Raw genomic sequence first — 131,325 nt, 5'->3', positions numbered from 1 at the left:
GGATGGCGTGTCATGGGAAAGAATTCAAGAGTTCAAAGGTCAAAATGGCTGATAATAATTAAGGCATAATAATTCTTAAAAATTGCCATAAATTACATTCTCTTGTTTTGTGAAGACAGCATGCAAAAAGAGTCTGTGTCAATGCGGCACGTGGGGGTATACATCACGTCTGTGACAAAGCTGTAGCTGAGATGTGTAATATATTAAATAGAGGAACAGCAACAACAGAACAATACAATATACATGTTACTTGTATGTATGTTGAACAAGAAGAAATATCAGATTATATCAGATTATAATGATGTGGTTGATTAGTGTAAGATAAGTCATAGTTTGTCCCGATAATTCACAGTTGTTTGCTCATACTTGTGTTTGCTGTGCTATAGGCCTTTGTTGGCGCTAGAAGTGATGTGTCAGTTACAGTGGTTAAATATAATGCTGTAATTATATGTGTTAATGTGTTCAACTCTCTTGTTTAGGATAGTACCATATTAAGAATTGTTTCAGTTTATTAGTTTATTAAAATTCATTATTTTTTAGAGGCAAACAAATAGTTTTGTACACAGTTTTCTTTATATGTAATTAACCCTTTCAGTGCGGGAACCGAATTTTGAAGGCCTTTGCAAACAGTTTGGATCCTGATGAGACGCCACAAAACGTGGCGTCTCATCAGGATCCAAACTGTTTGCTATTCTGATAGTATTCTTTGAAAAAAATCGAAGAAAATGCTAATTTTAGAAATTCAGCAGACGACATTTTAGCAGAAGACAAATTACCCAAAAGTGTTAAATTTGCTGAAGGTGATATTTTTGGCTCACTGGGTTAAATCTACTTACATGTTATAACTAAAAAACTATTCAGAGTTCTGTATGAAGAATGTATAATCTTGAATCTTGTCAAAAGCTGGTTCATTTGTAAAAAAAATAATATTTGCATCAGGACCTTTGTATTGCATGTATGGAAACGAAAAAAATAACAGGATAGTATATGGAAACATTTTGGACATTTTTTTATGAATATTGACATTGACGATAAACATATTTACACTAGCTTGCATGTGTGTAGTTTGCTGATCATTACGCAATACTTGCTTTCTAAGGGCAAGAATTAGTTGGTGCACAATTCTTTTAGGAGTTTTGTTTTGTTAGAATAATCATGAATTCTAATAAATACTTTAAACTTGCCATACATTTATAATAACATAATTATATCCAAATCTTTGGTTTTAACAACCAATGGAAAAATATGTATGTTCATAGTTTGTAAGAACTAGTTCTTTCTTTTTCAGTTTGGTGTTTTAATAATGAGTGCATATTTTATAACACAATATTTTTTACAAAAATCAAATTCATTGGAACAGATAAAAAGATGGTTTACATGAAAATATACCTTATTGGTAGGTAACACAAGGAGTAATTCAAAATATAAGTACAAAATGTTGTTACACGTGTCTGTTATTGCCTTTTTTGTTGTTATTTTTGTTAGTGTGTTTTCAGCAATTAATTTATAATTTCTGTTTGTGTTATACACTGACATATTGATTTGTGCTTGGGATTTTGTTCTTATACTTGTGTTAGAAAAAAAAATTTAGTACCCCGACCTATTTTCATAAGGCTATTACTAGTAATATAGTATTATCATTAATTTCATATTGACCACATAATTATGTTGATATAAATAAAGAAACTCACTTTTTGTAAAGCAGAATCAAATTGAAGAGGGATATGCAATCTGCTAGTGCAATAACTTGATTTTAAAGTCACACAGCATAGGTAAAATACTTCACTTACATTTTTGCACTTTGTTTCTGCTGTTGAATAACACTTTTTAGCAAATTGTTGCACTAAAATGTTGAGATAAGTTGAATTTTGTCATTTCGTGTTATTTGATTATATAATTATTATTGTTTACATTAAAATTAATAACTTTCACACATTATTTATTTGAAAAGGTCTTTAAAGATTTCTTTAATAAATTTATTAACTAAATGTGGTGTTTTTAGAAATGTGAAACTTAATACTTTGAGCAATTTATATATCTGACCTTGTTTGCAATTTTTTGGCAGAAGTTCACATTTTTAAGCTTGTAATTTAGTGGTTAAGTGAGACTTCTTAAGTACGAAAAATAATGTCAAAATGTTATTATAATGGGATGTACATATTTGTGAAGTTTTTGATGCAATACTCTGTAGAAAATGGGATATACCAAAATTCACTTTTGCATGCTGACCATATTACACCTTTTAAGCCCGAAGATTATTAAAACGTAGTCAATGCTGTAGTATATCTGTTTGTATGTAGTCTGTTAATTCTTAAGAATTGTTTTTTGGATGAATTACAAAACTTGTATAATTTATATGATCAGTAATCGAGAGAATCTTTGAATACCAGTAATACCTTTTTTGCCATTTCAAGATTTTATAATAATTTCTTTGTACCCTCATTGCATTCCATATTCACCATCTTGATTTATTAAATAAACATATTATATAAAAACAGAATGCCCATGTGATTGTTTTTTTTTCTGGATACACAATATGATATGAAGTTTAAAATATAACATGAATTTTCACAGAAAACAGTTATATATTAAAAGCTTTGAAAAAATCCTTTATTATTAGCTCAGCTAAGTGCGTATATATACACAACTCATGTGGAGCTGTAGGTAATACATAATGTCTGTCAGTGCATGAGGAGTGCACGTTACGTTTTCCTTCTAACAACTTCTCTTTAGTCGTTTGACGACTTCTCCTCCTTTGCTGTTTGACACGTTTTATCGAAACTTCACAGGAAATGATCCTCAGATCACTCAAAGTTATTTAAATTGTTCGATCCATTTGAAAGGTAAACGAAGCTAAACCAGATGTCACATTTTTATGCCCCGAAGGAAGGCATATAGTGATTGCACTGTCCGTCCGTCCGTCCGTCCGTCCGTCCGTCCGTCCGTCCGTCCGTCCGTCCGTCCGTCTGTCTGTCTGTCTGTCTGTCTGTCTGTCCGTCACACTTTGCGTTTAGGTTTCGAAAAATACTCATAACTTCTTTGTCGCTTCAGATGTAACATTCATAATTGGTATGCATGTTTATATGGACAAGGCCTTTCCATACGCACACACATTTTGACCCCCTTGAACTTAGGGTCCAAGTTTAGGTTTCAAAAAATGCTCATAATTTCTATCAAAGCGTTTATCAGGGGCATATATCATTCTATGGAGACAGCTCTTGTTCTTTTCATCTTGATGAAATTTTGTTAAAATGTTGATCTTGACAATATCTACGCCGAGCTTATATCTTGAATCATGAGTGTCCATAAACTAGGTCAAGTCAAATTGTAGAAAAACCTTGTTACTACTATAGAGGTCAGTGTTATTCCTCAGTCTTGATTTAACTTAAACATAATGTTCATCTGTACAATATATAGCCAGAATCTGACTTTGGGAAACAATAGTCCAAATTTTAGGTCACCAGGTCTTGGAAATGTGAAGGCCATGTTTGAATCTGGATCAACTGTGTCAAAACCTATTTCACCAAGTAGTCTTCAACAAATGGTGTCTGTTAAATCAGGTGAGCACTTAATGGCCATTATAGCTCTCTTGTTTAAAAAAAAAATTAATTACACACCAATGCCGTGGTACTGGTAAAAACCAGCTGACCCAAGGAAAGAATGAGTACAATGACACGCATTCATCTATACTGTTGTCTGAACTATACGATTGACATGTCTGTTCGTATGCCCGTGTCTTCATATGTAACCATGCATATCAAACCAATCATGGATTGACTTATTAGCCGTCCTCAGTATAGATCCCATATCAGGAAAGGTTAGTGAAGATTCGACGAAAAGAGAACGATTGTAGAGAGCTGACATGGCATAGTTTGTATTTGTCTGTATAAAACAGGGCAATAAATCTGAAGTGTTCTGTGCGATTAGGCTTGTTATCGAACAAAACCTCCATTTTTGTCAACAAATATTGTCCGAAAGTTTGGCGAAGATTCGACGGAAATGGACCGAGTAAGTGAGTGGAAACGGAGAATTTTGCAATTTTATGTATATATTTAAAGGCTAATCACTCTTTTGTGCCTGAGACGAATAGGCTTGCTATCGTACATTTTATGTCAGCAAACATTCCAAGAGTGTAATGAAGATTCGATGAAAACTCTAGAGCTAGAGGAAATAAAGTCGGATGCGCATACTGATGTGGAGCTACACTGGTCGTATATGGCATGAGATACATTTTCGCATGACGCGGCTAACATATAAAAAGTCTCAGATGCGTTTTATTAACGGATAGTTGTCTAGCCAATACAACTCGACACTCGCAGATCTTTGGTGATCTCTTAACTCAAAAACGCTTCAAATGTATATTTTGAAACTGTGTTGATCTACAAAACGTCGCTATATTTTGATAATTGTACTCAAAATTATTGTGAATTTTTCCAGATTTAAAATTAACATTATATTACAGATTTTTCAAATTCCTTTTTATTACTAGTGAACTTTTTGTAATTTGCAACGCTAACAGACTCCACTGGATCCGTCTATTAATATCTCTCTGGTCTAGCCTAAAAATTAAACGCACTAGTCCGCAACATAATAATAGTGAACTCGTCCAGGCTGATTTTCCCATCACCGGAAGTGTCGGCCTCGTCCAACATTTCGTGGATCTGCCGCTCCGACAGGCCGCACTTTGTGCTATCTGCCGCTCTGCGGATGTCTTCGAATGTCACGTAACCTTTGTCGTCTGCGTCCAGAATCCGAAAGCACTGAAAAGCAAACGACGTGCTTGTCATATAAAAAAATCGAAAACGTAATTTTTGTATTTCGAATACATGTTTATGATCCGGGAGGAAGGTTTATAATAATAGTAATTTGATTAACTGTCCGTACAATAGTCTATCCTACTTCTTGTGCGGACTATGACTCATAGAAATATTGAAGGCATTAAAAATAAACTTTTCGTAATGATATAGGGCTTTCAGGAGAAGTGCAGAGTACAAGGGCCATAACTCTCACTTTAGGATTTACATCTTTATTTCCCTTTCAAAAATTGTATTGTACGCGGTATAACTTCCTTAGTATTGAATGTATTTAAAAATAACTTTGCACATTGATAGAGGGCTTTGAGAGGAAGTACACAGTTTAAGAACAGCAACTACTTTGTCAGTAGTAATGACATGATTGCCTTTTTTACTTATTTTTTGTGTGTGGTTCGTTTCTTGTGTGAAGATCTTTTTATCATTTCAAGTATTAAAGACATTCCCCCTTATCTTCGTTTAATGATAGATGAAAAAGGCCAAATCAAGGTCCTAACTATCTGTCTTAAGTCTTAATAAAGCTATCGCTCATGGTTTATGTTTCATGTCTGAAAATTTAATTAATACCGGTAAAGTATTAAAGAGCCTTTTAAATGTTTGAGCATTTCTTATTATGTATGCAAGGGGATCTTACAAAAGTTCAGATAATGATAAGTAACTCTGAGAGGAAGTACAGCGTACACATTTCATAATTCTTTCTTCATAATGACATGGTTTATTGTTCTTCTTTCTGTGTTTGAAAATAAATAATACTTGCCTGTTTTCCCTTACTTTGAAGGTCAATTTTACTCTTTTGGGTCTAAACAATTGTTCAGGAGCATTCGTCACTAATAGTAACAGCAAACGCTTGGTAAGTATTTCAATCAATTTTCCCTTCCCTTGCATTGGAATTAAAGGGACATCTTCACAGATTTTGGCATGTGTTGAAGTTTGTCCGTTAAATGCTTTATATTGATAAATGTAAAAATTGGATCTAAAAAGCTCCAGTAAAAACCGAGAATACAATTACAGAAAGAAAAAAAAGTAACCCTCAACTGGGCTCGAATCATTGACCCCTAAAGTAAAAGTCTAATGCTTAGACCACTCGGCCATCCGAGCTCATACAATGAGTAATGTATTTTATACTTTATATCAACAATCCTCGTTAAATCCAAAGTATAACGACAACAACAGAACTCTCCAAATTGTTTAATCGTTTCGCGTTGCAACGCTTTATAATTTTCTGGTTTTTAAATTGTCAAAATATACATATAAAGGATACTTTAGAGCATAATAAATGTTTAGTATTACTGTTTCCTACCAAATATCATAAATACAACGAAAATTAGCGGATCTGGAACATTTTCTTTAAATTTTGCCAATTCACCAACACGTGAAAATGCACCTTAAAAATATTTTGTGCCTTTTAAGTGGTTTACAATTTTGACAGTGAACAACCTGTTACAATTATATTTTGTCGATTTAAAGGTAACTTACGTTGGCATAAAGATGATTTTTTTGTAAAGATATGTCCCTGTTATTTCATTAGTAAGATGTTCGTACGCATGTTAGAGATAACACGTAAAAACTTTCCTGCGCGCATGTAATTACTGTCGCGTGCGCGTATTCCTACCGTTATCGCGTTTAGATACTGCTTAATAAAATATATTTCATATGTCACATGTATTCGAACGAAATTATTGAATTTGCATTGTCTATTTCACATTGCATATCATTTGTCAATTTAGAATCTGTGTGTACATGATGAATATATAAATATACATCGATTCAATATACGGCGCATTAATGTAATTAAAATTCCTTAAAAATTTCATACATATTCATAAATATACATAAAGGGTAATTCTGAAATTTTAGCCTTTATATATCGATATTATGGCAACATAAATAATCTTTTCCTTATCTAATAATTATGTGGAGGAATCATATCAACATTTTTTTTATTACACGTTTCTCTTCGGGTATTTCTCTTCCTGTATCATATCTTGTCCAAGGCTGTCCTTGTTGATATTGATGACTGAATATTAATATGCGGACCAGTTACCGTGTTACTTAATAGTCAAACAGAAAAGGAATGAATAAACATAAATGTGAAAATTGCTAAATCCAAAACAATTAACTTTTTTTAAACCCATCCATTTCATTTTCTGAAACCTTGGAGTGTTTTTACTTTTTCATATATGTATTTTTTTGCATTTTGAGTTTTTTTGACGTTAGTCACTGCAGTGCTGCTATCAGCCAGCTGAGCGATCCAGTGGCATATACACGTTAAGGTATGTAATTACTTGATGTCTTGATTTGAATGATTCTTAACCTATAAACCTTGTCAATCAATGTACTAGTTTATCCATTCATATTTCAGTTGCTCCATAAAGGCATAATGCAATTTATTTATTAAAAATCATACGGCGCAATCGTGTTATGGTTGTGGTGTCCGCCTTGCGACCGAAGACACGAAACATGGTTCTTTGTGGGCAACTAAAATCTCCTTACATCGAAACCTTAAAGAGTGTCTCTAAAAGTATTGCGCTTTTTCAATTTTATCTTAAAAAATCTATCTCTTAAAGGTTTTCACTAAATTTATATCAAGCTAAGTTCCTCATCTTTCTATGCTCTCAGCGTTTTGACTACCTGCTGTACTTCTTCAAACGGGTCGTTTCCCTGCTGCTCCTTGATGATGAAGTCTAGAAAGGTCACAAAGGTCACCTTGCCCGCGGGATCCTTCACCAGGGTGTCTGAAGCATCCAGTCCATATATCAAACCGTATACATGTTCGATGATTATCAAGTGCTAGCTAGGTCGGCGCTAGGAAATCTGAATGAGTAGGCAAACTGTTTTTGCATATCAAATACTGTTCATAAATATTCATCCCTAAAGGTTTGATTTGTATATTGAAGTCCACAGAGGCTAATCAGGTACGGCACTTTCCGAATGAACTCGATTTTCGCAACATAGAGAATTCTTTTCAACAAAAAGTAAAATAAAAGCGTAAACTGTCGTCCCTAATTAGCTTTTGCGGTCTGCACATGCTAATCGAAGACGACACTTTACGCACATGCATCAAGGCCGGTTTTCTCAGAGCTGGTCACATATATAGGTCGAAGATTTTCAGTAACCTTTAGCAAGCACATTGCACGTGTAGTAGCCAATGGCTTATGGCAACTAGTTGAGCTGGCACCATTATTATTAAATGGAACATGTTCACATACTGTCAAAACGTCATTATAAATTACAACCAATTTCGAAATGATAGCCATCGTTAAAAAATACGCATAATAATCGATATTTTCCCAAACACATGCATCTTCGTACCGTACGAAGCTCTAATTTAAATATAAAAATCAATGATCTCATTTAACATTACATTTGGATGAGATGTTGTCCAAATACTGGAAGGTTTTGAAGTAAATACAAATTTAACGAAACTGTAACATATCAACAACCATTAAAATATATATAAATATATCTATAAAATATATAAGTGGGCAAGTTTAGGAGCTATTCCACAGTCCTGTACATTTGATACTTTCCCAAATGCTGTTTTCAAATCCATACAAAAGTCACCTCTGAATGGAAATAAGCAAAAGACGATTATGATTAATGATCAATTTCAGATATTAAATACTTCAGGCGTTGTTTTCTCGTTATGCTTAACATATATTCTATTATGAGAATTGTTGAGTTATACCAGGGACCTATACAAACAATATTGTTTGTATATGTCCCTGGTTATACAATTGAGCCGCGCTATGCCAAAACGGGGCTTAATATATGTGCGTAAAATGTCATCCCAGATTAGTCTGAGCAGTCCGCACAGTCTGATCAGGCACGACACTTTCCGCATAAGCTTGATATTTTAAATAAAATACTTCTTTTAAAAAAGGCAAAAGTGTCGTCCATGATTAGCCTGTATCGATTCAGATGTATAGACGCAGACAACCCCATCATTGTTTAACGCCAAGTGAGCAACGCAAACAATATCGATGTAAAGCAGAATCAAGTATTTTTCATGTATGTTGCACACAAATTTGTTAGATCATATTACGAGAATCATACATTACATTACAAATGTAAGTTCAGGTCGGCCAATAAACAACTCGACTTGCATACCTTTGAGATACCCGACTATACGTCCATATTTATAGTACATTGCAGGTATTAGCACTTTATTTCGTTCTTTGATGGCAACTAACATTTGAAACAAAGAAAACTATCCGACTTTACAAACCTAGTGACTCGTTGAAGTATTGTTTGGAGAATCGAAAGCCAAGAATTGACGACAATTTATGAACGTCTTTCCGTCGAATATATCTGAAACATTGCAAAATTGTTGACTAAATCGTATGATAATGATAACCGGACAGTACGATGACGATATTGCAAAAGATAAATGACGATAAAACTAATATATAATGGCGATAGTACGATCACGAAAATGCGACAGTACGATGGTGATAACTCGACAGCATAACGGCGATAACGCAAAAGTATGATTGCGATAATGCAACAGTACGATAGTAAATATCCGCATACGATGGCAATAACGCGACAGAATGATGGCGGTAACGCGATAGTCTAATAACGATAACGCGACAGAATGGTGGCGTAAACAGTCCGATGATGAAATCCCAAAAGTACAATGATGATAAACATGCAATAGTAAAATAGAGAAATACGATGGGGAAAGTGAGTCCTCGTCGAACCGTCATAGAATCTCGCTTTCTTCATCATAATGTAACGTTATTATCATCGTTGATTATCTGGTTTTAAATCCATCAATTTAAAGGTGATTACTTTAACGGGATTCCGTAGCTGATGAATATGCACGCACATAATGACTGTGTTTTGTATTTTCACGCCTAATACACTAACCCTGCGCCGGCAACGTCATAAAGGTCAAACAGTTTCTTGAGGTCAATAATTTCATCCAAAGTCATCTCCTTGACGACGCGATCCGGAAGTCCTAGGACGTTGGATGACTTCTGGGCGGCCACGAAGTCCGCTGCCAATGTGACCAGGTTGGGTGCTTTCTTTTTGTGGTGCAGGCCGTACCTCATGGCAGTGTTATTGACCATCTGAGATGTCTCGGCTGAAATAGCGATGTTCATTGTCGTATTATGTTACTTATCTAAACGAGCATTTTGTGCAGGCATTTGCCTTTATAAGTAGTCGTGATAAAATATTAAAAACACAGAACGTACTAAGTTTTATAAACAATCGCTGTACTTAAATCGTTATGAGTACATGATGCAAGCAATTGTATCTGAGTGCTGACTAACAACCATCCACACGTGGGTTTAAACCTCATCTACCGGAGGACTTTTTATGCTCTTTTTTCATAATATTATTTTTTTTAAATATTCGAGCATCGCTCTTGGAAATCGATGCTTAATGCATGTCGTGCAAAGTGTCGTCTTAGATTAGCCTAAGCAGTAAGTGCAGGCTTATCAGGGACGACACTTTCGCTGGAATTTCGCTAAGAAGAGTCTCCCTTTAATCGAAAAATACTATAAAAGCGGAGAGTGTCGTCACTGATATTACTTACTGAAATACTGTTTGAAGCGACGAAAGTCTAATTAAACGCACATACCGGCAATTTGTGTGCGTTCTTCCTTGAGCAGACATTTCTCCTCCAGTCCCAGTTTCTTCATGATTTCCTGTTTGCTCAACCGAGAACCAGGGATCAACTGCAGACCCAGTTCATGTTGCTCCTTGTCCATCTGCGCGCGCACCTTACGGATTTCCTGAAGAATGTCTTGTCAGGTGGCGTTTTTTTTTAAATTATAATAACTACTAAATAAACAAATAAATGAGTCGCGTTCTGAGAAAACGGGGATTAATGCATGTGCGTAAAGTGTCGTCCCAGATTAGCCTGTGCAGTCCGCACAGGCTAATCAGGGACGACACTTTCCGCTTTAATGGTATTTTTCGTTTAAAGGAAGTCTCTTCGACACGAAAATACGGATAAGGCGAAAAGTGTCGTCCCTGATTAGCCTGTGCGGACTGCATAGGCTAATCTGAGATGACACTTTACGCACATGCATTATGTCCAGTTTTCTCAGAACGCGGCTCAAATAAATAAGTACATCTTTTTCGACGTTCAAGCTGAATGTGCCAATATAACACATTTTTTATTAATTATTTTTAAGGATTGAAAAAAAAGTATATATTATATATATGTGCGACGTTTTCAATACACGAAATTGCGTACTGAAGTCTTAACATCCCAATTTACCCTTGTGTGTTTGGTCACCTTAATCAAATACATATCCCAGCCAACGGAAAAGTTTTAGATAAAACTAAGAACGTTGAAAGAGATCTCTTTTTTCTATGAGCATTCAAACGCCATGACCGAATCTTTAGGCCTGTTGTCGTGTTCAACCAATTACTTTCTCAAACCAGATGCGACCGCCCCCAAAGCGCTTACCTCTTTCCGGTACTCCTCTTGCGAGCGCCGTTGCTCCTCGTCCCGGCGCCTGAGGCGATCCAACTCCGCCAACATGGCGTCCTTCTGCGTGCGCGGCTTCTCCTCTGTGTCCTCCTCCGCGAAACTCACGCGCGCCTTTAGCTTCTTTCCAGACCGCTTAGCGCTCATTGCTTGGCTTATAACTTCTCAAAAGGCCTGCTTAAATATACATGATTATTTAATGGTTTGTTTTAAATAATATGTTAAAATATCACTTTGAATTATTCTGATTCATACCTTAATATAAATAGTAACACAATGACATTGATTTTCATCTATTATCGGTTTTCATATGTTGGGCATACGCAGAAGGCGTGTCCACATCGTTTGTCTACTTCCTGTTACCAGTTGGTAGTCGGCACACCATCGCTTTCACGTGCCAGTGTTTACTCAGAATGACGTTCATTACTGACATCAATATGGCTGCCGCGGATCTTGTGCTTAATACTTTAGTAGAATGTGGGCGTTTGTTTAAGACTGCCAAATACATCAAACGGACGATGCGATGTTTCTATTATCCACGACTTGCTTATTACACAAGACCCGCGTTGATTGTGTGAAATAAATACAGATTTTAACATCTTATTTATCTGGTATGAATGCAAAGATATAATACAATCACAAATGAAAACTAACGAGGAATCGTCATTTTGCGAAATAACGGAGAGGTCATGAGTTAAAGTTATGATTTATACATATGGTACATTACTGTCATGGTGTGCTGCCGATGGTGAGCCGATACGGGCCCATGGCACACCATAGCCGTGTAATTAATTATTATCGACCCGCGTCGTTCGAAAATGGGTCTTATGTCATATGCGACCAGCGTAGCCCAAGACCAGCTTATGCATTAGCGTTTTCTTGGCAGTAGCTACTCCTTACGCAAATGAGATCGCGAAACCGTACGTGACTTCATTTGCGGGCAGGGCATAGCTCCTGACCAGATTGCACCGGGTGGTCTGGAGCTACGTTTTTCCTTACTACTCTGTATTTGCTTGCTCTTTTTTAACAGCAATAGTTTATTTCTAAACAAAATTCGCCAACATGTTGTCCTACCTCGCGTTATAATGTTGAAGACATCTTACTATGTTTCTATTGCTTTGTTTTCTAAGCTATGCTAAAGTGAATTTGAAGCTTAAGTATACGCTAACTACTTCTTTCAAACGTGATGTAAAACTCTTATACAACCTTCTGTTCTTGTTGTTTTGTTTGTGAAACAAAAGCCAATGTATACATCTTACACAAAGTTTTGCACTGTGCTAAATGTTAACATGTAAGAAAATGAGTCATTTTTAAATGCCGAACTTTTATTTTATGAAACAAGAATGCATCGCTTTTGCATGCCTTTATATGCATACTTATATAAATATGGGTATGTTTATTATTTACCTGTATATTGCTGAATAAAATATAAAGAAATCTTTGACCTGAAAAAAGTTTTTCCTTACTTTGCATCGCTTACAAAACAAACAAATTGTTTAGATAATATACATCTAAATGACCTATTATGTCAATGCAATCAGCATTCAACAATCTTTAGCTGGCAAATTCTAAAGACTTAAAGCGGAACAATGTTTCAGTCCAATACATCCGATGTGCAAATAGGCGCTCGGTTAACAATGGCTCGTTAATTAGATGTACACATGTAGTTAATAATGAACTGATCCGTCATGATATGAATGACTTAAGATTGTGTATTTGAATTTCTGCCACTCTACATTATGTATTTATTTTAATGGTTTATACATACCAAGATTATTCTCCGCGTCACTTAAATAAGAACTCACGTATTATATATTTCCAAATTTTGTACCACGATAAATCTTCATCTGAAATGATTCTAAATGTTAGACTATATACGTTTCAGTAAATGTTAACATTATAGATCCACCACACAATTCCAAAAACATAATTTGTTGACACGCGCTTTAAATTAATCCACTAAAAGTTTAAAACATATTATGATGCTATCAAATATTCTTGCTGCACACATTGATATGTAACCCTGTAAACGTTGATACTCTGTAAACACGCATTGACAATTTAATTAAATTAAAGCTGTAGTATCACTTCTTTAAACAAATTTTAACAACAATTTATACCACACAGTTATAATATCACTGGTTTGCAAGCAGTAACGTCCGTAACCTTCCGACTGCTTATGTTTACATGAATTATTGTTTGTTTACATATGCATCGTTAATGGTGTTCACATTACCAGACGTCTATTAACTTTTATGAGATTATACTTATTGCGCGCTTGTGTTGCTTTTATTTAAAAAGGAAACGATTCATTTATATTTATGAGAAGTAAAATCGTGTACGATATTTACAGAGAGAAAATATAACATGATGTTTTCTATTAACATCCGTATAAAACAATTGTGTAAACATTGTTATATTGTGATATACATATAAAAGCACGAAAAAGATTGAAGTTAAAAAAATTGCCCTCGCCAGTGATCGAACCCGGGACTCTTAGGAGGAAGTCTCACGCACTATCAGTGGACTACTGAGGCTTTTGGTGTTCAATGTCTTTTGATATGTTGGTATAACTCGGGTTTTCCATATTGTCTCTGAAAGGGGTTACATAACGTGTTATAATTTTACTAATTTCGATTAATGATTAAAAATAAACTAGCCACATTTTTAATATTTTTCAGCCCGAGAGTGTTGTTTGAATAAAGCATACATTTAATTTTCAATCGTTGACAATTTTTGGAAATTGTACATTTGAAAATGTGTGAAAAAGTCTCTTTAAAGGTATTTCAGCTCGGATACACCGGTAATCAATTGATTATACTGTATACAGAATGGAGCGATACTGGCAAAGATCGCATTCAGAACTCGGTTACAGCGCTACGGCACCGGTATTTGCTCACAGATAAATGTAAACCAATTGAATTAAACCCAATTGGAAACAATTTGTTATCAATAATGCATTTGTTCCGTCAATTGTAAACGTGGTCTGTTTAAATATCGACTTCAGTGTTTAAACAAACAGTTTATTCTGTGTTTGTTACTATTTTGAATAAGGGTTCTACATAGAAAATACAATACAGCAATCATGTTCATAGAAAGCTTTCAAACATTCACGTGGTATTAGTTGATATCAGATGCAGTAACTAAATTTGAAGTCACATGGAAAATAACAGTTAAGAATCTTTCAGCTGTGAAAATTTTGTATATACATGCACCAAAAAACTGTAAATGAGCCTCGCTTTGGAAATAAAACGGGGTTTAATGCCTGTTCTTTAAGTCTCGTCCCAGATTAGCCTGTGCAGTCCGAAAATTACGAACGACGTGTTTGCGCTAGACGACTACACGTTTAGAATACGCTTTCGGCATTCAAAATATTGATAAATTGAATTTAAATGTATACACAAAATTATTTTAATGCCAAAACTGTTCGATAGACATTCATAAATAGAGACTGCACGCTTCTCACATACTACGCCAGTTTATATGTCTTGGTAATACTGATCAAGTTTGATGATTATTCGTTTACAACTATTTCAGTTGGAGAGCGGACAACATTAATTCGGAAAAATTTCGGACGATTAAAGGGCCATAATTCTGAAGTGCTTGATGTGATGAGACTTGTTATGATACTTGGCTGAGATTAAGTACACACAAATATGTTGACCTAATTTAATAAAGATACAATAAAACTTGTGGAATAAAATCGCGACAAAACTAATTTTGGCAATGTATTTATAATTCAAGTGTCACAATCTTGGACGAGATTAAACTCCCTCAAAATTTTGACTAATTTTCATTAGCATGATCACGATCCCATTATAAAAGTCTGATTTTGCGATATTTTAATATATATATATATATATATATATATATATATATATATATATATATATATATATATATATATATATATATATATATATATATATATATATATATATATATATATATATCAAGTCCCATAGTTCAAAAGATCTTCATGAAATCTGGTTGGTTATTGAACTTTGCCTTGATATGCCTACGACTATTATCACCAAGTTTCATAATGATCAAATGGCAACTGTTAAAGCTAGAGAGCGGAAAAGGTTAACTTTGCCTTGTTTTATAATTCAAGGTGCTCCATTCGGTGTGGTTTCTAAGCGCCCACAAATATTATCACAAAGTTGCATATTGATCTGATTTAAACCGTTCGAATTAACAAGCGGTCATAGTTCTCTTGGACGCCACCCGCACAACCACAGCATTTCCCATAACACGCGCCTTTTTTAAATGGTCGTATACATGTTGTTAAAGTTTAAAGTGATGTTCTTTTATGATATATATATGATACTAAAGCCGGTTACAAAATGTCGAGAATCAGGTCCAGCCTACATTGATACAATAGCAGGTGCTAGCTTCTCGTATTGAAAGCCTGTCCTTCCACATTTTGTTTTGCTGATAAAAAAATATCTGATAACTGACGAGAAAACATGTATAGACATTTTCCGCAGAGGCAGAAAGTCTTATTTAAATTATTGCTTCAAACTGGTCACAGGGAAAATAACAAAAGTCTCATAGTTCAAAAGATCTTCATGAAATCTGGTTGGTTATTGAACTTTGCCTTGATATGCCTACGACTATTATCACCAAGTTTCATAATGATCAAATGGCAACTGTTAAAGCTAGAGAGCGGAAAAGGTTAACTTTGCCTTGTTTTATAATTCAAGGTGCTCCATTCGGTGTGGTTTCTAAGCGCCCACAAATATTATCACAAAGTTGCATATTGATCTGATTTAAACCGTTCGAATTAACAAGCGGTCATAGTTCTCTTTGACGCCACCCGCACAACCACAGCATTTCCCATAACACGCGCCTTTTTTAAATGGTCGTATACATGTTGTTAAAGTTTAAAGTGATGTTCTTTTATGATATATATATGATACTAAAGCCGGTTACAAAATGTCGAGAATCAGGTCCAGCCTACATTGATACAATAGCAGGTGCTAGCTTCTCGTATTGAAAGTCTGTCCTTCCACATTTTGTTTTGCTGATAAAAAATATATCTGATAACTGACGAGAAAACATGTATAGACATTTTCCGCAGAGGCAGAAAGTCTTATTTAAATTATTGCTTCAAACTGGTCACAGGGAAAATAACAAAAGCGTATTTAAAAAAATTATTTTGCCCACTCGAAACCAAACAAGAGCTGTCAGAAGACAGCGCGCTCGACTTTTCGAGTTCTTGACAGTATAAATTGTTCATATTCAATAAGGTCAAGGTAATATAGTCATCTTCTATTAACTGGAAGAGGATCATAATTGAAACATATTGATCGCTTATGTTTTAAAGAAGTAGTACATTATAGACGATTCTGAGTTCATGTATATTTCCCACAATCTATTGAACATTTGTAAAGACATAAAACAAACTAATTATTTTTGTGAAAAGGAAAAACAATTTTTTTGGGTGGAGGGGGGGGGGGGGGGGAGATTCTGATGTGGGGCCTGGGGGATGGTTTGGGTGGAGTCCATTGTGGTATGTCAGGTAAGTGGTGTAAGTGTTGTAAGAGCTGCGTTCGTGAAACACAATGCCCCTTACTGTGCCATTTTGAAGCAATATATTTGACCTTGAAGGATGACCTTGACCTTTCACAACTCTAAATTTCGCAGCTCCATTAGATACGCATGCATGCCAAATATCGAGTTGCTATCTTCAGTATTGCAAAATTTGACCTTGACGGATGACCTTGACCTTACACCACTCAAAATGTGCAGCTCCAAGAGATACGTATGCATGCCAAATATTGAGTTGCTATCTTCAATATCGCAGAATTTGACCTTTGACCTTGAAGGACGACTTTGACCTTTCACCACTCAAAATGTACCGCTACATGGGATACACATGCATGCCAAATATCGAGTTGCTATCTTCAATATTTTAAAATTTGACCTTTGACCTTGAAGGATGACCTTGACCTTTCACCACTCAAAATGTGCAGCTCCATGAGATACCCATGCATGCAAAATATTGAATAGCTATTTTCAATATTGCAAAAGTTTACCTTAGACCTTGACCTTTGACCTGAAGGATGACCTTGACCTTTCACCACTCAAAATTTTTAGCTCCATGAGACAAACATGCATGCCAATTTGCCAAATTTCAAGTTGCTATCTACAATATTGCGAATCTTATGACCAATGTTAAAGTTTTCAAACAGACATACACCATATAATTGACCTTTGAGCTTGAAGGACAACCTTGACCTTTCACCACTCAAAATGTGCAGCTCCATGAGATACAAATGCATGCCAAATATCAAGTTGCTATCTTCAATATCGCAAAAGTTATCGCAAGGTTAAAGTTTTGGGACAGAATGACAGAGTGACAGAATGACAGACAGGCCAAAAACAATATGCCTCCAATCATTCGATCTGGGGGCATAAAAACTTTCACCAACGGCGACAGTGATGCTGGGGCGAGTAGAATAGCTGTCATTTTCTTCGAAAAGTCGAGCTAAAAACGCAAGAATTCTTTTAGTACTGTTCACATGCTTGTGTCAATGTGTTTAGATTTCCATTAAAAGCTGTTATAATAAGACCACTAGAATTGATTCAAATTCGAGCGCACGTTACTTTAGATGGGCAACTTGAAAGATAAATCATGTAAAGGCACTATTTTTACAATATTTATTTTCAAGAAAATAAAGCATATCCATTTGAAAACACAAGAAAGTCAAAAATCATAAAAGTTGCAAAATAAATTAATAAAGTGATTTTTTTGGAAATGACTTAGTAAAACATTATACAATCTAAAGACCATAGCACCAATGGAAATAAATAGAAAAGTCTACTACTACCAACAATATACAACACAGTTGAATAAAACAAAACACTGACACAATATGACATTTATACAGGTATATACCCTAAACCATAATTTCCCACCCTGAACACACATGTCTGACCATTTTTACGCATTATTTTAACTAACAAAATCAGGACATTATCTTAAATCATTCTACAAAACAAGACAGGTTTCCTTAAGTTAAAAAGTAAACCAAAAATCTCTTCTTAGAGGAAGAATAACTTTCCAAAGCTTGTAACAATTTTCCAAAGCGTGTAATATTTTTTTAAGATTGTCACAAAATAAAATTTCATCTTGTAATAATGAAGTAATGTTATTACATGTATTAATTCATCATCTTTAGATAAATAATGATGTCTTGTCATGCTTAATAATCAACAATTTACAGATAAGTAAAGATGAGTCGAAACACATATTTTTGTAACAACTGAAAATGTCAACATACTACGTAGGTATATTTAATTAGTGACAAACATGTATATGAATAGAGCTAGGAATAAAAGTAATGTACATTTGCTCCTATCATAATATTTTGTACATAGTTTATTCCTTATGAACTATAATTATGGTATATCATATGTACACAAATATATTTCTTTTTTTTGGAAATATCCTTTTATTTAAACCACAATAATTTTAGCATAATTGAATGACGTTAAATTTGTGTCTGTTCGCAAATGAAACATTTTTCAAAATGTAAACTTAAATTAACAAACTTCAACATCAACGTTTAAAGAAAAGACAAAAACAATCACACCTGACAATGTTAAAATTAAAATGATTTATGAGTTCTGGTTTAGACATACATGTATACACTGATTGTTCATTCTAAATCATTTTAAACTTAAATTTATGGAAATCACATAACAAAATCGTTAGTAGTTCATACAAGTGAATAATAATAAATTAAAACTTATTTCTTTTTAAATGACTAATACCACTATCCACAAAAGTATACAAATGTTTTAATGCAAAAATACATACACCACATGACCCAACAACAAATGACATATCTAATGCTAACACAAGTCTATATTGATAACATATACCCGGTAAATATTCTGCCAGTGCTTTAACATGTATTTGCTCCAAATTTTAATGGCTTTCACTTAACAATAAAAGCTTCATTTACATATTTTGTATATTGAACAAGAACAGAATGAAATAAGATTAATAGCAATTACGGCAATTATAGTATAACTCGATAAAATATATAAAAATAATATTTTCAAACTTGCATTTAATGTTCAAATTTAACTTATATTGGTTACACTATATTCACAATTTTTATCACATAATGAATGTTAAAAAAAATGATTTGAATTTAAAATACACACTATAAAAAACAGGAATCAAAAGAAACAACTAAATTTAAAAAGATGTCACAAATTATTCACAATAAACATGTGAATGACTTTTGTTTTTAATTTTTCAAACCTTATTAACAATAAATATACCAGTACAATATTTGTGTTGGTAATGATAATATCCCTGAACATCTATGCATTTGTTAACATACACTGTTTCATAAAAAGAATAAATTTGATTAAATTACTGATAACATTATATTTCCAAAAGTACTTTTTAAAATTGTTTCTGTTATAGTACATTATAGTTGTTAATAGTTTGTAAGTTATACAATGCCTTAAAAAAGAAACATGCCCCGTTAAATACATGCTGATGTCCCTGATGGAAACCTAGTCAACTCGAAGTCCCATTTGAAATAGTCCAAAGTTAGGTCACTGTTAAAATTAGGTCAGATGTTGGGAGTGTGGTGAGTTTTGAGTAAAGGTCCATTTTGGTTAACCAAGAAATTTGACCTTCTGAATCCATTTTAGTCCAACATGGATTAGTCAAAATGAGGTCAGGGGATCTGGATGTGCTGCGATAGTTTACATTCATGCAAGTATCTAAGTTTTGTACCCAGTAGTATTGACATCAGACAAAGCAAGTCATTTGGTTTCAATAAATTCATCTGAATTCACCTAAATCCTAAGATGGGTAAACGTCAAGGTCTGGATGAGGTCAGCTTATATGGGTGTGTTGATAGTGTTCATAGATACCATCTATGCAAGTACCAAAGCTTTATAGGAAGCATTACTGGTGAAATACAAAACTTGTCATTAAGGGTTAACCTCCTACGGATTGACAGACCAACAGAACAACAGCAAGGCCAAGTGCTATATACCAGCCACTTGGCATAAGCAGATGCTGGCGACATAAACAAAATCATTAAAGATGACTAATGTTGATGAGTGATTTAAGTCACAAATAGCATTATCAACAATGATAATTTAAAATCTATAAAACAACAACAATAAAAAGTGCACATAAGTTTATGCAGTTTACCGGTAATATAACCGTAAATGTTGTGTAAAAAACTGACAGAAGATGTCGAAACCCCCTACATACTGTAAAATAAGTAAATATATGGAATATGTTTATTTCATAGAAGGCAATATTATAGAATTACATAAAACTAGAAATGTGTCCCTGACATTGATGAACCCACAAAAAATGTTGACTGGACACAGACATATTAACCATTTATCACTTAGATACGAATTTTTATGTATTTGTTGTACCTAAGAAAGTTAATTTAATTCAAGACCTTTATCACTAAATTCAAGTTTGTATGGCTTCATTTCCAACCCTTAGATACTGATGAGCAGCAAACAGCATAAAACCTGAACAGACTGCGAGTTACTCGAGATATGTACCGACAGACAGACAAAAGCAATGCATTTTGCTTCACAATCTGTTGTGGCATAATGACTTCAATGTATTAAATATGCAAATGGGGGTTTGGGTCAAGGGGTCCACTGAAAGGTCCAGCCTACTAAATTCATAACTCCCTTGTGTAAATCCTCAAATAACTGAGGTACAAGTAACTCCATCACTTCACTAGTGATTGAACAACAACTTTACTGTTGCCGGCAAATTACAATGAAGACACTAAAGCAGTAAATTACAATTAAAACATACAGTACACACACCAATATAAAAGCCAGGGATGAGTGGCAGCAATATAACACTTCACATTGGAAGTGATTCCCGACTTGCAGGAATAATTCATTTCAATAATCTGCCTGACCCATACATCCGACTTTGGTGGGACTTTAGATTCGGACCATGTAGACCCTTAAGGCTTTATACTGCAAATAATTTGTGACAAACATACTGGAAGTTTAATAGTTTGCTAATCAAGCTCACTTTAATCCCTTTTCCTTATGGGGAGTTTTCAGGTAGTTTTCCTTCGGAGGGAAAATCAGAATGGTAATCATCCAAAAGAAGGAAGCAAAGAAACATAAGACATGATTAATTCTATATTTTACAAGAACAACTCAATCTGTATAGCCTTACGTTGACTCATACCCTCATTCCCTCTCTCACTGAGTGGTTTAAGCCAATATGGGTCAGATTGGTTCTAGAGTATGAACTTTGACCCAAATGATGACATTTTTCAAGAGCCCCTGGGTCAATCTGCCACTCGCCCCTTTCATGGGAAAACAATAACACATGTTAAGACAATAATACAAGTGTACAAAACCAACGTACACTTAAAACATGTATCAAACACAAGAATATCAGTGAAACTGATGGATGATCCCAGATGATGCGCTTTTTCAATCTATGTGTTAATAAGCACCTAAAAAATCTATTATTAGCCTCGGTGACCTTGACCTCAAACCTCATCAAAAGGTAGAGTTCCATGCAAGGTACCTACATGCCAAATATGTAGGAAAAATATTGAAGGCGCTATGACAAACTGTAACAAAATTGTGACGGAAAAATCTATTATTAGCCTTGGTGACCTTGACCCCAGTGACCTCAAACCTCATCAAAAGGTATAGGTCCATGAAGGGTACCTAGATGCCAAATATATAAGAGATCAGACAAATATTGAGGGTGCTATGAGAAACTGTAACAAAATTGTGACGGAAAAATCTATTATTAGCCTTGGTGACCTTAATCCTTGTGACCTCAAACCTCATCAAAAGGTAGAGGTCCATGCAAGGTACCTACATGCCAAATATGTAAGAGATCAAACAAATATTGAAGGAGTTATGAGAAACTGTAACAAAAGTATGACGGAAGGACGGAAGTACGGAACTTCAAACTGGCAACTATATGCTCCCCCAAAAAATTCGGGGAGCATAACAACAGCTGTTATTGAAATATTATAAGCCATCATTTTTTGTGTAATCCTTTTTGCACCAAATAATTGTAAAATGGTTATCAATATGGTATTTACATTCTATTTTATCAGGGATGACACTTTGCGATTTAATGGAATTTTTTCATTTTAAGGAAGTCTCTTGTTTACAAAAATAAAATCTAGGCTGAAAGTGTCGTCAGTGATTAGCTTGTGAACACTGAACAGGCCAATCTGGGACATCACTTCAAGCCAATGCATTAACCCTTTGCATGCTGGGAAATTTGTCGTCTGCTAAAATTTCGTCTGCTTAATTTCTAAAATTAGCATTTTCTTCGATTTTTTTCAAAGAATATTATCAAAATAGCAAACAGTTTGGATCCTGATGAGACGCCATGTTCTGTGGCGTCTCATCTGGATCCAAACTGTTTGCAAAGGCCTTCAAAATTCGGTTCCCGCACTGAAAGGGTTAAGCCCAGTTTTCCTATTGTGAGGCTAAAATACTCGAGCAACCCCAAGATAATACCTACTTTCTGTGCCATCTGTAAGTATCTAACACATGGAATGTTAAAAGTTTCAATTTAAAAATATACATGAAAAATGATGACCTTTATTAAACATAATAAAACAAGAAACCGTCGGAGACAGGTGATGCTCCCCAAAGTTTTTTTTGTCACAATATTGCACTATATATTCAGATAAAAGGAAACTTCTTGAGGGCACAGTAGTTGGGGGGACAAGATTTTTTTTATATAAAATTTCAAAGGGCCATAACTTTGTGAAAAATCATCCGACCAGAACCCGCTGATAATATGCACATCTGCTCTTGGTAGTGAAGCTTCCCATAAAGTTTCATTGAATTCCGGTCATAAGTTGCTTAGAAATAGCCCGAACAAGAATTGCACTATATGTACAGTTAATGGTAAATTTCAAAGGACCATAACTCTGTGAAAAATCATCAGACCAGAACCCGCTGATAATATGCACATCTTCTCTTGGTAGTGAAGCTTCCCATAAAGTTTCATTGAATTCTGGTAATTAGTTGCGGAGAAATAGCCCAGACAAAAATTGTGCACGGACGGACACACGGATGGACGGACTGACAGACGAAGCGGCGACTATTTGCTCCCCCCAATTTTTTTGGGGGGAGCATAATAACACAACATGAAAATCCTTATTATATATAAGATATAAATTTGGATATCAAAGTCTCCTCTGTTGTGTGATTTATGTTTTTTTTCCAATCTACCTTCTATGAAAAAAGAAAGATTTTAATGTAAGTACATACTTAATTTACAGATAATATTATTTTGTATTTAAATTTAATGCGAGAAATTTCAGTAAAATAAGAGTTCAGCTTAACATCCTGAAAAATGCAATACCTTTAAGGCATCTGCACATTGTATTAATCTGGGTCAATTATAAGTACATTGATCTACAGCAAATTTGCATTGAACGGTTTAATAACTTAGAAAACGAAACCCCCAAAATTAAACTACCACACATTACTTACAAATAATTAAGATGACTCTTATGTATGTACACAAAGTCGCCTATAAGACATCCAATACTGAGTTGTTTTTTTTAAATCTTTGATTAAGCACTAATGTAATACAGAAGCAAATTGCTGTATCTCAAATTTCAAACAGCAGCATATATTCAATTAAAATTCAGCTCATTTCTTTGCACCAATCAGATAGGCACAAACCTCGTCTGGATTATTTGTCTCTGGATGCTGATTCATTGTAGCTCGAACTTTCTCCTCTGGAAAGAGTCGACACAAGTCCACATACAATTTATACCTACAGTCAGTTGGCATTATGGGTGCGTCTATGGGAAACGGGCCTCCAAAACCTATAGACTGGTGGGCTGAAATCAATGCACTCTGTGGAGTGTTTTGGGACACAGTCTGCGACCAAGTGCCTGGTGGTGGGAAATAATGCTGGTATGACGGCAATGCAGATTGCGAGTCAACAATAGACTGGTTCACAAAGTGGCTTTGATGTTGTAGTTGATGACGTTGGGAATCATAACCAGTCTGAGCTACGTCTAACTGGCCAAAACTGGTTTTAACGAAGGGACTTGCAGACTGGTTTGGGAACCCATGTGAAGGATATTCAGACATGTAGGGTTGGTGAAATCGGTAGTCCTGCCGAAATACTGGCATTGAGTTGGATGCATGGAGCGAGGGGTGGGTTTGAAATGGCCCCTGGTTTCCTATTTGGAACTTCACTAAGCCAGAAGTATCCCTCAATACAGGAGGATGATTGTCCAACTGGCCTCTGGCCATGAAATGCTCTTGAGTGTTGCCCTCGAAGTCATGGTGACAGAGGATTTTATTTAGCTGTGTGTCAGAGGAGCTATTTTGTCGTGTCATGATTGGTGGCCCTTGGAAAGACGGTTTTGAACCAAGGAATGGGTCGGGTGCACTTTGCATTCGCGCCAAGGCCGTGTGACCCTGCAGGTATTCATAAGGTTGATTTCTTGAGATTGGTTTTCCTATACCAAAGCTACTTGGACTAAGGGGTGGTTGCTGGTAAGAACCAAATCCTTGGTTCAGGTTTCTGGGCATCTCATCTTGATGTGCAGCAATGCCCCGTGGGTCGTAGGAATGAGTCTGGTCGAGCGGTGCGTGCCTTTGAACATGTCTAGGGTCTTCACCAGGAGGTAGTGAACACACGCGAGCTAGCTTCTGTTTTGGTTTGGGCTGCTGACGTGTTTGGGATGCGTAGTCATTGGATGCGTTAGCTGGAGAATATGCCAACGGCGAGATCATTTTTGACCCATCGTCGTTTGTCAACTTACCTTTCTTTTTCAACATTTCTGATTCATTGGCTTCGTCTGAAAGCTTTTTTGCCAGCAACAGATGTCCACTTAAGAACTTCTGTCCGGTTTCTGATGTCTCTAAATGACCGCCCACAGAAAGGTTAACAGGTGAACTCTCACGTGGCGAAATGTAACCCTGCTGACGAAAGTCGCCAAATATTGGACTGGACCTTTCTAACAGCTCAGCTGAGGTTTTTGAATTCTTTGGTTTCTGAAGTGTTTTTTTATCAGGCGTTCTAGGGAAAGGTAGTTTCCCTTCATAACTGCTTTTTTCTTTTTCCATTTTCAAGCGACTCTCTGTGAGTTTTTGATTGAAATCGCGACCTTTCTCCTGCCCAGGAGGGCTTCCAAATGAGAAAGAAATCGGTGTTTGGGATATGTTGGTCTCTGCTGGCCCTGATTTCGTACGCCCGAGGGATGTCTTCTTGGTCAGTTTCTTCTTTTCTGAAATTGATTTTCCATTTTTACAGACAAGTATCAGGGTACAGTATCAGGTGACTTTGTGGGGTTCACAATTTAACATTAATATGTGTAAACACACCACGCCTGTAACTTTTTTAACAATTATTCGTAAGAATATTAACTAGTGCAGTTTGTTTTTTTTTTCTTTTTTTTTCTCATTTATTACTGCACTCTTATGAATTCATCAATTACACAAAGTAGAAATGTACACAAATGAGTGGTTTAAGTGCAGTTTGTTATGCTGCTTAGGTGAATTACATCATAATTTTTTCCATAATAAGACTGTGCTCTGGGCCGAAAAATTCGATCTGTACAGCATTAATGTACACTGTAATGCTGCACCCAATGTGAAAAATTGGCACCAATTTCAGACGTATTCAAGGATTTATTCTTAAATCTTAAGATATAGGAACAAACTGCAAGAAAAATTGTCTTTTATGCACATAAGATTTTTGCAAATGTATATCAATAACTTGAGATATTTTCAAAAATAAAGTTCTTAACTGTGTGTTTACATTCTGTCAAGCCCTTGTGTAAACCCTTGTGAACCCAGTTGATCCTGCACCCAGGTATGCTTTCAACGTCCCCCTTTACCACTCAGGTACCCAGCTTTCTTCTTATATTCAAGTTAACTGTTTTAAAGGCTTCATATCAAACCTTTAGATGGGCACCAAACTGCATTAAACCTGAACAGCAGGGCTCGAATTTAACTTGTTTTTCTACTTGCAAAACATTGCGAGCAGCTTTAATACCAACTCGCAAAATCAAAAACATTCTCGCAAATTTTGCTTAAAACATAATTTAATTTCGTGTTTTTTTTCAACAGTTAACTTTGCTTTATCTTTCGTATTGTTATTTCCATCTGTGGGCAAAAAGAAACTAGTTATTTTTCGCTTCGACGCCATGTCTGTTCTAGTTCAATGAACACGTGTGAATTAGTAGACTGTTTAACGTTCTTTGTACCAATACCATCCTCGTATCTGTACTATAAGTATACTAGTCTATATACAAGGTGCGCGCTTCCGCATACGGGTACTAGGACGTTCTATGACCTATGGTTTAGCGTTCATGATGTCGAACGCATTTAGCAATATTACTGTTTTTTTTCACTATTTCTTTACTCGCAAAAAATTACTAGTGGCTTAAAACTTAACTCGCAATCGGTATTTTTCACTCGCATTTTGCGAGTGTGCGAGTGTTAATTTCAACCCCTGATCAGATTGCGGGTAACACACAGGCTGTTGCAGTTTTATGCTGGTTGCATATAGCCTTTATCGATTTGCTTTGAGTGGGAAAGGGTTAATAACATTCATTTTTAAATCGTTGACAATCAATCTTGTTACGACAACATTTTCCCTATAATTATTTTGAATTGTTATATGTGAACTCAGGCTTTTAACTCCAAACATATGCTCAATGATGGTACATTTTTATTCACATAATATTTATATAATAAACATTAAAAATGTCTAAATGATATTTTTCCAACAGCTATTGTGTTATACCAAAACAAGTGTCTGCTCTGCAATTTGCACATAAACGCATTTTGTTTTAGAACACTTCACTTGACAACAACTTTTACTGCATTCACTGAATGATCAAACATACAAACCAATTGACATTTCAATGCAAAATTGGCTATTTAAAGAAAATGTTGCATAAGTTTGAGCCCTATATATGAGCAGCGGTATTGGAAAACAGGTCTTAATGCATTTGCATCATGTGTCATCCCAGAAGCTCTGCAGTCCACACAAGCTAATCAGGGTTGACAATTTCCGAATTTAAGGAATTTTTTTTAAAGAAAAAGGTCTCTTCTCAGAGAAAATCCAGTGTAACAAGAAAGTGCCATCCCTGGTCAACCTGTGCAGACTGCACAAGCTAAACTGGATGACCCTTTACGCAAATGCATTAAGTCCAGTTTTCCCAGAGCCAGGCTCAAATTATTATGGAAAACCTAGATCTGTGGACCATGTCTCTTTCGACTATACCTGTATCATTAGACACAGTTTCCTTCCTCCTCAGTTCCTGCAGGTGTTTTGCCTGCTCTGCCAACTTCTCCGTTACAGGTCTATGGGGCTGTGTGCGGCGCTCCGGGTGGTAGTACTTGCACTTGTTCCCGTACGTGCACTTCTTGCTCCCGTACGGACAGACCGGGGGCAGGGGGTCCGGGCTGGCTGAAACCTTGAGCAGGAAGTTGTCCAGCGTGGGACCGTTCCTACCTAGAGGGTCGTCTGGGGGCATAAATCTGGAATAAAACAGAATGGATTGAAAATAAAACTGGTTTAGGTCAGTGTGAATCTGGAATAAAACTGGTTATGTCAGGATGAGTCTGGAATAAAAAAATTGGTTTAGGTCAGGTTTAATCTGGAATAAAATATTTAAGATCAGGATGAATCTTGAATAAAACTAGTTAAAGTCAGGGTGAATCTGAAATAAAACTGGTTTAGGTCAGGTTGAATCGGGAATAAAACTGGTTTAGGTCAGGTTCAACCTGAAATACAACTATTTTAGGTCAGGATGAATCTGGAATAAAACTAGTTTGGGTTAGGTTCAATCTGGAATACAACTAGTTTATGTCAGGGTGAATCTGAAATAAAACTGGTTATGGTAGGGTTTATTACTGGTTTAGATAAGGATGAATCTCAAGTGTAACATTTGAAGGACCAAAATCTAAATCCATTTTGATCAAATCAAAATCCTTTAAAAAAAGCCCCAAACAGCATGATGTGATGTTGCAGATTTAAAAATCTGAGCATGATATGAACTCACAAAGCAGATGTGTGCAGCATCTTTGTTTAGTATTGAATAATTTTTTTAAACAGAATGGAGAAATTTACCTAATGATACAATTATTAGCAACCACTGCTACAAAGACTATTGGTGAAACTGGCACACTTTGTCAATGTGTGTGTCAATTGTGTGGAATTAATTATTCTTTTTAGAGGATATAATACCCTGCAAACTAACTGGAGAATATCGACATGACAATATGCATATGTCCCCCCTGTAGGGATAATACATATAAAGTTTCAACAAATGTGGAAGTTTAGTTCACGTGATCTGACACCAAAACATATACCGGTAATAAATAGAAAATGTCATAGTATTAATTCAAGGGCAATAACTGCCTGAACAATAATTGGAGTGGAACAACATAAACATTTATGAATTACCACCAACAGGGATACTCAACATGAAGTGTCATAAAGTTCTGATCATTAGTACCTGAGATAAAACAAAGGGAAAACATATTATGCAGAAGAATTAAATTCCTGAAAAATCTATGGAGCCAAACGACCTCACAATTTGTGCATGTCCAACATTACAGGTTGTAAACTTTTATCAAATAAGGAGGATTAGTGTATGACATCTTGTGTGGAAACATGTGAATGAGAGAATTACATATTTATAATGAAAGGGCAATAACTCTGTTTAAAAAACATTTGACCGGAAAGAACTGATAACTATGCCCAGGTCCACCCAAAGAAGATGCTGCATAAAAAGATTAACAAATTCTGATTATAAGTGTCTGTGATATGCACAGAAACAACAAGAGCTGTCACCATAGGATGACTTATGCCCCCTATAAACGCTTGGGAGAAGTTATGAGCTATTTTCGAAACCTAAACACAGATTTCGAAACCTAAACGCGGACCCTAAGTTCAAGGCCAAGTTCACCGGGGTCAAAATTTGTGTGCGTATGGAAAGGCCTTGTCCATATACACATGCATGCCAAATATGAAATTGCTATCTGAAGCGACATAGAAGTTATGAGCATTTTTCGAAATCTAAATGCAAAGTGTGACGGACTGACAGACGGACGGAGGGACAGTCCGATCACTATATGCCCTCCTTCGGGGGCATAAAAATGTCTTAGAATATCAAAATAAATCAGAAAGCCACATAAACTAGTTGACCTAGTTTTTAACCCAGCATGACCCATATTCGAACTTGACCTAGATATTGCCTTGATACAACTTCTGATCAAGTTTGGTAAAGATCGGATGAAAACTACTTCAATTAGAGAGCGGACACCATGCTAAATCCTTGAAATGCACAAAGTGACCCCCTGACCTAGTTTTTGACCCGGCATGACCCATATTCGAACTTGACCTAGATATTTTCTAGATACAACTTCTGACCAAGTTTGGTAAAGATCAGATGAAAACTATTTGAATTAGAGAGCGGACACGAAAAGTGTGACAGACTGACAGACGACAGACTGACGGACAGTGCGAAAACTATATACCCCCTTTTCTTCGAAAGGGGGCATAAACAGTTGACAGATATAACGACTGAAGGGCTGACATCAAGTAGGCCACAAATGATTACCCAGAAATTTGTTCCAGACCTACACAAACTCAATTCCATTCAAATTTGAATTCAAATGGATGTACAACGCAGCTACATTACCCTCCTTCCTTTAATGGAGGCTGAAAATAACTCAACATCGCAGTCAAAATAGTATTATAAAATACCCATTAAATAGGCAGTTGTTCCAACCAAATTCAACTTCATACAAATACCAATAACTACAATATGTGACAAAATGTAATAAGTTTGTTTTAAAATATTTCAACGATTAAAATGCTCTATACCTTCCTTCTTTGAATAATGATTTGATTGGAATCAAAACTGTCCTATATAAACTATATGTTTATTTTTACAAAAATCATGCTGGACATGAGTATTACTTGCAAATAAAGCCAACTCATGCTGACCTGTCATCAGCAAAGGTATACATAAGAAGCCTCTCTTCAACCACTTTCTTGTATTTTTCATTCTCAGACATCAAGTCCCGATAGTTGTCATTGGATACAACAATACCGTCTGTGTCCACAGCGAGATTCAGAATGTAACGATCGTCGTAACATATCACTCTCTTGCCCCCTATTCTTCTTGAAGGGGTAAACACCACTATTCCGTCTTTTTCAAGTTCTGTTAAAATATGCTGATCTGAAAATATTCATGTTGAATAAAATTAGCAGTCTTCAGGAAAAAAACTTTGCTCCATGCATATCCATAAAGTGTCATCACAAATTAACCTGTGCAGTCCGCAATGATTTTTTATGGGTAAACTTTATTTTACGAAATATTTTGCAAAATATTTGTTGATTAAACTTGATTTTGAGTATTAATATTACTTTAAAATGAAAGACTAGAATAATAATAAGGTTAGAAAAAGTGATAATGGGGACCAAAATTTGTTTAGCTTATCACATCTACAGGGATCAGGTAGTTTTAATTCTCGCAGCAGCATTCTCACCTATCCAGCATTTATTAATGATTTTATTCACATCATCACCAAACCAGTCATGGTTTGTTTTTGTCACAGGTAATTCTTATAGAAACTTCAAAAACGTCCAGTATTTCAGCCCATGACACAAACAAACCTTTAATTTTTGAGTCAGTTCTGGTGGTCTCCTTACGCCACTGTGGAACGAAGACTGTGATGTGTGTGTGACCTCGCTCTCGGAACCAATCCACAGCCAGCTGTATACCTCGACATGAGAACTGGTCCTTTGCACCGTGACTTGAAAGAAACAACAACAGCACTTTCATTTTCTTTTGACAACTGGAAATTTAAACTGACTTGCTAAGGGAAGATTTTTCATAATATTGGTAATATATGAACTTATTAAATACTATAAGTTTAAATTCAATTACTTGAGAAATGTAGAAGTAGTTTGCTCTCCAACTTATAAAATTGTGTGCGGACAGACAGACCAACGGACCAACAACTAACAGCCAACTTTTTTGCTAGGATGTACGAACTTGAAATACGTAATGTATATGGTATACAAATGGCTGTGATTTATCTTTAAAGCTCAAAGAACCAGTCCCAAAATATTATATTGATATATATTGGTCCAATTATGGTTACCTCATGGCCAGATTGCTGCCATCGATGATGATGTGTCTGAATGGATCATCATCATTGCCATGTAACTGTGATCTTTGCTCGACCAGTGCAAGGTCTGGACCAGTCCCCCTGTCTTCAGCATCCTCTGTAACATTTTCCAGCTTCCCAGCGCAGTTCTTAATTAACTCAGATAACAGTTCATTCTGCCCAGCAGACTCCCCGACATTTCTCAGAGCAAGAATTAAGTCTTCTTCACCATAGCCAAGCTTCAAGGCGAACTGTACTTTGGTTTCATAGTCAGGAATGGTTTTTATATAATATACAAAATCATCATCTACATTTGTTGCTCTATCAGATTCAATAATAGACAGATTTTGAAAAGCTCGCAGAACCTTCAAACCACTGTCACTACCATTCTGATTTTGATTTTCCTGACTAAGATCTTTTGAATATAAGTACTTGCGAGGTATCAGAAGCAATGCTGATTGTGAATCTAAGACGTCTATTTCCGACAAACACTGTTGAATTACTTCTTCTACAGGAAAAGTTGCCAAATCTTTGTCGTCTGATTGCCATTGTTCAAGCTCGTCAAGAAGTTTGTTGGTTACGTCGATATCACAACTCAACCCTTTCACGACTAACGAATCACTTACGCTTCCTGGGAATACAACTGTCCCAATTAAATATTCAATGGGGGCTTTAAAACCCAGAACTGCTTCAACCACACAGCTCTCAAAGTTATCTGTTATTGTTACTAGGTCAGGCAAAATGTCTGTGATGATGGCTATGTATTTCTGAAAAAGTAAAGTACAAGTGATGTAGAAAGTACAATATTTTATTGTATACAATCAATATTAACTCACTCTCATAAAGGACAAAGAAGTTACATGTACATGCATTGTATGAAATACGAAAACACAATTATTGTATTTTTATGTATAACATTAATAACACTTGAAGCTTTCAAAATAATATTAACTCTGCTTTTGCATTATCAGTTATTTTTTTGAAAAAGTTTGGTTCATTAGATGTTCTTTTCGGTCATTATAGCCTGACAAATTAAATAAGCTTAAACTTTATTTTACAAATACTGATAATTTGTTGAACAAGATTTGTGGCTTAGAAGTTGCACAGTCACTACAACTCTGATGCGTATTACATTTGACTAACTAGTGACATCATTAACATCTAAACAAATTAAGACAAATATAGATATAACATCAGAAGGATTTCAAGAGATTACATAGCTGTAAGAGCTATTGAAATTCCCTAAAAAGAAAGAAATAGCCAAATAAATAAGATCTGTAAAAATTTCATCCCAGAATCTCAGAAGCTGGCAGGTTTTGTTCACAAATGTTATGATATGAGCTGCGTTCTGAGAAAACTGGGCTGAATGCATGTGCGTAAAGTGTCGTCCAAGATTAGTCTGTGCAGTCCACACAGGCTTATCAGGGACAACACTCCGCTTTTATTACATTTTTCGTTTAAATGAAGTCTGTTCTCAGCAAAAATCCAATTTAGGCGAAAAGTGTCATCCCTGATTAGCCTGTGCGGACTCATATAATATATCATACATGCCAGACTTCCCAATCACCGTGGGACATTCCCGCTTTTCAGGAGTTTGACCTGGCTTCCCTATATAAGACAATTTGTCCTGACATTTGTAAAAAAAATGTAAATTTTACTTAAAGTTCACAATTATATTTGCTATTCAAGCTATGTCTGGCTTATATTACCAATTGCTTACCCCTTCAATGCCCCTATTAACAAACCATTTCTACTACTTGTGTGCATCTGTGTTGTTTTTGACACCTTATCAGCAATTTATCGGCAAACAATTTGTTTTATCAGGCATTCACACCATGGTGTTTTTACGATAGGGGTTGCTAATTGCTATCAATAGACATCGTAGTGAAATAAAAGCCAACTGCTTTTGTATTTCATGGTCAAATAAAGTCCAAAGATACAAATACGCAGTATTCTGTGTATTATACCATCGGAGGCTAACAACCTCCCAAAGCACCGATTATGTATAACAAATTGAGTTCTGACCTATACACATTGATGTTTTACATAAATTCACTTTTGTTTTGTGACTGATTTTCATAAAATAGTTTGTACATATCGCATCAATCAACATTAACAGTTTATTGACGATTGGTTGAATAAAAACAGGGGTCCCTAAATACATGTACAGTGCTGGATGCGTGCAAATGGCATTGCACGATATACACATGTTTGATTGGAGCCTCTGTCCCGATTGGATGTTAAATAGAGGCATGCCACACATTTCAATTCATGGAGTTATCAGCATACCAGTATAGTGCATGTGTGTTTAAAGGGGCCATTTTACGTTTTGGTAAATTGACAAAATTAAAAAAAGCTGTTTCAGATTCGCAAATTTTCGTTTTAGTTATGATATCTGTGAGGAAACGGTAATATTGAACATTTACCATGCTCTTAAATAGCCATTATATGCATCTTTTGATGATTTGAAAACCTGAAAACTATAAAGTGTTGCAACGCGTAACGATTGAATAATTTGGAAAGTTCTGTTGTTGTCGTTATATTTTGTGAAACTACAAGGATTACTTATATATAAAGTAAACAAGAGGGCCTGAAAGGCTCAAAGTCGCTCATCTGAGATAACAAGATATTATTGGGACAAATCTTCTGACCAAGTTTCATGAAGATCGGAAAATAAATGTGGCCTCTAGAGTGTAAACAAGGTTTTACTATAGCCATATAAGGAAAAATGCCCCGCCCCTGGCAGCCATTTTTTCAACCAACCGGCATCATTTTTGAACTCTTCCAAGATATTATCGGGATGAATCTTCTGACCAAGTTTCATGAACATCGGACAGAAAATGTGGCCTTTAGAGTGTTAACAAGATTTTACTAAAGCCATATAAGAAACAAGGGACAAAATTGTCACAAAACCAGGTTTTCATTGTGAAAAAAAATCTGATAAAGGGAGAAAACTCAAACTGAACGTTTGAAATGACCAAAAAAAATTAACCCCCTTTGTAAGTTTTTTTTTTTTTTAAATCTATTTTTAGTCGTGGCGACCTTGACATTGGAGATATTGACGTTATTCTTTCGTGGGACACACCGTCCCATGATGGTGAACAAATGTGCCAAATGATTTTAAAATCTCACAATGAATGACATAGTTATGGCCAGGACAAGCTCATTTATGGCCATTTTTGACATTTGAACTCAAAGTGTGACCTTGACCTTGGAGATATCGACGTAATTATTTCGCGCGACACACCGTCCAATGATGGTGAACAAATGTGCAAAATGATTTTAAAATCTGACGATGAACGACATAGTTATGACTCGGACAAGCTCATTTATGGCCATTTTTGACCTTTGAACTCAAAGTGTGACCTTGACCTTGGAGATATCAACGTAATTATTTCGCGCGACACACCGTCCAATGATGGTGAACAAATGTGCCAAATGATTTTAAAATCTGACAATGAACGACATAGTTATGGCCCGGACAAGCTTATTCCGCCAGCCCGCCAGCCAGCCAGCCCGCCCGCATTCGCCAATCTAATAACCAGTTTTTTCCTTCGGAAAACCTGGTTAAAAATGCCCCGCCCATTGGAAGCCATGTTTTTCAAGCAAACATAATTATTTTCAAACTCATCCAAGATATCATTCAGACCAATCTTCTGACCAAGTTTCATGAAGATCGGAAAATAAATGTGGCCTCTAGAGTGTTAACAAGGTTTTACTAAAGCCATATAAAAGCCATATAAGGAAAAATGACCCGCCCCTTGTGGCCATGTTTTTAAAGCAAACAAAACCCTTTTCGAACTCATCCAAGATATCATTGGGACAACTCTTCTGACCAAGTTTCATGATGATTGGAAAAAACCGGTAAATGTGACCTCTAGAGTGTTAACAAAGTTTTACTATAGCAATATAAGGAAAAAGGCCCCAACCCAAAGGTGGCCATGTTTTTCAACCAATCGGCATCATTTTTGAACTCGTCCAAGATATTATTGGGATAAATCTTCTGACAGAGTTTCATAAAGATCGGACTTTAAATGTGGCTTCTAGAGTGTTAACAAGATTTTACTATAGCCATATAAGGAAAAATGCCCACCCCTTGGCAGCCATGTTTTTCAAGCAAACGTTACCATTTTCGAGCTCATCCATGATATCAATAAGACAAATCCACTGACCATATTTCATGAAGATCGGACAATAAATGTGGCCTCTAGAGTGTTAACAAGGTTTTACTATAGCCATATAAGGAAAAATGCCCCGCCCCCTGGCGGCCATGTTATTCAACTAACTGGCATCATTTTTGAACTCGTCCAAGATATTATTCTTCTCTGACCAAGTTTCATGAAGATCAGACAATAAATGTGGCCTCTAGAGTGTTAACAAGATTTTACTATAGCCATATATAGCCATATAAGGAAACATGCTTGTCCCTTGGCAGCCATGTTTTTCAAGCAAACATAACCATTTTTTCTCGCTACATGTCTGTGTTTTGCTGCCATTTTTTGTCGTCCGAATGCTCGATTCTAAAACGCCATATCATTGGCCAACACAATGCTGGCTATTACAACAACCAACCAGATGACGCGTTTTAAAATTAAAATGCTGTACATGTGTAGACAAAACACTGATTGACATGTAGCGAGAAAGTCGAAGGTAATTGAATATTAACGTTATTAGCCGAACAGGAGATCGATAAGATGTGTAATCACATTGCTTTTAATGTCTGTTAACGAATCCAGTTGAGTTTTGTTTGCAACTGCATGGAAACGTGTGTTCTCGATGAAAACGGTTAAGTCCAGTGTTCCACAATCTTTCAGCAATAGGCATATAGTGCGTTTGAAACTTTCATACCTTGTGTATATATAATACATATTCGAAGGGTATTTTTTTCAAACTGTGATTTTTTGTCAATATTTGTTGTTGAAGAGTCAAACCATACACAATACATGTAGGTGTACATTTAACAATCTGGAACCCCTGGGGTAAGCTGATGGGGGGGGGGGGGTAGGGTTTGGGGGGTCAATTTATGATACTGCCGCCTGTGACTGCACTAGAGGTGGCATGATTGATTGTTTTAGGTCTCTAGCTATTTGGTCAAATGTCATGACATTTTGTATAGTCTATTGAATGTCACATTTGGCGTTGAAAAATTCTGGCATGTATGAATATATCCACCAGAGCTCCAGATAAGGTTTTGTGAAATTCTTAAATTACTACCAGATTTTCAAACAGAATTCTTAACTCTGAAATTTTATTCTTTACGTTACTACTAAGTTTTGGAAAATAATTCTTATTTTTTATAAACAGACCTAAAAATAAATAATAATGGTTATTTTCATGCAAAAAAAATCAAAATAAACATACTAGCAACTTTATTTATACGAGTTCAACAGTGTCTTTTCAGTATTATACAATTTTATTTTTCAAATACCTTCATATGCCCAAACTGTGCTTAGATTGCATGCCTTAGATGAATTTTTACATATTTCACAATTAAAACGGGTCTCCCCTTCAATCTTTTCAACAATTAGCCACGGGACTTGTCCCTTCCACTCGTTCAATGTTTTTTGTGTGTTTAAGTTTGGACCTTTCGTGTCGCGTTTTTGTTTAGCTTTTCCGACTGTGTCGGAAACTGAACATACAACATCGTATAAGATCATTTCTATAATGTCTTTCTAAACATTTAACTTCGGCTCACTTTGCGTACAATATGTTAAAAGCGTGTTTTTGGATGCTTTGCAGTTTTTTAGGGACGCTCTCTGGGCGCCGCCATTGTTTTTTGACAGATAGACTGTATACGCCGCTTTTATTGGAAAAAATGCGCTTTGTTAAACAAACCCAATAACCATTGTATATAAGCACCACAAAGATCTTTAATACGCGAAAAGAACTCAATAAAAATCGATACGAACTGATGTAAAAATAATATTCGTAACTTGATTTTGTAATTCTTAATGGTACGAAGAGATTTTAAAATAAATATCCTCGAAGGCCCAAATTCTGTGGGGGTAAGAACCGATTTTTAAAAAGAAGTGAAAGTAAACAAACACAACACAAAATTGTGTACATACCTTGATGAAATAATCCTCTATTTACATTTACCAAACCGAATTTGGCAAATATGTGCTTAAATAAATATGATTCGGCTTCGTAAAGTAGCCCTGGTTGAAGCTGTCTGCCATTTTTTAGAGAGGACCTAATTCCGGTGACGTCATTCAAAGGGAAATTACTCAAACCTAATGGTGTATTTAGGCCAAGCAACTGCTATTTGTTAGTTTTTCTGTATATTTTTTTTAACTTGGAAATATTCTTTATTTTTTTTTATAACAGTCAAAATATATAAACTTATTTACAATTAGTTTATGCATTTGTATTTTCATTCGTTTTTTCTTCTTAATCACAACACAAACAAAGTAAAGTGTCACCCCTCCTTAGAGCTCCAAGTTATAAATATTCTTTTAAAATAACTCTTTTATCTGTTTTTCTGGACCCTCCTCTTCAAATGTTTTGGCTTTGCCTGAATTAGAAATTGTAAAAGCAGAGAAAGTGATAGGGACCATTCAGCAATTAATTGCATATAATTGAAAAAATATGAAAAAGTAGTCTAAGGGATATGACCAGCAACCTAATAGAAAAAATAGGTTGGCCTAATTGAAAAAACGAAAACTTCCGGTCTACTTCTACGAGTCAACTCCAGCCAACAATGCAAACGGACTGTCACATGTTTAAAAGCGAGTTTGGGACCAGATAAAGGGGTTTAAAGGGGGCCATGAATTAGGAATAGTAGAAAACATACAAATTAAGGTGTGAGAAACATTATACAAGAGTGTGACCTGTTTTGGTCTCATTTCGAGCGTCTTTTCGTAGGTGACAGTTGCGTTGGCATCTGTCAATATTTACCGAACTGCACGTGCATGACGTCATCTTAACTCTCGCGATACGAGACAAAAACAAATGTCACCGGAATTCGGACCCCCACGGAATTCGGGCCTTCGAGGATACATAACGAAACGGACTTGAAAATAATTCGTAATTACGAAAATACGACCCTTATCTGGAGTTCTGCTGACTAAAAAAATGTCTAAGAGATCGCACAATTAATTTGTATCATACTTTAGTCTTGTCCAGAATTTCCAGTGTATTGTGCGTATTGAGGACAACAGCACACTTGAAAAAAACTGGGTCAACCGAGGTGTCATTTTTTATGACAATTTCTACATGAAATAACTCTTCTATCCATCGTTTGTTTTCTTGAACAATCTGCGCTTGAACTGCGTCAAAGCAGAATAGTTCATGTTCCATTATCGTTGACCAAAACGTCTTTACTGGTGGAAAAAGTCATTATTCATTCGAGTTGTTTACTTGCAAAATAAGACTTGTCACTTGCACGAAGTTGAATTTCCGGGTTGAGACGGTGTTATATTTTACTAAGTTGTAATAATAGGTTAAGAAAGGGTTAAAGTACACACTAAAAAAGATATTCACTGTACCCAAGGTAAAACCGTCAAATAAAGCGAAGAAAAAGTCATGGTTGAACAAACAAGCTCTTACTATAGCTATTGAAAATAAAAAGAAAGCTTGGAAAAAATATCTTAATATGTGCAAAACAAAGGGTAATTTTCAACAGTATGCCGAAAACGGGCCACCGAAAACGTAATGCAGCTACAAAGTCACGTTTTTGAAAAAACTTGCTGGAAGTATTAACTCAGACTCTAAGTCATTCTGGAACTATGTGCGCTATAATACAAGATACAAGATACAGGATACAAACTTTTATTTCAAGTCGGTTTAAATAAATAACAGTATAACATTAGCTATGTATAGCTATTGACCGACATATACAAAGGTAATGTGGTTATATACAAGACATAAATAAATAAATAAATTCTCCTGAAATGTTGGGGGAGTGAGTTCCACAGTTTGGCAGCGCCGAAACGAAAAGAGTTGATGCCGTAACTTGATGTTCTTACTTGGGGTATTTCAGCAGTTCTGGTGTATCTAAAAGAATAGGAATTAGATTTAAGATTTACAAGGCCATTAAGATAAATGGGAGTTTGATTATTGACTATTTTAAATGTTTCCAAAATAATTGATCTTAGTCTCTTAATTTTTAATGAAGGCAATTTTGACTTATTCAATAAATCGTCATAAGTTGAAACATAATCGTCATAAATAAATCTTAATGCTCTCTCTTGAATTTTTTCCATTTTCTTTGTATTTACTTCCCCACAGTAATGCCATACTACAGGACAATAGTTAAAACTAGATAGGATAAAAGAATGATAGATGGTAAGTTTACCTAATTTACAAAGGTGTTTTCCAATTCTTTTCAAAACATTTCATTGCCTTGAGGCTTTTTTACGTATGTTAGATATATGGCTATTAAATTTAAGTTGAAAGTCAATTGTGACACTTAATAATTTTACTTCTTCATCACATTTAATAGTATGATTATGTCCAAGATTGAAGGATGTACTCTAGATTTTTTTTCCAATGGCAATTCCTTGAAATTTAACTGGGTTGGCTTGCATTTTATTGTTTGAAAACCAAGCTATTAATGTTTTGCTTTCTTCTTCAAGAGTACTAACAACGTCTGTTGAATTATGTCCAGAGTATAATCAAAAAACAAAAACTGGAATTGGTGATCTAGAAAATTCAGATGGAATACGTACTCCCTCCGATGAACAAAAGGCATAGCTTTTGAATGCATTTTTCTCGAGTGTTTTTACAGACGAGGACCTATCCCAAATGCCTACACTAAGTGAACAGCATTTTAATGAAGAACTAATTGACATTGAAATAACTGGCCAAAGTTAAGAAGAAATTGTCTTCACTAAATACTTCAAAGTCACCTGGAATTGATTGTATTCACCTTCTGCTCTGAGGAACTATGTAACATTTTGTGTAAACTATTTAAACGGTCTGTTCAAAGTGAATGTTTACCCGAAATGTGGAGAAAAGCGCGAGTTTCACCATTGTTTAAGAAAGGAAATAGACACCTATGTTCAAACTACAGACCAGTAAGTTTGACCGTGATATTATGTTAACTTCTAGAAACCTTTGTGAGAGACTCCGTCATGAAGCAAGTGAAAAGTGGTATACCACAGGGGAGCGTCTTAGGACCTACATTGTTTCTTGTATACATAAATGACTTGCCGAATATTGTTGAAAACATAGTGAAACTTTTTGCTGATGACACGAAAATGTATAGAGTAATTTCTGGACAATCCGATATTGACAGCCTCCAGAGGGATAAAGACAGTTTACAACAGTCGTCAGACACATGGCTCCTCAGATTTAATGCTGGAAAATGGAAATGTATGCACTTTGGCAAAGATAACCCTAAACATCAATATGTTATAGGTAACACTTCAACTGAAAACGTGAAACAAGAAAAATACCTCGATGTCTTATTTGATGACGAACTCAAGTTTAATGAACATATAGCTCTAAAAGTTAAAAAAAGACAATCAACAAGTAGGCATGATACTTTTTCTTGTATGGATCCTGAAGTGTTTATATCTTTATATAAAAGTTGTGTTCGTCCACATCTGGAATATGCTAGTGTGATGTGGAATCCCACTTACAAGAAATATATTTTAGCCATAGAAAATGTTCAACGCAGGGCCACTCAAATGGTTACAGTATTGAAAGACAAGTCATATGAAGAAAGACTTAGAATTTTAGGTCTCCCCACACTTATATACAGAAGTGATCGAGCGGACATGTTACACATCTTTAAAATTTTGAATCAGTTTGAAAGTGTTAATATCGACGACATTGAACTTGTGAAGAACAACAATAGGGGTCACAAATACAAACTTAAGAAACACACCATACAGTCAAGTTTCGGAGCGAAACGTTTCTCCAACAGAGTGATTAACGACAGGAACGCACTGCCGAGTAAATCCCTAGTCAGAAAATGTCAACGCTTTCAAATTCTCACTTAACAGCAGCTGGAAGGATCGTGATAACAAGTTTTACTATCAGTAGATAGTCAAAACACTTTATACGTGTAAGACACACAGTGTGAATAACTTTCAAATTGTCAAACGATTCAAATTGGGCCACCCATGAGTTATCTAACCAACGTCCAGCGACGACGAGGTAAATGATAAATGACTTCGACAATTGTACCCGACCGACATCGGGTCGTTATCACTCACTTAGCATGTTTGAAATTCGTCAGCCCATATATGTTGTTCATTTGGCGCCAAAGCTACAAAGTAACTTTTTATGACCTCTCATGGATGCGCCGGTTGAGGTTCGAACCTCTTGGCGGACACCGTAACCGGGGAGTCTAGTTGCAATAATTAAACTCTCAGCTGGTTAACCCGAAGAGTTGATGAGCCGTCACAGCAAAACGTATCAAAGGCTCAGGGAGTCCGTTTAAATGAACTACCGGAGAGGAATGATGGAAAGGAATGAAAAAGTAGCTGTGAGCGATATCTGCTTGACTATTCTTCTGTCTGTTAACTATCCAGCTCTTCTTACTTCACTGTTTTTGCACGTGTTATACTTATTTTCTAACCACCTGCGCGTAATAGTCAAGTTTGAATGAAACGACGACCGACGCACAGGTGGTTAGCGTGTGGCTATGATATTAATTAGTGAAAACATTATTTTGAATGATAAATAATCATATTATACCGAAAAATTAACTTTTCTGAAAAAAAATAATTTCACTATCAAATATATATATAACAAGGTATGCAACTCAAAATCACCCCAAAACGGGGTGCATCGCTTTGAACAGCCATATCTTCATCAATTGTGCAGCGATTTTCACGATCTCGGTCTTATTCAACGCAGAAATGAATTTCCTTTCTGGAAATGTATATGTCTTGCAATATTTTTACAAATGCTGGGTCAACTTTTAAGAAATAACACGATACACAACACGCATGACCCAGTTGACACTGATCATGTATTCTTTATGAATGAAATCTCCAGTTGTAAAGACACACCTCCGCATTGGACCAATGAAATCACTCGTATGTTTAAAATGTCAGTTAGTTGAAATGTATGTAAACAAAGGTTTCAAACGGCGCTGGACAGTTAGTCTTGATGCAGAATGTAACGACAAGAACGGTAATAATGTTTTTTCATACGTTTTATTGAATTATGGTATCGAACTACATGAACTTTGTAGGGAAGTTGCCCTTTACTCCGTGAAGATTTCAGTCTTAAAGACAGCATGATCACTGTCAACTGGGTCATGCGTGTTGTGTATCGTGTTATTTCTTAAAAGTTGACCCAGCATTTGTAAAAATATTGCAAGACATATACATTTCCAGAAAGGAAATTCATTTCTGCGTTGAATAAGACCGAGATCGTGAAAATCGCTGCAAAATTTATGAAGATATGGCTGTTCAAAGCGATGCACCCCGTTTTGGGCTGATTTTGAGTTGCATACCTTGTTATATATATATTTGATAGTGAAATTATTTTTTTTTCAGAAAAGTTAATTTTTCGTTATAATATGATTATTTATCATTCAAAATGATGTTTTCACTAATTAATATCATAGCCACACGCTAACCACTTGTGGACCGACGTAGATGTAGATAATTATTGTAAAAGAGTAGGCTTAAAGAATGTTTGGTCCTTTCGAAGGAAATTCACCTCGGTAGAATTGGGCTGGAGGAAGGAGCTCGCACACACACACACACGAAAATACATAAGGAAAGACATAAATAAAGACGGTTCGCACAATAAGACGTACAATATGTGTTTCATTGTCGCAATTAAGTAAGAGATTAAGAAATTAAGTACTTATACGATATAAGTCAAAACCAAGTTGTTCTTTTTGTATGCAACCAAGACGACGTCATTACATACGAAATAAAAAACAACATGTAACACAAACCCCACGTACGAAAGAGGTTCAATAACGTGTTCCTACATTCCTGGACGGGTATTCTGGAAGCATCTAAAAGAAATCTTAAACCGAAATTTACTAACAATTTCTGCTCACTATAAGAGTTTTATCACCGAATGGAAAAAAAACCCGTTAAGAATGTGTTTCGAGTAAAGATCCATGACGCTAAGAGCCCGTACATGAAACGAATATAACACAAATTTTAAAGGATTTAATACAGATTTTCTCTAAGCAATCAGGGGGCATGCGTATACGGGAGCGTACCGCGTTTAAGTGAGAAAGTTGGAACAAAACTTCAAAGATGGCGTCGTTTGTTGGGTTTTCTTGAAGGAAGAGAGGATATTTTCACCCGGTAAGCCCCTTTGTATTTATACTTATTTTAAATGGAGCCTTTCGGCTCTCCGGTTTGTGCTTCCCTCGGTTTTTTGTTTCAAGATCGTAGACGTCGGGATAAAAAAGCTATTGAATGAAAACCGTCCACAAATCTGTTGTCTCCTTACGTGACGTTCGAGAAATGGAATGTACAAATATCATTTTCTCTTATAATACACAGTATTGATGCACGTGTACAGTAAAATATAACTAAAAACATGATTATTTGATTTTTTCCGACGCCGTTTTATCTCTTAAAACTAATTTATTGCCAAAAGCTATTGGTTTAACCCCTCTTTTTGGAACTGACTTCCTTTTAAGCACATTTTGGGACATGACTTCCAAATAACCAACACAGCTCATACCCATGTAAGAACGTAATACACGAACTTTCTGTCGTGAATGAATTTACCATTGATATGAATGTTTTAAAGAACGTTTCCTCTGTTTAAATGTATACATCTTTCATACTTTTCAATGATACGAAACTCAAGCTACATTACAAAAGATGAAACAACTTGCATTGTTATAAACTGCGACATTATACGTGGGGAGCTTCACTTTTTTGCAATATACATGTACTATTAAGCAGCATATAGCGCCCTTTTAGGAATGGATATTATGTTCTGATGTTATGTAATCGACTTACCGGTTCGGAATCCATTTTAAACTAATTGGCGGGTGCACACAGCAGCGGATAATATGCAGGTCAAAAATAGATTTTACATCCGGTGATGCTGGTTTTGACACCCGACGCATATATACATTTATGAATGCAAGGCTTCATGAACGTTGACGTCGCTCTTGGTTACCAGAAAAATTCCCACGTACGGAATTCAACCGTCATTGTTTACAATCTTTTAAGGGCACAAGTATTGAAATTGGTATAGCGTTTTTTTAAAGGTGTATGTCCAGCGCGTGTGCCGGGAAAACAGGGCTTAATGTATATTATTTGTTTAGTTCTATAATATTTAAACCAAATCTGTATGAAAAATGTCGGTGAACAATTATCCGGTGTTAATTTTTGAAAATATTTAGGCGTTCATTAATTTTGGATCTAAAACGGAGCATTTATCATCATATTAAAACAAGAATATTGCCGAGCAATAAAGTCCCCTACCGGCTCCACCATTGTCAGAAATTCCACCATTGTCAGACTTTTTTTATTTGTTGCCATAGCAACCAGAATTTTTGACGTAGGAACAAAATGAAATGACGTGCATAATGTCCATATTGCCATCTATCCATGTTTCAAGTTTCATGAAAAAATATTTACTTAATATTATAACGTTCAATGATACGTTTGCCTGAATCAAGCCTTTTGGAAAGATTTGCAATATTTGCAATAAATTTAGCACCGTCCATAGAATTAAGTTATGTTTTCAATAGGATGAAAACTTTTAAACAGCCGGTCCAGAATTTCTTTCGTTCAGCAACTTTGTATTCTTGTCTTTTTCACACCTCTGTCTGTGTTGTTATATGTACTTAACTTTTACATTCTACGTTACATAGGGCGGTATACTGTACTACTATCACTATTACTTATGTACCGTATAAAAATAAAAGATGTTATTTATTTCAAATAAATTGCAAATTTTCTATTGTCATTTTGGAAAAACAAATGCTCAATTAAGCCAGTACAGTATTATAACATTGCTTTACTATCTAATGCTCTGCGCTCACAACAGACGAACGCAAACCGTTTATTCTTCACATTTAAACCACATAGTTTACATCGAGGCTGCGAAATCGATAAATATCTAAACAGCGAGCGAATCGACAGATATAAATTTTTTTTAATAGTAGCTTGATTTAAATTGCACAGGCGTGCAAAATTCAAAGTGTCATTACATAATTCTTACGGAACATTATCGAGAAATGAATATTATTGCAATCCATTGATATTAACTGTCTGATATCGGGGCTTGAATGTTGTGCACAAAATACTTGCGCAACACTATAGACAAAGAAGGAAAACTTTCCACCATTGATCGGCTTGTTTTGATCTTTCCCCCCGTTCTACGCTCCAAATATTACCAATATAAAAAGTAGCTACGGAGACATGACTACGGAATCCGGATATTGTCATCTATAATCTCGCCCGTCTTTCATTAAGGGCGACACACGACACACGAAGCGATACACGATATTTGAGAGCGTCAACAAGTTGGACTAGAGAAAATCAAATATTGTAGAATGCTCTCCTCCGTGCAAAAGCTGGGGAATGTGATCGTTTGCAAGAATGTAAGTATCTAAATTGTATTAACTTAACAGATGTACATTAGGACTACGAAGAAATGTAAATTCATTTTTTTCGTAAGTGAAAGTATATTATAATTTTTTCGTTTGAACTTATAAAGAAAATAATAAACACGCAACTGAAGTGAAAAATATGAAAGCATGAAATACATCTACTACATACTTTAAATACACGTATTGCGACTTGAGTAATTGTTATTAGTCACGTTTATCTCTGATTTATCAACACATATTTTGAAAGCTCTTAGCTGATTCAAATACTAAAGGTTATTGAATATGATTTAAAAAAATAGCATTTTGATTTTAATTAGGGATGGGCACGAATACTAGAAGCGATATTCGAATATTCGATTTGTAAACTTAATATTAAAATGTCTGAATTTATGACCGTCCGGATCAAAATTGCTATTCCTGATTACCACTAAAATCGTATCTTATGTGCGGCTTTGAAAAACAGGATGGAGTAATATTTTTTTAAAGATCATTGATTATTATGCTCTTTTTAAATAAATACTGTTTAGTTTCATTAGATGTAAGATATTTCAGGAAAACACATTACCGTAATTTTAATTTATTTAAAACCTTATAATTGATCTGGATTACTTTTCATCGATTATATTTATGCTTTTGGTTTCGCTTTTTTTTCTGGAATAAGGAACCATTTAAGAACGATTTTATTGGTTTAGATTTGAGAAACTTAATTCTGGTTAGATAAACATTGACTTGATAATTTTATATGGATAACGGAATTAAAACATAATAGCCAGATCTCGACGGGACAGTCCCGCCAGTTTGTTGATTGTTCCGGCGTCCCGATATGAGACCATTTTGTCCAGATATTCGTTAATACGTTCTATAAATTCACAATACAATTCGCTATTCAAGCTCTGTCTGGCTAAAAGTTACCATCGCTAATCCCTTTATTGCCCCCTGTTGACAACCAGCTTCTACTTCTCGAGTGCAACATTGCCGGTATGTTAGGCGTAGACAGCTCTGTTACACCCCCGGAAACCCGATATGATGTGAAAAGTTGGACGTGCTTGGAAAAGTGTCCGATACATTTTGCAGAATTTCGGTAGGGTAAGTAAATCTAGTTTTATAATTGTTTAAAGGCATTTTTGAATTAAAATATATTTTGGTATATGCAAAGTGGGTATTATCATGTATGTTTGAAAAATCCTGGTTATTATTATTCAGTATTTTTTTAATATTGCTGTTTGAAGTCGACGATGCAGGGAATTGTCCCCTATTTAGCACTATATTTACAAATTTCTTTAAAGGTATGTCAGTGTAAAAGGTTTGGCACCGAAAATGGTATCAACAAATGTCCCCGAGTAACATATCCGCCAGTGTTTCTTAGAAAAAATCGGATTGGTGGAGAAATTCGACTTTACATTCAACATGTTGATGAAAAAATGATATGACCCGGTGCAGTGCCAAAGATGTCAAGATATGACAGTAGTGCAGTTCATTTATAAACTATAAGCTCACCATTACAGCTGAGTTATACCTACTCTGATGCATTTCAGATCATTTTCATTGAATTTTGAGGTTTCATAATTATATCCGTTCTGAAGCTTAGTTAATTGCCAGCTTATTTGTATCTGTTTTATTGTTTGAAAATCATTGTAAATGTAAAGCATTTGATTCATACAATATGCGTCCGTTAGGCAATCTTAACATTTATATTAATATGTTCTGCCTATAGTTCCAATTATGTGTAGAGTTTCATAAATCTGATCTAAATTTGGATCAATGATACATGACTTAAAGTTGACAGCTTTGCAAACATCTCCGACAATTCACGTGTATTAATGTCTGTTTATTTTCGTTCTTTTTGGAAATGATATATGCAAAATGTAAACAAAAATTTTGAAAAACCCAATCCAAGCCTCCTTCTTATGTGACAGTGTGTATTTTCATAGATAACACGCAGTTCTCGTCTGCTGAAACACTAAGCCTTGAAGGAAAATATTCAGCAAGATTTCAGCAAATTATAACATTTAAAACTAGGGCGTACTTTTTATTTAAGCGTAAAACGCTTTTTCGAGCTCATAATTAGACTCGTCTGACATAGCATAATAATAAAATGCAACCAACTAAATATTCTCTATATTGCAGAATTATAGGCCATATTCAACTCCCGAACAATGTTGAATCAGATAGATATTAACAATCGACAAATACCTCATCTAAAGGACTCCCGCGCGCAAATCCCTTACGAAAATAAATGTACCAGCCCTATAAGAATACCGAATTACAATAACATTAAATATTCAGCTGATATCTGGGCAATTTATGTTCGCTCAATTAAATTTATTCATGCGCGAGGAGACTGCCTCATGTTCTTCAACATTTATTGCATTTGTAATCTGTACTTGCAATATTGGCTTACATTCGTTTATGACAAATATGGCTTCTCCAGGGACTCCCCCTAGTTTTGTTCATCTTAGTCATCATACATCGGTTTTCAATCTGTACTTGCACAATTTGCTTGTTTAATATATAAAACTTGTTTTTCAAGGGACTCCCCCTAATATCGAGTTAGTGAGCTGTGACATAAATGTGTCGGCATCCGAATGTTTACCTGCGTTAAAATTGATTCATATATAGTGATGGCATCGAATACCTATATCGGTATTCGAATATTCGCAAATCCATTCAATCGAATATTCAAATATTCGCATAAAACGGCTTGATTGATTTAACTTCTATTTCTCAGTTTCGTATCCGGTAGGGATAATAAATATTTATTGACACAGAAAATTTAATATACAATTGTGGTGTTGAGAAATAGAAAGAACATGTAGCTTAATTGTAAAAAACAAACTTTAAAAAAGCCTATTTAGACGAAATATATCAGAAAAGAGCGACACTTGTTCTGTGTTAACTTCCATTGTTTTGTAAGTTATATCCGTTTGCTGAATACGAGGCTGTTTATTAACGTTGCTATCGAATAAGTGTATCGATGTCGGCTAATACTATGACCGATACTGTAATCGGGCACAAATAGAAGGAAAAACAATATGTCATAGAATGTTATTTTATTTTTAAATTTTAAAGTAACGATAGCATGTACGTGTATATAAAGAAACATATTAATAAGGCATGCACAGTACACCAACTGTTCAAGAACAAATATAAGGAAAAACATAATGTCATAGAATTTTATTTTTATTTGAAATTTTAAAATAACGATATCATGTACGTTTATAAAAAGAAACATTTTAATGTCTTTTAAAACTGTGATCACAGAAACTAAATTATTATTCGCCAGTCAATTGAAGCCCTTAATTGTCATTTAATTGAAAAAAAGAGTATTTGTTTGTTAATAAATGTTAATTTTGGGATATAATTTTAACAAGACCAAATAAGAAAATGTTATTTATTATTATTATTATTATTATTATTATTATTATTATTATTATTATTATTATTATTATTATTATTATTATTATTATTATTATTATAGTCAGTCAGTCAGTCAGTCAGTCAGTCAGTCAGTCAGTCAGTCAGTCAGTCAGTCAGTCAGTCAGTCAGTCAGTCAGTCAGGTCAGTCAGTCAGTCAGTCAGTCAGTCAGTCAGTCAGGTCAGTCAGTCAGTCAGTCAGTCAGTCAGTCAGTCAGTCAGTCAGTCAGTCAGTCAGTCAGTCAGTCAGTCAGTCAGTCAGTCAGTCAGTCAGTCAGTCAGTCAGTCAGTCAGTCAGTCAGTCAGTCAGTCAGTCAGTCAGTCAGTCAGTCAGTCAGTCAGTCAGTCAGTCAGTCAGTCAGTCAGTCAGTCAGTCAGTCAGTCAGTCAGTCAGTCAGTCAGTCAGTCAGTCAGTCAGTCAGTCAGTCAGTCAGTCAGTCAGTCAGTCAGTCAGTCAGTCAGTCAGTCAGTCAGTCAGTCAGTCAGTCAGTCAGTCAGTCAGTCAGTCAGTCAGTCAGTCAGTCAGTCAGTCAGTCAGTCAGTCAGTCAGTCAGTAAGACAGTCAGACAGTCAGTCAGTCAGTCTGTCAGTCAGACAGTCAGACAGTCAGTCAGTCAGTCAGTCAGTCAGTCAGATAGTAAGTCAGTCAGCCAGTAAGGCAGCCAGCCAGGCAGCCAGCCAGCCATACAGTCAGTCCTCTGGGTTATAAAGATGTTTGCGTGTGTTGACTGCATGTATTCATTAAACGAAACCATTCAACCATTCAGTTCATTTTACAGTATGTTGTATTTCGCCTCTAGATATGAAGTGAAGATCAGCGTTAATATGTTTTCCATATTCACATTTATTGAGTTCTGCTTGGGGACGTTTTGAGATCGTATCGCAGAAAATCACGTTACGAAATTTATAATAAAATAACGATATCATGTACGTTTATAAAAAGAAACATTTTAATGTCTCTTAAAACTGTGATCACAGAAACTAAATTATTATTCGCCAGTCATTTGAAGCCCTTAATTGGCACCTAATTGGAAGAAAGTATTTGTTTGTTAATAAATGTTCATTTTGGGATATAATTTTAACAAGACCAAATAAGAAACTATTATTATTTATTATTATTAGTATTATTATTATTATTATTATTATTATTATTATTATTATTATAGTCAGTCAGTCGGTCGGTCGGTCGGTCGGTCGGTTGGTCGGTCGGTCGGTCAGTCAGTCAGGCAGGCAGGCAGGCAGGCAGTCAGTCCGTCAGACAGTCAGTCAGTCAGTCAGTCAGTCAGTCAGACAGTCAGTCAGCCAGTCAGCCAGTCAGTCAGTTAGCAAGCCAGCCAGCCAGCCAGCCAGCCAGTCAGTCCTCTGGGTCATAAAGAAGTGTTTGCGTGTATTGACTGCATGTATTCATTAAACGAAACCATTTAACCATTTAGTTCATTTTACAGTATGCTGTATTTCGCCTCTAGATATGAAGTGTTGATCAGCGTTAATATGTTTCCCATATTCTAATGTATTGAGTTCTGCTTGGGAACGTTTTGAGATCGTATCGCAGAAAATCACGTTTACGCAATTGTTGTACACCATTAAGCTTAAAGGATGTGTGTAAGATTCCCATAAACTTCTATTTTATAGCTGACTGATGGAGTTTTACAACAGTTACGTCACGCATCGTTTCATATCATAGTTTGTTATGGTTTTTGTGATTGAAAATAAGCAGTTGTGCTCATTTCATAATTTTGAATATCCAGTCAGAAATATTGTGTTTCTGAATTATAAACCGGGCGTAAATCGTGTTAGGATTTGGGACATGGCGAAGTGGCACGTAATTGGTCAGGAAATTCTGAATGGTTGCTAAACCTTTTTTTATAGCCTTTTATATTAACATTAGATCAAATGAATAAAATATCTGGGGTTGAGTGTGACACCTTTTCTAAAAAACAAACACTAATTAAAACCAACGCTATCGAATAAACGAACCACAAATACAAGCGTAGACGCTTATTACCTGTGATTTTAACTGTAAGTACAATATGGAAAGGGGGTTTGTTCCGATATAAAAGGGGGTTTATTCCGCATTATGCAAAACTATCGAGAGTGTTTCTTCCGCGTATGCACAATGTGAAAGGGGGTTTCTTCCGCTATGCTGTTTTTAGGGAAGAGTGTTTCTTCCGGAGGGTGTTTCTTCCGTACACCAACGCTGATACGGACCGCAGTTTGACACGAAGAACGTCACATCAAACACGTTTATCCCAAATTATTTCGGGTGCCAATTAGTAAGCGGCTCGTAGGTCATTTAATATAAGGGCAACTACGTTTGAAAAAAAATGCGAATATGCGAATATCAATTCTGTTATTCAAATACTGGCCATTCAATCGAATATTCGAATATTCGAATAATTTTGCCATCACTTATATTTAACCAAGCTTAAACTTGATAAAAATTAAAGCTATGAGACCACGTCTTTAATAAAAGTAATATATATGAGAGAAATCGTCAGGATTGCATTTAAATTATATAGCTCTGGTCTTGTATCACTATACTTATTAAATGACGCCATAGTATGTATTTTACTTTACAAGTCATTTAAAGTTTCACGTCATGGATAAAAGGTATTTATCGTATCGAATATAAAGTACGACATAGAGTTTGTTTCGTGTAACCCACAAAAGGTAGATTATTAACTAACGGGTCGCGCACACATGTCGTGAAACTCTCTTACTCTGCTTCTCTCCTCTGTGTGTGTCTCTGTCAGTGTCTGTCTGTCTGTCCGTACATACCAGAGCTACAGTAGTGGGTTCTTTTTGTCTGGTTTTCCGTACAACTTGACACAATGATGTTAATTCCGTAAAAACGCTCTAATGGGGTTAAATATACTTGTGAGGTTAAAAAAGATCAAAGAAACATCAAAGGAATAACCCCATAAGGTACCTCTCGTTAGAACGTCCGTCCGTCCGGGATTGAACAATTGAGGGAGTCCAGTGCAAGTGTTCAGGACATTATGTGTTTGTTTTCTACGTATCATTTACTCCACAATTATTTCAAACAGTAACCAAATAGTAAGTATGAAAAGTCTCAGTCCAAGGAACAAGCATGCAAAGTGCACAAATCAGCTATAATAGTGAGCTTTTAAGTTTATGAATGAACTGCACTCCTGTCATATCTTGACAAATTTGACACTGCACCGGGTCATATCGTTTTTTCATCAACATGTTGAATGTAAAGTCGAATTTCTCCACCAATACGATTTTTTAAAGAAACCCTGGCAGATATGTTACTCGAGGACATTGGCCGATATCATTTTCGGTGCATTTTTTACTGGCATACCTTTAAAGAAATTTGTTAATAAAGTGCTAAATAGGGAACAAATCCATGCATCGTCCATGCATCGTCGACTTCAAATAGTCATATTTCAATAAATCTATAATAATAATCAGGATTTTTCTGACCAACATAATAATACCTGCATATACCAAAAGATATTTTAATTCAAAAATGCCGTTAAACAATTATATAACTGGATTTACTTACCCTACCGAAATTCAGCAAAATTTATCGGAAACTTTTCCAAGCACGTCCAACTTTTCACATCATATCGGGTTTCCGGGGGTGTGTTAGACTGCATTTAAGATTTAAGGTTAATCAATCGCGAGAAAAAATCAGCATTTTCAAAGCTTAAACAATGTTCTGTTTTCTGTACTCTTCAACATGTACAAGGTGAACACAGCAATACGTAAACTTATCAACTATGTAAGAATTCAATAAAATAAAGCTTAATTGAAACATAAGTTTAGTGATGTTACGTATATTAATTCGGTAACTTGAAACGAATAAAGTCCCCTATATTTAATGCTTAATGGCATGAACATAAAACACATATTAGCTATTTAAATACAAACTTCAATCAATTTGATACTCAATGCAAGTGATTTCGTTCCAAAGAATTATTTGATGTCTATTTGATTCATTTCATATTTCAAATATAGATTCTATATTGCAAAACGCAGTGTTGCAAAACGCACACTTTTATTGCTTCATGCTTTATTCAACCGGGATTCGATCATACATTTCGTGAAATTATGTACAAAAGCATGAAACTGTATTCAACCGGGATTCGATAATAAATCTTTTGACAACATATTAAAAAAATTATGTGTCGTTTCGTTGTATTGCTTCGTTGTACCCTACTTCGGTCCATGTGAATTACCGTTTCGCTTATGTAGACTAACCACAATAGTTATATCATCCCGATAAATTAATGAGTTATGCGATTCAATGCGTAGACATCATAACCAGACAGATCCTTTAAAAGCCCCTTTAACACTCTAAATCAACGGATATTTCGTTAATTATTTCGTAAAATAAAGTTAACCCATACAAAATCAGTGTTCCGTATATAATAGCCATAATTTCAACGCTAGATGTGGTCTGGTAACAATGTATCTTGGGGCTTTAAAAAATGTCTTGTACCAAGTTTCTGCCTACAACGAGCATGGTGTCCATTACTTATTAGGTAACGAGTGGCCGCTTTGGTTTGCTTTGAGTTTATGAAGATTTTCTTTCATTAAAGGGACTGTCAACCGCGATTGCTGAAAAAAGAGAAATTCTAAAATACCGTATTTTTTTACAATTATTAGTTTACATTGATTAAAATATCACGACTGGTAAATTACATTGTTTGAAAAAAGTTGTTAAGTTTTCATATTTTCAGTATATTCGGTAATAAATTTTACTGGGTATGTCTACCAGGTAACTGCCCGTTAACTATTAATAACGCAAGTAGATTGATCATCATCGTCACGTGGTAAACCCAGGAATGCAAATTGTGCATGCGTTGTGATTTTTTTTAATTGTATATATACAATGATCAATTTACTTAAAAATACAGTATTTTAGAACTTTTCTTTTTTCAGCAATCGCGGTTGACAGTCCCTTTAACAAATTTCAATGGTTAGGTTACAACGATGTTACCATCGTTTATACAAATAGAATTATCTTGCGGTAACATAACCATGCAAATAACTGCGTTAATCAAGTTACTAAATGTTAACCACTGTTTATACAATTGACCGCTGAGGTTAAAAAACCTGTCAAAACACAATTTTTTTTAATGTTTATCAATATACGTAAAAGTTTTACATACATTTACTTTCATTTTCGACTGAATTTCAGAAAATAGTTTGTACATTTTGCATAACTATGAATTGATAGTAAATCGAGGACTGGTCCCTCTCCTTATACAATCCCGTCTGTCAATTATCATCTCGTTCATTGATGGAAGCTGTTATCAAAGCAATGACTTATCATGGAAACCAAAACGGCGACTTTGTACATGTACTTTAACCTTTTTTGAAGAATCTTTGCATAAAAATAGAATATTCGAATATGAATTTTGGAATCGAATATTCCACCGATTTTCGAATATTCGGATATTCGGTCCCATCTCTTATTTTAATACATAAGTGTTATGTTTCAAATTGGGCGTCGGTATTTTAGTATAACACACAACATGCATGAACCAGTAATTTAGGGCAATTAATTGGAATTCATATACAAAAATAATCCAAAATTAGTATAACAATGCACTTTTCATCTACAATCTAATCTAAACTATCTACTTGGCACAATAGATACATGATAAAAGTCATTATGTTAAGTGTATAAGTTAAGATTTAAATTGTTAACCTTATTAGTAGCTATTAACACAGTTAACAGTCACACAGGTAAAAGTCAACTAATGATCCAAATCTTCTTCATCTTCAGCCATGGCTGATGGTTTGGTAAGCTTTTTGCGCCCACCCTTACTTGCATTGCGCAGCCATTTTTTTTTATAATAAAAACGCCGTCTCAATAGTTATTGTTTTTGGAAACACTCGCTTGACAGCTTCTGAAAAAGTACATGTTTAGGTATATAAATGATCATTTAAATACATATGCTTAAATATATTCAGATTTTTTATTTATTAAAACAGGATATTCACTTACTTTTTAATGGACAAGTATGGTTAACTTTTCAACTATTAAACTTTGATGAACGGTTTTAAAACCTCAAATATCATGGAAGTTCAATTCAGATACATGTAGTCATAACAGAATAACACATTCTTTAAATTATCTGCATTAAGTATTGCACTACTGCTGGCAAGTACTTAATGCTGTTATAAAAAGTGTCTTATGGAGAATAGCCAAACACAGCTTCAGTGCCTGAAAGGACACCTTTCCGCGCCCTGTCCAGTTAAAACCTCTCGCAAACTGGTTTTCAATGACGCCCGCCATTAGCTGCTTTGTCATCAGTTTGACAGATGATCCCCCAACATTCGATAAATATTCCACCTGCGAGGGTCAAATAAACAAGAGTTAAAAGAAAAGTTAGGGTACAAGCTATGACAACTTATAGAGACAGCCGCATTACACTACAACATACATAATTCTTTATAGAATTTCACAACGCAAGTCCTACAGTACATACGAACATCCGTAATGTGGCTATATCACAAAGCCTGTGTTCAACGTCCGCTACATCCTCGTTTCACAGGAAGGTTGATTCCTTCCGTAAGTTCCTGGCCCCCACAGGTCCATGCATTTGTTGGATCAAGGTAGACAACATTGTCTTTATCTCCCGCTGATCTCGTTTAATCTCCTCTATAAGGAGCGCGGGATATATATATATATATATATATATATATATATATATATATATATATATATATATATAACTGTGTTGCATAACACTTACTTTTTTAATCAGGAGATCATGGGTAATGCGAATTAGTACAATTATAGAAATTATTTCTGACAACATGTTTAATGCATAATAGCACAGTATTAAACAATTAAAATGCCAAAAATGTTGTATTAAGACATAAAATTGTAGTTAAAAAATACTTCCATTGGTGAAGGTAAAGATGCATGTTAAAATGTCAAACATAATTACATAATTCACACAGTACGTAAACAACCAAAGAAAAAACTTCAGGAGTAGTATGTACCTGAAACTATCGTTTGTGGTCTGTCAGAAGACAACCTTGCAGATTCGCCACTGCAAATGTGGGGGGGGGGGCTGTTGAGGGCTGGGTCTTGGCAACAGGGTTGAATCTTTACCTGGCCGTTTACTGATCTGCTTCGGTATTGAAAACCCGGATTCTGCCCCTGCAACAGGGGGGAAACACATGTTGTTCTTGCTGGTAAGCCGATTTTGGGGGGAGGAGTTGGCATCAAGGTAGCAGAATCTTTGGTGGTTGTTACCAACTGCCTCTTTGCACTCAATGTTTGGGACGCTTCATCTTCTGTGTATGAACTCGAGTCCAGGAAGCGTGGGTTTTGCCTTAAATCAAAGTAACCTTCTTTCATGTTCCAATGTTGTTTTTTGTGTTTATTATGTTAAAAACATTCTAAGTAAATTTGAGATTTCCTGTGTTTTCTTTTTTGAACAACTGGGGGCTGTCTTACATCTGCATCTGTTTGCAGATCCGACTCCTCTTCAGCCTCTTTAGTCTTCTGCTGGGCTTTTTTAAAGGGATCTGAAGATGTTTTGAATTGAACACATATTGATGGTACCCGAAGTTACAAAAACACAAGTTTTCAGGAGACGTATGTTTGTTAAATATTTCTTGCACAAAATCAAATAAATATTATTTTGAACATTTTGAAAAGTGTCTCATGATGGAGCATGTTAGTATGGAATTAATTTGACGTTAAGTTAATAAATCTGCTGTAAAATGTATCTTCGTCATTTAGACTTCGTTTATGTGATGTTTTGGCAAATTGGACAGCTTATTGTAATAGATTTTGTTTCAATAGAATCAACATATAAATGGAATATCGCTAGAACCAGACGAAGATATTAAACAGTCCCTATTTGCTGACGACGCAACTTATTTTTTAAATGACAGTATTGACTCATTCAATAATCTTATAGAATCGCTTACCCTTTTCGGAATGGCATCGGGTCTTAAACTTAACAAAAGTAAATGCACTGTGCTACGAGTAGGTAAATTTAAACAAAGTAATATTCAACTTAAAAAAGAAATGAAATTCCACTGGACATCAGATGAAGCAACAACGTTAGGAATAACCTTTACAAACAATGAAAATGAAACAGTTCAACAAAACATACTGCCTAAATTACAAAAATTTAAAAATTGTTTAAAATCATGGCAGCATCGTAAACTTACACTAATCGGAAAAAACACGGTGTTGAAAACGTTTGCACTCCCTAAATTAATTTATACACTAACAGTTCTCCCAAACCCACCAAATGATATTATTAAAGATATACAATCAGAAATATTTAATTTTATATGGGACGGTAAACCTGATAAAATTAAGCGAACTCAGTTAATTCAATCTGTAGAAAATGGAGGTATCAAAATTAACGGACATCGACTCATTCTTGAATGCAATCAAATGCAGCTGGGTTAAAAGATATCTAGATAATACCAATACAAATAAATGGAAATAATTCTACCAGAAAATCCTAAAAAAATATGGTGACTCCTTACTTTTTGAATGTAACATCAGCAAAACCATTTTGCATGAAATTGCAAACGAAAACATATTTCTATCGAATGTTTTATCGGCATGGACTAATGTTACTCATAATCTAGAAACCCAAATCACCAGTAAAACTATTTTATGGAACAATAAAGACATAACTTCAAACAATAAGACTTTTTTCTATAAACTTTGGTTTGAAAAAAACATTAAATATGTCGACCAATTGTACGATTACAGAATAAAAGACTTCTATTCTTTTGAGAATATATGTTATATATACGGAATACCTTCAAGCAATTTCTTAATGTATTACACATTAATTAAAAGCATACCCATACATATTAAATCTATAATTAATACAAATAACACACCATGCACTCAAACATCATTCACAGAAAACATACTTGCAAAACAAAACAAAACAAACAAAATATTTTACAAACTACAAATTAAACACCCTGCAGAAAACTACAAGATTAAAAATAAATGGCAAAGCCTTCGTGGGGAACAAGAATTTAATTGGAAACAAATTTTTATCATGCCATATAAAACAACTATAGATAGCACACTGAGAAATTTTCAATATAAATATGTCCATAGAATCATAGCTACAAATAAATACCTTTTTAAGTGCAACCTATCCAACACAAACTTATGTGATATATGCAGCGAACACATTGAAACAACAGAACACCTTTTCTGGGAATGCAAACATATTCAAATTCTATGGAACCAGTTAACATCATTTCTAGAGAGACAACAATTAAAATTAAAACTGTCTCTCTAAAATATCAGTTTCGGTGTGAATACTTTTAAAATACCAGAAATTAATAACACTGTGAACCACATTATCATATTAATGAAATATTTTATATTTAGCTTCAAATACAAAAAACAAATACCAACTTTCAACTGTTTTATAAACTATTTAAAACTAAAGATCCAAATTGAAAAAGAAATAGCCCTCAACAACGATAAACTTCATATTTTTGAACAAAAATGGAAACGCATTATCTTTCATAACCCAGTCCAGTTGTCTTCTACCTAACTCTATGCAACTCATCTATAGGATTGATTATTACATTTAAAAATAACAGCATACACCACATGCAACCAAGAGAAAAAAAAAGTATATCCTAGCATATCATGTATAATATGTGTTTGACATGATTACTGTTGTATTATACCACTTTTGTTCTTGCTTATGCACATATTTATATTGTATGTTTTTATATTGAATAAAAAAAGAATCAATTATTCCACTGTTTTCAATTAGATAAAGCAAAGCAATGCGTATTTTTCTGTATTACATAATGCACAGAGGTGACAACCGCAATTCTTCATTTATATTGTGGCTTCAACTTAGTAACTTGTGGGAACAACTTATAAAGTTGAGGTAACAACTTCATAAGCTGTGGCTTTAACTTAATGACTTGTGGAAACAACTTTTAAAATAACTTGTGAAAACAACTAATTACGTTGTCCCCCCAACTTATTAAGTTGAGACCTCAGCTTTGTAACATGTGGCCACAACTTCAAAACTTGTTCCCAAAACTTATAGAGTGTGGCCTCAACTTAGTAATTTGTTTATTTAACTTTATTAAGTTATTCCTTCAACTTAATCACTTGTAGGAAAAACTTATTAAGTTGAGACCTCAGCTTAGAAACTTGCGACGACAAATTCATAACTTGTTCCCACAACTTATAAGTTGTTGCCTCAACTAAATAACTTGTGGGGCCAACTAACTAAGTTGAAGTCACTTCTTTAAGTTTAACCAATCAGATCGGCCGTTTCATCTTTACCGTTTTATCACAATTATTACCCCTTATACTACTAGGTGCTTGCGTTCGAGCGCCGGCCTGAGCACTATCCCTGTTAGCTATAGATTCCCGGTTCAAGCCCTGTCTGAGCACTTGCCATGTTGGCCATGGATTCCAGATTTGAGCCCATATCTGAGCAATCGTTAGCAACTGGGTTCATGGTTTGAACCCTGGTTTGAAAACTAGCCACATAAGCGACATATTCCGGTTTCGAATCCAGACCTGATCGCTTCCTTTTTAAATGATGGGTATTTGGGTTTTAGCCCCAGTCCAAGGACTTTACCTGTAAGCGACTGTGACCCCAGTCTGAGCATTCGCACCCTACGTTATGGGTCCCGGTATTGAGGCCCTGCCTGAGCACTCACCCTTTATGCTATGGGCCCTAGGTTCAAATCCCGGTTTAAGTACTTACCATTTAAGTGAACGGACCCTGATCCAAGTTCTCGTCTTAGCGCCGAACCTGCAAAATACGAGATTTATAGCTTACAGGGCAATTGCTCAGACCGGCGCTCAAACCCGAACACCCATCGCTTGCGAGGCCAGCTCTCATTCCGGGACTCGAAACCAGGAAATGTTGCTTACGAAGCTAGTGCTCATTTCTGCAACCGGTCGCTTAGAAGGCGAGTGCTCAGTATGGTATGTTAGCGACAGCTGTTTGGTTTGAGTCCCTGTTTGAACCCTTTGCTTTCGGTGCGAACGCTCAGACTGAGGTTCGCAACCGGGATCCTTCCCTTACTAGGCAAGTGGTAAGACACAGGCTTGAACCCGGGATCCATAGCTTTCAGGGCTAGTACTCAGACTTGGGCTGGAGCCCGGGACTTGTCACTGTTGGTGAAAATTCTAACATCGGAATTCAATCCGTCGCTTTTAGGGCAAGTCCTCAAACTGAGGCTCGATCTAGAGACCCAGCGCTTTCAGGGCAAGTGCTCGTACCGTGATTCGAACCCCGGGACCATCGAAAACTTCTAATTAGCTTTAAGGATTAGTGCTCATACCGTGATTCGAACCTAGGAACCGCTGAAAACTTAGGCATCTAGCACTCGCCTCGTAAGCCATGGTTCCCGGGATCGAGCCCCGGTCAGAGTAATCGCCCTTTACAAGAAGGGTTTAGGGTTCGAATCCACCAAAAACCATTGACCACTCTTTTATGAAGCGAGTGCTTCGGGACTCGAAACCGGGATCCGACGCTTACGTTGCTAGTGCTCAGACCGGGGATGTAACCCTGAACCCAGTCGCTAACAAGGCAAGTGCTCAGACAGGGGCTCTATCCCGGAATCCATAGCTTACAGGAATAGTTTTCAAACCGGCGCTCAAACCCGAACACACAATAGTACGAGCATAAGGGTACTAACTGTGATAAAACGGTAAAGATGAATGGCCTATCTGAATGGTTAAACTATGCTGTGCTTCAAACTTAGTAAGTTATTCCCACAAGTTGTGGTCTCAACTTAGTAACTTGCGGCCAGAAGTCATTAAGTTGACGGAACAACTTACAATGTTGAGACCTCAACCTTCTTAATTATAGAAACAAGTTATTAGTTGTGGCCACAAGTTAATAAGTTAAGGCCTCATCATTTTATATTATTTTGAAAAACCGTTAAACATTCTTTGGAAGCAAGCTCCAGACTTGATATCGCAGTTGAAATTTCAACGAAAACCTTCAAAATGATGTTTTGTTTCAGACTAAATTAAGTGCAAAGTCGGTATGAAAGAGCTAAATAAGTTACGCTTTGATGCTCATTTTATATCACAGATAACAATGCGTTTGCGCTCATGAATACAGTCTCTTGACCAGCGTGTACAGTATGTTAAATGTATAAATGCTGCTTGTACTTTGTCTATAAAAAACAGTAAGAAAATATAGACTATGGTACCAATTTAAAAGGAATTAAGGTTAACCAAAACGATCTTTTTTTACGTTCATCAATGCTTTAAAATGTACATCATTGAATTATTCTATAAGAACAAGTTTACGTTTCGTCAATTTACATTAAAAATACATGGCTGTATTGATACTTGATATTATAAAATTAGCGCGCAATATGCCGAAGTTACACTTTTTTTAGCTTCGTCTTTTTGACTTCAATCAATTGCGGTTCGTCATTACATCACATGACTTTTTGAGCTGTTGTGTTTTGTTAATTTTTTGGTTATTTTTGGGGTTTATGCACATCGATTTCCCGCTTTGGAATGCATCGAAATCGGGAAATACAAAAAATGTAGGTTCGGAATTTTGAATGGGGACCATCGATATATAAGAAGTAAAGATAAACGTGTCAAACAATATCCAGCTTTTCTTTCCATATATATTATATACCGGTAGTCATAATTAACATTAACAATCATGTTTTTAATGCTTAAGCAATGAATTGCTTTCAAGTCTTACAATTAGTCATCTTCCTTTAATTCATTAAATTAATAGTGCAAGAAGGAAACAATGTCTCAATATTGACTTGATTTAAGTAATATGTCTGATACCTACACCTAACAACTGTAATGTTCTTATATCATAACACAGAAACTTGTTAAAGGTTTTTATTACCGCACGCTACATTTCCATTTCAAATTTGGTAAATAATCACAAACATCACAAATACTTTGTGCATTATTCATATTACAAACATTATACACGTGCAATCTGGCACATAAGGCATTTGATTACCTGTTGTGTACATTACCCGGCAGACATCACAGGATACCCACGTATCTTCCGGCTGTGCATGCAGTCTTGCGTAGGACTTCATTTGGGGCCAAATCACCTTCTTATTTCCGTCGGACTCATCGGTAAACCAATTTTCCGACACAACAGCAACTTCATTCGTGGAAAATTCAACTACCACCTATTTTGACATGATCTGGCACAACAAAATCAAAACATATCGTTTTACTAACGTTCTTTCTTTTTGAAAATGTAAACTTGAAGGTACAGTTTTAATTAGTGTGTATTGAGTATAACATACTCACAGTTTATTAACAGACTGGTATAATGAAACTCTACTTGAAAACATAATTATACACAAATGATGTATATAATTTCTTCTTGCTAAGGTATCAGTATTACTTTGGTACCAAATCATGAATAAGGGGAAAACAAACAAATCCATCATATAATGACAGAAGCACACATTTACAAGTAATATCAGTTAATAATGCTTCACACAAAGTACCACTCAGTTCTTTAACATGTATGTTTAATTAGTAAGTCTGAAGAGTGTAGTGGTATACTAAAACAATTCGTTGAATAATTGAACAATTCATTAACAGCATATTTGTCATTTGTTTCTTTGGTAAATATATTTCTTATAATGCCAACATTGTCATTAATAAGTATACAATTATTCCTCTTAAAAATATGGAAAACTATGTTAGGAAAATGGATTTCTTTGAATTGTATTATTTTAAAATTGTTATACATTTGCGGTATTGGTCCATGGTTATGTTTTTTTTACACGCCGTCATCGAATTCAGACGGACTTTTTAATTTAGAATAAAACAAAATTCCTTTACTTTTAGCTATTCTGCGAATGACTTGTTGCAAAGGCAGCGTAGGTTTTCTAACAAGGCCTTTCAGTTTCCCTAAAAAGCTGTCAAAAGCAAAAGCCGAACATGTTTCAAGTGGACCAAAGCTCTGCACATCTAAAGGCAAGTGAGCCAACCCATGAACATTAAAAGCAACCATATCTCTGCCATAAAGCTCACCGAACTGTTGCACAAGCTTAACTAAAAGTTCTTTTGCATTAACTCTGTACGCATCGCAAAACTGCTGGGCAAACAGAATATGCTCACAAACAATACATAAAATGTTTGTACAATGGAGGAGGCAAAACTCTGTTGCTTTTCATCTCTCAATGTAATTCAGCGTACGTGACTTCCTATTAATTCTCTTCGCAAATGTCCCGACAGATATTAAGAGCTCGGCTAAATCAAAGGTGTTTTAAGTTGATAAGCACGTGTTTTTTTTTGTATTGTACTAATGCGGATAATGTTCGGTAGCTGGGGTATTTTAATTCTTTTCACTTGTAAAAATCGGCACTGAAAGTTCGGTCAGATCGAAGCCGACCTAGCATTTCTTCGAGTTTGAGAAGTTTTTCTTGAAGTTAATGTTGGCAAGTATACGTTCGTGGTCATTTTTCGTGACGAGGCATCCTTTCCCAACAAAATGGTACATAGTTTACGTAAATCGACCGCCATGTAGGCACTTAATGGCTTAAAAATGTTTTCCTGTGTCATGAGATACCTACCTTGTAAATATATATTTTTTTGATGAAAAAAGTTGTTTTATGACATATTGATATATATCAATACCTGTTGGCTAAATCAGCACCATCTTCTTAAGAAACTAAACCAGAATTGTCAGAGGTATCATATTCGAACTGAACTCCATCTTGATACAATATGTTTAAAGGTATCGTCAACCACGAATGAAATTAAAAGAAAAGTTGTAAAGTACCGTATTTTTTACAATTATTAGTTTATATTGATTAAAATATCTCGACTGGCATATTACATTACTTGAACAAAGTTAATATTTTCAGTATATTCGGTGATACAATTTCGCGTTGTGAAATCGAAAGTACATCGCACAAATAGGGGACATAACGATATACACACTTTAAATAACGCAAGTAGATTGATCATTTTAAATATACAATTCACTACGCATGCACAATTTGCATTCCTAAGTTTACCACATGACGATGATGATCAATCTACTGATGTAAACTGGTAGTTACCAGGTACCGGTACCAAGTAAAATGTATTACCGAATATACTGAAAATATGAAAGCTTAACAACTTTGTTCAAGTAATGTAATATACCAATCGTGATATTTTAATCAATATAAACTAATAATTGAATTTGGGCTCTTGAATTTCAAAGGCCGGTAGTGTGTCCGGGCATATAGCTTTTTGAAAAAGCTGTTCTTATTAATGGTACTTTGTGCAGTATTCATCAATACTTTTATCCCTCTGTAGTGGAATAGTAACAGCCAATTATATCGCGTATTACAAAACATCTAATACACTTAAAGGGAATCAGCCAATGACGTCAGATGCTGTATATTTCTTTCCAAAATGGCTTCGCCCAAGGCGGAACAAAACTGTTAAAATGTAACAATTTATTCAAGGTTTTTCTCGGCCAGAAAAGCCAAACATTAAAAAAACGCAAATACTATAAGGAGAACGATCCATCTAAATGTGAGAGTGCGTTTCAATTTTGATGGCTGGAAAATGGTTAACAAATGATGAGAACGGTATGCAGGGTAAATAGTGTGTTTCACAAGGAACGCTAAATTCTTTTGTGACTTTTTGTTCCTTGGGTAAAATTGACAGCATTTAGAAATATGAACAGTCTGGTGGGCCTGTTAAGTGAAAACAATTGTAAAAAATGTTTAAAATATTTTATTTTCTTAACTACCTGTCTGAACTCACATTGTACATTGACAACCAAAATGTATACAAAGCATAAGAAAGGCTCTGGGCTCATCCATGTTTTGCTGGGCAACCTAATTTCAGTAGTTGGCTACCCGTCTGGGCAACCAGCCATATAAAGTTAGTTTTCATCCCTGAAGGACAGAAGGGGGCATTGTGTTTTATTAACGCATGTCTTGTTTTGTTGTTGATTTTTCTAGTTAGAGGTTTACACGGACTAAGGCTTTTGTGGATTTGGAGAAAATATTCATACAGCTAAAAGGTAGCAAAAACTGCAAGTGTCTTGACAAATTGTGTACACAGGTTTAAGCTAAAATTAAATGACAATGAATTCAGATATATCTGAAGCAGGAAATGAAGTCATGTATAGGCATTTCCAGTCCTAAGAATGTTTAACATGCTTTTGCTTTCAGTTGATGAATGGTGCAGTTTAAGCCTTAAATTATGCAACAGAGGCCACATTTGAAACTCAGGTTAGATGCGACTGTTTTAAAGTTATCATTACGTATTGTTATGCCCCTTCTTCGAAGAAGAGGGGGTATAGTGTTTTTGGCCTGTCTGTCATTCTGTCCCAAAACTTTAACCTTGGTTAAAGTTTGATAACTTATGCAATATTGAAGATATCAAATGTATATTTGACATGCATGTGTATCTCATAGAACTGCACATTTTGAGTGGTGAAGGGTCAAAGTCAAGGTCATCCTTCAAGGTCAAAGGTCAAATATTATTGTATTTTTTCCATAAAACTTTACCCTTCGTTAAAGTTTGGTCATAACTTTTTGAATATTGAAAATAGCAACTTGATATTTGGCATGCATGTGTATCTCATAAAGCTGCACATTTTGAGTGGTGAAAGGTTAAGGTCATTCTTCAAGGTTAAAAGTAAAAAATACAATCCAAGGGAAAAAATAAGCTTTAAAAGGGAGATAATTTCTAAACCTGGCAAATGATATATTGAAATTTTATTTCAAAGCGGCGTATTGTGTTTATGACAAACACGTCTCTTTTTTAAATTAAGGTATAAGCAACATAAAAATGCACTAACATTAGAAAAATTAATTGGAAACGTGTCAGGTATAATTAAGTTTTAAAATGTGCAATGTCAGTGATGTCATTACAACAGTAATGATTTGACATTCAAGTTTTCTGTAAGATGTAATATGGCATGTTTGAATAATAAAATATGTGTGTAATGTCCCCAAACAGCAGGGTGTAAAGTCATCACCGTTAGTGCGTTAGTCATCATTGGTAGGGCTTTGTCGAGTTGGAAACAAACAAAAGTGCATGCACTTAAATATCCGATATATTTGAGAAGTCTTAATTGTCAAATATCATATGTTTGATAAAGCATGCGTGAACATTTACATACAACTTGTTCTGCCTACTAATGCACTCCCAGTTTGCATCCGCATGTTAATTACACGTATCATTAAAATCTAGACACAGGTCAGTTTTATTTCAGCCAATCAGGTAGCAAATGAGAATGCACATGCATGCAATATGTTATTGGCATGTTTATCTAAGATCCTATGTTGTTTATTACATTGTTAGAGTTTAAAAAAAGGCAATACACCTTATTATGTTATTGTAAAAAAAGAAATATTACTTATTCTTAAATATTTTAGTCTTTAGTTTTAAGCATTGATTCATCTTGTAAAAGTGTGTTAGCTGCATTGAAGCAAATGTTGTCACCTCAAAATCTTTATTTGTTAATACATCTGCAAGTGTTTTAAAATTAGAGAGATAAACAAAATTGTTACTTCACGCAGATTGTATAGAAACTTTGGAAGGGCAAAATTGTCCATGTCAAAATTTAATTAAAGCCAATAAGAATCTTGGTTGGCATAGTGTTGTTTTCAGATTATTAAATTTCATTCTTTGATTCTTTTTTGTTTAATAAAAGTTAAATATAAAAATGTTTCATTTTCAAAAGTTAGCAACATATAAACAATGGTAAATAAATAATATCATGTACTCAAAGTTTTGTTATAATATTCCAGCCATATGGTGTTATAATCGTGCCATTTGTGGGAAAAGCACGAGATTTTGCAGAAAGTGAGATATAGGTGTAAATATCTCAAACATGAAAGGAACCCGGTTTTATGCCCCCGGTAGACGGCATATAGCAGTTGAACTGTCCGTCAGTCAGTCAGTCTGTCCGTCCCTTCGAAAACTTGTACATTGCCTATAACTATTGGAATATTGAAGATAGGAACTTGATATTTAGCATGCATGTGTATCTCATGGAGTTGCACATTTTGAGTGGTGAAAGGTCAAGGTCATCCTTCAAGGGCAAAGGTCAAATATATGGCGTCTGTCCGTCAGAAAATTTTAACATAGCCCATAACTTTTGCAATTTTGAAGACAGCAACTTGATATTTGGCATGCATGTGTATCTCATGGAGCTGCACATTTTGAGAAGTGAATGTCAAGGTCACCCTTTAAGGTCAAAGGTCAACTATTGCAATATTGAAGATAGCAACTTGATATTTGGCATGCATGCGTATCTCATGGAGCTGCACATTTTGAGTGGTGAAAGGTCAAGGTCATCCTTCAAGGTCAAAGGTCAAATATATGGCTTCAAAGCAGCGCAGTAGGGGGGATTGTGTTTCTTACGAACACATCTCTTGTTTTTATCAAAATGGCCGAAATATTAAAGATGGCCACCATATATAGAAAATATTTAAAACAATAAGGAAATATAAACCAGAGTCAATTTTCTTTAACAAAGATAATCATTAATAGCTTAGTTATTTTTATTAATATTGTTTTTATTTATTTGTTGAAATATATTTCAGCCATTAAACCTTTCTCCTGCATCCAATTGTTACTGAGTTGCTCCCCTTTGCAACAGTTACGCCATTTGTATAGAAAACAGCATGGTCCGTTTACATTTATCAAGTACTGTTTTAATTACATGATAAAGCATTCTAAAAGAACTAAATTGATGGATAAAGGTTATTATGTGACAATGTGTAGTACAATTTTTAAAATTAAACGAATTAACTCTAATTTGAATACCTTGTTTTTATATTTAATGTTGATCGTCTGTACAATACAAAGATGGTCAATTAATGTTGTACAATAAATCTTGTTTTTGCCGTAATGCCTAGGAAATCCATACTTCATCTTGATTATCAATCAGCATTTTCTAAGTAATTTGGTATATAGCATTAAACTAAAATCTAATTTATTTTCAGGAAGCTACTAACATACTTTAACTCTCGCCAAAAACTAGCACCATGTCGAAACATTTTAAACTTATTGAAAATGAACTATGCAAATGAATTGAAGTTTTGCAACCGTTGCTTAAAAATGAAATTGATTGGGACAAATTTGTATTATGCCAGGAATTCACAGAAGATCCATTTCAGTGTCCCGCAACTTCAAAGAAAACAAATGCTCATAAAGAACAATACTACAAATCATTGGAAGATGATATCAGAAATTACTCTTAATTAAATGATGTTCCATTACATAATAGATTTGTTCAGTTGGAGCAGGATGGATGCACTTTTTCAGATGCTTTCGGTACAAATCACGCAAAGTGGCATAAGCTTTGTAGAAGGAACACTGGAAAAACCGATGCTCAAAGGGCTGCTAAACGTTCAGCTGACAGCGATACATCACAGCAAGAAACACCTGCGAAATTGACCCGTTTGAGCACCGGAGCAGCTGCGAAAGGCGAAATAGGTAAATTCTTCTTCTGTGGAGATAGCAATGGGAATCTCCATCAAGCATCAACATTTGAAATTGACAGAAGTGTTAGGAAATATGCACTTGGGTTACAAGACACTGTTCGTTTGGTCAAGTTAAGTGTGGGAGATATGATATCTCATAAGGCAGTGTATCATTTGAAATGCTACAGAGATCTTTTTCATCGAAAACGCAAAAAGTCTGTCAGTACCCCCATGACACCATAGAAGACAAACAAAATCATGGCATCGCACTAACTTAATTGGTAAATTACATAGAAGATACTCATTCAGATTCAGATGTGATACCAGTTTTCAAATTATCAGATCTTTCAAAGCTATATAAAACTAGAGTAGAGCAATTAATGAAAACAAGTAACATTTATATACACCCAACAAAACTAAGAAATATAATATTGGCAAACAATCCTGAGCTACAGGCTTATAACCAAGATCGCGAAACATGGATGGTATATAATGATGAAATTGGTGATGCTTTAAAGCAAGCTACTGAACATGATTTTGATAATGAAGCTATAATTCTTGCAAAGGCAGCAAACATTATTCGCAAAGACATGTTTAGCCAAAAAAAGTATGTTTTCTAGAGAAAGGTTGTTGCCCGGAGGATTCGACTCCTCTTTCTTTACAAACATTAATTGCAATGCTACTTGGAGGTACAAACATTAATAGTCAGTCTGAAAAAAATGTTAAAACACAAGCACAATTAACAATTGCCCAACTTATCAAATTTAACTAAACAATACGTCGTATAAAAGGCTCTACTGGTATACACAATGCCGAAGATCGTGAATGTCCCTACCAATATATGTTGGTAGGCTTGTTCATGCAGAAACGCGTAAACGGGGTCTAGTTGATAGACTTCATAATATTGGTTTGTCAGTCTCGTATAACAGAGTACTACAACTGTCCACAAAGCTTGGAAATAATATTTGGCCTTCCAATCTGAAGCTTTGAATATTCACAACTTCAGCCGTCGACAATATAAATCACAATCCCAGTTCAACGACAGCCCAAGGATCTTTCCACGGAACAGGGAAATCTATTTTTCAACACCAATACATTGATTGTGGTGGATGGAACAGAGATATTCATACTATCGAAAGTTCTGCCTCAACAGAAACTGGACTTAAACAGAAACCTAGTTTCATCAATTCACTGGCTGCGACCAAACCTCTGCCTTTTTAGGAAAAGGCAAGAAATCAGCATGGGAAACTTGGATGAGCTGTGATGAGGTTACTAAAGCATTTGAAACAATACATACAGACCGTCTTCTGAAACCCTCGAAAATGCTTTTCAAGACCTTGAACGCTTCGTTGTTCTTCTGTACGATAAAACTAGTGGTTCTGCCAGTGTGAACGAAACTCGTATATGGTTATTCGCACAGAAAGGAAGATCTATTGAAAATATCCCTTATTCAAAAGCGTTCCTATAAGAACACAGAAAGCGCGTTGTTGATCAAGCAGGATTCTGTTGGGGCCAGGCATTAATTGTATCACCTGATCTTCCAAGTCAAGCTGAGTGGGGATGGGAGAAAACAAAGTTTCTGATCAGCCCTACCCCATGCACCAGCTTCATGCCAAGAGTTGTTGAGATGTAACTGTAAGCCAGTTGAAGGATATCGTGGCAGATGCAAGTGCAAAAGGGCCGAAATGCTATGCACAGTCCTTTGCCAGTGTGGCGGTAATTGTGACAGAGAATGAGAGACTTGGCTGATTAGAACAATAGTTATTCTATTGCATACCCAGAGACATCAAATATTTGTACTAAGAATTTGGGATTTAACATTCAATTACACTAACAAATATCCTGAAAATAGGTTTCGTTTAATACCTAATTACGTGACTAGTTAGAAATATCTCTATGCTTGTCTTACTGATATGATTTAAATATAAAATATGCTGCATCAATATAAATTTTTATCATTTTTAAAATTGATATTTTTATCTTGGAAGAATTTTCATACCAAGATAAGGAAAAAATATATTTTTTCAGAGTTTTCAGTGGCGGCCATTTTATGTTTTCAATAATCACATTCAGCATGTAATTGCTGCTTGCTGACATATCAACTGAACAACCTAAACACACCATTCTTTAGAGATATTTTACACTTTTTATGATATTTTTGCAGCTTTTTTTTACAAATTGTTACTGTATATAGCAAATATAAAGATTTTGACGGCCATTTTGACGGCCATTTGAAAATGGCCGATAAATCGGCAATCTTGAATGTGACAGTTCGTTCCTTTCGTTTTTACAATTAGATATGACCCAGTGACCTTTGTATTAAGTTTTGTGCTTTTCCCACAAATGGCACGATTTCTTGGGTTTCGGCCACCATATAGCTTGACTATAAGATTCGTTGAAGCCGATAGGGTAATACCCAGGTAGCATTCATCTTTGACACAAGATATACTGGGACATTTACTTTTCCTAAGGAAAAAAGTCATGGACTCCATGTTCTTACATTATTGTGAGAACTTTGCACAAGTTGAATCAGACTTTACACAAGACATAAACTTTTTGCAGACATAATTAATTATATGTTTTTCACAGATAATATCGTTTTATGGATAACAATTGGCAGGGACAATTTACAAACAGAAGAGTTTGTAAAAAATGATGCCAATACAACTGCATTGTAATATTAGATCATGTACAAAGACACATGTGGTTAGTGTGTTGCTATGATATTAATCAGTAAACTCATCATTTGGGATGAAAAATAATCAATTTAACGAAAGATCAAATTTTTCCTGGTAAGAAATTCACTATCAAATATATATATATAACAAGGTATTAAACTCAAAATTACCCGAAAACAGGGTGCATTGCTTTGAACAGCCATAACTTCATCAATTGAGCAGCGATTTCCATGAACTCAGTCTTATTCAGCGCAGAAATGAATTTACGTTCTGGAATGTACATATTTTGCAACAGTTTTACAAATGCTGGGTCAAATTTTAAGAAATAACACAATACTTAACTCGCGTGACCTACTCGTCGTCGATCTGACCCGATTCAAGACTGAAATCTTCACGAGTAACTGGCATTTGTTCTTTCGAAGATCCCTGTTTTCGGATCATTTTGAGTTGAATACCTTGTTATATATATATATATATATATATATATATATATATATATATATATATATATATATATATATATATATATATATATATATATATATATATATATATATATATATATATTTGACATATAGTGACTTTTTCAGAGAAGTTGTTTTTTTCTTATAATTTGATTATTTTTCATTGAAAATGATGTTTTTACTAATGCCAAAAATAAATTAGGTCCGTTTCGGGTCTCCCGACCGTGTATCCAGGATAGGCGCCGACCCTCAACTTTGTATTGGGGTCGCAAAAAAAAAATAAAATAAATAAAATCGTTCATTTTCGTTCATATAAGATGTAATATCAAGCAAACAAAGCATATATATACATGTATTTCTTTTAATACGCTTTAGTAGCCTTCCATTCTAGTACCCGAGACACACACACACACACACAAACCCTACCTACCGACCCTGTTCTTTTTTCCAAGGAGACCCCAAACGGACCTATTTTTTTTGGCCTAACTGATATCATAGCCACACGCTGAACACATGTGGTAAAAAATAGCATTTAAAAATATATTTCCCTGTCAGCTATATCAAATTTTGTCAGCATTTAGCATGGAACATTACACTTTTTAGTGCTGATGAACCAGTTTCAGTGCTTATTGTTGTTCCTCCATATCCATGCAGAAAAGATATCCTAGGATATTATGTTACAGATAAATTCTGACTCAGATCTGAATATAACAGTTCTCTTCAAGTGAATAGAATACAAATCAAAATATCAGATTTACATCTGCTGTCTAATAAGCTAATCAACAAGATACTGCATTCAAGTTTTTTTGTCTATATCGAGTATTTATTTTCCGAGATTGTTTTGTCTGTTCAATGACAACGTTATGATTGCAAATTTATGGTAAACGGGCATGTCTCCTTTGCAAAAGAACAAAACAAAAAAATGGTAAAGTTGCATGTGGATGCTGCCTGCAGCCTTTTAATACAATTTGTACTTTGACTACGAATTTACAGAAGTTGCATTGGATCAGATTTTATGAAAACTGAGCTAGGATCTCCAAAATTCCTGGTTAAAATCTAAGCCAAAACAAGTAAAATATTGGGCTTGCATATGATTATTACATCGAGTTCTGTGCTTTTTCTTATGTGTATAATGCTGATAGTAGTAACTTTTTAAGTTGAAAAACATCAATTTTAAGTTAATTATTCGGTGTCTCAAACAAATCTATCAAATCTCCCCAAGTTTGAATGTGCTGGGAGACGTATTCCCATCTTTAATGATAACTTACTCCAACAAGGGACAATATTATTCTTAAAATTAGCCATACAAGCTGCACAAGTTGACAGAGGGTCCCAGCACCACGGTGAAAATGACAAGGGCAGAGGGGCTGCAATTCTACAAGGAAATGGTCACCATCCGAAAAATGGAGACAGTCACCGCTAACCTGTACATGTCTAAAGCAATACGGGGATTCTGTCATCTGTACTCAGGACAGGCAAGTTGATTGTAATTGTTTAACAATAATCTTTTACAGGTTCTGAATTTGGTGTACAAAAAATCCTTCGTGTCTAATACACATGCATGTGCTTTGTCAATAGAGTTATACACATCATTTCCATATGTAGTCTTGACAAAGAATCATCACAGGCAAAATAGAAAGATGGTGTGCCTTTCTTGTTATTTCTGCACCGCCCCAATCCCCCTGTTGCCCCTGTGGACTGGTAAACACAATATGTGTAAACCTGTGAAAGTTAATATATAGTTTTGCAAATATTTATTATAAAATATAATACTTTTATTATAAACCATAAGCCCTTCTGGATATTGCAAGTTTTAAGCTTTAAATTTCCTTGGATTTATGGAATAACTATAACACGACACTAGACTATTCTGGTTTTGCATCTCAGGTACTATGGATAACTGTTTTATTATTCCATGCATGCAATACTGTTTGTAATCAAAGTACTGGCAGTACTGGTGTTACGATGCTTTGAAGAGGATGGGTATAAAAAATCAATTTAAATTTATCTATATCACCACAATTGTGTATGTTGATACGAACATTTGGGTACGATAAAAAATTTGGGTACGAAAATATTGGGTACGAAAAAAAATTTGGTAGGAAAAAAAATTGCGTACGAAACATTTTTGGTACGAAAAAAAGTTTAGGGGTACGGGGGAGTAGTACCCGTGGGTAACTTGACCCATTGAGCGAAACTGGGAGGCGGGTCACATTCTTGTTCATTAAGAATGGCAATACCTTCATGATGATTCTCGAAAGCAGGTATGAGCACATAGCCGGACCATGTGAGCTCATTCGTATGAGCACTTGACTATCCGAGTTCGCCCACGAACATATGGATAAGTAAACTAATAGCGAAATGACCTTATACATGTATATGCTGAAATCTAACTATCGAACGAAATATCAAACATGGTATGTACACTTAGGTGGTTGTGTAATTTCTGTTAGAATATCGTATTCAATATGTAAATTTTAAATGATTGTGCCCGCACTTGAGTTTGTTGCCTTGTTTGAGTCTATACGCGCCTAGGCTGCACCCAGTGTGTGTATTTGTGTTTTTCCAAGGTAATGAGTTACCTCCGCGCTGAGGCTGCATAATGTTGGGACCCGGAGTGTGTCCAGCACTCTTACCTAATAAGATTAGATTGACGACAGTTGGGACGAATTTTGAATGATAGCTGCAATTTCCAGCTATTTGTTTTGTACTGAAATACTTTTTAATTTTTTATATGGTCAAATGCTGCGGGGGGGGGGGGATGAGATTATCCGGAAAAAAACACCTGTCCGGAATAGTGACCACAAAACAGACAAAATATAACATTGCGCCGGGAGCGGGAATCGAACCGGTGTCGTAAAGTTGAAAAAGCGAACGTCCTTACCTCTGCGCTAGCGGGACGGACAATTACGCAAAGAAATGTTGTTTTTTCTATATATATCATAGCAGTGCAGCGTTTACAATTTGCAGGTTCGAAATTGTTCGCATTCTTTAATTTTGTGATCACGTAAAAAGTTAATTTTACATGTTTTTATTCGCAATTTATTTACTAAATCGAGAACAAATATCAAACAAAAAAGAGAAAATATATAGTTGTTTCATTGGTCCATAAAAATAAAATGGATGTAAAATTACTAATTTTAAATTAACGTTCTGATACACTTATTGAATCTTTTTCCCCAGGATATGCTGTTCTATTAATATTTACCTTTATCAACACGAACGACAACTCTGCTAGGAGAATGTTATCAATGAAAATCAACGAGCAATCTCCTACGCAGTGGCGAATGCCAAGGGAAGTAACTGAAAAATCGAGTTATCTCAATCGGACTGGCTCGGTCTTTTACATAGGTCGCCATTGTGAAGATTTTTTTACTGGTTATCAAACCTTAGACGATGCTGTTCCAGCATCGTCAAAAACGGCTGTGTATTTAAAAGTTAATGAGGTCTTCTCTGAGCCAAATGCTGCATGTGTGTAACTGGAATGTGACCCAGCACTACTACCTAATTAACTTACTAAACACGCAAACGTTGGGATGAATTTAGAATAATGGTTGCAATTTCCAGCTTTTTCGTTGCTACTGAAAGATTTTTAAAATGTTGGTGTGGTCTTGTGTTTTTTTTTTTTGGGGGGGGGAGGGGGGGGGGGGGAGAAGCCGGAGTAACCGGAGAAAACTCCATATGTCTGTTATGATTACCACCAACCAAACTCACATGCTGCCAGTAACGGGCATTGAACACAGTTTGCATAAGTGAGAAGCAAGTGTACTAACCACCGCGCTAGCCGGACAGCCATTTGTAAAAATAAACTGTCTCATAATTGTGTCAACTGTATGTTTTAACAGATGAGAGATGTGTTTTTGTTAACAAAATGTGTTACAGTTTTGATAATGAGATGTAAAAAAATCAAATAGTTTAATCAAACAAAATAGTATATAAATATATAAACGTATTGTTTTTTGCTCGGCATCATGAAAAAAAAGGATTTTAACAGGTGTCATTCATTTTTGGACACATGCAGGCAAATTGAATAGAATTGTACTACCATGAGCTATAACAACAGTTTTCCATCATTCACATGTGTTAATTGAGATACAAAGGAAAGTGCATATACATTATTATTCAATTAAAAATATTAATTGAATTTGCGCATAGTGCTGCTTAAGTTTATAGTGTTAGTAACACAAGTTCTCTGACTTCAGTCTGTCAATGTGTTGCTCTCATATATATTACAAGGAGGCTTGCTGTGTCGGCATGGAGTCTGCCATCACAAAGGATGATGCAGTGATCACTGCCTACAGAGCTCACGGCTGGGCCTACATCAGGGGCATCAGTGTTCTAGGAGTGCTTGCTGAACTCACCGGTAAGGAGACTTGATGTGCATGTACCTTTTAATGGGGTTTTCAGATGATACATTAATGTAAATCTCAGTTGATATAATTAATATAATAATTATTGTCCCCTACTGGTTAAACCGGAGGGGACTTATGGTTAGCGCTCTGTGCGTCAGTCTGTGAGTCTGTCAGTCCGTCACACTTTTCTGGATCTTGCGATAACTTAAAAAGTTCTTCATATTTTTTCATGTAACTTGAAAAATGGACATATCACAATATGGAGATTATGCATGTCATTTCATTTTGTTTCTACATCAAGAATGTTGGTTGCTATGGCAACAAATAGACTAGAAATATTGCTGAAAATGGTGGATCCTGCGATAACTTCAAAAGTTCTTGATATTGTTTCATGAAACTTGAAACATAGATAGATGGCAATATTGAGATAACGCATGTTATTTCATTTTGTTCCTACGTCAAGAATTATGGTAGCTATGGCAACAAATATAATAGAAATATTGCTGAAAATGGTGGAGTTTCACCGGTAGGGGACTTATATTGATTGACAATAGTCTTGTTCTTTTTGGTGTGATTTGTGCATAAAACACAAACACAGTCAGCAGTATTTTAAATACAAGTATATAAAATCTATCCGCAAGAACTTTTTAATGTATTATTTCTAAGAAAATGTGTGTTCAAATTTTAGTAAAATATAAAAGCATTTGTTATTTATGCATATGTTCTTTTTTCTAAAGTAGATAATTAAGATTGTGTATTCTATAGGTCGTGTGTCTGGTTGTGCCAGGGGCAAAGGGGGCTCCATGCATATGTATGCTCCAAACTTCTATGGTGGCAATGGTATTGTTGGGGCTCAGGTAATGTTATAGCAGTTTAATATATTTGTATACAATAAATGAACATTACGAAATTTGAGGAACAATTATCCGTAGATAAATTCTTGTAACAGTAAGCTAGAATTTAAAATAGATGACAATATTTTTTTATCAAAACACCAACAACATTTTGGAAATGCCTTGGATTGGTACATATAAAGGTAAAGCACGTGTTGGTATAAATCGGTTTAACGGCTTTGCTAACACCTAACCCAGAATTAATCATAAAGCATACATGTTTCATCACGCACCTAAACAACTTGATCATAAGTTGTTTAACATGCCTTTCTTTGTTGTAAATTGCATCATAATATATTATTATATATCACTATATACATATTTATATTAGTGGTTAAATGTACATTTGGTAAAACATATTACTGAGGTAACCATACTTTTTACGGTAGTTGAAATGTAAGACAGGAAATTGAAATTGCAAAGCAGAAGTTGAACACATGCAATTGAGTATTTTTTTATGCTTTTGGGAGACATTTCAGGAAGATATTTTAAAACAAATGTTTTAACGTTTAAATTAATTCTACACATTCATTTTTACAGTTATAAGTGTACTTTTGCATACTCAAAGATTTTATTGTATTTCCTAAAGAGACGATCATAATTTCATCTTTTTGGATATCTTGAGAAAAGCGTAAATCACCATCAATACGTATGAGTCACACTCATTGAAAACAGGGCTTAACTAAATGTGCGAAGAGTGTTGTCCTAGATTAGCCTGTATAGTATGCACTGGCTCATCAGGGATAAAACTTTCTACCTGAAATCGATTCAGGACCTAGGCAAGACTTTCTTTAAATGAAAACTAACATCAAAGCGAAAAAAGTAGCCCCTGATAATGCTGTTCACGCAAAGCTAGGACAAAATGTTATACACTTTCTTTTAACCACTTTTTACCAGAGCAAAGCTCATATTTATTAAAGCCTTGTATAGTCTCCTTAACAATCCAAGTTTGAATATTACCTTCAGGTTCCTCTTGGTGCAGGTATCGCATTATCCTTAGACTATGAGAAGAAACCCAACGTATGCCTCACACTGTATGGTGATGGAGCGGCTAACCAGGGACAGGTTTTCGAAGCCTTCAACATCGCCAAGCTATGGAAGCTGCCTGTAATCTTCATCTGCGAGAATAATGGCTATGGTATGGGAACCAGTGTCAAGCGGGCCTCTGCCTCCACTGACCTTTACACCAGGGGAGACTACATTCCGGGAATCTGGGTACTGGCTGTTATTGTTTATAGTGCTTTTTTATGTCCCCCACCACTATAGTGGGGACAAATTGTTTAGCCCTGTCTGTTGGTTTGTTGGTTTGCGGCAAACTTTAACTTTTGCCATAATTTGTGCAATATTGAATATAGCAACTTCATGTTTGGAATGCATGTGTATCTCATGGCGCTGCACATTTTGAGTGGTGAAAGGTCAAGGTCATCCTTCAAGCTCAAGGTCAAATATATGGGGAGACATAGTGTTTCACAAACGCATCTTGTTGTGTGTGGATTTTTGTATATTTATTGATTGTCGATCTGTTTTGGCCTTTTGTTGTTTGAATATGAATTCAAATGTGTTACCAAATAAGGCCTTTTCAGATCATCGAGCATTCTAGAACTGTGGCTAACAGTATTATTAATAGTAAACAAAGCTGTAAAATATGTTGAAGAAGTCCCGAATGGGTGGCTTGAATTAGACAAGGGCAAGATTAGGTCAAGGTAATCATGACATATAATGATAAGGGAGGGGATTGGAGATCATGAACAACAGCTATGTTGATATCCAACTGTTTTGTCAAACCGTGTTGGTGCTAGACACAATAGTAAAATGTAATGAAGCAAGAAAGTAAAATTTAGTTCATATATGCCTTGTGTAAGGAGCTTAAGAAGTCCTGCCCAAAAGATCAGTTTTAAGCTCGACTTTTTAAAGAAAATACAATCTATTTAACTTGCCTTATGCATCAACATCTAAGCAAGTTTTAAGTTTTTTAGTAACTAATGATTCGCTTATGGATTAAACTTAAACTTTCAAAATGTACTGTCCATATTAAAATTACTCTGAGAAATATACAAATGCACTATATTGGCATTTTACATGTTTTAATGCAATTTTTCTCAGGAATGTTGTATGGGTCTTTTCAGAAAAAATACTGGGAATGTATTAATTTAATTTTTATAATTTATTTATTGATGGTAATATTTGAATATAGCTTTCAAAACAGATTTCATGGGATGGAATATAAAAGGTTACATTACATGTATAAAACAAGTTGTCCTTGCCAATACCATGGCTAGGTTGATGGTATGTATTTCTCTAAATTCTACTCTCAGACTTACACATTTACGGTTTTTACTTTAAGGTGTTTGGAAGGTGCTTAGTAAAGTTTAAAACAAATGATGGATATCATATAATATGCATCTTACTTTCCTATAGTATTGTAATAAGTGTTTAGTTTTAGCAATAATTCTTGACATTCAATCAATCAATCAGTAATATTAATTACCAAAGTAGGTCAAAATATCTCTATATTTCTTATTTTCAGGTATAAGTCATATTCACACAATTTTAAAAGGCGCTTCCACTAAATAATTCATTGGTTAACACAATATATCCTTGCCATGGCCAGGTTGACGGTATGGATGTTCTGGCAGTGAAGGAGTGCACAAGGTTCGCCAAGGAGTATGCTCTTCAGCATGGACCACTGGTGATTGAGTGCGACACGTATCGCTACAATGGACACAGCCCGAGTGACCCTGCCAGGTTTACTTCTTCTTGTTGTGATTTGCTTGGATGTATTTCGGGGTTCTGGGTCCATGTGACTTTGGTACCAAAAAAACAGTACATTCATAGTCAGATTTTGTAAACAAATTCAAATTTGCTCTATTAATAATAAACAAATACACCAAACCTTAAAAAAAAACAAATACGGCTCTTGCTGGAAAATATTTGTCTTTTGCCATTTTTGCCATTTCGTTCAAACAAACTTTGCTTTGTTATTTTAAATGGAAACTTGAACTGTTGCAAACAAATGATTGCAAATTATAACTAGTCAGAAGAAAAATAAATTGTTAAGTAAGATTTCAATTGAGTGTGTTTGTGATTAACTAAGCGTGAAACTGATACTGGTACATCAGAGATGAGAGTTTAGTTTCACACCTGCTGTCATCTGCAGCAATAGTCGTAATGATCTGATAACAAACAATGCTCTTGAGACGAGTTTGCATTGGGGTTATCTGCTTTATTAGTTGACTGACAATCATTAGCTGCATAATAAGGCTGCTTGTGACAGTTTAGTAGAATGTGCCAAGAACAAATTTCATTTTTTGAAGACTCGCAAATTTTGAAACAATTTTGCCATGTTTTCTGTATTCGTTCCCATTGTTTAACACCGCTATAGATCTATTTAATACAACAAGCTATTAATTTGTCAATCGATTCCATTTCAACAGCTGTTTTTAGCTCGGCTGTTTTCGGATACCCGAGGTATTGTCATAGCCAGCTCGTCGTGTCGTTCGCCGTCCGCAAACCTTCCCGTTTTGTCAAAGTTTTAAACATTAGCTCTAAAATCGAAGTGCTTCAACCTACAACTTTAAAACTTCATATGTAGCTGCATTTTGATGAGTTACATACCACACCCATTTTTGGGTCACTATGTCAAAGATCAAGGTCACTGTGACCTCTAATCAAAATTCAGACAAGCTTTCATTTATTCAAGACTTCACCCGCAGCCGAGCGTGGCACCCGTTTTGCGGTGCTATTGTTTTTGTTTTCATACAACTAGTTATCAATTCATTTCATACCAATAGCTATATATCTATTTCATACTACTAGCTACTGATCTATTTCATACCATTAGCTATCTATCTATTTCATACCAATAGCTATCTATTTATTTCATACAACGAGCTGTTGATCTATTTCATACAACTTGTTGTCGATTTATTTCATACTCATAGCTTTCGATCTATTTCATTCAACTACCTATCGATCTTTTTCATACCAATAGCTATCGATCTATTTCATTCCACACGACATCGATCTATTTCATACTAATAGCTATCGATTTTTTTCATACCACTAGATATTGATCTTTTTCATACCACTAACTAACGATCTATTTCATACCACTAGCTTTTTCATACCACCAGCTATCGATTCATTTCATACCACTAGATATCGAGACCCAAAAGAGGTTCAGGATGTACGAGAGAATCGTGACCCAATTAACAACCTCAAAAACAGGCTCCTCACTAAAGAACTTACCACAGAAGACGAGCTTAAGGTAATAAATAGATGCTGTTTGTTTGTTTGCAGGGTAAAACCATAATTTAGTTTCCTATTTAAGTGTGGAAATAATTATTTTCATGAACCTTAGTACATAAATCCCTTTATTGAGGTAATAGTTCATGATATTAATAAGTATCACCCGAGAATATGCAGATTTCCTTGTTTATTTAATGCTTTTGATTATTTTTTTATTTTTGTTTAAACTCTTTCAAAGGACGTATATTGCCTATCCTTGTTTATCATTTGCTTGGTGTTTCATATAAAGAAATCAATATTCTAGGGCTATGTTGGAATCCAAAGAATATGCTGTTAATTTTAAATTTAATTTGTTGGGGCAGTCTCTAGCACTACAAAGGCATACGGATAATGACTGTCTTCGTTGAAATTTTCTAGACCTAAGCAGAAACAAATCATAAATAAACATGTTTGTGTTACGGTAGAGGCTTAGATTATGTTGACAACAGAGGTTGACAAATGCAAGTCTCAAACGGGAAACTCAGATTAGTTTTCTTTAAAATAAAAACACATAGAAAAGTTAAGATGTTAAAATGTGATTATTAAAGAAGATACAAAATGCTAGTTTTTTATTTTTTGTTGGGCAATTTATATCATTAGAATTTGCTGCAACGACATCCAAACATTTACGAGTGAATGTGAGATTGGCGTCGGGCAGCATCAGAAGCATGATGTATTTCTTATGAATAATTATTGTGTTATTAATTAGCAGAGCTTAAGTGAGGAAGTCCAGCTCTTAGCAATTCAGCAATAGAAAACAAGAAGAAAAGAGAGCTTGCAAAATAGAGAGTGTATGTGGGGCAATAAAGGGTTTGCATTTCAGATCTCATTCAACATTCTGTTTGTTTCATTTTTGTATGAAACATAGTGTTAGTGATTCAGCATGAAAAAAAAGGAAAATGAGTGTGAAAAAAATGAAAGTGTATATGGGGCAATACATGACTGAATTGAAATGCGTCAAGGAAAGAATGGGGTTTTTGGATGGTTTTTTAAGTTGCCCATTATCTATCATAATAGATCTCCAAATTATGCAAATAAACACAAACAAAATTAATAGGATAATGCCTTGAGATCATCCATAAAACGACACAAGATGGCATTGTGAAACTATTTTTATATGCTTAAAAGTTGCAGAATGCTTGTATTTAAACATTTTTACCATAGTTACTTGTTTAAGAGTCTTCTTATTGTAATTTACCGTTTTGTAATGGTACTTTTTGATGTTGAAAGTTTTTTTATAACATCATAATATTGGGCAGTGTTTATGGATCTTTAGTAATTGTTCTTCACTAAACTTTATTGCAATTCAGAATTATGGCTCATTTAAACTTTTCAACGAATGTTCACCAAATTTTCTGGAAATGTTTGTTGACATAAACTGTAAGCCAATGTTGATAACCATCGAATTTGCGCCATGCCTTGCAGAGTGGTTGTGCTTTGTTAATACAAAAAAATGCTCTATCTGACAGAGTTTGCGAGTTCACTTGATAGTATTCGTGGCTGCATAGTGGAAATAGTGTCTGCCTTCAAATAATCAAGTCCTTGGTCCGATCCCCTCTCCAGGAGCGTTCTCAAGATCTTCATTTAAAACACCAAGTAGTGGTTCTTCCCTTGAAATGGCCTCGAGAGTGTTTCAATAAATCTAAGGCTTTTATCCAATGGAGTCAAAATAAATAAGAATAAACTAAATACAGCACACATGATTCCTTGCTCTTTTTATTTTAGAATATTGAACGAGATATTAGGAAGAATGTTGATGAAGCAGCTGCCAAGGCCCAAGCAGATCCTGAACTGCCTCTCGAAGAGCTGTACAAAGCCATCATCAAGGACCCACCAGCTGACATGAGGGTGCGAGGTTGTGAATTGTCCATCCAGGCAAAAACAACTGCGTAAAATACTAATGTGGTGATTGCTATTTGCACTTGCTTAGTTCTGTTGGACATTGTTCTATTGGGATACATTGGGCTGCAAACGAAAACGTCTTAAACTCTAGTTTAGTAAAAGATCTTATTTTCTGGCTGATAGCATTTTATAGTCTATTGGTTTCTGTTTATAACAATATAAGCTAATTGAATTATGAATTGATTTGAAAGATAAATAATAGAAGTTGGTTTAGTTTACATTGTACAATGTTGTATTTCATAAGCAATTAGAGCTTTAATGAATATTGTTCAATAAAGAAATGTATTTCTGATCTCTCTATTAAATATCATAAATAGAGCATTTGAGTGGAAAGTTAACATCTTACAGTTGGTATTGAATGTGTTATATAAGCTTGCTTGACAATTAACAACAATACTCATATTTCTTTTGTATTTAAGTGCAAGAAAACATTCTGTGGCCAAGCGTTGGGTTTGAAAGTACTTAACAAATTATATGGAGTTAGGCAATGAAATGAAATTGAGTTTAGTAACAATACATCATTTTACATTTTGTAGTTTGACTACACAGGTAATATTCCGTAATAGCACATACATCATTTCTGTAAAAGCTATCTTTTATAAGGTATAGTTATACATGTATAATAAGTTTATGCATATTTTGTTAGTGAATGCTCACTGTAAATAAAATGGGATTGATTAGATGAAAGTATGTTCTTTCGAATGTCAACATGTGTATTATGATTGCTTCTTGTTAATTAACTAGTGAGAAGTAATTTGAATCACACTGGTATTTGTATTTCTTTTGATAGTGTGTACATGCAAACAATTTAAACAAAATTAATTGTGATATTTTAGTACCCCTCATTAACAATTTTGGATTCTGACAGCTGATTTGGATACATTTTAGTCTCATATTTGTGTTATAAATGAAATTGTTTATCTTTAATGGCTTTAGAATATATCTTGTTTTGAATGCTGTTGATGTGTTATATCATATATAAACCTGACATGTTTTTTAGAAGCAACATGATAAGCACCTTTTTACGTTTCACCTCCTTTTTATGTTGTTTTTTGGTGATGCAATACATAATGTGCATTTGATTGGATTTCATTATACAAGTACTGAATACATTATTAGAATCTCTTGATGTTTGTTTAATTTATGATATAAATAATAGTTATCCCTTATCTCCAGTCTCAGTATAATTTGATGATTTGATTTGATTATATAAAACAAGATTTGGAACACATCAGTTTGTTTTCAGTGGTATGAAATAGTGTCTCACTATTGCCATGAATGATATAACTTGTTTCACCAAAACATTTTTATGCTTTTGCGTAATCAATAAATTGAAATACAGAAAATCAGCATATTGAGCGATAAATGGCTATATCTTACTGTTATGTTCCTGTATGGCTATCTGGCGTGCACAATTGTCAAAAACTGGAGCACTTATCGCCCCCAATGCTGTGCTTGGACCTTGACCCCAGCTTTAATGATGTTTAGCTCATTTGAGCACAAAGTGCTTTTTATACCACTAAGTGTTTAAAGTAAGCTTTTGTGCGCAGTATGTGTCCTGCATCGTGCTTCATTAATTGTAAGTGTGTTACCACTCTAAAGGTTAAAGTTGTGGCTCAATCTGAATTTAACTAGGTCAAGAACTTCAGCACTTATTATTAGTATTATATATACTCAGAAACTTGTATTTTCTGAAACATTCTCCCATGTTCATTGTTTCGTAGTAGATGTTTCTTATGAAAGGAATGGTTTTTTTTTGTTTTCTGTTAATTGTATTATGACGAGATATTATGATAATATGTCATTGGAATAGCTTATAATAACCATTTTTAACTTTTTTTGCACACAATGCCAAGTTTGTCTATAACATATATTTATTTCATACATGATTAATTCAGTGCGAGTATCTCTAAAGAAATTGTATTGCTCGTGGCAAGAAGCATGTCATCGTTTCAATTCTGCTTGCAAGCCGCAAATAACAAATTTTACATAAATATGGTCTAACCAAATATTAGTTTCAACTTCTAATTGTTGTTTAACAAGTTATGCGAACTATTTTTATGCCCCCGGTAGGGTGGCATAACGTAGTTGAACTGTCCGTCAGTATGTCAGTCTGTCCGTCCGTACGAAAATACTTTGCAATATTGCAATATTAAAGATAGCAACTTGATATTTGGCAGGCATGTGTATCTCTTGAAGCTGCACATTTTGAGTGGTGGAAGTTTAAGGTCGAGGTCATCCTTCAAAGTCAAAGGTCTTAAAATTAAATATATTTTTATTTCAAAGCGGCGCAATAGATGGCATTGTGTTTCTGACGAACACATCTCTTGTTATTATAATTCTTAAGATAGACCGTGTTCGGTTGAAATTCTTTTTGAATAAGTATAAACATTAACGGTAAACATATGCTTATCTGTAATAACTTGTCGTTAAGTGTAAATATCTACATGGTATAATTGTAAATGAAATTAGGGTGCATTAATGATTTATTGCCTTATTGTTAACAGCAGCTTTAAAATCACGAAGACAATCGTTAAAAAATACATTAGTATTTAATCATACCATACGTTTCATTTACTCTTTATTACTATATAAAATATACTTTCTATATTATAAATTTATAATCAACACTTATTTATTTGTTTTTAAATTAAAGTTTATATGCTACTCGTATATATGCAATTTTCACAAAATTAAGGTACGGGGTAGCTTCCTTAAGGCATTATTTTATCGTACCTTTACGTGTTTTTTCCAGATATAAAACGCACCTACGTTTAAAATATTATATGCATACAAAACAAACATTGTATTTTAATATGGTCTTTCTCGTGACTATTTTTTGTAAAATTTCTAAATAATCTCGATTTATGATATTTTGCCTTGAAAAATAGATGCACACAATAAGTATTGTAATACGTAAACGATTAATGCTGACATTTTAACATTCTTGGGAAACAACTTTATTAACGGTTTACATCATGAACATTATAACAAATAGGTATATAATTTTAAATCGGTGTACTCTTTTGGTTTCTCGAATATCAAAATTTAAAATCGTCAAAAAAATCGCGTTTTTGTTTCAATATTACTTCAAGTGTGCCTTAACATTTGTACAACCAATGTAAGACTCTGTAAGGACGAATACAGCAACAGCAGTTCAACATCCTTCAACTGTTCTATGCATCACATAGAGGAACTCTTCCCTGTTAACCGTCCCATCACCTGCAAACAAATGTAAAACGAAAAATGCGAACCGAACAAAAATGCGAGGAATATCTTGCGGTCATTGTGTGTCCTAACACTGCAAAGTTTTAGCGGTTATCTTACAGATCAAAACAACAACAAACAACGCGCATCGAAATTATAACGTAAACAATGGTTAAACGTTTTGGTAACTTTTTTTTCGGAATGCATAAATTGTTTACAATATAAAGTAAAACAGCATGTCAGTAATTGTATATGTACATGAAAATAATAGACCTTTAATAGACTTTAAAGAAATACGAAATATTATTAAACGAACATTCATAATAAACGCTCATAAAGCAACATTCCGAAATATGGGCGTTTGATTTCATGGACTGCGGCTCAATAAATTATTTTGTGTACTAGACGGTGATCAGTGGACGTACACGAAGTATACATTGTGTTACCAAATACATGTAAACGATGGATTATGGTTAATTATATTGCAAATGCTTGTTCAGTCAAAAACGTCGTCCGTAGACAAACCTATTTGGATACTTTTAATAAAATCTTTAAGTTTGCCACGTTATGGAAAACGTTGTGCATGAAATAACGATGATAGAAGTATGATGCGAAATCCTTGTACATAATAACTCACCTGATAACATATCAAGTGCCTCAAACAATTCCGTAGTGTTCTTGTTGTCTCCAAACACCGCTACCAGCTCCTCCTTTGTTATCAAATCGTCTCTGTCGACATCATACAGATTGAAGTTGCACTTATCCACTTCCAAACTTAGAGTGAAGAGCTTCATCTGAAACGCATCAGCGGATATATTTTACAAACAATGCATCCAACGTTTGGAATATGTCACAGCTTCAATAGAATTGCATACTTTTAAGATAACACGTAACATACAGATTTGGAACAATTCTTTTACATGGTTAATGAAATATGATACTATTCGTCGATTTATTTAGTATTCACTTGATCTTCACTAGACTCTAATTAATTATTCCGATAACATACCATTTACATTAGAAAGACACATGCAAATGTTTTTTTTTTCGTAGGTGTTACTGGCAGTCTTTAAGATCGTTTCGAAATAGTAGCCAATGCTTTAACTTTGCCATTTTCGTCGTTAAACAACAAAGATAATTTACTGTATTCCTGTATTACTCAAACAAAATATATGTTGTTGTTTGTTTTCAGTTAAACATGGTCGTCACTCGGTAATAGTCAAACACAAGTTAAACAATCGAATTATCATTTAAAAAATATTCATTTTGATATAATTGGGTAAAGAATGTTTCAAAATTTGATCTAACCTGCTCAGCACTTCTCCTTTTACGACCGAACGTAAATGAAGCCCCAATTCCCCAGTTCCCTTCTCTATCCACATGACCTGTAACCCCCAAACTCCTGCCACCGCTTAAGCGACGTCTCCATCCTGCATCTAGACGCCCGTCTTCGAAATTGAGATCCACTCTATTTCTTTGACAATAGACGCACGCGATGAAAAACGCTAGACTCAGCACGTACATCGTCATTTTTCTGCAAATTTTTCAGATTTATGTTAATATACGAAGGGTGATTTAACAATTGGTCACATTGACAACATATAAGACTTACCGTATGACAATGGTCAAATTCAAATCGCATAATAAAATCATGTCTACATTGCACTTGTTAATATTATATTTGCTCTGATCTAACGCAATGGCCGACTATTGTCCATAAAGACAACACAATCATTCGCAGCAGCTTTCAAACATGCACTATTTCAAGTATGACATGTTCAATGCTAATTAAGAGTTTCCATATGTCGGCAGCAAGCATTAATATTGTCATCATTTTAAAACCTGACATACATTACGTCATACAGTTTTACCCTTGCTAACAGAATGACTTCAAGAGCCACATATGCCCCATTATACTATAACTGCATTTTACTGACATATCACGAAACAATAAACGAATCTTTCAAACATATTAAATATTGTTTTACAAACCTTTTTTACTAAACAGGACAATGAATTGCAATAACCGAAATTCTAACCTTTTATATATTACCTTCACGTGCAAAAAGTCTTGACATTTAAAAACCGCAAGGGAAGCTAAGGGGATTATTGAATGTTCATAAAATACAAACATGATTTTCCGTTATTGCATTTGGAAAGGAGTGTATACCAAGAAATGTGTTTTGTCATTTAATTATGGTAATTTTAATATAGAGTTGTGAAATATTTAAAATTCGAGTGATGTGATGCAAATAGATACTCTCTTACTTATTATTCAAAACAGAGAAATATAATTGAAACAATATTATTAAAGCTCCGATGCAGTAGTAGAACATCACCGAAATAAAAAGGGTAAACACTTGCAAACAATTTACTTTTGTAGCTACGAAAATCGTGTATTTAACAAATGTAGACGTATACAGTTTGGAAATACCCATCAATTGTGTAGATTCGTTTATACGAACACAGAGATTATTTAATGTCAGCTGTATGCCTCGTTCATAAGCTGGTTTAATACTAATAAAAAGGTGTTGACATTTACACTGCATATACTCGCTTTTAGCTTTTCAATAAAGCTAGTTGTTTTTAGTTTGTAGAGCGCAAGGCTGAAAAGGGTCTTGAGTTCAATTCGCGGCCAGCGGTCTGGAATGTTTTTTTGCTCCCAAAAGCATTCAATAAATTAGAACAGTTAGAAGAGAATGGTTTATCGTTTAGATTTTTAACCAGGTTTCCGAAGGAAAAAACTGGTTATTAGATTGGCAAATTTCGGCGGTCGGGCGGGAGGGCGGGAAGGCGTTCTGGCGGGCGGACCAAGCTTGTCCGGGCCATTACTATGTCGTTCATTGTGAGATGTTTAAATCATTTGGCACATTTGTTTACCATCATTGGACGGTGTGTCGCGCGAAAGAATTACGTCGATATTTCCAAGGTCAATGTCACACTTTGAGTTCAAATGTCAAAAATGGACATAAATGAGCTTGTCCGGGCCATAAATATGTAATTCATTGTGAGATTTTAAAATCATTTTGCACATTTGTTAACCATCATTGGACGATGTGTCATGCGAAAGAATTATGTCGATATCTCCAAGGTCAATGTCACACTTTGAGTTCAAAGATCAAAAATGGCCATAAATGATCTTGTCCGGGCCATAATAATGTCATTCGTTGTTAGATTTTAAAAATGTTTCGGTACATTTGTTCACAATAATTGGACGGTGTGTCATGCGAAGAATTACGCCGATTTCTCCAAGGTCAAGGTCACACTTGGAGTTCAAAAGTCAATAATTGCCATAAATGAGCTTGTCCGGGAAATAACTTTGCAATTCGTTGTGAGATTTTAAAATGACTCTGTACATTTATTTTGATAACAGTCATTGGACGGCGTATCATGCGAAAGAATTCAAGAGTTCGAAGGTCAAAATGGCCATAAATGATAATGGCATAATAATTCTTAAAAATCGCCATAAATTAGCTTCTCTTGTTTTGTGAAGACAGCATGCAAAATATTCTGTGTCAATGCAGCATGTGGAGGTATACGTCAAGTCTGTGACAAAGCCCTATTTATAAATTATTTTTATTTTGAAAACCTGGTTTGTGACAATTTTGTCCCTTGTTTAAGCTAGCCCAGTGCATGTAGCTCACTGTACTCGAATCATATGATTGCAACACATTTAAAAAGACGTCAAACACAAATAAACCAAGCCCACTAGTTACATAGTCAAAAACAATTGTTATTGTATTTAATAGATACAAAATTGTTTAATATTATTTATCCAGTGTAGTTAGACACTTTTGGAGTTTAGACAATTCTTCATATAACTTGATATCTTAACGCTTTACCGTTATTTTCAAGTTCATAGTGATTTGCACAATTACAAACCACATGCAACGATTTAGTCATTTATATATTATTCATCTCAAACAACTCAATCATATGCGGGGAATGCAATTAAAAACTTTGTCAAACAGAAATAAATCAAGACCATAAATTAAACACCGGTAGTCGAAACATGTATCTATTGCATTTAATAAAAACAAAAAGAGCTGAATAAGATTGATCCAGTCTGGTTTATAACTGTTTATATTTACGTTGCCATGCATGTAGGACTTAACATAATAACACTCCACCATTATTTCACGTTCATATTGTATGACGAAATGACACCGCAAGCCACAACTTTCCATAACATGTCAGCAGGTACATATATCGTCAATAATACACGTCATCACAAATAGATTAAAATGTTATCAATTAATTACAAAGATCCGTGTTCTTTGTTTAAAATACAAAAAATGTCCGATTGCGAAATTCTAATCAAAGTGTTTATGTTTTGAAACGCATATTCCGCAACAGTTGAAAAGGTTTTTAAACGATCGTTAAGTCAAGCAAACTCGATTTGCGTATATATCATAATCGATTAAAAGTCACAAAACGAAATTACCTAAACACTTACTTTCAATGAAAATACGCATCCATTCCTTAGTGCTAAGTAGAATTCATGTAAACCCGTTGTTCTGATGATCGATTGCACCATTTATCCGGTCTATTATTTATACTATTGTTATTTGGATCGCAGAGCAAATGTTATATATGCATGATGTGATACTCGTACTTTTTATGGCAAAATTGAAAACTGGTCTAAGTTTGTTCAGCAAATTACTTCAATATTTTCAAGCACATAATGAAACCCCGTTCTCACAAAGCTCGACTTTACGACGATCATCCCGATCAAGCCACGATCTGAAAAAGGTTTTGATCGGGGCGGATCGAGGCCGATCGGAGTCTGAAACGAACAATTTGGAAAATTATGATCTTTATTTCGACTTTTTTTGTCTTTTCCTTTTGTTTCTTGTTAGCCACGATCCCGCTACGCTTGTTTTGATCATGTTTAAAGTAAGCTTGGTGAGAGCGTAGAGCTCTCCAATCATGAAGACTCTACCGCAATCATACTGCGCTTATGAAGACTACTACGTTTCTCCTGCGATTTGTCACGATCGGCCACGTTTTCGGCCACGCTTTGATCGTAGTAGAAGCGGCGTCTATGTGTGAACGGAGGTTATGTAGTGTAGATACAATGTTCGCATGATGCAGTGATCCATTAGTTGCTGCCATGGGCATAGCTGCTTTGCAAATGTCATATCGGCGTGGTTTGTTTAGTCACTTTGTGACAAAGCTTTAGTTGTGCTCTCTACGAGGAAGCGGGACAATATAGATTAACACCTGTTCCTGTGTTGGTAATAGTTGAGTTGGATAGTCCATTAACCAAGGCAAGATAACACTTTGACATACAATCATGCAAATGGGTAGGAGGATAACTTGGGATAAAATGAGGATGCCTTTTGAGTTTGAGGTTTCCCGGTCAAAGGTCAATCTATAATGGGCATGTAACATGAAATTTAAACCGTTCCATTTCTACACCATATTAGGGAAACGCGATTGGAATCATGCAGATTTTTAAGATGGTTGCTGGGAATAAAAACATACACTTATTCAATGTGTGTCCAACGTCTATTAAGTACAGGTCGAAGGGGCTTTTATCATGAAATTGTATAGCTATAATGGTCCATTTGAGTATTGTTAACACCAGTAATAAAAAACCTTACGCAGACTTCCATCACTTTATAACCATTTAAACATGTTTTCTCAAACTTTTTGGAGTCATTATGGCACTATCAACATTAAAAACCTTCAGGCATGTTATCCCCCTTAATATTCCATTTACACAACACTCTTTTCCATCCAGTGTAGTTTACCATGTACAAATGATATTCCCACAAAGTTTTATAGTGTCTGTTGGAGTCATGCTGTCATCAGCATAGAATGTTTTAAGTATGTTGAGCGAACTACTTACAGATTTCTGAAATATATGCTCTTAAATTTAGCCATTGTATGCATCACTAGACACACTTTTCCAGCGCAGTGATCTTTTTGTCTGATGGTGTGGCCTTTAAATGGGCATAACTTCTATTCCTGCGAGAAACAAAGCAAATTCCAATAATATAATTCATGAAAAAAATGCAAAAAAAAATTATATTGTTATTAATTTGTGTTTGATTATATTTTGTTTTTGAGTGTGTAGCTTACCAGAGCACCACGTGCTCGTGATCATTTGTTTAACCATTTTTGTTCGTGGTTGTGCTATAAATGTAATACGACTGCAGTTTTACCTTTGTGTATACTCAAGAGGCCAAATGTATGTCCAGTCTTTATAAAACTTGGTCTGAACAGTTGCACATATCTTATCTTGCCCTAGTCTGAAACTGGTTAATGGGAGTCTAAACTTTATAACATGGTATCGAAGTAGAAGCTTGTAAACAATGTAGGCGTCATTTGGGCAAATTATCATGAAACTTGCCCGGAACATTTATTCTAATGATATATCAACATATTTCAACATTTTGTTTCTGTCCACTGCACAACTTGTCTTTCAGAGGTGGATCAGTTGTCCTTATTATTCTGAAACCATATGAACATTCTAGAAGTCATATTTTGTGCCCCATCATCAGGAAACTTGCCCATTATATCATGTCTTCTGATGCTATCTCGCGCCAAGTTTGAAAATGGTTCTGGTCCAATAAAAAACATGACTGGCAAGGTGCATGACATTTGTTTCATATTTGGCTTTTGCGATACATTGTTAACATTTCATAAGTCACATGTTTGCCAAATCATGTTTTGTCTTATGATAATTTAGTTTGAAGATGGTTTTGGTACACTGACCAAACATGGCAATCAGGGGACATGGCAAGTTTTCTCGTATGGCGATATTTAAATCTTGCAAACTGTGTAGAAATCATAGTTGTAGCATAATCAGCGTGTAGCTGTATCTGAAAATTTGTTTTATGTCCCGATAAAGGTCGCGGCTTTATATTGGATTTAGTGGCTGCTTAGACATCAGGAAGTTCTGGGTTCAATCACCACACAAGGAGCATGTTCGAGATCTTCACTTGAGACTCCAAGTACTATTTTCTCATACATGAAATGAATGAAGCATTTCAGTGGGAAAGTGAACATTTTACAAATGATATTGAATAGTCATGTTGTATAAGCTGGCTTCAGGTTCTTTACCAAATATACTCATCTTTCTTTTGTATTGAACTACTAGATAACATTTTGCGCCGCTGGAATTGGAGTTTGAAAGAATATATATATATATATATATATATATATATATATATGGTGAGAGACACTTAAATGAGATACAATGTAGAAAGACGAAGATATTTTACAATATTTTTCTCGCACATGTTTTTTTTTTGCAATAACTCACTCAGCATATTTGTAGCACGTGTGATCTGTTATAAGGTATAATTATGCATGTATAAAAAAGTAAATACATAATTTATAAGTTAATGCTTATTTGAAGTAAAATAATATAAACTAGATGAAATTATGTTCTTTCAAATGTAAACGTGTGGGTATTCTAATTACTTCTTGTTAATAAACTAGTGAGAACTTATTTGAATGGTAACGACAATTTACAACATATTAGTCGTGGTATTTCAACACCCCTTTTAAACAATTGTGCGAGTCTAACAGTTGATTTAGACACATTTTAATTGACTATTTGTGTAATACATGGACATGTAGACGGGTTTTAATTTAATTCTTACCATTGCCATGTACGGTAAAACATTGTTTCACCAAAAATAAACATTTTATTGTATGTGTTTGCATACTTTTGAGTTGAAATACAGAATCTCAGCATACTGAGTGTCATTTTGTAAAGTGTGTCGAGTAGTTTTATTGATCTCGAGTTAAGACATATACCATTACATACAATAGAATCAATCAATAATAAGTATCGCTGAGGAAATGTTAATGCCCGTGGCATTGGCTTATCTTTAACGACCTCTCGTTAGCTGTACTCATCCCCAATGTAGAATTTAAAATGAAATAAGGATACATGTATGATTCATGGGTGTTCATAGTTTGAGTGTTTTTTTTCGTGGCAGTATCGATTTTAAAAAGTCGTATTGATCGCGGTGTAAGACATATTTCAATTAATTAAATATACCAAATCAATAAGTAATTTAATATTTATTACGAGTTATTCTTAAAGTTAGAACATTCTTGAGATGCAACTATGATCCATCGTCTATTTTAAAAATCAGCTGCAGAATTCCCGAGGCAGTCATTAAAACAATACATTAATAACTATTAATTAAGCCGCCATGATAATTAATGCTTGAAACAAAACCGTTTACCCAAAATAAAACATTAGATGCAGGCATTAGATGTAGACATTAGATGCAGACATTAGATGCAGACATTAGTTGCAGACATTAGATGCAGACATTAGATGCAGACATGTTCTTTTGAAAGGCATGATAATTCGGTTATTGTCCATATTTAATTAATTATGTAATGTCGAATAGTCGACAGTCTTTCGTGTCAGATAGTTAAAATGTTAAATGTTATAATGACCATTTTTAATACTTACACAATTTATGAATGCTTGTGAAACCTAGCATTTACCATAAGTTTCATTTACTCTTCATAGGTACACCCTATATGTATGAACTTTATTTATTACATGTATCAAATCGATACATATTTATTATGGAGTTTGTGGCGTAGCTTCTTACGGGAACTATAGGTAAGTTCTTTTACGTTTTACGGAGATAAACAAAATCATATATATGTGTAAAAATGCATTACAAAATAAAATGGGTGGGGTAGTTTGAATGATTTTTTTCGTAGCAGTGTTGATTTCATATTTATCGTAATTTAAGACATATTTCAATTAATTAAATATACACTGAAAATAAGAAGTTTAATATTTTTTACGATGTATTCGGACTGTTTGAACATTATTGAAATGCAACTCAATAAACGGTATACAGCATAATCGGTTTGAAAACAGTCACAAGCAGGTATAAAATCTTCAATCGGTGTTTTCTGTTGATTTTCACCGCATGCACAAAAAATCGTCCAACAAAGCGTGAATTTTTAAATTTCTTCGAGCGTTAATAAAACAAGTTGAACCCAAGAGGACGAATAAATCAACATCAGTTAAACATCCTTCAACTGTTCTCGGCATCACATAGTTGAAATCGTCTCTGCTAACAAAACCGTCACCTGCAAATAATGTATCACTTTCATACGAATTAAATGGCGAGGCAGATGTGTCGGTCATTGTATGTCCTAACTCAACAGTTAAGAAATATCTTAGTATTGTTGTTTGTTTTGGATATCTTACATATCAAAATGACAAACGCGCACCGAAATAATTACTTCAATACTGTAAAAAACGCTGTGGTAACTTGTTCTGCTTTTCTCAGTATGTCCAAACTGCCTTTTACGGACAGCGGTCGGGAATTGTATATGGTTGACCAGTTGCAAAAAATGTTCTTGTTAAGATTATCTAAGCTTGCCTAGCGCATGCAACTAACTTTACCCCAATTATGTGACTGATATAAAATTATAAACGTCGTTAAACACACACAAACCAATATCATTTATTAAACAGTCAAACACTACTGTAGTATTGAAGAGATAAACACGTTGTTGAGAATGATTGATCAACGGTGGTTTACTATTGTTGCTTTTAACAATTGGTTAAACTTTACATCTTGACATTTCGTCATAATTGTCTGTGCTCATTTCCCAATGACAAACCGCAAGCCACAACTTTGCGTACTCTGTCAGCATGTAAATCTTTAACAATATAATTAATTATCATATTTTATGATTGTATTACAAAGATCCGTGTTGATTTAAAGGATATATGTACGATTGTGAAATTCATATAAAAGTGTTTCCGTGTAAAAACGCTACGGTTTCGACGGTTTTTAGACGATCGTTATGCCGAGCAAACTCGATTTGCATATAAACACGCATTATACTAAAATTTCCTTCGTCCGCTATGGAGATTACCAATAATTATGTCTGTCAGTCTATTATTTTTCTTATTCTACAATTCTAAATGTAATGAACATCCAAAAGCTGGCATTTTTATTATTGTTTGATTATTTATCAACGGATATGAACAAATTATTCATACGTCTATATCTCCTACAAACTTTACCCGTATTGATCCACTGGTGCCCAAAGTGGCAGGCAGATTGAGTTCGCAAAGGGCTTACTTAACATTGCTGGAGTTGTGTCCTACATGTATACTGGTGGAGACCGTCGTGTTTTGTTAAAATATGACTTACAAGAAAAGCCGCTTTCGTTGTGAAATTAAGGCAGTTGTTAAAATTTTGAATTCAATGACGTCCAAGTCAGTTCGTGCTCTAGCTTTATTGAGAGTATTGACCAATCAAGGAATTTTTCACAATTGTGTACTAAAACCTGCCCATATTTCCCGGAAGCAAAAACGATGTTGAAGATGCTTAATCAACAAGAGCGTGTCCGAAGACTTACTCCGTTGGCGGACAACTCTAATACCGACCTATCTATGGAATATATTTAATATAGAGCTGAATTATAGATTCAGGGAGTTGTATAGATGCAGTAATCTACTAGTAGTCCAGCTCCACATTGCCAAGTAATTATGTTTGTTTCGTATCATTTCGAGAAATATTTTTCCCCGTCTTCTATAACTACATACATATCGAGGTTGTCTTTGTATCATAGGATTGACGGTTGGTACTGCGTTTTGTACGTATTTGATGTAAGCAAAATACTCAAAGGTTGTCGTAGGCAAAATACCTGTCGCGGATAAAAGAGCGCCTAGAACGATGTCTATTTTTCAATTCTTCCAACGGTTGCACATGATAAATTTGAATCTGTATTGTTCAAGACTATCTTTACGTTGGCAGTTTTGGTTACTTCAGAATCAGCTTATAGGTTTTTACACCAAATGGCAATAGGCCACTTTTGTTTGAAGACGTAAGCCCGCCGCAAGTCGTCAGCAGGTTTTGATATGTTTATGGGCGTCAAGCACTTATTTAGGAATCTTGTTCACTGAAGACTCCCTTGTGAAATTTATAAGCCAATTTGGCAACCTCAAGCTGTAATTTGGCATTCGGTCCGTAACATCGAGTCAGCTAATTGTGCACAGTTACTATAAACCGTTCACGCGTTATCGAATTTAAGCAGTACTTAAAACGTGCTTAGTAAAGTCTGGTTCTGAATGCAATGTTTTTAAATCACGCATATTTAGAATAGGCAGAGCAACATATTTAGCATGTATGTGGGTGTCAGACGATCAAACTAAATGTGCGGATGGGAAGGTAGGACTCGAATGCGTCGATGTCATATATTGGGTTACCCTTTTATAAATGTCATTTCAGAATTTAGTATGGATCATGGGAGATTCTTTCCTTTAATTGGTCGGTCAGCTGGCTTAGCAGCAAGGGATGTCAGACCTTAACCCCCCGGGTGGAACGTGCATGGTTTGGATGGGCGTTTGCGCTATGGCGTGGGCAGGCGACGTACACCAGATTCGGCTCCCCGCTCTATTCCAGATGACACCTAAGGTATTAGAAGTCCAACAGGGGGAGGGGTAATGATTTAAACGAATTCAAGACTAAATTGGATATTTTGATATTGCATTTCCAGCAACCATCATAGTCTTGACAGACATTTTGCAAAGATTCAATTTTTGGGCTCTGGAAACGAAAAACAAAGAAATATATACAAATAGAATGTGTTAATCACTTTTGCCACACAAATAATGAGCGATACAAGAGGGGATGTTTTAAAAAATCGACCTTTACTTGAGATTCCCGTTTTTTTCAGGAATGATGGCGTTCATTTATCTGATGTCGGACATACAAGAACTCAGATTCAGCCCGCAAGTCTTTATTAAAATTAGTTAAAAACATGTCATAAAATATGGGTGAAAATAAATTAATGTATTTTGTCGCGGAAATTCTTTGTCTTTTAGGTGGTCGGGAAGCATTAAACTTATAAATATATAACTATAAAATGAAATACATACGTCCGGGGGAGGTCAATAAAACATTTTGTCGTATTCCATCCTGTAGTGATAGTCGGTTTGAGGGTGGCAGTTATGCTTTAAAAATTAAACCAGATACCGAAACATGTATCACCCGAACTATCAGTAAAGAACTTGATTTCGTCATTTGATAGCCAATATCGATCGTGAACAACGGAAACCCGTTGAAATGTCCAAAGAAATCAAACCAAATAATTAGGTCACGTTTCATGTATTCTTTCAATGATACGAGATTCAAACCTTTATCTCAACCGAAGACAATTATTCGCTTCTTCACATGAAGTTAATGATTTTTTATAAAAATTAATTTTCCTTTTTTATTCATCGTGATTATTAATTTACGATGATAGAGGTTTTGTGTAAAGTGCCTCGCAAATCAAGGAAAATGTGGTACGCATGACACAATTTTCGCTTGTGCTTGAAAACTTCGAAATCAATGTTTCATGACGATTCTCTTTAAAAGGATATTGGTCTGAGCACAAAGCTGTGTAAGACAAAACACATGTAGACGTGGGTTTAATTTTTGCTCTCTAAATTGTCATGTTAAAGAACAGTTCGTATTCACCCGATTGCATTTTATAGTAATACGCCTTAGATAAACATAAGCGACAATATAAGATGAAAAAGTCATTACTTAACAAAAACCGCAATTTTAAGATCATGTAGAATTTGTATTTATCGATATATCTTAAGTATATCTTAAGTATTTGAAGTACTGAGTATTATTTCCCGTTTACACTGGGGGCTTACGAAGTCAAAGCGTAGTCCGTTTCGCTACGAAGTCGGGTATATGTTTTACTACGAAAACATTTTGTACATACACTTCTTAATCAGGCGAGTTTCATCTTTTCTGGTATTTATAGATTAGAGAACGGAACATCCAGTATTGGTAGGTACTTATTTTCAATAACAAACAAATGACAAATGTGCGTAGTTGCAACCTTTACATTTATTTTGAGTTAACATCGAAATATTTTGATTTGAAGCAATGCATAAGGTGTTCATTATGTAAAAATTGCTAATTACGGTAACTTAAATTAAATAAAACTACATGTTACTTTGATTCAGTGTACATTACACATTTTAAAGTACAACAGGTTACGAATATGTATTTTAATTCTTCAAATGCTTTGTTTCGAAGGAAATTACAAATCGCTTTATGTATAGGTTTCGCACAGAGTATGTATTGGTTGTGCTACGAAGTACAAATATAATGTATAGGTTACTTAAGGAAGTCTCTGTATCCTTTTCAGGACATATCACACGCAGTTTGCAGTTACTGCAGACTGCCATTTCTTCATACATATACCGTCACTACGCCGGCACTCAACGGGGCTATACCGGCATCAGACCCCACAGAGCAGCGGCAACGCCCCGGTTATACCGGGGACAACCGGGGATCCACCTGGAAAGCACTAGGAACAACCGGGACTGCATCGGGAACAACCGGGACGGCACCGTCAGAGCGCCGGTTTACATTTGTAACGTAGCTATACCGGGAATCTGTCGGCATTCACCACGCTCCCCGTAGCTCTGCCGGGGTCTGTCCCGGTTTTCCCCGGTGCAGTCCCGGTTGTTCCTAGTGCCACGCCGGTCGTGTTCGGTCCTTCCCGATGACTCCCGGTTCATCCCGGAGGTATTAAACATGTTAATATTTTCCCGGTGGAGCCCCGTTGTCCCCGGTCGTCCACGGTACATCGCGGTGGAGCATCGGTTCATCCCGGTTGGGCCCCGGTTCATCCCGGTAGATGCCTGATTACGCACCGGGGCTCCGCCGGCATCATAGTGAGACTGGGCCTTAACCGCATTATAACACGAGGTAAATTAACCGGCCGTCATGTACGCCGTAAACAATAACATGTGACAGAAACCCACTGCCACACCTTAACAACAATACATTGATTATGAAATTGCGGATTTGTGCAACTGGGGTTCTACTTTCCATACCTTACGGCAGTTACAGGTGTTGATTTTACAGGTAAAACCATGTATACGAACATGAAATTCATTTCAAAATTAGTTGGCGATAACCGATTGTCAAGAAAATCGCTTTGATATATACAATGTAAAAATCAAAATCCGTATGAGATAAAGAAGGATCGAAGTTGGGACATGGGATTTAATTTGACATAAGCAGAGTTTCGAGATAAGCGAGTTGGACATAACGAGCATCGAATGTTATTTGATAAAGAATACCGTATGCTAAAAACCTTTCGCCGGTCTCAATCCAAAAGAACGTATAAGGGATTAATACAAGGTGAAGATGCATATTTTTTATTGAGACCGACGACATTAGGTTCTCGACTCTCAAATGTCGTCTTATATATGGATTTTCGATTTTGATCGTTTCATTTGGCCTAGTCGTGAATTTAATTATATCATAATAATGTGCATTACCATGTCGACTGTGCGCTTCGGATCATGTTGTGTCGTTTTACTACCTCTTCCTCAAAGGAAACATCCAGCCACTTCATGACTCTGTATTAAAAAAACATTTTCTTGATTTCGCCATTGAGAGATAACCAATACGTCTTCTGTGCGAAACGCATACACGCTAAAGCGTTTTCGTAGCGAGGCATATACGTATACTGTCAGAGACATGATCATACATAATAATACTATTTAGCCTTTATTTCTGATAACTGGGTCAGCCTACACATTTCTAAACACACCAGTGGCTAAACGATACATACATCAATATGGAAATTGTAAAATTGGGGCTGGATATTAAAAAAATGGGCGATCATTTTAGTTTAAAATGTAACTTCTTGTTTCAAATCACGTTCAGAATATGATTTAAATATTGAATTTGCACATAAGTCAAATTTTGTTAATGCCAATTTATGCCCGCTTGGTTACATGCCCTACCGCTAACTATATAGTTCTTACTAAACATCCTTTTGAGGTAATGACAAACACTAGTTGTTAATTAAGGCAACGTTTGAATGTCAATAACCAAAATATAATACAGTGACACAAAAGACAAAAGGTAGAAACTGGGACATTAATTGTTCAGATTTTCTCTATTTACCCCCATTTAAACTGTGGTATAACATTTCTGTGCGCGCTCTTTACGTGGTTAACATAAAAATGAATTCGTGTGGGCTAATTGTATTCGTTATGAGCATTTATATATCCATTTAATAATGTGCAGTCAGTCGACATTTACGGCATAATGTTTGCGTAACGCCATATGACCAAAACAATGATGCGTGATCGATGTATTGATATTCCAACTGTCAACATTTCCTCCATGTGTCAGATTTCTCAAATAAAGCCTTAATATGTTAAAAAAAGGTTATGGGCACATTTTTGGAAAAAAAAGCATACAAAACAAGTGCTTAGTTGTTGCGCTTGTGAGCATTGTTATTAATGTCTTGTTAAAAGCACCATACCATATCAAAGACCATTTGCTTCTGTGTATGAATTGCTGTGACACATCTTAATTTTAAAAGTATTGTACTTGGAAACTTTATGTCACAAAGTTTAATATAACGCTATCTGATTGTTTCAGCTGCATGCTGGTCAGGACGACCTTGGAGTGAACAAGACAGATCCTGGTAGTACAAGCACCGGTAAATCCGGGGCAAGGCTGGCGTGCTGCGTCATCGCTCGTTCCGCCTCTATCCCAGACAACAAGTTTATGCCTTAAATAAAGGCAAACTTTCTATCGCATATCAAAGAAATAACTTCAAATATGCTTAATTGTTACCTACCCATTACTTTAAAGGTTATTGTTTACAGTATGGCAAATGGACGATTTTCGAAACAATTTCTCAAAAATTCAGAAAGAATGTATGCATCAATTTTTTTAACAAGCAATAAAACACTACATGTATATTCTCATGTACACATGTTATCATTATATGTTCCGTGATAGATAGTCATCAATCTCAAATGGAAAATCATCAATCTCAAATGGAAAAAATAGTACAACGCTATTCATCTATAATTAAGCAAAAAGGTGTATTATTTCAGGGCGTTTAAACTACGAATGAAAATTAAAAGGCTGTATGGTGTAGTTACTGTACTTATATTAGTCCAGGATTCAAAACTCAACACAGGCTCATCGTTTCATTATTATTACTGTTTGTCTTGGTTTAAACAACTATTGAAAATATTCTGAATTTTGCTTGCTCGGTTGTAGGTTCATCTTATTACATTTGCATAAATACGAAAATGTGTGTACAAGTCGCTCGAAACCTCCTCTTAAAGAGAAGATAATTTAAAATTGTGTTTCGTCTTAGTATGTGCGTTTTCATGATATGTGCATAAAGCAGGCCTTTATGTTTTACACAAATTTGCGGTGAGAAATTTATTTTATCGATGCTTTAATTAACTGAACACTACAATGATAATATAATTATAAAAAAAGCAAAATCCTGTGCGTTTTTTAATATTATGAATTATTTAGCAAAGAATATCTGTTATTTTGATTTTAATTTTGATAATAACATCGGGATGTTTTTGTTGCTAAAGTTGTTTAATTTCCCTAGATTCGAATAAATATATAATTCGCTCTGTATTTCAACATAACAACTATTATTTGTCAATTATTATGGACATGTTACAATCAAACGCCTTCTACATTTCGAATAGGATACATTATCAAAATAATTGAGCATGCTTTGTGAGGTGGATGAGAATGACTTTATGAAGCGATGCGTATAACTTGCAAGACGTTTTGAAAGTTGGCTCTTTGTGAATACTGGAAATGAGCTTTACATTGTTATTTTATAATAACGTTCCCGTTCTTATAGCTCTTTCTCATAAGCAGTAATGCAGCTGTTATTTACACGGCAGAGGGTGCGTTATGAATTAGGGTAACTCGCCTTTGAGTCGATTTTGCTCTTGAGACGGACTTTTTATCAGTGTATTTTTCAAAGATCAGTGTTGTTTAGCATGATTTGTGAAGTTAAAACAAACGCTTTACCATTCATACTCAAAATTTTTAAAATTTCGAAATAAACTATAAAATATTATATCACGTTGACTTTGGATTCCTTACCGTAATAGTAACTTCTGATGAGGGAAAATTCAGAATTTCCAATTATCGATTATCTTTATACCATCGGAATTTTGGTCAGATACGTTTCACAGCATTCACAAATTACTTTTTACTGAATACATAACGTTATTATATAATAACGAAGGTTATTTTAGTGGTTCGCTCTATTGTATGGGTTTTACAGTAAAAACTGAATTACAACTCAATTGGCCCTTGAAGCGAACGCAATTCGCCCTCATGGCGAACATAAGTTTATGTACTGGCAGAAGCATACGGATAAGAATTAACCACTTATTCATTCCAATTAACATGACTTGAAAAAGAATACCACAGCTTACGAACATTACGAATCACATAATGTTTTATCTGTGTATGTCTTTACTTTTCTTTGTCACCCCCAGTGCTACAAATGGTTCCGTTGTTGTAAAGGTCGGATAGACACTAAAAGTTACCGTCATGATGTCATTTTTCCTCTTTTTATAACTTATTCTCGTCAACATGTTGACAAAATAATAAACTTATAAAATCAACACAAGACTGTTACTGTGCAATTTGCATTTTTATAAATATAGGAAATGGATAACCAAATAAATGCTAAATACCAATCTGCGTCCGTGTAAAGTGCGATTGTGTCCGACTCATGGGCGAATTCAGTTGGTATTGTTAATCAACTATTTTTAAATGAACATAAGCTGGGAATCAAATGATTATTTGTAAAATAGATTCATATGATACGATTGTTAAAGCCTGCGCAAGCTGAGTCCCCCCTTTTATCACAAAGCTTTTTATTATATACTTATACTGTTAACCCGTCCGACTCAAGGGCGAGTTACCCCATGCTACGTTTAAGTTCGAGATTTAAGTTAGAAAAGGATCGAACTGTATTCACCACATCATAAATTAAAACCGAATTTACAGGATAAGCCACAGTATAATACCTTTTGTTCTAGAATGCGCTCCAAATCATAATGGAAGGTTGCGATTAAATTGCACGAAATGCTGAAGAGTTGTAAATTTGGTGTCGAATACGTATCGTATGATATTGATTAAGATTTTTCAACATTCTACCCAATAATAGTATAATCTAAGTGGTATTTTTTCATAAACGTCCCTTCTCCCTGGACGTGAGGTCGTCTGATGAAAATTTGATACATAAAGTGCATCTTAACTGTGAACAGTTTATGTCGAAAAAAGATTATGATAATAATAAGATGATAACTAAATGCATGTCAGTTCAATGTCTTCACAATAAATAGAGATTTTACTAGTAATGATGATCATTTTTATCACGAGATATTTGTTTTAAGTATTGCGTATCGTTTTAAGCATTGTTGTATATCAAGAATTTAATATTTTTTCTCTTTTCTGATTGTCACGCCTATTTCTGTCACAAGTGTTCAATAAAAACTATAGATTTTTTTTAAATAATTATTTTTCCAAAACCATATATATACAAAAAATTGCCAGTTATAACAAAAAAATAAAAGTGCTTGTAATTTAAATACAGAAACAGCAAGTTAACCAGCATAACATATAGAAAAATGGTAATAGTGAATAATTCTTTATCTTTTAGGAAAGAGCTTAATTATAAGAAAAAAATACAAGAACGAGAATCATTTCAAAATAATTTTTAAACAAATATTGATTAAAATATACAAAGTGCAACATAATACATAATGTAAAAATGAGAGATAATAATGATATGTTTGCATAAACGATTTGATTATTTAAAATGAAAAAGTATTTTTTTCTTATTTCTCTCATGGGACTTTTTTAATCAACCAACGAGCAAACCAACATATGAATTGTGTATAATGGCGTTATTTAAGCAATAATATTATCTATCATAGTTTGTTATTGAATTACCCATAGTCAGTAAAAATCTGATAACAAGAATCTATAGACCTAACCTAGTGTTTTTCACAGGAGGGCAAAGGGGCATGGCGCATTACTTTCAAAAAGGGAATTTTAGCGCGCAGTTTAGGCAAAAAAAGGGCAAAAACGTTCCGTGAATACCTGAATGAGAGAGAAACATGTAATCGCATCAGAGGCAGTTGTGGAAAAGCATAAAATATAAACAAGCACATTTAATGGTATATAGTAATTGATGTATTTAACCTACTATGATTTATATTAATATATTAACCTTGCAATGTACATTTTAGTTCCAAGCTGTTTCAATACACTGTACAGCACGACAAACATAACTAGAAATGGCGCGGCAGAGGCCGACGCGTATCCCCACGCCGCATGTTTGACCAAGGGGCGCCCCAGGGTTGGTAATGGGACCATGCATAGTTGAGATTGACCGTATTGTCATAAGAGAAGTTCAGTATCAATTAGAAGTGAATCGGTGTAGAAATGAAGAAATTATAGTAAAAGGCAATTTTGGGTGGGCGTGGCCTATGTGGGCGGGGCGCCCTAGGGTTGGTATTGGGGCCATCCATAGTTGATATTGACTGTATTGTAATGAGAGAGGTTCAGTATCAAATTGAAGTGAATCGGTGTAGAAATGAAGAAATTATAGTAAAAGGCAATTTTGGGTGGGCGTGGCCTATGTGGGCGGGGCGTCCCAGGGTTGGTAATGGGGCCATGCATAGTTGAGATTGACCGTATTGTCATAAGAGAGGTTCAGTATCAATTTGAAGACAATCGGTGTAGAAATGAAGAAATTATAGTAAAATTACCTTAAAAAATGAGTAAAAATCTCTAACCCGGCCCCACCCTAACCCCCATAACTTTTGACCCAGCGGTCAGATCAAAATTCCAAATAGTGCAGGGTCGCTCATATGCTCATAGCTACCATGTGTGTAAGTTTCAAGGTTCTAGTGCTAATAGTGTAGGAGGAGATAGTGGCCAGGACGGACGAACAGACGGACGGACGGCGGAGATAACCACAATATCCCCACGCTTTTAAAAAAGCGTGGGGAAAAAGGCACATTCGGGTGGGTGTGGACTATTACGGGCGGGGCGCCCCATGGTTGGTAATGGGGCCATACATAGTTGAGATTGACCGTATTGTCATAAGAGATGTTCAGTATCAATTTGAAGTAAATCGGTGTAAAAATGAAGAAATTATAGTAAAGGCAATTTTGGGTGGGCGTGGCCTATGTGGGCGGGGCGCCCATGGTTGTTAATGGGGCCATGCATAGTTGAGATTGACTGTATTGTCATAAAAGAGGTTCAGTATCAATTTGAAGTGAATCGGTGTAGAAATGGAGACATTATAGTAAAAGGCAATTTTGGGTGGGCGTGGCCTATGTGGGCGGGGCGCCCCAGGGTTGGTAATGGGGCCATGCACAGTTGAGATTAACTGTATTGTCATTAGAGAGGTTCAGTATCAATTTGAAGTGAATCGGTGTTGATATGAAGAAATTATAGTAAAAGGCACTTTTAGGTGGGCGTGGCCTATGTGGGCATGGCTTATATGGGCGGGGCGCCCCAGGGTTGCTAATGGGGCCATGCATAGCTGAGATTGACCATATTGTCATAAGAGAGGTTCAGTATCAATTTGAAGTGAATCGGTGTAGAAACGAACAAATTATAGTAAAAGGCAAATTTGGGTGGGCGTGGCCTATGTTGGCGTGGCCTATGTGGGCGGGGTGCCCTAGGGTTGGTAATGGGACCATGCATAGCTGAGATTGACCGTATTGTCATAAGTGAGGTTCAGTATCAATTTGAAGTGAATCGGTGTAGAAATGAAGAAATTATAGTATAGAGACAATTTTGGGTGGGAGTGGCCTATGAGGCCGGGGAGTCCCAGGGTTGGTAATGGGGCCATGCATATTTGAAATTGACCGTATTGTCATAAGAGAGGCTCAGTATCAATTTGAAGTAAATCGGTGCAGAAATGAAGAAGTTAATTTAAAATAACATAAAAAAATGAGTGAAAATCTCTGACCCGGCCCACCCCAACCCCCATAACTTTTGACCCAGGGGTCAGATCAAAATTCCGTCACTGTCACCGTCGCACATATGCTCATAGCTACCATGTATGTTAGTTTCAAGGTTCTAGTGCTTATAGTGTAGGAGAAGCAGGTGGCCAGGACGGACGGACGGACAGACGCACATCACCACAATATCCCCACTTTTTCTCCGAAAAACGTGGGGATAATAAACATAGCTTATATGCTATATTAAATCAAATTACCTTAGAAAAGAAATAAAACGCATCGCAAAAAGTATGCGTTGTCGGCAGGATTCGAACCTGCGCGGGAAAATCCCAAAAGATTTCAAGTCTATCGCCTTAACCACTCGGCCACGGCAACTTTACATCGCTCTCCAATCTTCGAAGAATTCGCGAGAAATCATTATGGGTGTGCCACATTAAAATTTGCAATTTTACAAGAATACATGTAACAATTCAGTTTTTACTGCAAATAATGCATTACTAAAAAGGGGCAGGTGGAAAACAACTTATATATGCTCAAGAACTGTAAGGGTAATTTTAAACTAAACAAAATGATATGGAACATTAAAGTAATTTCTAATGAAGAAATTATAGTTAAAGGCAATTTTGGGTGGGCGTGGCCTATGTGGGATGGGCGCCCCAGGGTTGGTAATGGGGCCATGCATAGTTGAGATTAACTGTATTGTCATAAGAGAGGTTCAGTATCAATTTGAAGTGAAGCGGTGTAGAAATTAAGAAATTATAGTAAAAGGCAATTTTAGGTGGGCGTGGCCCATGTGGACATGGCCTATGTGGGCGGGGCGCCCCAGGGTTGGTAATGGGGCCATGCATAGCTGAGATTAACCGTATTGTCATAAGAGAGGTTCAGTATCAATTTGAAGTGAATCGGTGTAGAAATGAATAAATTATAGTAATAGGCAATTTTGGGTGGGCGTGGCCTGTGTGGGCGTGACCTTTGTGGGCGGGGTGCCCTAGGGTTGGTAATGGGGCCATGCATAGCTGAGATTGACCGTATTGTCATAAGAGAGGTTCAGTATCAATTTGAAGTGAATCGGTGTAGAAATGAAGAAATTATAGTAAAAGGCAATTTTGGGTGGGCGTGGCCGATGAGACCGGGGCGCCCCAGGGTTGGTAATGGGGCCATGCATAGTTGAGATTGACCGTATTGTCAAAAGAGAGGCTCAGTTTCAATTTGTAGTAAATCGGTGCGGAAATGAAGAAGTTAATGTAAAATAGCATAAAAAAATGACTGAAAATCTCTGACCCGGCCCCGCCCAAACCCCATAACTTTTGACCCAGGGGTCCGATCAAAATTCCGTCACTGTCAACGTCGCACATATGCTCATAGCTACCATGTATATAAGTTTCAAGGTTCTAGTGCAAATAGTGTAGGATGAGCAGGTGGCCAGGACGGACGAACAGACGGACGGACGGACAGACGCACATCACCACAATATCCCCACTTTTTCTCCGAAAAACGTGGGGATAATAAAGCAATATATGCATATGATTATACACAGTTCCACTAACATATAAATGAAACCATGTTTGTCTTATCCCATTTCTAACGATAATCTTGGCAGACGTTTAATATTGCGAGTAAACTGATCGCAAACAATATGCAAGCACTCGTTTCCGTGAAATATCGTGATACACCCACTGAGTAGATTACAAATAAGTATGTTGTTGCTATCAAAAACATGTTTATGCATCGTTGATTATCACAGACATTTCATTAATTTCTTCTGAATGTATAATCTCCATCGTTAATTCAATCGTTTACGACGTTATTTGCCATGTTTGCCGAGTCCCCATTTAAATCTGTATGTCCGCCATGTTGTCAAAATGTCAAATGATGTAAGCGACAGGTGCGCATAGCAACGTAAAATCGTCTAATACGTCCGCCTAATACGCGATTCTCATTTTGTTTAATTAGTATACGTCTCAGTAATTAATTCAATAATTAATTATCTTTAAGACGATATCGATAAATAATTAATTTGTTTGTGTTTTTAAATGTAATTATGGGTAAAAATATATGTTTTGATATAACTGAATTATGTATGAAATGCCACGAGGATAACATCGAGCTTTTCATCAAAAGTCTCCGAAGTAACAGTCCACGATTTTATCATGGAGGAATACACATTACCGACCGATTAATGGTATAACATATCGATTGATACTGACATGGGGTTATTCACGCATGACTAATTCACAAGAGTGTAAAGGTTGAAGACCTCACACGGAATCCGCAAAGACACATACACACACACGCGCGCGCATACACATGCTTATAAAACCTCTCCACCAGGATAATGTGTTTTAAACCTACCACCTGGAGAAAAATTTCCAGGCATTGTAAAAATCTGAATGCGATAAATAACTGACAGGCTTCGCACCAAAATACACGAATCATACATAACTAATATGATAGGAAATATCTTATACATGTATGGGGTGTTCTGTTGTGTTCTATTATTATACCAATGCAAATATTACATGCAACCCGGGGAATACTGTGTACCAACTTCGGAACTAAATTGAGATAAAGCCTAAATGACCAAATATCAGCTGAGTGACCAGTGGTCCTAGTCAAAGGTTACAAAACAAGACACAAATAAACAAAGCAAAGCCACACATATCGTTACACCGAAACAGTACGAACACTTTTCAAAATCTCTACACGACGGATATTTCGATGGAAACCGATTTACCAGTACATCATTTTACCAATAACGCCATTGATTTAGATACATGGTTAAGTTCATAATACATTTTTATATGATTCCATATAGCAAAACGTTTTTAAAATAACAGCACAGTTTAAGTTATTGATAATGTATGTGCAGAGGTATACAAATGCGCGACCCATTAATTCGTGCTATTTATCTCGAAGCTATGTAATACACTGTACCAAAACGGGGAGTATCCTTAAATGTTTTGGGAACATAATATTACATATTTTAAAGTGAGCTATTTAAAATATAAAAAATGGAGAGGCATCACGTAAGTTAATATCTTTGCAAATATGTATTCCATTGTGTGCGTTTAATGTATTGACAATCAAGAAAAAAAAAATATAAAAAACTATTCTGTTTCCAAAAGCGAAAATCGACAGTTAATTGTATTTTACCCATTATTCAACTATCTCATAAGCACTAACTCAAGTGCAGAAATAGTAATACGTATTCGTGAACTCGAAACATTGCTTTGACAAGTAAGAAAGAATAAAATTGTATGTATTTTATTAACGAAAATGTCAGTGCCAAATGTGAATACGAACTACGGTGAAAACATGTAAATAAACACATATCAGTGATATTACAATAACACATATGTGTTGTTATAAAAGCCGTTGTTCATATTGAATATTTGCGTTAACTTGAGTGATAATAAATAAATAAACAATAATGATGCACATTAATTGCCAAATATACGGTGTGTATCAGGTTAATGTTTTTTTAATGGACTTGTTAATATGAACCCTATGAATTAGAATTTCGCAATTGATACCGGTATTTATTATTTCGATGCAGCTGATAATTGTTTTAAATAGGTCATTGTAAAAATCGAAATTATTTTTAGAAAATAAAAAATAAAATAAAAAAACATAACTGATAGAATGTTAGTTTTAAAATCATATTTCATATTCAATTATAATGACTTACTTATAATACTAAAAGGAGACGCGTCGAGCATGCTATTAATTTAACAACATGTATTGAGACTGCTACTCATAAAGCGAGTCACCTATGTAGACTTTACCCAAATGTAATTTAATTATTTGAATTAATTTAACATACTGATATTTAAACACGAAATATATAATGGTGCATACAAATGCTCAAGTCAATAGAATGTCTCGATGGTTTGTTTATATTTTTCATTCTTCTTCAACGCTTCGGCAATATATTATTATAAACGTGTTTAATATGAACCGTTTATCGGCGAACGTGTAGCGATTATTATATCCTTTCATTTTCTGAATTAAAATATTGAAGTACTACTATTGGTAGAAAACACTCTTGTCGCACAATACTCGTTGGAAATCCTTTTTAATGGATTCATGAGTGAACAACGCAGAAGAAATGGCAAAATAAGCTTCATTCATTGATACAAACTATGGAATCAGTATTACGAAATTATCTTTCATTGCTACACGTAAGATAAGATGTTTTACTAACAAATGTACATTATTTGTGTTGACCGGAATTATGCGCTTCACAAACTGCTGTATTAAGTGTTCACACAACGCTCGTGTCTGGTTCCATCATGATTAATAAATATGTTGATTTTTTTTTACCCAAACGCAATTCAACGGAATTTCCACAAAGATGGGGTCAAACTTAATTCACACATGTGGAACGATTTGTGATTGTTAAACCGATCGAAAATTGGTGTGTTCGATTTTATCGGTTATTACGAAAACGGTATAATCAATTATGCAAATATGAGGAAATGAATTACAAAGAATATCTTTTCATTTCTTTTAAATATGTAACTTGTCCTTTGTGTACGACTCTGTATCATATATTCATAAAATACAAAACATTCCATGCCAGGGAATCAACTTGAACAAAGGACTAAGACAGAAATTAAAAATACACGTTAGTATATGCTTTTCAGTTTATTATATAGTTTTATTGGTGGAAGAAAACCTGTTAACATTGCACAATATAATTATTCCACACGGCATATTGGACGATTTCGTCCCCGTTTTCAAATTTAGCAATGAAAGTGATGATAAATTAACCAACATTTTCAAACAAGTCACTACAAGAGCTATGCATTCAACACCGCGATCTTGCAGCGGTTGTTGGTGGACTGTAGCCGCTTCATATTAGGTGGCGGGGATATATCAGTGAAAATTACATATCTTTAGGGTAGGTATATCCTATGGTCTTTAAAAATCAATTAGGTATTTATAAGATGTATTTCTTGTGTTAGGTTGTAGAAAGAATGTCTCAAAATTTTGGGAAAAAAACATTAAAACTAGCCACAGCTCCCTAGCAAGGAAATTTTGAATCTTCAAAAAGGAGGTTTTCACTTTTGTCGGAAGTCAATATTTCACGCTGCAGAAACAGAACAAAACTTTGAAGGTAAATTGTGAAAAATCTAAACGTATGGGAGACACTTTTCTAAGTAAATAAACAAAGCACATGGATGAAATTAATGAGTAATGTAGCCAAAACTAGGATTGCATTCTGTTTGAATGTTCTGTGCATGCCATGAAATGGGTCAAATTTCTCAATTTTTCATTAAAAATGAGGTGGGTGGGGGGAAAGATCAAGGGCCAAAGTTTCACAAGTGAAGAAGCCAGCCTTGTCTTTGGTTGTATTTTCAATGTATATTGCCTATGTTATGACACTGACACAAAAAGGCTTTCTTGTGTCACTTTCTGTTTTGATGCAATGGATTTGACTGTTTGCGGCCTTTCGGAGCTCGAATTTTGGTCAAAAATATATCCCCTGCCCCCTTATTAACTTTACAAGTTCACAAGCGGCCCTTCATTGACCTTCACTGTCAGCCAGAGAGAATCAAGCATTTTAGAATGCTCTCCTCCTTGCAAAAGCTCGGGAATGTGATCGTTGGCAAGAATGTAAGTATCTTCATTGTATGGACATGAAAAATGTAAATTAGGACTGCGAAGAAATATTAATTAATTTATTTTCGTAAGTGGAAAGTATAGGATAAAAACTTAATTCGGATAAACAGAAATACATTTGAGGTGATATGAATGTAACCTCTAAACCTGTAAATGGAGGGTAAATTTAACAATTGTTATGCCCACGGTATGGTGTCATATAGCAGTTGCATTGTCCGTCCCGAATTTCTTTTTTTTGACATTTTTCTTTAACACTTAAGATTGACCTGATATTTGGTGCGTGAGTCTACCTACATTTACATGACTTACAGATGAAAAGTGAGTTTTGTTCAGGTGCATTGATTTTTGGCGAAGTTATGGGCCTGGGACTTAGAAATTTCCTCTATAAGAACTTTTTTCATGAGTTTTTTTTACAAAACACTTTCAGATATGTAGCAAAAATATTTAGTTTGTGAATCTCCCTGCCTGACTTACTTTCGTTCCAGTCTATTGATTTTTGGAGAAGTTATGGGCCTTAGACTTGGAAATTCTCCGTTTTCTGGAGTTTTTTTACACAATGCATTCAGATCTTGACATGATTTGTGGTATGTGAGGTTACCTACATGACTTACAGAATGATGAAGTTTGAGTTTCATTCCAGGCCATTGGCTTTTGGCAAAATTATGGGCCTTGTACTTAACAATTTTCTCTAAAATAGCAGCCAGGATAGAAATTAATGGTTGCCCGCTCGCTTGGGGCTACTAATTAGTCCGCCGGGAACTTGAATTTCAAAAGCCAGTAGTGTGTCCGGGCATATATCTTTTTGAAAAAGCTGTTCTCATTGATGGTACATTGTGCAGTATTCATCAAGTTTTTACCCCTGTGGCATGGAATAGTTATTAGTTCTGCAACAATATACCGGTATATCGGTATATATAGCAATACGCAATCCGCATATTGATTGCGATACGATTTTCATTATACCGGTACGAAAATTCTACAAAAATTCATCCACATTTTGTCCAGAAAAGCCATCCGAAATAATGATATCAAGGTAAACAAATTGTTAAGTTAAAATAAATTGTTACCTTTAAATAGCATTCTAAAAAAAATATAATATGGAGTAGTGTTGTTACATGAGAGTCCACAAGATCTTCTTTTGCATGTCATACTGTTAAATTTAAGATGAAGCTTATAGAAGTACGAAAAAACATCAACTAGAAATGACGCAGCAGAGGCGGACGCGTATTCCCACGACACATGTTTGACCCAGGGGCGCCCCAGGGTTGGTAATGGGGCCATGCATAGTTGAGATTGACCGTATTGTCATAAGAGAAGTTCAGTTGAGATTGACCGTATTGTCATAAGAGAAGTTCAGTATCAATTAGAAGTGAATCAGTGTAGAAATGAAGGGGTTATAGTAAAAGGCAACTTTGGGTGGGTGTGGCCTATGTGGGCGAGGCGCCCCAGGGTTGGAAATGGGGCCATGCATTGTTGCGATTGACCGTATTTTCATAAGAGAAGTTCAGTATCAATTAGAAGTGAATCGGTGAAGAAATGAAGAAATTATAGTAAAAGGCATTTTCGGGTGGGTGTTAGGGCTGTAACGATACATTTGAATTGAATTACTCGAAAACAGCTGTGGACGAATCGTATTCTTTATTCGCCACCTCCCGAACCGAATATTTGATGAATGCAAACAACGTGGTTTTGAGTTTGAAAGTTTAATCATCTTATCTTACCTAACAAATGAAGGTTCATACAATAGCCCCCCAATATTAAAATGTTGTTCTCCTTATTCCGGCGTTTTTCATAATGTTTACCCCACCCTTTATGTCACACAGTGAGATTATCAACAAAAATGGCGGGCACCGGTTGAATATTTACGACATTGACTTGATTTTTTTTTCGATGGTTGTTTAATGTTTATTTAGGTAAATACGAGTAATTTGATGCTCAAACATACACACAAAGGATTAGCAGATGGAATTCCTTTTTGTTTATCTTAACGACAATGATTGTGCAACTTATCAACAAACATGGAGCCTAGCAAAAGGAATGCTATTGATATCGTTGACCCGCCTGCCAAATACACGTCGTTTGTCTGGCGCTACTTTGGTTAACTGGTCATGTTTTCAAAACTGTGTTCAATGTTTAAGCAGTTTTAGTCAGTGGTTTGTTATTTCAAAGTGTTATATTTCATATTTTCAGTATGCAGTGATACTCAATTAATCAAATTGACCAATACTCACAGATTCATAGTATATAATGTCATGTCAAGTTGTCAGTATTATTTTTGTTCATGAAAATTCGTATTCGCAAATAAATATTCCTATTCGCCACCCTGTATTCGTGATACGTATCGTATTCGTCACCTAGTGTATTCGTTACAGCCCTAGTGGGTGTGGTCTATGTGGGCGGGGTGTCCCAGGGTTGGTAATGGGGCCATGCATAGTTGACATTGACCGTATTGTCATAAGAGAAGTTCAGTATCAATTTCAAGTGAATTGGTGTAGAAATGAAGAAATTATAGTAAAAGACAATTTTGGGTGGGTGTGGTCTATGTGGGCGGGGCGCCCCAGGGTTGGAAATGGGGCCATGTATAGTTGAGATAGACCGTATTGTCAAAAGAGAAGTTCACTATCAATTTGAAGCAGTGTTTTTTTTCATTCAAAATCGGGTCCAGTAACCGGACCTATTCTCAATGGGAAAAAGTATATATTTTTCTCAAATGGGAGCTGAAAATTCCCAATGTAAGGTTTCCAAAAAAAAAAAAAATGTTTTTTTTTTTAGTTTTTTTTTTTAGATCTCAATATTATATTCATCTCCCATCCATATAAATTCAACCTTAGTAAATATAATACCGGACACACTTGTATTCTCAATTTTGAAGCATATTTTAGAAAAACAACAACAACACTAATTTCCCAACTTTAGTCAAAGCGACGCGAATTTTCCCATTCCACAGGGACCCGGCCCCATTCCCAAAACGGTGAAAAAAAACCACTGTGAAGTGAATCAGTGTAGAAATGAAGAAATGATTGTAAAAGGCCCTTTTGGGTGGGTGTGGTCTATGTGGGTGGGGCGCCCCAGGGTTGGTTATGGGGCCATGCATAGTTGAGATTGAATGTATTGTCATAAGAGAGGTTCAGTATCAATTTGAATTGAAACGGTGTAAAAAAAATGAAATTATAATAAAAGGCAATTTTGGGTGGGTGTGGTCTATGTGGGCGAGGCGCCCAAGGGTTGGTAATGGGGCCATGCATAGTTGAGATTGACCGTATTGTCATAAGGGAAGTTCAGTATCAATTTGAAGTGAATCGGTGTAGACATGAAGAAATTATAGTAAAATGCAATTTTGGGTGGGCGTGGCGCCCCAGGGTTGGTAATGGGGCCATGCATACCGTATTTCTTCGATTGTAAGACGGATTTACTATAAGACGAGACCCCAACTTTAGGTCCCCGATCGGCTGTATTTTGCGTGGCCTCGCTAATAAGACGGGGCAATTTTCCCGGACGAAAATCGGTAAAATTATAACAGTCAAAATACCCGTAATGGTTTACACAATGCGTGTTTTAAGGCCCATCCTTAGGTGGCGACATGTCACTATCGATAATTTCAGGGGTTTATTGCAGTTTTATGGCTTCGTTTTACCTACCACATTAATCGGTCCGTACAGTGTACTTCACCGCGATAAAATCATGGCAAGTTACGTTAGAGGCTGATGATATTCAATGGGTGTTATCCTCCTGGAAATTGTGCCTTTAATGCATAATATTATCAAAACATTTTTTTCAACACATAAAGCGTTGTAATAAATTAATATTTAATTCATAACAAATATACCACAAGTATAAATGTTCCGTTAAATTCCCAAATGAGAATAATAATTTGTAATCAGAAACACACTTACGATTTTGTAATGTTAACACGACGTTTACAATTCTTCCAATATTGTCATCATGTATATTTCCGGACAAAAGAGCGCAAAAATTATTCGGCAATGTACAAGGTCGTGGAAAGCGTACGTGTATTTATTTTTTTTACAAACTGTAGCGCAGAGAACATTGAATTCTGTTGATTTCGGTTAAAGGTCCAGTGCCGATTTTATAACGAAAAATGCTATTTTATAAATATGTATATTCTAAAACGAATGGTTTCATCAAGAGAAATGGAAAAAAAAATATTAAAATACTAAAAACGATGATCTTGTTTTCCGTAAACCGCCCGGGTATTTCCGCCACCTATTTTGGCTGTGACGTCACATGCACTCAACGCGCATGACACGGAAACTTGTCCATTGTTATTACGGATCGAAGCGTGAACACTTCGCGCTTTATGTCAACATTGACACTCAATATCGTGATATGTTAATACAGTTCTTTTTATACAAGTTTTATTAAAAATGTGTGCTTTTTCTGTGTGTCTTTTGCACGACAATCGTTATTCTACTGCCAGTGTGTGTTTTTTTCGGGTGCAACAAACGTGCGGAAAGGGAAACAAGGGACTATTCGGTTTTGCCAAGGATGATGTTACTCGTAAGAAATGGATTAATAATATATTTTACGCCTGTATGTATTAACGGCTTAGTTACAAAAAATAAATTACAACCTTGCTCTTATTATTAAGAACAAATAGGTTTATCAGTGGAACAGCGAAATACAAAATGGCAAATACATTTTATTTGATAAATAAACAAACTAAGCTACAGCTAAATAACCAACAAAGTATCAAAAATAACATTCTTGTTCTGATATTGAACTCAAATTAATTACTGTAAATTACACATATTATAAAAAGCCATTTTAAAATGGAATTGGAATGGTATTACTTAAAATAGTAATATTATTTACTAACATCACCCATTATGTTATATTGAAATATTCAGATAAAAATGTAAATTGAGGAGGGTTTATGCATGGATTGTATTTATTAGTTCAATTTATTTATTTCATAAACAATAACAGCTTGGCATTCTCTGTAATGGGTATCCGAACAATCGCTGCCACAGACAATCGCTCTAACGCTAAGTTTGACAGGGCGGACGTAGGCTCTTATATAATTTTGACACCACGGCCATTGTTTCATACAATTAGATGCGAAATCTTAAAACATAGTATACGCCGATCAAAGGTTAACACCTATAATTAGCCTGTTCTGTTCTTTGTTCTGTTCGGTTAACACCTATAATTAGCCGAAAATTAAATTTACTTTGTGCGTATTATCATAAATACAAGTTGAACAATATTTCAACTTCTCAAACGGTTTATATAAACAATAATAACAATGTAACTTTCATTTTTTACTAGAATGTCCAGTTTTTAATAGCCTCAGACAACAATATATACATAGACAATGATTGATTTCTAAGTTTCTTATGTGTCAAGAATTTCCATGGCTACCAGTCAAATTGACACCAGTTACCATTGTTGTGTATTAGTCCATACAGAGTGTCATGGAGTTTATGGCTATTTGGCTGATGACATGTAACTTATCTGTTGATATATCACAGTTGATTATTTCAGACACAGCATGCTTTTAGATAAGAGATTAGCCTAACCCCAATTATATCAACAAACAATCATAAAATGTATTACTATCAGACGATTGGTTAGCTAATCAAGGGGTGCAGCTCAATGTCATATAAAAGTCCCACTCTTACCACTTGGGCCTACACGGTAATGTAACGACTCGCCCCCTTAACGACTCGCCCCATAACGACTCGCCCCACTTTTTATAACGACTCGCCCCACATGTATAACGACTCGCCCCACATATATAACGACTCGCCCTATCAAAATAAAATGTTATATTATATATGGTAATATAAATGAAATCAATTCATAATATGAATTCGGCATTGTTTGATAACCATCGTTCAGCGGTTTTTTGCCTTATATCTGACCTTAATGACGTCTATTGCAGGCATATTCTGAAAAGTAATAATTTTTATTTTATGATTTTTTTTTACATCTTTGTTCAGTGACAATATTATCATAAAGCAAGACTATTGGGTATCGGTACATTTGTCTCATGTCATACTTTCCTTTATATTTATAAAAAGAAGCAAAGGCTAAGATCATATCGACAATTAAAGATTCCCAGGTTAAATTACTCAAGAATTTAGGGATTAACCTTATAAAGAGACCGATGAATTAACAACATAATTGACAGGTACATTACCGCGGGCGGGTGATGACAATCAACAATACATGTGTCATAATCGCGAAAGCGTGAATACCTTGCTTCGTGGTAAAGATATTTTCATATATACGGGTATTGAAAGGTAAGAAAAATGAAAAAAGGTCTTTGCCGAAATTTATTTTTTGCAGAAATTTTACGGACACAATTCATCTGTAAGATAATTTTTTATTTATAATTTTAAAATTACCATTATAATCTTAAATCTACCTATTTATTACCTGTTGATCTGAATACACAACACACGTTTTAAAAATCTTTTTTCATACTATAAAATGCGTATCAGTCCTTTTGTGTTTTTCACACAAACTTAACTTTAAAATGCTAATCAAATGGCGTTTCTTTTAAATTTTGGTGTGAACAATTAGCGCGGAAAGTTTTCAATGGTTTCAAATAAACATTTAACGCTAATTAAATGGCGGTTCTTTTAATTTGTAGGTGTGAACAATTACCGCGGAAAATTTGCAATGGTTTCAAGTAAACAAGAAACCATTTGTGATAAACCAATTAATTCCACGATTTGTTTAATTACTTAAATGGTTATAACTTTAATTGAGTAATACGTGCCACTGCGGAGTTTAGTATTTAAAGATGTATACATGATTATAGTATACCATTATTTTAAATTGATAATTCGACTAACACCATGCCTGCGCTTTGCACTCTGTATTTGCAGCGCAGCTGCTGGACTTGTGTTCAGCCATGTACGGACCTGTGCAAATAGTTGTTGTTGTTTGTGTAAATAGTGTTAAATTCAATGTTGATAATATTAAGATATAATTATACTGTCTTTTTGTAAATTTTTCTTATTATATCAATGTATTGATATTATTATACACACTGCGTAACTTTCTTTTTTTTATAAGTTGTTGTTGTTGTTGTTGTATATAAGTACATAAGTATCTAATAAACCATCAACACAAAAAAAGTTTTTCTTATATATTTCTCTTTCTATTCATCTGTACTGTTTACATTTAACATAGATGCTAAAAATGTAACAATAAAAATGATGGGACGAGTCGTTATATATTATATACGCAAAAACATAGTTATGTTACTGTGGTAACGCATAATATTAATTGCAAGAGTTGATAAAATTCCAGGTGTAGAAATCTTGAACATATAATGCAGGATGCGATACAGTATTCCAGTTTCTGTTGAAAGTTCCTGAAAAAGGTGAAAGTTAAAGTAAAGCATTTTAACAAATTTCATCAAACTTCTAATTTAACAAATCTTAAGATATTTTTTCAATACCCCACCAGTTTTTACCGACTCAAAACACAATAAAATCGAAATTAAATAAAAATCCTACCATATAAGTAATGATGGGGTGAGTCGTTATCTATGTGGGGCGAGTCGTTATACATGTGGGGCGAGTCGTTATAAAAGTGGGGCGAGTCGTTATAAAAAGTGGGGCGAGTCGTTATGGGGCGAGTCGTTAAGGGGGCGAGTCGTTAGTAAACCAGCCTACACCATGCTATTATTTTGATTATCATGTGATTCTAACGGAAGTTGTATTTATCAATTAATTAATATAATTGTTCACAATATAACTCGTTTATTATAACTGGAAACAATGTTTTAAATTAAAATTCATGTCATTAGAAATACTAACATTCCTTCCCATTCAGAACCGGTGCAAGTAGCCGCTCTATTTTTTTTTATTTACCAGTGCTTTGTGTAACCAAGTCATATTCAACAAGCTTGTACTGTAGAGTAACAATCAAAAAGTTTATTTTTCCCCCGACACGTGCATGAAACACAGTTATGTATTTCTAATCCGTGTTCCCAAATCTGATAGTTATCTTGAGCATTGACAAAATAAACCTCGCTGTCCGAGTCAGAATCATAAAAAATCTGACAAACTGTCGCTAAATTCTGACTCATACATGCACGCTTGAACGGAAAACTCATCATAATCTCTATTGTATTCCATATTCCATCAATTTTTCTAACTAAAGTTTCGAGAGATAATACATCCGTTCGAGAGATAATTTATCCAAAGCTTTATAATGCCGGTTCGTTATTGAGTGCTTGTGACGTCACTCCCGGTTTGAATGAAAAAGGCGAGAATGTGTGAAAAATCGCGACTTTGTTCTATTCGTTCTCGCTTATAACACCGTATTTGAAATGAAGTGAGGTGTGAAATAGTTTAGATATGCACTTAATTCGATAAATAGTGGTGTTTTATGGGTTTTTAAAATCGCGGCACGTGAACTTTAAATGTTTCTTTGGTATTTTTAACACAATTTTATCGCAAATAGTTTGATATTTCTTTTAAATTAATTTCAAATCAAACACACAGTATCATTATCGTTACGGTCTATTAGTTGAAACAGTAATTGTACTGTATTCTGATTCAAGAGAACATCTGGACAAAACTGGATTAAGTGTTATGCATTATGAAAACACGCATAGCACGTCTACTGACCTATTGTGTAGACTGCTGTCTGCAGTGTTTAGACAAAAGGGATTAACATGTGTGATTGCAACTCTGCCGATTTGGTCCATAATTACCATTAATACATTGTTTTGAATGTCATTATTTTAATCAATGCATTCCTATTAATGCAATGGAAAAAAATAATAAATGAACTTTAATGCTTATTTGATAATAAACTCGTGAGTATTCCAAACAGACATGTCATTTAAAATATATGATAACAAAAGGATATAAGCAGCAAATCATGTAACTAAATGAAAGTAGTTTCTTTTCTTCATCAGAAATACGGTTATCATTCACAAATATTGGTAAAAAAACTAGTTTTTTTTAATAAGTATGCTCTTATAAGACGACCCCCCAACTTTATGCCTTAAAAACTCGGAAAAAAACCCGTATTACAATCGAAGAAATACAGTAGTTGAGATTGACCGTATTGTCATAAGAGAGGTTCAGTATCAATTTGAAGACAATCGGTGTAGAAATGAAGAAATTATAGTAAAATAACCTAAAAAAAAATGCGTAAAAATCTCTGACCCGGCCCAACCCTAACCCCCATAACTTTTGACCCAGGGGTCAGATCAAAATTCCAAATAGTGCAGAGGGCTCATATGCTCATAGCTACCATGTGTGTAAGTTTCAAGGTTTTAGTGCTAATAGTGTAGGAGGAGATAGTGGCCAGGACGGACAGACAGACGGCGGAGTTAATCACAATATCCCCACGCTTTTCAAAAAGCATGGAGATAATGATCAAACAAATTTTACGTAACAGCATTCTGATAAGTTACACGACAGGCTTTAAAACATCCACAATTCTCTTTTGGGTTATTTATAATTCTTCTTGTTGGCTTATATAATAGTTCTCAAAATGGCAGATGAAACGAACGCCAAGTTTGACTTTATAGACAATTCCAATGGAAAAAGTGTTGTTTGGGCATATTTTAGTCTTAAAGGGAAGACAGAAACGAATGAGATCGAGGTAGGGGTTGGATATTTTAAGCGGTGTAAGGATGATGTTAATTGTGTTTATAAAGCATTTTGTAAAAAAAGCTAGAATTGCCAATAGGATATAACTAGAACCTAAACATACAATACAAAGGTTATGTTCATGTAAATAATTTGGTTTTGTTGATTAGATGGCGAGTTATAATTCTGGTACAAGTTTGCAATATATTGCAATACGGGTTTTTGAACTGACAATATATTGCAATACTGTTTTTGGCATATTGTTGCAGCACTAATGGTAACAGCCAATTAAATTGCGTCTTACAAACTATCTGATACACTTAAAAAGAATCGGCCAATGACGTCAGATGCTGTATATTTCTTTCCAAAATGGCTACACCCAAGGCGGAACAAAACTGTTAAAATGTAGCAATTTATTCAAGGTTTTTCCCATCCAGAAAAGCCAAACATTAAAAAAATGCAAATACAATTAGGAGTACAGTCCGTCTAAATGTGAGAGTGCGTTTCAACTTTGATGGCTGGAAAATGGTTAACAAACGATGAGAACGGTATGTAGTGTAAATATTGTGTTTCACAAGGAATGCTAAATTCTTTTGTGACTTTTTGCTCCTTGGGTAAAATTGACAGCATTAAGAAATATGAACAGTCTGTTGGGCCTGTTAAGTGGAAACAATGTACAGAATGTGTAAAATATGTTATTTTATCAACTACATGTACCTGTCTGAACTCACATTGTAAATTGAAAACAAAATGTATACAGTAGACTCTGCCAATACCGGACTCTCCGAATACCGGTAATCTCCCAATTCCGAACGGTTGGGCCAGTCCTGTATTTTCCCATACTATTTCTTTGTTAAAAAATGTTGAATAAACCTAACTCTCTCAAAACCGGAAACCGAACGGATATCTCCTTGAATTTCGTGATTTTCAATGTAAAATACATTGAGTACACCGGACGGTCCAAATTCTCAAGATGCCCGAGGCGTGTAAATTACAATATTTAGTCAGCATGGCGCGTGCGGTGTCACACATTCCGCTCGGGCAATTATCAATAATCGGATTAAACATACCATAAAGGCCGTTGCCGCGCTATTGAAGTCCGATTAAATAATGTAAAACAAACTGTGAATGTCTATTATAGACGTGTGGTAACACCAAAAAGTAATTGACACGATCGTTTTATTAAGCTTATGATAAACAAAACAAGTCGGTATGGAATTTGTTTCCTTGTAATCGAATAAAAACACATTTTTGTAAGAATACTTTAAACATAAGCATTTCATGAGTACAGTTATCACATGGTACATGTAAATGTATATGGTTTGTTGTATTCTTATATGATTTTGTACACAATGCATACAATGTATATTTCAGCAATATGCCTACTCTTGGTAAACCGGAACTCTCTGAAAACAGGACGATCAGGCCGGTTCCTAGATTGTCAGGTTTAAAGAGAGTCTACTATACAAAGCATTAGAAAGGCTCTGGGCTCATCCATTTTTTGCTGGGCAACCTAATTTCCAGGTTTCTCAATAACTTTTGAGCCAACCAGAGCTACAGATAAGCTTTTTGGGGTAATACATGTAGGGTAATACCCTCCAAAATAAGAATGAATTGGAAAACGTGATTGGGTATCCAAAAGTATGATACCTGCTCATATAAAAAATATTGGGTATTTGTACCAAAACAAACAAGTGAATTGGATAATTGCAATAAAACATGAATTGAGCTTCTCAAAACCGTACGTAAATAAAGTCACTGTTATGTATTCAATTGCAGTATAGGTTATTCCATCTTTCTGCTACCAGATTCAACAATCTGAAGCCAAGGGAATTTCTCAACCCACTCATCAAATGTGTTTCTACTTGTTTTTGTTCCAATATGGGCCAGTACTTTTGTTTTGAAAACACAACACACCCCATCATAGGGGGCTGGAACGGTGTTTGGATAGTATAATATAGTGTATTTTGAACGAAAATGCCAAAAACCAAAAATAAATATAATAATAGTAACACAGGTTTCAACTCATTTTTTTTTTCTGACAGCCATCAGAGTCTGGTTGCATTGCCAAAAAATAATACATATCAAAAATGTCATTAACTATGCCCTTTGCAATTGTTTAAGATTTATTTACCACGACAAAGGAATCTATATGTTTTTTTTTGTATTTTTTGCGGAACTTTTCCTTTGCCTCGAGACGCCATTTTGTTTGACTCGCATGTGTTATCATCTAAACGATTGGTAAATACGTTACCAGATAAAACTAGCGCTTGTCGATTAAGAATCGAGTCAAAACGGCCAAAACGAAACGTTATTTTTCAGTACGCATAGAAGGCGGTTCTAATTGGGTATTGGTGATTTGTTTTGCGTACTGGTACGCACAGATTTTGAAAAAAAAATGCGTATCCACCTATTTTTGATTGCGTATTTATGCAAATACGCAGCTTATCTGTAGCTTTGGAGCCAACAGGCCAAAATGTGAAACCAACAGGCCTTCTAGGGGGGTTCGGGGGCATGCTCCCCCTGAAAATTTTAAAATTGAGCTCTTCATTTCCTGCATTCGGAGCCATTTTATGGCTATTTTAATGGTCAATCAGTCACTTAAATTTGAGCATTTTTTTGTTCATTTTATGAATTTTAGCCTTTTTAACTAACAAAAGATAAATGAAAAAAAAAGCTCTTTATTACTTTTGTACATTTTATTCTGATTAGCAAAAAACTTCGATTTTGATTTGGGAATGGGGCCGAAATTCGGCCATACAGGAATGGGCGGAAAAGGCCTGATCGTCCATCTACCATGCACATTGTGCGTGACACTTCTAGTTTGAAACATAACTGAATTAAAACAAACTTTCACAATAACAAAAACTTTGCACTAACACAAAAAACGCAAGCCATCAGGATCAAAAACTCATCATGTGATGAAAAGAACTTCAAAATATTTGACTGCTTTTTGGCCGGGGGCATTGTGTTTTATCAACGCGTGTCTTGTTTTGTTATTGATTTTCTAGTTAGAGGTTTACAAGGACTAAGGCTTTTGCGGCTTTTGGGCAAATTTTATACAATTAAAAGGTAGTAAAAACTGCAAGTGTATTGGCAAATTTTGTACACAGGTTTAAGCTAAAATTAAATGACAATGAATTCAGATATATATGAAACAGAAAATGAAGTCATGTAAAGGCATTTCCTGTCATAAGAATGTTTAACATGCTTTTGCTTTCAGTTGATGAATGGTGCAGTTCAAGCCTCAAATTATGCAACAGAGGCCACATTTGAAACTCAGGTAAGTTGTGACTGTTTTTAAGTTATCATTACGTATTTTTAGCTCGGCTGTTTTAGGAGGCTGTTTTCCCGAGGTATTGTCTTAGCCTCCTCGTCGTCTGCCGTCCGCCGTTGTGCTAAAACCTTAACATTGGCTCTAAAATTAAAGTGCTTCCACCTACAACCTTGAAACTTCAATTGTACAAGCACCTTGATTAGTTCTACACGCCACACCAATGTTTAGGTCACTAGGTCATGGTCACTGTGACCTCTAATATAAAACTTTAACTTTGCCTCTAACATCATAGTGCCTCTACCTACAACTTTAAAACTTCATATGTACATGCACCTTGATGACTTTTACACGCCACACCCATTTTTGGGTCAAAGGTCAAGGTCACTGTGACCTCTAATATAAAACTTCTGACAAGCTTTCATTTATTCAAAACTGCACCCACAGCCGAGCGTTGGCACCCGCTATGCGGTGCTCTTGTTTAAATTGAGGTATAACTTGAGCAACATTAAAATGCACTTACATGAACAAAAATAATTGGAAACGCGTCAGGTAAATTTAAGTTTTGAAATGTGCAATGTCAGTGATATCATCACAACAGTAATGAATCAACATTAACGTTTTCTGTAAGATGTTTATGGCATGTTTGTAAAATAAAAAATGTGTGTAACATGTATGTCCCCAGACAGCAGGGTATAAAGTTATCACTGTGTGTGCGTAAGTCCTCATTGGTAGGGCTTTGTTGAGTTGGAAGCAAACAAAAGTGCATGTACTTTAATATCCGATATATTTGAGGAGTGTAAATTGTCAGATATCATATGTTTTGATAAAGGATGCGTTAACATTTAAAGATGACTTGTAAATAGTGCAATGCACCCTGTTTTCGGGTCATTTTGAGTTGAAAACCTTGTTATATATATATATATATGTATATATATATATATATATATATATATATATATATATATATATATATATATATATATATATATATATTTGACCAATAGTGAATTTTTTTTCCAGAGAAGTTGATTTTTTGTTATAATTTGATGATTTTTCATTCGAAATGATGTTTTTACTAACTGATATCATAGCCACACGCCAACCACCTGTGGTAAAAAATAGCCTTTAAAAATATCTTTCCCTATCAGCTTTATTAAATTTTGTCAGCATTTAGCATGTAACATTACAATTTTTAGTGCTGAAGAACCAGTTTCAGTGCATTGCCATGTAGAAAAGATAGACATTTTGTAAAAAAGGCTAGAATTGCCAATAGGATATAACTAGAACTTAAACATACAATACAAAGGTTATGTTCATGTAATTAAGGTGGTTTGGGTGATTATCTGGTGAGTTTTAATTCTGGTACAAGTTAGCAAATTCTGGTACAAGTTAGCAATATATTGCAATATGTTGCAATACAGGTTTTTGAACTGACAATATATTGCAATACAGTTTTTGGCGTATTGTTGCAGCACTAGAGCTTGCATATGATTATTTCCTAGAGTTCTGTGCTTTTTCTTATGTGTATAATGCTGATATGAGTAACTTTTTAAGTTGAAAAACATCAATTATAAGTTTATTAGTTGGTGTCTCAAACAAATCTATCAAAATTCCCCAAGTTTGAATGTGCTGGGAGATGTATTCCCACCTTTTATTATAACTACTCCAACAAGATGTGACATAACGGTATATGCTTATTGTTTATTCTTATGATAGAAATTTAAGTACAGATAGATTTAATAATAGGGAAATATTTTAATAATATGTTTGAGTATGTAACGTAGCTGTATGTTGCGGGTATTTAGGAATAAACATAACAGATGTCCAGTGCCTTCCCCAGGAATTTTTTCAGGCGCCCCGGGGCCGAGCGGGGGGTGGGTTCGGGAGGGCCCTCCCGACGTTGATTTTTTTTAATTTAACGTGTCAATTCACGTTCTGTGGTGCGTTATAACTCAAAGAAAAACAGCGTCAAAAGACGTCATTTGGTGCGCTATGACTCTTCAAAAAAAATCCCCCAGTCATTTAAAAATAATTTTTTTTTTATTGTTTAATTGTTTTAAAACTTTTCCGCACAGATAGTAAAATCCCGACTCGAACGATTCCCCAATACATCCGTTTCATCTCGACTCTATTACTGTATACTTACTTTTTTCAAGTTTCTATTTATTACCCGATAATCCCGTTTACTCCGTTTTTATCAATCTCTTTCTGGTAAATATTTACGATAAAAGCTTTCAGTTATTTCTTTAACACAAACCTTGCCATTTTTTAAGTGACTATTTATAGATTTGATGAAATATTGCCTCTGAATATGCGTCAATCCCCTGACCTGTTGTGCGCTTGTTAAAACGCTCAATACACGCCATTTGTATGCAATAGACGCGACGTTGTACATGCTGCATAATCTTTGCGCTCTTTTTAATCGAGAAAAAGATTCGACACAAAATAAATTTGGAGCAAAAATATTTAACGTTGCGGTAACATTGACATTCGGAAGTGTGTTTCAGATTTAAAACGCGTTAACATCGACTTACGGGAATGGGTTTCGGATTACAAATTTAATTATTCCCATTTGAGATATCAACAAATATTAACCGTTACGTTATAAATTCAACGATAATTTGTTTAAACACTTTACGAGTCGAATAAATGTTTTGACGGAATTATGCATGAAATTCACGTTGTCCACGAGGATCACGGCCGGTTGCCATCATCAGTCTTCTAACTATCGATAATCGGACGAAACATTTACAAGTGTGCGTAATTAATTCAACGAAAATTTTTTAAAGCGCATAACGTGTCGAATAAATGTCAGAAAAACGGGGTGAATAAGTTCTATAAATGGACATTTTGAAATATACATGTACTGGAATTAAATAAATTGTTATCACATAATTGTAACCGGGAGTCATTTGCACAACTTACTCGCTATAATAATTAATTGTTTACCACTTGCAATTAAGTTCTCGTATTAATTATGAGTCATAGGTAACACTTGTTTACAGTAAAAAGGTGTGATGATGATGCCCGAAACCGTCTTTAATGTTCTGTACTGTACTAATTACCGGTTTTATATTACTCAAATGGTACAACTTCTTGCTAATTAAGCTGCAATAAACTCTTAACGGTACTTCATGCCCGACGTCAATCAAAAATAATGGTCGATAGTTAACCCCGCCCTCATAAGCATTCATGTCAGTTCGGATGGGACATGTAATGAAGTTTATAAAATTGATTATGGAAGTATGGTTTCATTTCTCCAATGTAGTTCAATTATCGGGAACATCTGTTGACATGGTATTAGTTCTTGATTAACAATTTGGCTCGTAGGTAAACATTACTTCAAACCAATACATAATTCAGATATGATAATTATATAAGGGTAATTCCAATTTCTCAAGATACATAACGATACAAGTTCTGATTGAATGTGTATCGAATGTGTATCGGGGTTTGCATAATCGATTATAGAAGTGTTTGGTTTCATATTACCAATGTGGGTTGTCCATAGAGAGCATCTGTTTGTATGATCAAGTATGTAAATGAAATGAGGTTTCCTGTTCCCAAAGTGATAATTGTATATTGCACTCTTCTACTGTGACATGTGGTAGGCGCATAAGCGATCCATCCAATCAACAAGGGTTAATCGAAGGGGTGTGTTTAGGAAATTGGGGGAAGAGAACAGTTAACCAACCAAGAATGGGATAGAACATATCCAAATTTTATGTTTATTTTCCTGAGAATAAAATGTTGTGTGGTTATTGTAAGAAATTCAGTCTGCGGTTAGATTTGAAAAGAGCTTTGAGATTTGTCACGTCTTCTTGACGAGGCGGACATGTTGGCCGCCGTGCTGTAAAATTGTACTTCACGAACATTAGAAGCTTTGTGTTAGAAATTATTTAACAGAAATGAATCGTGATGAAATCAGAAACGAACTTTGGTTGTTATTGTGTGTTCTCCACGAACGATGTGTAATTACGCTACAAAGAGACAATATTATTCTTAACATTAGCCATACAAGCTGCACAAGTTGACAGAGGGTTCCAGCACCACGGTGAAGATGCCAAGGGCAGAGGGGCTGCAGTTCTACAAGGAAATGGTCACCATCCGGAGAATGGAGACAGTCGCCGCTAACCTGTAGAAGTCTTAAGCAATCCGGGGATTTTGTCATCTGTACTCAGGACAGGTAAGTAGCTTGTAACTGTTGTCCCCTACCGGTTTTACCGTAGGGGACTTATGGTTTGCCCTCTGTGCATCTGTCTGTGAGTCTGTCTGTCTGTGAGTCTGTCTGTCACACTTTAAAAGTTCTTCATATTTTGTTCATGAAACTTGAAACATGGATAGATGGCAATATGGACATTATGCACGTCATTTCATTTTGTTCTTATGTCAAAAATTCTGGTTGCTATGCCAAAAAAATAATCTGACAATGGTGGAGCCGGTAGGGGACATATACAAATGTAGTGTAAATCTCAGGTGGTATAATTAATAGGATAATATTACCTTTGGGTGGGATTTGTTCATAAAATACAAACACAATCAGTTTTTTTGCAGTGGTAAGTTTTAAGTGATTGTAAACAAATTTTTGCATTTCTAACTCTGGAACGGATAGACTTAAAGCTGAAGAAATGTTTTTTCAAATTTAGTAGAAAAAAAGAGCTGTCACCATAGGATGACTTATGCCCCCTATAAACGCTTGATAGAAGTTATGAGCTTTTTTCAAAACCTAAACACAGATTTCGAAACCTAAACGCGTACCATAAGTTCAAGGTCAAGGTCACAGGGGTCAAAATGTGTGTGCGTATTGAAAGGCCTTGTCCGTATACACATGCATACCAAATATGAAGGTTATATCTCAAAGGATATAGAAGTTATGAGCATTTTTCAAATGCAGAAACGCAGATTTCGAAACTTAAACCTGGACCCTAACGTCAAGGTCACAGTGGTAAAATTTTTTGTGCGTATTGAAAGGCCTTGTCCATATACACATGCATACCAAATATGAAGGTTATATCTCAAGGGACATAGAAGTAATGAGCATTTTTCGAAACCTAAACGCAGATTTCGAAACCTAAACGCGGACCCTAACTTTAAGGTCAAGGTTACAGGGGTAAAAATTTTTGTGCGTATGGAAAGGCCTTGTCCATATACACATGCATACCAAATATGAAGGTTATATCTCAAGGGACATAGAAGATATGAGCATTTTTCGAAACCTAAACGCAAATTTCGAAACCTAAACACGGACCCTAAGTTCAAGGTTAAGGTCACAGGGGTAAATTTTTTGTGCGTATGGAAAGTACTTGTCCATATACACATGCATACCAAATATGAAGGTTATATCTCAAGGGACATAGAAGTTATGAGCATTTTTCGAAACTTAAACGCAGGTTTCGAAACCTAAACGCGGACCCTAAATTCAAGGTCAAGGTCACAGGGGTAAAATTTTGTGTGGGTATGGA

At 35.2% G+C, this 131,325-nt stretch overlaps 4 protein-coding genes, 1 long non-coding RNA gene, 1 other non-coding gene and 1 pseudogene across 7 annotated transcripts; 3 read left to right on the top strand and 4 right to left on the bottom strand.

The window, feature by feature from the left end:
- Window positions 1–3,993: 3,993 nt before the first annotated feature.
- LOC127866973 (centrin-2-like) lies at window positions 3,994–13,371 on the bottom strand. Of its 2 annotated transcripts, none has more exons than XM_052407872.1 (7): window positions 13,028–13,371; window positions 11,239–11,436; window positions 10,402–10,555; window positions 9,684–9,900; window positions 9,040–9,122; window positions 7,443–7,546; window positions 3,994–4,760 (listed from the first exon to the last, which is right to left on the bottom strand). In XM_052407872.1, exons 2-7 carry the CDS (start codon window positions 11,404–11,406, stop codon window positions 4,560–4,562), a joined length of 927 nt encoding a protein of 308 aa, XP_052263832.1. In that variant the 5' UTR covers window positions 11,407–11,436; window positions 13,028–13,371; the 3' UTR covers window positions 3,994–4,559. The 2 variants fall into 2 exon arrangements, with proteins under 2 accessions (XP_052263832.1, XP_052263823.1); XM_052407863.1 differs by having other exon boundaries at window positions 11,239–11,433.
- Window positions 13,372–17,911: 4,540 nt separating this feature from the next.
- LOC127848938 (uncharacterized) lies at window positions 17,912–38,837 on the bottom strand. The gene is made up of 6 exons (XM_052381665.1): window positions 38,548–38,837; window positions 31,432–32,204; window positions 30,941–31,080; window positions 30,269–30,503; window positions 27,536–27,792; window positions 17,912–25,529 (listed from the first exon to the last, which is right to left on the bottom strand). The coding sequence occupies exons 1-6, from the start codon at window positions 38,734–38,736 to the stop codon at window positions 23,935–23,937; spliced, it is 3,189 nt and encodes a 1,062-aa protein (XP_052237625.1). The 5' UTR covers window positions 38,737–38,837; the 3' UTR covers window positions 17,912–23,934.
- Window positions 38,838–45,702: 6,865 nt separating this feature from the next.
- LOC127866972 (uncharacterized) lies at window positions 45,703–73,386 on the top strand. The gene is made up of 3 exons (XR_008043186.1): window positions 45,703–45,931; window positions 65,513–65,572; window positions 73,223–73,386. It is a non-coding gene; the product is annotated as an uncharacterized LOC127866972 (long non-coding RNA).
- A 2,780-nt stretch (window positions 73,387–76,166) lies between these two features.
- Window positions 76,167–83,468, top strand: LOC127866965 (probable pyruvate dehydrogenase E1 component subunit alpha, mitochondrial). The gene is made up of 6 exons (XM_052407844.1): window positions 76,167–76,284; window positions 77,039–77,130; window positions 78,133–78,381; window positions 79,778–79,911; window positions 81,325–81,433; window positions 83,179–83,468. Exons 1-6 carry the CDS (start codon window positions 76,176–76,178, stop codon window positions 83,344–83,346), a joined length of 861 nt encoding a protein of 286 aa, XP_052263804.1. The 5' UTR covers window positions 76,167–76,175; the 3' UTR covers window positions 83,347–83,468.
- Window positions 83,469–86,359: 2,891 nt separating this feature from the next.
- LOC127867998 (uncharacterized) lies at window positions 86,360–88,092 on the bottom strand. Its single transcript, XM_052409545.1, has 3 exons — window positions 87,871–88,092; window positions 87,200–87,356; window positions 86,360–86,577 (listed from the first exon to the last, which is right to left on the bottom strand). Exons 1-3 carry the CDS (start codon window positions 88,090–88,092, stop codon window positions 86,513–86,515), a joined length of 444 nt encoding a protein of 147 aa, XP_052265505.1. The 3' UTR covers window positions 86,360–86,512.
- Window positions 88,093–107,667: 19,575 nt separating this feature from the next.
- On the bottom strand, window positions 107,668–107,749 carry Trnas-uga (transfer RNA serine (anticodon UGA)). Its single transcript has one exon. It is a non-coding gene; the product is annotated as a tRNA-Ser (tRNA).
- Window positions 107,750–122,488: 14,739 nt separating this feature from the next.
- Window positions 122,489–131,325, top strand: part of LOC127849344 (pyruvate dehydrogenase E1 component subunit alpha, mitochondrial-like) — a 20,690-nt pseudogene continuing 11,853 nt past the window's right edge.

This window comes from Dreissena polymorpha, chromosome 1 (assembly GCF_020536995.1).
Source record: "Dreissena polymorpha isolate Duluth1 chromosome 1, UMN_Dpol_1.0, whole genome shotgun sequence".
In the NCBI taxonomy this organism is placed as follows: Eukaryota; Metazoa; Mollusca; class Bivalvia; order Myida; family Dreissenidae; genus Dreissena; species Dreissena polymorpha.
Note: the sequence above shows the minus strand (reverse complement) of the source record. Positions and strands in the feature narration are given on the sequence as shown.

Bases quoted from the DNA above. Each gene is read 5' to 3' on its own strand.
- LOC127866965 (XM_052407844.1), top strand. From the start codon at position 76,176: ATGGAGTCTGCCATCACAAAGGATGATGCAGTGATCACTGCCTACAGA. The intron at 78,382-79,777 runs GTACTGGCTGTT...TGCCATGGCCAG, and splicing joins ACTACATTCCGGGAATCTGG to GTTGACGGTATGGATGTTCT. The intron at 79,912-81,324 runs GTTTACTTCTTC...TCATACCACTAG, and splicing joins AGCCCGAGTGACCCTGCCAG to ATATCGAGACCCAAAAGAGG.
- LOC127866973 (XM_052407872.1), bottom strand. From the start codon at position 11,406: ATGAGCGCTAAGCGGTCTGGAAAGAAGCTAAAGGCGCGCGTGAGTTTC. The intron at 7,547-9,039 runs GTTTGTAAAGTC...TGGATGCTTCAG, and splicing joins ATACTTCAACGAGTCACTAG to ACACCCTGGTGAAGGATCCC. The intron at 4,761-7,442 runs GTAGTCAAAACG...TTTGCTTTTCAG, and splicing joins CGTTTGAAGAAGTACAGCAG to TGCTTTCGGATTCTGGACGC.
- LOC127867998 (XM_052409545.1), bottom strand. From the start codon at position 88,092: ATGACGATGTACGTGCTGAGTCTAGCGTTTTTCATCGCGTGCGTCTAT. The intron at 87,357-87,870 runs GTTAGATCAAAT...GATGCGTTTCAG, and splicing joins AAAGGAGAAGTGCTGAGCAG to ATGAAGCTCTTCACTCTAAG. The intron at 86,578-87,199 runs GTGAGTTATTAT...ATTTGTTTGCAG, and splicing joins GGCACTTGATATGTTATCAG to GTGATGGGACGGTTAACAGG.
- LOC127848938 (XM_052381665.1), bottom strand. From the start codon at position 38,736: ATGGAACATGAACTATTCTGCTTTGACGCAGTTCAAGCGCAGATTGTT. The intron at 31,081-31,431 runs GTAACCATAATT...GTTTCTTTCAAG, and splicing joins GGCAGCAATCTGGCCATGAG to TCACGGTGCAAAGGACCAGT. The intron at 25,530-27,535 runs GTATAGTCGAAA...AATCAATTTCAG, and splicing joins AACTGTGTCTAATGATACAG to AAAAGAAGAAACTGACCAAG.